Source organism: Megalopta genalis, chromosome 6, assembly GCF_051020955.1.
Source record: "Megalopta genalis isolate 19385.01 chromosome 6, iyMegGena1_principal, whole genome shotgun sequence".
Taxonomy (NCBI): Eukaryota; Metazoa; Arthropoda; class Insecta; order Hymenoptera; family Halictidae; genus Megalopta; species Megalopta genalis.
The window spans coordinates 13,057,159-13,201,337 of record NC_135018.1 but is presented as its reverse complement, the minus strand read 5'-3'; the positions used below and the strand labels follow the sequence as shown (position 1 = coordinate 13,201,337).

Below are 144,179 nucleotides of genomic sequence, written 5' to 3'. Positions count from 1 at the left end.
AGCGTTTTCTACCAATTTGAGTTCGATTCATAATTTCAATTTCTGAACTGTAAAATTATAACAAGATTGTATATAGGAATCGAAGAATTTTGCTCTGTATGGAAATAGAAAATTGGAGTTCATAAATATGCAGTGTATTCCGGTCTTTCTCCGTTTCATGATGGCGGACTTGTCAATCCTTAAATGTTTTGTGACCTTCGTTGCGCTCTCCATCGTTAGAATATTAATTCATTAACACTGTTTAACGTTTTATGCGGTCTCCTATTAACTTACAATGTTATATATAATAACATCATTATTGTATCTTTAGAATCTACTTTTATGTTCACTTAAGAATGAAGATACAGGCAGGATAGTGTTAAAAGGACAAATTATTTATGAATTATTCACCCGAGTCGAAGTGAATGTCGGTCTGTAAATCGCAACTGATTATTAAAACCGATATACATATTCGGATAGTCGAGATCGTACTGTGTTCGGCTTCAACAGAACCATGAAAATGATTGACGAAAACGCGCCATTGATTGTTGCCAATAAACTGGTGTAACAGTTTGAACTCGCAAGATCTTTCGATTGTTTTGAATATTGTTATTAGACAACGGATTATTTTTTTTTCAAAATAAATGTTGTCTGCATCGATCGTAATTTACAGAAAGTACATAGAAATGTCTTTCTTTCTTTCTACCGTTAATTCTTTTAATTCTTCTTAATTTTAATAATTAAGTATTTTTAAATTCTTTAAATGTTATAATTGTTCTGTATTCGATCTACTCGTTTTTTCTCATAAATGCACAAAATCCTAAATCTAATTATTATTAACGTATTATTATAAGTTACTTCAACGAACCGGTCAAGATTTGTTAAGCACAGCAACATTGTACCTAACAAACTTCTAATTCGTTTTCAATCTCGAAAAATCCACGGACCATTCAAAAGCACCGGCAACATAAAAGTATACAGATTCGACGACGGAAAATTACGGTCTCTCTTACCACAAGGATTCATTCAATCGTTCGTTCATTCATTACATCTAGCTATCTACCATCTGGCGTACCTATTATACCGGGTGTCCCGCAAATTGCAGTCGCCCAGGCACCAGTCTTCTGTTCCTCAGAGTTACTCGAGTCCGTATTTTTTTAAACAAATAGGCACGAACATTTTTCATTCATTCTGCACAAGAAAAAATGAACAATTTTACGCTACAATTATGGTGCAAACCAAAGTTATCCACAAAATGTGTGGTACATCGATTATTCAGAAATTTTTGGTAAACAAATGCAGCTGCAACAACTTCGTATAGCAACGTACGACATGAAATATTTTTATAAAATAACGTACAAGGAGTCTACAAATATGGTTACTCGAATTATGCGAATAATTTTACGATTTCTTTTCGAATAAGTTATCCGAATAATGCGAATCATTTTACGATTTCTTTTCGAATAAGTTATCCGAATTATGAGAATAATTTTATGATTTCTTTTCGAATAAATTATCCGAATTATGCGAATAATTTTATCATTTCTATTCGAGTAACGTATTCGAATAAAGCATTAAGTGAATAATTTTATAATTTCTATTCGAGCAAAGAATTAGGCGAATAATTTTACAATTTCTATTCGAGCAACGTATTCGAATAAAGAATTAGGCAAATCATTTTACGATATCTCTTCGAATAACTTATTCGAGTGAAGAGCAATTCATTAATTGTTGATTTAATGCAATTTCATAAAACTGTATTTATACGAATACATTCAGGATTAGTTCAATTTTTATACGCAAATAAATATATATAGAATAATCTATGACGAATATCGTTATTCGAGTGAATCGTTCGCCTAAAAACTATTCGTTCGAATTATTACCCGAGAGAAATAATTATTCGAAACAATTCGAATAACGTCGAACTCTGATTTAACCCTCCATTTTTGATTGCAACGATCAGATTAATTCGCGGTATCCGTCGAGTGTGGGTGATTGTTCGACAGAGAACGTGTTAATGACCGAATCGAATTGCCTCGATTTCGAATGATCGGAAAGAAGCGGAATAAAATATGGCGCCTGGTTGTAGCCAACTATTACAATCCACCGTACCGTGCTATACAATTAGAATCGGATTCACCGTGGTCTCTCGGTTACAGCCTATTACACCGGACGTAATAATAAAAGAAAAGAGAAAGAGAGAGAGGGTGAGAGAAAGAGAGAGAGAGAGAGAGAAAGAGAGAGAGAGAGAGAGAGAGAGGGGAAGAAAGTTAGATAAAGAGATGAGGAGGCTATTCGCCCGCGAGACGATCGAAAATTTTACAATTGCCGTCCGGATTCGTTCGTCGCGGAAAGGGTAAATAACACTTAGCTCACGACTCGGCCGTGATTTACGACATGTTTATGTTCCGCGCAGCAAGCCGGCCGTCATTTGTTACGAAGGCCAATCTGTATTTAAAATAACCGGGGCCCTCGCGCGATGCGAGCCCGATTTTTCCGCGGGACGCGCGCATCCGCCATGGCTAGATCTTCGGCCATTATTTCACGGTCGTGGTTATTGTGCGGATACGGTGTTAGCTGACTATAAATTACGGTGAATTCTACTATTCATCACCGCGGCGTGCGCTGAACTTAGGACCCCAATTACCTACATTTTATCTTCGCGCCGGCCATTAATCACGGGCCCCGGCAACCGGTAATGAATCGCCTTTTCGATAACAATACAAACGTTGTCACAATAAATATGATTTTCACCGGTGCAACCACGGCCGCGGCGCCGATTTACGCTGGTACGACGGGGCCTAACTGCTTCCGAGGCGAGTTGACGCTGGCACACACCCGTGCGTGTCCATAAGTCACCGGACACCTGGTTCTTGGCCCGCGGAAAATAGAAATCGTATCGCCCGGCGCGTGAGCCAATCTTGATCGAATGATTTATTTTCGTGAAATTCGATTGCGAATTTTTATGCGGAGCGAAACTGCCGCGGCGAACGTTCGTTAAGTTTGACAGCGATTCGAACGGGCCACAATTGGAGAGAATTGGCAGTATTGATTTAATTGTGGTTTATGCTTCATTGTGTTTCCAATGCTTGGATTTGGTGTGTAGACAATTGCAGTTTAGTATGGATTTTTTAAAGGAAATTATCTTGGCGCTAGGCGAACGGTCGTACCCTCTGACAGTGATCTTAACGGGATACGATTCGACAGAAAGCAATATTGTATTAATTGTAGTTTCGCTTATTCGTATTTTGTGCGAAACGCGTAAGACAACTGCAGCTTGATAAGGTTTTCTTTTTGAAATCGAACTCTCTCGGAGCTAAGCGAACGTTCATTCCCTCTGACAATCATTTTAACAGGTTACGGTAGAACAGAAAGCATTGTGGAATTAAATGTAGTTTGTGCTTTATCGTCTTTCGCGTGGTCGTATTTCATTCAGATGCATGAACAACAGCGATCTAATAAGAATTTTTTACGTAAAACTTTCTTGGAGTTAAACGAACGTTCATTCCCTCTGGCGGTGATTTGAACACGTTACAATTCCAGAGAGGGCAATATTGAATTAATTGTAGTTTCATTGTGTTTCGCGTGTTCGTATTCCATGCGAACGCATCAACGACTGCGATTTAATAAGAATTCTTTAAATGAAACTCTCTTCGAGTTAGACGAACGTTCATATTCTCTGACAGCGATTTCAACAGGCTGCAATCGAATAGAAAGCAACGTTGAATTAATTGTAGTTTATGTTATATCGTGTTCCGCTCGTTCGCGCGCGCGTATTTCATACTAATCGATGAACAACTGCTTTATAATATAACTTAATTATATTAAATAAATACTAGACTGCAGTGAGGTCTTAATTATTCTAGAATTATTGTAATGTACTTATTGAAATGTAATTACAAATTAGATTTACCTTTAATCGCGTAAAAATGTTGGAGACACCCATGAAAAACGAGTGAAGTATTTTTGCAAGCAAACCAGAGCAACATCGAACACGGTAACTTCAAAAATATTTGATTGCAATGTCCTCGTTTTTAAACTCTTTTTTAAATCTGGACAAATGAGCCGTTGAAAGAAAGACAGAAATGGCGTGAGTCAACGTAAGTCGAAAAAGTGAATTTGCGGATAATGAAGGATGAATTAAAAATTCTGTAAAATGCGGCAACATTGTTGGAACTATTTTATTTAAGCCACTTTCGAACTTCATTTTATAACAATAAAAAGACATAAAATAAAATGTTAGAATAATTATGATCTAATAATACTAAGTCGATCTAGTAACAAATTGACTCATACTCGATTTACTCGATATATTATACGAATAAAAATTTATTCAACGAATTTATACTCGATACATTATGCGAATAAAATTTTATTCAAAAAATTTATTCGACGTACGTATCGTGCGAATAAAATTTGATTCGAAGAATTTATTCGATATATTATCCGAATCAAATTGTCCCCGAAAGATTTATTCGAAATGTTGTCCGAACAAAATTTCATTCGAATAATGCCCGACTCCGATCCGTATTAGGCGACACAGCAGCGAACGAGATTTTCGACAAATTTTCCAGTCGATGCGAGCCGTCTAACAAAAACCAACGGTATTGTAGCAGGGTTCCGTATCCCTTCGCGAACCGAGCAGAAAGCCCGCTTCGTTCCCTCGCGGTAACGGTTGTCCAGTGCTCGGCATCACGATTGAACAAATCGTTGCCAATCGAAGGGAAGGAGCGACCGTAACGCGGACGAAACAGAAAATAATAAAAGAGCCGCGTGTTTGCGGCTCGCAGGAGCAACCCCCGGGGCTGTCTGCACCGGCAGGCAAGGATTATATTCGTGGCAGGATATCGCCCTTCCTGATCTCTGATTGCGAGTTTGGTTTTAGTGTACGGTCGGTTCTGGCGCGCTCATATCGAGTGTACTTCTGCCGTCAGGGAGTGCGAGAGCACCCTGTGCCGTGGCCGTAGACTAATGATTCCGTCTGAGTGGGAAATTGACCACTAGGGCGCTGAAAACCTTCGGCCAGCCTTCTGGCCAAGAGAGAGAACGAGAAGGAAGAGAGAGGCCCCATTGTCCCCCGGACGGCGGACCTTAGTGGCTTTCAGTTTTTTAACAGCGCTTTACGTGAAACCTCGAGAAAAAGCATCTTCCGGCCGGTGAACGGCCAGCCTATCGGCCCGCAGACACTAATCCGAGCCAAGCGTTTTCGTCGCATAGCAAACCATCCCCCAAACACGTTTCTCAATGATCGCCGGAGCCGTAAGAGTACTAGATTTATTCGACCACTCAAATTTCGTGTTATCGATCTGACTGATCGATCGTTCCTCACTTGAAATCGCTTTTACGACACCCTTGATTTTTTCAATAATTCCTCTTCTTCGTTTAACGATAGAATTATCGAGCGACTATAATCGCGACTAATGTAAATTGTTTCATAGCAATGAGAATATTTGATATATAATACTTAAACCCTCTTCGTACGATTTCTATTACGCTGTATGCTTGAATGAAGAACTTCGTCTAAAAATTTCTCATAGGTACTTCGTTATAATATTAGGAATTATAAAAGAAAAAATCGAAGACCGTTTATTTTCACTGGTTTGGTAGTTCTAGTGTGAAACGTTTCGCTTTTATTGCAGCACGAAAATTATCGTAGCCGTGTTACATCTCATATTGTATTACACACAGTTGGGAAAAAAGTAATCTCATTAATGACCAATGGTTAGGACTCGTTATATATAGTTGTTAATTGTTAATCAGTTTACTGTTTGTCTATTTACAAATTGGTTACAATAATTAACGAGTTCTAATCGTTGATCATTATAATCAGATCACTTTTTGCCAGATTACTTTAAAGCTGACCATATGCAAAACGATCTACAATAAAAATTAATAAAAATCAAATCTGGCACTGTCATTAAGTAACTGTTCCATTATCCGGACATTCATGTTACTCTATTTAGCCCGGATAATCGAGGTTCCTCTGTATTTCTTATTTTTTCTTTTCTTACCCACACTTATTTCTGTTTGTATCTTTTTTTTACTGTACACTGTGTACAAAAAGGTTTTTTCCCGTTGACATCAGTACACTGTTATTATTAGATATTATCTTCCAAGAATCGAGCGTTTGAATTCTGTCGAGTTACTCAAAACTGACGGTTCACACAAAACTGTTTGATAAATATGTGAGTTACTTGAAAAGAAAAGAATTCGGATATTGAAGAATCACATAGTTCAAGTTACATCGTAACTCATCTTGCACATCGATTTAATATTTGCAAATAAAGCAGATAATTTCACTTTGACCTTATTGGACAAGAAGAAGGGAGTTACAAGATTAATCCTTCCAATTGTTCGACGCATTTATGTTCGACCGATGTGTTAATTTAATCCCAAAGAACAAATTAAATTAGGAAAACGAGGGTTACATTAATGATCGACGAATAGGTGACATAATCTTCGGAAAACAGAGCAAGGAATTCACAAAATCGATTCCTCGCCTGTTCGACGTGTTCATTTTTCACTGTCGTATCAATGTAACCCGAAACGAACAAATAAAAATGTAACAATGAAAAATGAACCCCGTTGCACCGCGATTTCTTTCACAGAAAGCGTCAAATTTTATTTCGATTTGGATCTTTTGATCAAAGATTCACGAATAGACGCCACAATCTCGTAAGAAATAGAAAGGCGAATTTACGAGTTTCATCCTTCATCTGTGCACCCGGCTATTTTTGAAGTGTCCAAGAGAAATTGTTGATTTCAGTTAATTATTGCTAATTGACTGCGACGAAAAACTTAAATCGGGTGAACGAGGGTTGAATCAAGCGACACCAACGGATGAAGCGTGACGCGCCCGACGAAACTAAACGCGTACACGAATTAGACGTGGAACACACGCGAAACGAGAACCCCGTCCGGTGTCTATCGAAAACACGCGAGTTCTTCTAAGCGTAAAGGAAGACAAAAAAAAAAGAGGCGGCACGTAGTAGGGAAGAAAAAAAGGGCGAAAAAGAGCTGTCGGGTAGGAGAGGGGAAAAAAGAGTGAATCGGAACGAAGCGAGGGAGACGGTGGTGGAAGAAGGGACACGGTGAATGAATACGAAGGGGAAAAGGAGCATCGCGAGGGCGGGGACGAAAGAGAAAGCGAGGGAAATAAGAGGACAGTGAATGGAAACGAAGAGGGACACACCGCGTTTATACCTCAAATCAACCGCATCCGCGGTTGTGTAATTACGATTACTATCTACGACTAGCCGGCGACTATCCGGTAGCGTGAGAAGACGATCCTCCGGGGATTCGTTCTGCGAACTGGTTCCGCGGTTCGTTCCTTTTTCACTCTCGTAGAGCCTGATACAATCCTAGAGGCCCTGGATTATCCTGAAAGGAAGTAGGCGTACCGTTCCTCTCTTGCATCGCTCGATCCTTTCCTCCTCTCTTTTTCCTCTCTCTCTCTCTCTCTCAATCTCTCTCTTTCTCTCTCTCTCTCTCTTTCTCTCCCTCTCTTTTTCTCTCACCCGTCCCTTTCCTGGATTTTGTTTATGCGTGAACGCGACGCGACGTCGCGGTTCTCTTCTTGCCGGCCGATTATTCCGTCTGCCCTCCGATTCGTTGACGCGGATCCGATCGAGTCCAAGAGAAAATTGAAATGAAAATAATGTAGGGAAATTGCCGCGTTAAGAACACGATCGAGCCGATCTATAAAATTGCAGAACTAAACGGCCAATCAAATTTTATGCATCCCAGATGCCGCATCATTCGGTTTTAATGGCATTCTTAATCGTATCTGATCGCGTGAACGCGATTGATAAGATGATCTTTCGAGTTTCCGTTAATTGCTACGAATTGGTGGCGTGGACGGCGATCGCGGTGTTCGTTTGCAATGTTTTATAGAACGCGAATTTGCTGGCTACGTGTTCGCCGCATTTATGCGACGGAGAATCGGGACTCGAAGAGCTGATCGGTAATCAAATGAACGTTTTCACTGCGCGACGAAGGCGTTGAAGTGTTCTGCCTCTGAGAGAATTTGTCTGTTGCCGCGCTTTTCGATGATATCATATTATTTAAATATATATTTAATATATATAAATATATATATATTTTTATTATATATATTTTTATACATATATATTTATAGATATTTCAATGATAATCGCTTCGTTCAATGATACAATAGACATTTTCAATAGACATTTTATAGATTATAGTGGTAGTAGTTTAGTATAAATTCAGTCTACCAACTGGAAAATTCATCGTGGTAAAAGTAAAGTGGATGTACTAATATTTAGTATCGATATTCGATGGGGTTAGAAAACAAGATTTTAACTTACGTCCAGAAATGTAGACCGCACGTGTTAACAAAATGTTAAGAAAGTCAAGTGAAATAAATTATAGTATGTTAAAATGTTAAAATTCCAAGTGAAATAAGGTCCTAGAAATTAGCTTAACTCTAAATAATCTTAACAATAAATTTACAATTATTAGTAAATATCATAGAAACGATACAAATGCTATTGTTTCTCACAATGAGGAAAATTTGACGATTACTATGATTCTAACCCACTCATTTCTTAACGCTTTCTTGTGTTTTATTTAAAGATATGTAAATATCACAATGGCAAAAATGAGTAGACAAAATTTAAAACAGTGTCAAGAGATTAAAAGATATCGAGAACGTAGATGTATTATTAAAAGTATAAAAGTATTAAAGAAAGAAAAAAGAAACTTGTGTTCGCGAGTCCTAATAATTGATGGCGATAATTTTTATTTTACACAAAGATCCGCACTGTAATTACGAGTACAATTCCGCTTCCTAATGATACCATAATGAAATTGTTTTCACAATTTTCGGTGTTAACGTGTAAGTTATAACTAAATAAATTGCTGCTCGAATAATTGTATATTAACGAAAGTAACGCAGCAGGTATCGTGTTACATGTATACTTTGCGTAAACTGTCGTGAATAATTGATCGTGTCGAAAAATCTACGGCAAAACGTAAACATGTTCGCGTGATTAAGTTGCATTTTAATTGATTCGACGTTCGATGCCAGAGCAAATAGCCTGATTTATGAACTGCGCTGCAAGGGCCGAAATAGAAGAAAATAATAACACCGTTTCTCCGAGACCCTTGCCTCGCGTTTCTAATCTAGTACATCATCAACTCTAAGCGCCCTTAACGCATTCATTTTAAGAAAATATCTGTAATCATTTGAGGCCGTCCATAGAGAAGAAGCCTGTAATCAACCCGAGCTCTTGATAAATGATTACAATCCCCGGACGGTCGTTGTTGCGGCGCGTTACCATAAATTTTAATTAAACCAGCTACGAAAACGGCCATCGATTTAATCGGCCGACGAATCGACGTGACAGAGCGTCGTCTGCCGTCTTTCTTCGCAACGGAAAAAACGTATTGTAGACGTCTGTCGATCAAATTAGAATTTTATGTAACTTATTTCTCGTTCGTCAGTGATTATTGCATTTTGCAATAAATCCATCAAATTTAATCATTTTATGCATTTGTGACAAAGATTAGTAGAACGATGTTGCTAATAAATAATAAATTGAAAACAGTGAAAACATTTTCAAGAATCGTATTACGTTCAACTCGTTCGAATTATTAATAAACGAAACGTATGTCCATGCAGCTTCCACAGTTTTCAATCGATGCAGACAACTTTTATGTTGCAGAAAAATCCGCAGCGCGCCGATCCTTCCGAAAAGTTGAAACGTGTATTCGTGTTTTACGTTTCGCCGACGATATTGTTACAATTAGACTGCGGATCTTCGTGCAAAATAAAAATTATTGCGCGTCCGTTGCTGGAATCGGGAACTGCATAAACATTTATTTCCGTTTCGAATAATTCTCACCCGTTATAAATGATATAACGAAATTATAAAATTGTCGTAATAGCGTCGGTGTTTCCTGTTCCATCTACTCATTTTTGTCCTGGATGCATAAAATCCGCAATCCAGTTATAATAAAAGCATCGAGTCTATAAACGAATGTCTAAAATTAGCACGATCTTGCTGCACGGCGCGCGCTCGAAGAATGCAGTCGTTCTAAGCAGCGATCGATAAAATAAAAACGGAGGTTTCCATCAGAGAATGCCGTTAGACATTGACACGATCGGGCCGCGTTAACTATCGGAGCATGATAATGCGGCAGAAATCGGCAACGTCGTTTATTTCTGAGAAATAATACCGTTTATCGGGCGAATCTAAAGGGCCGGTCCCGATCGCATCTCTCGCCGTCGAAATTAATTAACGCCGGTAAAAATGTCGGTCGCGATCGCGTTGCTATAATGCGGCCGGGCCGCGTTGTAATTTACAATGTGACGCGCGTAGATCTATCATCGATAATTGAACAAATGATTGGAATAAGCACACGGAATAACGCGGGCCCATAGATCATGCGTTTTCAATCGATTTATCTACGTAAAGCCCGAGCCCGCGAACCATTCGTACGCGTATCCTCTCGAATCCATCTCTGCGGATACGAGGGCGCGCCGAAAAACCGAGAAAAAGAAGGAATAATTCGCTCGATGATCGCGGCAGATTTAATTGATAGAGCCGGAGCCGGCCGGGGCCCCGAGTGAATTACGCGACGCGAGATTAATAGTAAAAGATAACATTAAGTCGCGTAAACGCCGATACCTCCGACTCATTTTCAGGGTTTATAACGCCGATAACACGTCCGCGCGACCGGGCCTCGTTGTTTTATTTGCGTGCCGCGGCGCGCCGCGATTCGTAACAGAAGGGGATGCCGAACTTGATTAGGTGTAATAAAAGGAACTACGGCTCTCTCGTGGCTTCCTTTCGAAGCAATTAACGCACCAGCACCGCGAGATTTATCGTTACAACTCCGCGGAAAGGAAGACGGGCAGATTTTAAAAACGAGTTTCTTTTGCGACCTTCGGGTCTTCGATTTTCTTGGGGATGTTCGAGAGGAGCTGCTTCACTGTGCACAATTACTGAAATACAATAATAACAAAAATAACAATACGACTGAAAAACGACATCTTTCGAATGCCGCAACACGATGCTCTCCGTTAAAACGATGTAACTTTTTCGAGACTCTGGACTTGAAATTACTTGAATCTTTTCGGTATCATAAAGTAGAGGAGACTCCGGGCTTTAATTTTGAAGTTACAGAGTTATTTCTGTAACTTCAATTTCTCGGCCAAAAGTTACTGATAATTTCAATTTTCTTGTCGAGTGTACTTCGCGGAGAATTTACTCGATAAAGTCGCAGATTTTCCGAGTACAAGAGAACGGATAAATTACCAATGTCAAACAGCACTTTTATTTCCTGTTTAAAATGTGTTTAACGCGGGAAACTTCTGTTTAACTCTTATTTCCATAAAATAACGCGTGAGAATATGAATTTGCCTAAAGATCCGTAGTCTACCGACTATTCTCTTCAGTCCATTTTCGAAATAAATTGAAAACGATATATTAAATTAAATTGAAAACAATTTACCAAATTAAATGAAAAAGATTAAATTAAAAATTCTTTGGTGCAATCTCGACAGAGATAAATAATATTTATTTGAAAGAAAGATTGATAAACAATATTAAGTAGGTCCTCCACGGTATGAATAATTTATTCGATGAAAAATGGCGCTTTTAAGACGTTGATCGTGATGCTTATTTCCTAATCGCTATTTTAAATAAGTTTCATTGGTGTCGTGGTATTTTTGAAATCGCATGTAGAACACATTTGACAGCCACGTGCAAGAGATTAATTTTTTGGCAAATGAATAGACAATTCTGCGATCCGAATTATCACGCGGCGGTCTAATTCGGGAGATCTTTCGTGTGCAGCATTGTAGTTACGCGACGAGCAGGTCTCGTCTCGTTTCAGCTGACATAACCGTCGCTAATTACCCGGCGTCCCGATCACCTCGCTAAATCGGCCCCGATGCGTCTTCCGCACGCACGTATGCGTGCGCGAGTCGTGTGCACCGGCGCGTGCATACTTGCACATCGTGTCCACGCTCGACACTATCCACGTGCACCCCCAGATTGCGTGCAGCATATTCAATGCATCACCGCGATGGGTAAATTCAATTAACTATACACGTACAAAGTAATGAATTTCTATATTATGCGGGCGCCGCGAGAGTCTCGCCTTTTCAAACGAATCCACGAGCAGCATGATCGAAATGTTCGAAACACAAGATCCATAGATACCTCTAATCACCGTAATTAGACCACGAATGCTCATAAATATTGAAACGGTTTGGTTATGTGGTAATTACAAACTGTTTTGCCACTACTGTCACGGGCTCGAGCGAAATGATCGACAGTTGCTCGTTAATTATCTAGCCTTGCATATCGCTGTTCGGATTAAATACTGAGGCATTTTAGAAAAAAAAAACATGAGATATTCTACCATTTCATAGCAAACATTATTATCTGGATAATGCAATACTGACGTATCCTTAAATTTATAAGGGAAAAGCATTAATCAGCACATTCCATCGTTCCATTTCTGCGTTCTTTGTACGTATCTGGAGAAAAATATTGAGATAATCAAATATTTATATTTATATAGATTTCTTTTCTATTATATTTATTTACGTTTACATTTATTTATTTTTTTTTGAATATACATTAATACGAAATTTTGTGAAAATAATATTTCATTATTTTCGAAAATCAAATTATTATTGAGAATCTGAAACTTTAAATGCCTTTTTATTTAAATTTCATTATTTAGACATATCTCAGTATTGAATTAGAGCAGCGATATTTATATAAATATCGCTGCTCTAATTCAATACTGAGATATGTCTAAATAATGTAGTTTAAATAAAAAGGCATTTAAAGTTTTAGTTTCTCAATAATAATTTGGTTTTCGAAAATAATGAAATATTATTTTCACTAATAATATATATATAACAACGAGAATATTTGATTTACTTAAACTTTCTGCGATTTCTGTTATAACGTGCGCTTGAATAAAGAAAAGTATTCAAAAAGTTCTCATGGAAACCTTTTTATAACATCGGTAATCGCAAAAAAGAGAAAATCAGAAACCGGTCATTTCGACTGGTTCAGTAGTTCCAGCCTAACCGATTTAATTACAAACGCATAAAACCCGCAGTCTATTAATTATCGATGGAGAAGAACGGCCATCAAAGTGCTCGACATCCGCACGATTTTCCAGCATTCCGCAGCGCATCCATTGTTCCGGAACAACACGGTCCCCGCAGCATCCGCCGTAAAAACTGGGAAAAGTATGAAACTTTCCCGCCGAGCCAATGTATGCGATGTATGCACCAATGCATTGGTGCAACAGGTTGCGCAAATATCGCAAAACAAAACCAAAAAAAAAGAAAGAAAGAAAAAGAAGCGAGGCGAACGCGTTTGAACGTTCGAAGGGAAAATCAGGCACGCGATGGACAGGCACCGCTCATGAATGGCACTGTACCGTGGACGTGAACGCTCGTAGTCAGGCGAGCATAAGCGCGCGAGTGCGAGCGCGAGCGCGAGCGCAGGCAGGCGAGTGCGACCGCGAACGTACATGTGTAACGCAATAGGTATGTACCATAGAGTTACGCGAACCCAATAATACGTCTGACGGCTGTCTAGACGGGGCTACGAACGATCGGCGTGTGCGTGTAATCCAGCGCGGCCACAAATATACCGTATGTATACGAGCCACGTACACGTTAATGATCGCCGAGAGTGCGTGCGAGATGCTCGCCGCCTCTCGCTCCGAGCTACGTGTCCTGCGTGTCCTGCGCTCTTTCTCTCTGCCGAACCTGTTAGACGGATAAGGACTAAACCCCTCGCGGCGAGTAACTGGACTGGCCGCGCCGCCGCCACCGCCGCCGCCGCCGCGCCGGATTGCTGGCTTTTTAGCCGGACCTCATGAACATTCCTCCAATATCTTCTTTGCATCTGCCGAAACCACCTCGGCCTTGCTGATTAGCTTCGGTAACAAAAAACGATTTCTACATGGCCCCGCGACTCGGTGAAATCATTGCGAAATCGGTCGGTTGGCGGATTGGAAGACCATCCACTGGAAAAATGGGAATGGAACGGATGCGAGAGAAAAGCATAATCATTCGAAAACGCAATTTTCTATCTGAAATAGTCTAGAAAGCTGCTGAGATCGTGGTAGTGATACAGTTCTCGAATGTCGATCAAATTTTATTACTCCGGTATTTTGTTGCTCCGGTGTTTTGTTACTACGACAAACGTCGGAATATTTGTGCAAATAACGTAAGGACGTCCGAAATTTGTTCTTCTTTTAAGGGGTTTGGACACTTCGTTGCGTTCAGAAATCACTCGTATCTTAAAACAACGCGGAAAAACAAAATAAACGTTTTACAGGATCTGTGTTTTTGTGGATTATTTTGCGATGGTACGGACTGTGATAGAACAGCGTGAATGTTGTTTTGAATACTACCGGTCGGTGTACAAAGTATTCGTACACCTTTTAAAACGGAATAATTTTTTCTTTAAAGAGACCAAGCGATCTAAATTTTCTCGAGATGTTTGAACGATGAAATTAATTAATTTCTTTTTAATTTAATGCTAATAAAAATTGTGCTTTGTATTATTTGGGACGTTATTTTAATTAATTGCAATACAAATTGTGCTTTGTATTATTAGAGGCATTATTTTATTTACTTGTAATAAAAATTGTGCGTTGTAGTATTAGAGGCATTATTTTATTTAATTATAATAAAAATTGTGCGTTGTAGTATTAGAGGCATTATTTTATTTACTTGTAATAAAAATTGTGCGTTGTATTATTAGAGGCATTATTTTATTTAATTATAATAAAAATTGTGCGTTGTAGTATTAGAGGCATTATTTTATTTACTTGTAATAAAAATTGTGCGTTGTATTATTAGAGGCATTATTTTATTTAATTATAATAAAAATTGTGCGTTGTAGTATTAGAGGCATTATTTTATTTAATTATAATAAAAATATGCTTTGTATTATTAGAGGCATTATTTTATTTAATTATAACAAAAATTGTGGGTTGTATTATTAGAGACATTTTTTTTTTAATTATAATAAAAATATGCTTTGTGTTATTAGAGGCATTGTTATTTTTTAACAGGCTAATTTGCCAAATCCTTACTTATCTGAATGTTAAGGTTCGTGGACTTTGAATGGCTTCTAAGTCGTGCAATTTTATTTATCGGCGATTCAACGAACGGCAAATAAGCAAAGATTATTTCCTTCATTCTTATTCTGCAACATCATTTAGTACACTATAACGCGACAATTTTCGCGGTAACGTTTATCCTCCTTCTCCTCGCTTTAACGAACATACTACGAACCATAGGTAACACCAACGATTCGCTACCCTGTGTTTATACTGCATTACGTTCTTCGAACGCATAAAGCCCCGTCCTATGAGAAATCTCCGACAAACACTGGTTGCGAAACGCCTGCATACATTATACGGATTTATGATTAATTAATGGTTAATTTACGGAACGTATCATCATTTTCTCATCTGCCACCGCCCTTTAAAGCAACCAAGAAGAACGAGAACATCTTCGAACGTCGCATCGAGGATCCCAGTCTCGCACACGACGCTGCTGTAATTTCTAGACACAGCTGTCATACGTGCGATGGTTGATCTACCGATATTCATCGATCGAGACTCAATTGCATAAGTTTGAAACCTCTAATAAGAGTATGTATTTCCCATTAGGTAGACAATATTTGAAATAAAAACGATCTCCCATGAGTAAGGAATTTTCAAGATGACATTTTTATTCTGGCTCATGTCTTCAAGTTTAAACCTTGAATTTCTTTTTAACGATAGATCCGATATGTTCAAGCATTCTTTTGATCGAAACGGATTGGTTCGATCAGTTTTCGAGATTGGAAAATATAATTATATTTTAATAATAATAATTATATTTTTAATAATAATAATTTAATAATAATTTTTTTAATAATAATAATTATATTTTGTAAAATACAATTATTGCTCATTGAATTCGGTGATTGAATTCTTTAGTAACACAGTGTGCAAATATTGGTAACAATATTCTATTAATTCTCAATTAGACTGCGGATTTTATGCGTTTATGATAAACATGATCAGGTCAAACAGGTCAAAACTGTAAAGACGTTGCAGGAATTTGTAGATATTTTTAAATAATTTGACACTTATTACGATTATTATAAAAGGAAGAACAGTTTCGTTTAACTTATATCTTTCGCAAATAGCTTGAACAATGTTTATCTTGCATAATTCATAACTAGACTGGATTGTATGTATTTATAACGATAACGGGCAGATCGAATGTAGAGCAGTAATAACATTTCAAGAATTTAAAAATGCTATTCCATTATTTTGAACTTGCAAGAAAATGTACAAGAAAATGTGCGAATTAAAAATTAATTCTAAATTAAAAGATGTAAAAATGAATTGAGCAGACGCTCTTGCCGGACAGCTGAATCTTTCGCTGAAAAATAAATATAACCCCGAGGAACTTTCCCGCCCCCTAAGTTCCCGTCTCAGAACATTCCGAGAAAGGGGTTGCTCGAAGATGATTTATTTGCTGTTAATTGTCGAAGATAAACGATGACTGGGAGTCGAAGAGTCGAGCCACCGAAACGATTAGCAACACGGTCGAAGAAGGCAGGATCGGCGAGTAGAATTCGTGGGGTGAGAACGTGTTAAACGCGACTGGTTAAAACGGCGACGAGGACAGCCCGCGTACCGGCAGCGCGGTGCACACCGTAATTATCCGTTCCTCCAATTTGCAAACTTATATGTAATTCAAATCGGTGCTCGGCCGCTCGCTAATGCAATAATAATGGCTTCGTGGAAATTTCCGTCGCCGGATGCGCCGGCTTGAACAATCTTTGCGAAACACGTGACGCTGACGGCCTAGGAAATTCTCGTTTAAATCGCAGGTCGAACTAATCGACCTAATTGCGCGGACACCGGAAAAGAAAACGCGAAGATCCTCGATCATCGTTCGGACCCATTCGAACCGGGATGCGCTCGGTTCGTTGGGACTTACATGATAATTCGACGACTGAGTAAAATATCATATTTAACGGCGCCGCAATTACTCGGACTAATCGAGATGATTTCAGTCAAAGTGATCGATTTGCATTGTTGGCGATTACCGTGTACCGTGGCTCAGCTGCGGACTTTTCTGCGGAACCGTCCGCGTTAATTGTAAGATACAGGTGCTGCATACCCATTCGTACGTTTTCATGATAATTCTAATGGATCGAAGAGAATGTAACAGTGATTGTAAATATACTATTTCTTATATATTTTAATGCACATGTTTTCTACGACGTTTTAAAATTTTATATACGCTGATGCAATACGCTGATGTACTGATGCAATGTGTGTGAGATTGAGTAAAGAACAGATATTAAAACGAGAATAAAATATGATAATTTAAATGCAGTCAGATTAGCTGAAAAGGAGATAGAATATTTGTTTAATAGAATATTACGTTTATGTATTACATTATATTACTATTTTATTACATAGATTACTATTACTATTACATTTTATACGTATTATATATATACATAAATTACTATTACTATTAAATAAAATATAATAGAATAGAATAGAGAGAGTCAGAGAATATATATATATATATATATTCTCTCTCTCTATTCTATTCTATTATATTTTATCAACAGTTATATATTCTATTAGAATATTCTACTAACAGTTATATAGAAAAAATTATACTATTAGGGAAGCAGTAATACGGGAGAATTATACGAGTATCAAGCAAATGAATTAACTGCAAATGGTTTGATTAAACGTTTTAGTGACATAAGTTTGTTAAAGAATATAATGAAAATATTAGGAAGTAATGTAAATATTAATAAAATAAGGTGTGTGTGTGTGTGTGTGTGTGTGTGTGTGTGTGTGTGTGTGTATATTTATTTGATTGAGAATTGAGAACTTGGTATAAAAGTATTAATTAGTAGGTATGAAAGAATGTTTAAAGAGTATGTATAGCTTGAAATGAGAGAAGAAGGAGATTGTTGAACGTGAATAAATTATTGATCGTGGTGATATCAAGTGTTGTCAAGTGTTGAAAGATGTTATTTTCTATTAAATATTTATAGTTTATTGTTATTTGAATTAAATTATTATAAATCATTAAGAATCTGTATAAATCAATATAAATCAATATAAATTATTATAAATTATTATAAGTTTCTCACACATAATTCTGAAAAATATCTATTAATTATATTTTCAAATAAAATAATAATAAACTAAAGAAACACGTGTTTGTGGAAGTTACTTACGTTTCGTACCATTCGGTCGTTCAGCGGCCACCCTGTATCTGCGATTCATGAAAATCTTACGAAAATACCAGGGTAATTTGTAGATCGACGACAGAATCGTTCGACTGACCTGGTATTCGACAATGACGGAGAGAGATATCCCACGGGTACCAAGATCATTCTGTTACTCCGGCTGCACAGTGGTGGCACACAGTTCCTCTTTCGTCTTTCGACCGAAATATCGCGTGCACCTACGCGATATTTTTGTCCACCGGAGGACGGCTGGATCGCCCGAAGCGGAACCGTAGCTCGATTTTCTGGAACTGGTCTCATTGAGTATACCTATTTATAGGTACACGCGGCCCACCGGTGATTTGACAGCGGCCGGCCGAATGAATGGCCCGTGTATCTGCGGCTGAAATCATTTCACGTGAGGGGCCGTCCCTCGTCCTCTTGTTCCTGTCCCCGGACACGAGACGCTCTAGTGCCTTACTGCACCTGCTGGATAAATAAGAACGAACACTTATGGCCTCAACATGCAAATCAATTATTATGTCTCTCGAACTTTTGTGCGTTTGTTTGGGTTGAGGATGAGTCGATCGATTCTTATATTTCTAACGTTTTTCTATACTTATTTGTGCAACGGATAAGTCAATTTGTTATTGAAGTTTTCTAAATTTTGGTGTACTTGTTTGCGCAAAACGTAAACCAATAGATTGTTACATTTTTGGAGATTTTGTACACTTGTTTCTGCAAAAAGGATATGTCAATTTGTTATTAAAATTTGTTCAGTTTTGAGTATTTTTTTGGGCGAAAGGTAAGTCAATCGATTGTTACAGTTCTGGAATTGTTGTATATACTTATTTGTGAAACAAGGATGTCAATCGATTATTATAGTTATGGAATCTTTGCGTAGTTATTTGTGCAACATGAAACTCAATTTTTTATTATTATTTATTATTATTATTATATACATATATATCTTCTTTATTTTTGTGCGTACTTGTCTGTGCAAAAGGTGAATCAATTTATTATTACATTCTCAGAATGTTAACGTACTAACGTAATTTATCATTGATTAATTTCGACTATTTCTAATGTATTACTGTGTTCTCAAAATTTCTGTATACTTGTTTCTGTAAAACTTTATCGTTCTGTTTTCCTAATTTCTTTTTTCAATCAAATATCGTATTGATTCTCGTAAAAACTGCGATCCTACCATTTGATCCGGTTATTTTCGGAACCTTTTCACTCCGTGCTCGTTCGATCATACATTTGGAATGTTTGACGTTTGTCCAGTGGATCGAGCACCGTGGAACGCTCCGTTTCTCCATGCCGACTTGTTAATCAGCTTATCTCATCGCGTCAGGCGCAGAGGCTGGGGCCGCCGAGGCGTCGCGACGTCCGAGCGTGGCCACGGATACGTGTTTTGTCTCTCGCGATTCGCTCGAGACACAACTGAACTGATATTACACGTGACGTACAGCGGATTCAGATAATGCATCGACCGGAGTCACATTCTTCGCTTGGCCCCGGTATCGATTGCACCGGCATCGGTGCATCGAGGTCCGATTGCGCAGCGCCGCGCTCAATTTTCCACGGGCGCGCGCGGTCGGATCGGATCGGATCGGTTTGGATCGGGTGCGTTGGAATCGCAAGTACGCGAGCGATTGTCGGGAATGGTCGGCTCGTTACCGCCCAGCGGGAACATTTGCATAATTGCCACGTTTTTCACGGGATAAACGCAGGAAACCGAGACACGCCGCGCCGACAACGTCGATCGCCGTTTCTTTGACCGTTCCCTTCCGCTTTCCGATTGTTTCGATAATTTCCGTTCGAAGGGTAATCGCTGTCCCCGTCCACTGATTATAGATCGCGCCGGGACGTTTCATCGAAGATAAGCAAATGACTGCTTGCAGACACTCATTTGTCGGGAAGCGTTTATATACCCCCGACTACTCCGGTGGCTATTTATGCTGGACCCTTGGATAGCGACATTTTAGTTTCTTAACTCATTGATTACGAAAGCCGCGTATACAGGGTGCCCTCAAAGTCACTCGCAATCGGGGATTAAGTGGTTCCCGAGGTTATTTGAAGCAACTGTTTCCTTAGCGCAAATGCAATCCGCGGCTTTGTTTTCGAGTTATCAGCGAAAAACACTGACCAATGAGAGGCGAGATCAGCTGGCGCGTGGCGACCGAGCCAATGAACGGAAACTGGGCTCGGTCCGCCTTTCGCCAGCCGAGCTCGCCTCCCATTGGTCACTGTTTTTCGTCGATAACTCGTAAACAGAGCCACGAATTGCATTTCCGCCAAGGACAAAATTACTTCACATGATCTGTGATACCCTGATATACGACCTCACAAGTCTACCAATATGTACGAAAGGCGTAAATATACGGCCTCTACATATTGCGGACAGCTTCGCTGATGCGCCAACTTATTGTTACGTTAAACAAGTTTGATGAAATTTGTTATTCATCATCAATATCGAATTCCTTTCTTTGCAATTATCTTTGCAACGATGTGCGACAGCCAGTCGCAACGACCGATTTGTTTATTTCGCATCGTTTGCATCGATGGTTCTATCCGAGAGTGCGCTGCAGTCAAAGGGTTGAACTGCTCAAAGTCGTTTATCAATCGTTCGTCGCCGAGGCGCGTTCCTGCATTCGCGACCGACGGTTTATTTCTCTTCGCAGCCCAATGCTCGAACCAATTCGACAGAATACACGATTGTAAATTACATCGGCAACGAATGGTGCCAAAGAAAGTTCGCGTTACGTTCGTGGTATGACCTAATGCTGTCGGTATAATAAACAAATAAAGAATGTCATAATGGATCGGTCGTGTTTCAACATCGCACGCTGTCAGTCGTTGTTCGTGCCCGAAGAACAATTCCACGGGTGAAATCGGGTTAAAAGTTAACGACAGATCGTTTCCGTTGCGAAAGGAAAAATGTGGATCTACATTTTCCCAGCGACTGCCTGTACAGGCGGCACTGTCGCCCCGCATTGTCGTCAGCGGCAGCAAAGTTAAGGCCGCGCCGACAGGGACACGTGCTACCGAGCGGAAAACGAACCCGATACACGCGGGAACAGAGCGCAGGAGCGATCTTTATAGATCGTTCACCGTGTAATCTGACCGCGATCGTAATTATGAAGGGAATAATATTGTAGCGGAGTTCCGCGCCGGCGATTACGCGACGTTTAAGTAGAAGCCGAACGGAATACGATCGGCGGCTGAAAGAAAATGGCGCGTTCGCGGCGCGAACACCGATCATCGATGATGATAATTCTTCCATAAAGGCGCGCAGCCCGATCGATCGCGACCAAGACCGGATTTTAATGCGTTCCACCGGGATCTATAATCGATCCGAAACGAGTCCTTGGGAATCGAAGATTAAGACATTCGGATCGGCCGATGGAAATCTTCGTCGAGCTATTATTCAGTCATCTTTGCCATGCCTTGTAGATCGTCGTTGTTGATCCAATTACGTTCGTTTTGTTACTATTTGTCCAGCGTTCGCGTTTCACGTCCGATTTCTTGTACGTAATCAATGTGCTATGATCATGGTCCGTAATTTCAGATCAGCGGAATATTATTACATTCAATAAGGCATTCGAATATTCTAACGAAACATTGATTATCCTGCTGACTTTACGAGGGAAACGAATTGGCGAGATACAAAATTGTGGAAACATTTAACGAATTTAAGAATCTTGTTACACCGTTTACGATATTTTTAGTTTTAGAATGTTCGTGCGTTGTTTACGGTATTTATTGAATTTAGCAATGTTGTTACACTGTTTAGGATATTCGAAGGATTTAAGAATGTTCGTGCGCTGCTCACGACATTTATTGAATTTAGCAATGTTGTTGCACTGTTTACGATATTTAAAAGATTTAAGAAAGTTTGTACGCCATTTATAATATTTAAAGGATTTAAGAATGTTGTCGCATTCTGTACGATATTTAAAGGACTGTAGAGATGTTCTTACATTGTTCACGGCATACAAAAAAATTGCAGAATGTTGCTACCTCGTTCGCGATCCGTTAAAATTGTTCTACTTCTATTTCTGACGATAGACGTAGACAATTTTTGCTTTGCCTAAAGATCTACACTTTATTAATTATATTTGAATTGAATCATATTGAATCTTAAGGGAGCGAATGTTCGAAAGAAAATATTATATTATAATATTATAATATTATATTATAATATTATAATATTATATATTATATATTAATAATATTATATAATATTAATATTATAATATTTGTTAAAGAAACGAATTGCCGTGAATCGTAATCGACAATAAATTCTACTATTGTAAGAATTCTGTAATAACAATTGTAATAAATTCTACTATTATAAACAAAATGATACGATACTAATATTAATATAATATTAATATAACAACAATAACACTAATATTAAAGTATTACAAATATTAATGCAAAATCGTGTGCATAATTCTACACCGCAGTTGTTCTCCGAGTTTAGCAAATTATAGGTATATCGACATTTTATTATCGTGTCGATACTTCCTTTAAAGAAACGATCGTTGGTTTACGTGAAAATCACATAATCATAGTCTTAGTACTCTGCGTATTAAAATTGAGACATCTAAGAAAACAATAGTACCAATAATCAAACGCATCGGAAGAATTTAACAATCGTCGTTACATTATTTCCAACTGTGCAGAATCATTGAAAGAAGAGATACAATATCATTGAACTGCCAATTTTTAAAATTGTCGTAAGAGATTTTTACTTCGCACAAACATCCGCAGCCCAGCGACAAGATTAATCCAGTATCTGACTCGCAAACGTCGCTTCATATCAATACGAAAATCGCTGAACGACTTAATGAATCACGTGTCACGGCATTCGTAGATTGATCGCGGCATCTCGAGTTGATCCAATAACATTGCTGGGAAGGAGAGCTTGACGGTCCCGAGCGATTGCAAAGTAAACAATCTGAAGTAGGTTATTTTGACCCGTCTGGATCTAGCGTTAATCCGGTTCAACGACCTCCCGGGCACGTAAGCGTTTACCTTCCCGAAAGGGTCACCGTTCCATCTCGCCCAATATAAATCTCTTGATTGGAGCTGACATTTCTTCCTGTCGGTCCAATCGTGTCTTCAGCAGGTTCACACGGACCCATCCTCGTGGCCCGGTCGTACACGTGTCCTTAGCGGCGAAGGTACACTCCGCCAGCAAGTAGGTTGCGCGGCTGTTAGCCAGACTAGGGCCACGCGCGTCTACGGCGAAAGGGCCGCCCAATCTATGACAAGTGGCACTTCCTGTTTTGCCGACCGCCTTTTCTAAGGACGGGTCACGCGTGGCCCGTGGCACCGGGGTTCGCCTAACTGCGGCCGACGCGAACACGAGTCCTGCTCGTGGGACATCAGTCCTCATCAGCGCGTTTTCTTCTCGTCGACGCTCTATTTCTGGAGACTGACCTGTCCGGTCTTGTTGACCTCGCTATTCGCGGATTTCAGCGCTCTTGACCCCGTGCACCACGATTTCTTCCACGCACACGTTGATCAGCACTTTTCTTCGTTCTTGACACTGTATGGTTCGAATTGTTTTTTCGAAAGGGCACGGAAAATTTGCGTAATTCGACACCGGCAGACATCGGTTCCAAGACGCAAAATTAACACGTCAAATGCGGGATAGGTATTAATACATTTCTAAAAATTTCGTTACACAGTGACACCCATTAATATGCGGACACTTATTAAAACGCGATAACTTGTTTAGAACAAACGATTTGAATTTTTTTTTAGGTAATAGAGGGATTAGTATACCAGACAATGACTGAACAACTTTGTTACGATTTTGCTATTACTTGAAATGACGAAACAAAATAAAAGACTCTCGTTTTTTAACTTTTTTATCTGACCCCGTAACGAAAATTTACAAAAATGCGTGTTGTAGATCTCGGTAAGTTATATGCATGCTGAAAATTGCATCCAAAATCGATTAACGCAAAGTCAAGTTACAAGCGTCAAAAGATCGTAAAAATTGCAGATTTTTCACATTTATTGGTCGAAAGTGTCAAAAATCGGGACGAAACTGCGATTTTTGCGATCTTTAATTGTTTACAGCTCATACTAAGATCAAGCGATTCCGGTGAAATTGTTAACATGGTTATAACATATCGAGATCTGCAAAATACATTTTTTAAATTTTCGTTACAGGCTCGGATAGAAAAGTTCAAAAACGAGGGTGTTTTATTTTCTTTTGTCATTTTAAGCAATAGCAAAGTTTGAAAAAAGCATTCTAGTTATGGTCTAGTAGACTGGTTGCTCTATTATCTAAAAATAATTCAAGTCGTTTAGTCCAACTCTAAGACTTATTGCGTTTTAAAAAGTGTCCCGATATTAACGGGCGTTTGAAATCCTAAAAATCCTCGTTATATATTTGTTATCAAATTCTTATTGTTAATTTTGAAAATATTAAATATTTGTATGCAAAACAAAAATTGTCTTCACTAATTGCAATATGTAGAAACTGTTATACATAGATATTTATCTCTTTTTTTCAGCATTCTAATGAGTTGGAAATTAAATGTTTTAGTAATTTTCAATTCGATCTATTTATTTTCGTGATAAATTCATAAAATCTGCAGTCTACTTACATTTTTAACAGTTCATTGGACATAGATTTTAATAAGATAGAAATGGACAATTTTTAATAATGTCAACCAATTTGTAATAGTGTCTCAGAGTCGTCATTCGAGTGCAAAGGGTTAAGTGAAATCTGGCAAGTTGGTGTGTGTGACTTCAAACTTACACTTACCTACAATGGGTTAATAGTTGCCCTAATAGAACGAGACAATTTTTGTTTCCAGTTTCACTTTCATGCCTATATTTTGATAACAGGAGAATCCAAATTTGTTTCGATTTAAAAGAGATGTACAACATTCATATTTAGTAGACTATGTGTATGAAAATTTCATTAGAAGTGTGACTCATTTTTATGGTGAAAGGGTATGAAAATTGCTGTAAAAATTGTGGACTCTCGAATAGAAGACGCGTGTACATTGTTCGACGTTTAAATTCTCTGAACAGTCAAATGATGTCAAAAGTCAAACAGTGTTAAAGCACAGGATCTTTGTAACTGATGTCTCTTCATCGTGCGGTTAAGCGTGCATCAAACTGTATTTTTCACTATTAAAGTAGATTTTATGTTCAAACGAAGAACCAGGCAAATTTTAAATAACATGTGACTTCCGTCGATCAGAAAATCTAACTTTGAATCAGATATGCAATTTCTTTCAGTAATCAGATATCCAATTAAACGCGCACTGGTCTATTGACTTATTTTAAAGTATAGTCTCTTTCAGGTTTATCCTGCATACTTTATATGCGTATCTTTGCTTCGTGGTCTCTCGCCAGAGCTTGAGCTTATTCTGTGTAAATGTTTATCGGCTCTCGGCCGCAGAAAAATTGTAAATCACTGACCAATGATGTAACATCGTGAACAAGATAAGAGAACGTTGAGTTAACCAGGTGAGCCTAGGCGAACCGGGTTCGCGAACGAATATGTTTTTCAGGTGGAAAATAATTTCCTGAAAATTTTTCTTTCGCCGTAGTCCGATTTCCGGTAAACGCGAGCGAGTCTAGACATTACATATTTATAAATCGCTGCGTTCGCGCACGCACGAACTGTCCAGAGAAACAAAACTCGGGTGTATACATACCGCGCCGCAATCGGTCGCTAATGCTAATTAATACCTCCAGCAACGTTAATTGATACCGATGTCCATATAAACGTATCGCGATCACATTCTCCAACTTCAAACGACGCACCGTTCGCCGACACGTGAACGAGAGAAAAAGAGAGAGAGCGAGAGAGAAGGGGGTGGGCGGGAGGGAGGGAGGGAGAGCGAGAGAGACGCAGATTGAAACGGAAGAAAAAGAAGAAGACCGCGACGTCTCATTCCGCTTATCATCGACCCGCTCGTTTCACACCGACAACTACAGTGACGTGCAAAAGTGAGTGCACACCTATGTCGGAACGACATCATTTTTTCAAAAATTTGACCAAACGACTCGCATTGTTCTTAGAAGCGCTAGTCTACTGGAGAACTGGTCCAAAACAACTTTTGTAAAAATAACGTTCGAAATAACAAAGAGCAATGAAAGAGTAACGCTTTTCAGCGTTTTTCATCGAAGTCTGTAACGAAGATTTAAACGTTAACGAGATTGAACGACGCAGAGAGCAGTTGCGGCCATCGAGAGATGTATACATTACTAGTTATTGTTCGAAAAAAAAAGTCCTGAAAAACCGTAATTTTCACGATCTTTGATTATTCGTAGCTCGTAACAATGTTAACGAATTTCGGTGAAATGCATCGTCGAACAAAACGCATCTGTATATGCGCGTTGTTTCCAAATGGAATTAAGTTGAACGAAGTCGCTGGTTGCCTTTACGTACACTTTAATAATATTACAGTACAGCTATGGTCTTAGCGATACGTTATTTGCGTTCTTAGAGTTCTACGAGTTCTGGGAGTTCTAACAGTTCTGACTAACGTTCTAGGTGCCTTTCGGCTTGTCACCTCGGTTTTTTTGTTGATTGGTGGATGGTGGGTTTTGGTGGAGGAAATGAAGCGTTTTTGATTGGAGATGGGTGTGTCGGAAGGAACTTGAAATGAGGAGTGGGAAACTGTTCGAAAGTTCGGGTTGTAATTTTTCCGTTTTGTGAAATATGGAATTTATGAGTCGTGTTGTCCGTTCGTCGGGTCGAAGGGTATTTTCGTTCGGATGCATTTTTTACTGTCGCAGGTATATTGCTTAACCCTTTTAGCACCGAGCGAAAGAAGCGTACCTAGGCGAAGAATACTGGGCCGAATCGGCGAATTTGTAGAGGTTTGCGAAAATGCTCGTAAAAACCAAAGTAGGCGTGATATTTACAAAATTCAACAAGCAGCATATTGCGAAAGGAATGGAGAATAAATCAATACCAATGAAGTTTCGATATTTGTTAAAAATCATAAGAATAACATAAGTATAAGACAATAAAAATCGTACAAAGTAATTTCTCTTTTTCAAAACGTAATTGCACATAGAAAAAATCAACATGTTCAGAAATTGGTACGTAAAAAATAAATCGAAATATTCTATTGGTTTGGATATGTTCGGTGGCAAATGTTTAGGGCCTGGTATTTCCGAAAATAACGGGCGCGGGTTATATTGGCTATCGTTTTCAACATTTACTTTCCTGAAATTCGTGAAAGATTCACTCTGGCATATACAGACCCTCGGCACGAAACAACATAAGATATAACAAAAAGTTGATCTAATAAACATTTTTTCACTTGTGTTGCATCGAATATGAACCATTTTAACATTTTATGAAGTTATACTTAAACACAGATCTTTTGTGATGAGTATAATAAGGCTCTAACAGAGGCGCAACGATATATCGTCGTTGGTATTTTTGGCGAGTGCATCGAACGACGATATATCGTCGTTCGGTGCTAAAAGGGTTAATTGCTCAAGGGATGGCCAGGGACGTTCGACCTTCGGTGTTGCCGTCGCAACAGCATCGTTCAAATGTTTGTTACAAGTACAGATAGAAATAGTTGGAGAACTTAATCCAAAAAAAGAATTTCTCTTTCGTTATTTCAGCTAATTACGATTAAAGAAAAGATTGTTTTAGACATTGTCCGGTAAAGTAGCCAATATAATATTTAGTAAAGGATCCAAGTGATTCGATACAATGTGAAAAATGTTGTTCCGTTTAAAAATGTGTGCACTCACCTTTGCACTTCACTGTATACATATCCTTTGACATCGTCGATTGCTACCGCTAATTAATACCTCTAACCGCTGTAATCACCGGGATTCATATATACGTGGCTTATAATGCGATACTTCGGCTTCTGACGTGGCTATTAGCCAGACAAGAAAGCGAGAGAAATGTCGATATATATATATATATATATATATATATATATATATATATATATATTCGCAAAAAAAGAATTATTGACAGGACGCTATTTAATTCGTATCATTGTTTATTACATGTAAATTTGTACATCGTTCAAACAAAATGCAACGTTTCGTTCAAAGGACTTGTTTAGGAAAAGAAAGATCAAAGTTATATGAAATGGAAAAATATCGTGACGTGTGCGTACATGAATAGAATAAATAGATTTATTTATGTACATAAATGAATAGAGATAACGGGTTGTTTCTTTAAAAATACAAGAGTGGTCACTTATTAGCATTAGACTGCGATTTTTATGCGTTTGTGGGAAAAATGTATAGGCTAAGTATAGAATAGTGACAACATTTAAAAGAAACAAAAACTTTTGATATGTTAATTACAACTTATTAAAATTATTTCAGAGAGGAACAAGATTGCATCCGGCTCGAACGTCTTGCAATTGATGCAGAAAATTTTTATTGTTTATTCTTTTTTATTTTTTACAAGGATCCGCGGTATATTTGTAATACAAAGTAAACGAGTAAGTTTGAGAAACATCAAATATAAATGGCCCGTTCTCTAGTGACAAACAATTGTTAACTCTCGCTGGGACGATCTTGATCCCTAGAGAGTTTAAATCGTTCACTTAATTAATCAATTTTCAGCAATTAAATCGAATAAATTGCTGTCACGTTTGAAACATCAGAAAAGCTAATAAGTCTGCAAGAAATATCGTCGAAAATATGTTTCGAAAAACGAAGAAATTCTCATTCGAATGAATTAAAAACTTCTTTCAATAATTCAAATTTAATATTGTCTATAATAAAATTCAATCAACAAACATTGCCCCCCCCCTATTTTATACGAATAAAATTCAATTCGAACAAAAATCTGTATTTAAATAAATTTTCATTCGTTTCGATATTTATTCGACGGCGTCGAATTGTCTTGTATCCGTCATCCGAATAAAACGGCGGCCAACGCCGATCTTGCGACATGATCGAACGTATAAATCCCGCCGACCCACCGCTAGAATCGCATTGTCGAGCGAGGGCGGCAGAGACAATCGGCAGATTCCGGGAGCCCCGGTTCGTCGACGTGCTGAAAGAATCGTCGTCGGTAGTCGATCGGTCCGGATCGGCCGGCACTTGTTTTTCTATTGTTAATTAACGTGTACGGCGTACGCACGCTCGCCCATAATAGGGACACGCGCATTAATGTCGGCTGGGCTCTCGTGGTACACACGCGGTACACAGTAAAAGCGTATATATCCCCCTTTACTCTCTTGCTCTCTGTCTACCGGCTGCTACCTCATGCGTGCGTCCGCATTCCTAGCCTTCAATTACGTTAGGCTTACGTACCCGGGTTTGCATCGCGGCCTGTACGCGCCACGATCGTCCATTAGAGCCGCGCAAACGCCGGACAAACGTAAACCCGAGGCCGAGCGCACACACCGCCTTATTATTCAGCCAGAACTGGCCGCTTTGTTGGTACCGTCGCTCGGCTCAGCTCGGCTCGGCTAGGCTTCGCTCGACGATATCCAGCTAACGGGCTCGCTGCTTGCCTGCCTGCCTGCCTGCTTGCCTGCCTGCCTGCCTGCCTGCCTGCCTGCCTGCCTGACTGCCTGCGATCGCCATCCGGTTTGCTGACCGCGACGGCCCGCCGTCTTCCGCGCCTGACGTTCTCCCATGTAAATCGATTTCGCCGGCTGGACCCGATCCGGATAACGAGCTCGAGACCATACGTCGATCCTCGTCGATCCGAGCCGATCCGAGCCGAGCCGAGGTGGCTCGATGGAGACGTCTCGCAGGACACGGTTAGAAACCGGAGGATTCTAATGCCTCTGGCAGACAGCGCTCGATCGAACCAGCTGATACGATCGATCCTGAAATTGTTTAGAAAGACTGGCCCGATTGTATCGGCTTGATCTACGAGAATCGTCCCGTCCGATGGGAAACCACGGCTCAAGCACATCCGTGATTTGCAGGGACTCCGGACTCTTATGTCGAGTTTTCTGGCTTTAGCTGGGGCGCGCGTGTTCTCCGATGGGGATGCACCTTCTCGCAGCAGGACCGCGGGATGTTTCTTAACGCTATTTTCGCCTGTGTTCTCTGTTATACGATTTGTCGGATTAATTTCGCGATGGCTGTAGCGAAATTCGAGAAGCAGACTGCTGGTCTGCGGATCTTTATGCGAAATAAAAATTGTCTCCGTTGATCGCAATGTGCAGAAACTGCACAGAGATTGATTTGTTTTCTTAATCATTTTAACGAGTCGACAGCGATACCGTAATATTTTCAAATCGTATACATAAATGGATAAAATCCGCAGTCTGGTGATTGCATAGAAAACGTAGGACACAGGGAATAATTTATATCGAAAATTATTCAGAGATGTCGTTTAACATGTCGATTAAGTCATATTTAATGTGAACTTTTAAATTACATATTGTGATATTACATTGTTCTCGATAGAAAACGAAAATTGATCAAAGCACGTTAAATATGAAATTTTTGTTGCGCACAATTATTCCGAAACTTTCTTCTATCTCCTAATATTCAAAGAAGATTTCATATTTGTTTTGCGGGAATATTTAAGTTAATATATTAAGAATATCTAAGTTAATTATATGGAATATTCAAGTCCTTAGAAAATATCAATTAAATCGCTCAAATTATTTTCAGCAGCGAATACTTCCGAAGCCCGCCAACGGGGCACAGTAATTGGCTCCTCTGCACCATTTCCACGTGGAGAACATTGTCGGATGATTTTCGATAGGAACAACCGACAGATGAACCGTCCGTTTCTTGTTGGGGCCATCGTTCGTGAGCAATGTAATTACTAAAATTTCCGGTGACATTACAGGCGCGCTCGCCGGATGTCCAAGTCCGCGAAAGATCGTCCGAGTAATTACAATGCAAATGGCCCGCCGTTCGAAAAAGTTTAATCGTTTCTGAAACGCATCGCGCGCGTAACCCGTCCACGGATGCTCGGGAGAAGAAGAAAAAAAGATCGGACGACGGTGTCAATATACCGGGGAGGTCGCGATTGACAAGATATCATTATTAAGTAAACGGGAAAGCGGAAATCAACGATCACGGGTTGTTACATTGGTACCGGACGCGTTTTTCTGATCGGTAAACAGTGTAATTGTGAGCGGCTCGCCGGACAATTAGCGGTGGCGCGACTCTCCGCGGCCGGCGACAAAAAATTCGTATCGCTTCCTGCGATATTGACTCAGCTCCTTCTGAGAAACGTTGATGCGGAGTCGGGGGAAATCTAATTCATACGTCGCTGCCGTGTCAGCGAACTTTTATTAGAAACTATGTTAAGTAAAAGATCCTCGAAACTGTTGTAAAACGTGAGAGGAAAATTTAATGTTTTAAAACAAGCTTTTTACAGAGTTCGAATATTGAGGAATACGATGTCTTTAATTGTGAAAAGAGCAAAGATGCGATGCAAGTAATGTGTTACAACGGTCGTGGGCTGTTCTAATGAAAGTGCAATAAGCAAATTTAAATAAAGAACGATCGTTCGAGATTTACAATTACCAGACCAGATTTAGAAATGAATTTTCGCAGAAATGTATTGAAAGAAAGTGATAAAGGGCACGATACTAGACAAAAATATTTGGAAAGGAATTGGAAATAATTAACGAAACACTCTTGCTTGTATGAAATAATATTTCATTTGTACGGGTATTGAAAATAGTTATTCGTGTTGTGGTAAAGAAAATGATTAATTGTAATAGTATTTACTTTAGGATGTACTGTAAATAATTAGTTGAACTAATATTTCACGTCTCAGTATTTCAATGAATTATTTATAAAATTCCCATTTCTTACTGTCAATATTAATAGAGATATAAGAAGTGAAAAAAGAATGGAAACAAAAACTGTATACCTCTTCCGAAGGCTGAAAAGCAATTGAAATAAACGTTTTACTACCACTGTTGTTGAAACTACCAAATTTTTAATATCAAATGAATCGGCCAGATTCCATGGAGTGTTCGACGTTGCGAGTCCACGGTGTTAATTGTTCGAATCGCGAAAGAATGTGGGGCGCCGATTAAAAATACGTAGTTCCGTGTGGAAGACGAGATCTTCGAAATAAATCGAGCCGTGATTGCCAGTCGACTGGATGTTTTAGAAAAACAGGGAAAAAACGAAACTGGCTCCTCCGCCTTTTCCATTCTCGACCATAAGAGGCATCAAGGCCAGACGATGCCCGGGACCACGTAGTAAAAGGGGGCCGAAAAATGGCTGACAGGGGACAAACGAGAGCCATTTGTTATCACCAACTTGACCCTTCTAAGTACTGATGGGAATCATTCTTGGATTGCCCCGGTCTCGCCGCGATAAAATACGAATAATCTGAGGGCACTTTCACGTTCGGAGTCACGGTAAATTATTGTGTTCAGTTTCGGGAGATGGCGTTATTATGGGGTGGAGACTGCGGCGCCCGAAACGGTTAAAGTATCGCGTATCCTGAAACTAAATTCCGTGGATCCGGGAATTAGCCGCCATTTAACATTCAAATAATACAAGCTGCCCCGACGCACGAAAATCACAACGTGTCAATACGCGTTACAAATACAAATAACAATGTACACACCGGAGGAGTAATCATTACCGGCTATGTCTTTCGAAGTATGATCCGAATTGAGGAATTTAGTGACACCTTGCCAAAAAACCAACTTCTTGAAGTCTAATAAATAACACTGCGGAACTTTGTCCGAAATAAAAATCATTTCTTTTAATGGTTTCAACAAACCGGAAACGATATAACAGTTTCCTTAAATTTTTCCGATCTCTTCGCTATTTTGTCTTTCGCCAACCTATTTTTCCCACAAATATATAAAATCCACTAATAAATTTGTGTTATTTCATGAGGGTCCATATATCTTGAAAACGAACATTTTATTGAAATTCAATCAAAATTGTATCCTTATACGAGTACTTGAAGCTGGTCATTTCCAAGCTATCACTTTCACCGCGAACAGTTAAATATCTCCTTCGAAATATAAATATAATAATATTTTCACTCTGATTTCTTTTTTATTGAACGTCATTCTTTCATGTTAAAAAGTCAATTCGTTAATTTGGTGTACATAATCTGTTTAATAGGTACAGCTAAATGACTATTATCTCGTACCTTTTTCAAGATTGAGGACAATGCACGTTGTACCGTTTCATTAACACCTTCACTGCCGAGTCTACTTTGGAGAAATCTGATTTAGACAAGAACATTTCCTTTTTTGAAATAAATAAAAAATCATAATAAGTGAAGAATAATAATAAGTAAAGGATAATAACAAGTAAAGAATAATAATAATAAGTAAGGAATAATAATAAATAAAAAATAGTAATAAGTAAAAAATAATAATAAGTAAAGAATAATAATACGTAAAAAATAATAATAAGTAAAGAATAATAAATAGTAAAATAATAATAAGTAAGGAATAATAATAAGTAAAAAATAATAATAAGTAAGGAATAATAATAAATAAAGAATAGTAATAAGTAAAAAATAATAAGAAGTAAAGAATAATAACACGTACAAAATAATAATAAGTAAAGAATAATAAATAGTAAAATAACAATAAGTAAAGAATAATAAATAGTAAAATAATAATAAGTAAGGAATAATAATAAGTAAAAAATAATAATAAGTAAGGAATAATAATAAATAAAGAATAGTAATAAGTAAAAAATAATAATAAGTAAAGAATAATAACACGTAAAAAATAATAATAAGTAAAGAATAATAAATAGTAAAATAACAATAAGTAAAGAATAATAAACAGTAAAATAATAATAAGTAAAGAATAGTAAATAGTAAAAAAATAATAAGTAAAAAGTAATAAATAAATCCCCTTTTTTCTGTCAGTAATGAATCTTTAACAGACTCGTGGTGGACATCCGCCACGAGATATGAACCTCGTGGTTGGCAGCGAATGGGTTAAGCGACGATTCGCGTGGTCGATGGAAGTAGACGATGAATGTGTCGAACAGGTCGGCGGAAAAGAAGGGAAGAAAGTGCAAAAGAAGAGCAGCAGGCGAAACGCGAAGGAAGGGGAAACAGAACGCACGGCGCGACACGGCAGGAAATTGGCGGGGCTAGAAACAATTAATGCGGTTATATGTATACGATGCTCTCCTCGCCTTTCAATTATGCATTTCCGGGCATGGAAATGAACTGGCTGCGCTTTCTGTGTAATATACACGGGCAGAATAGACGGGCATGGGACCGAGAGCCGACTTCATTAGCGCGAGCGAGCGCGGGTGTTCGCCTCCCTTAGAAAATCGAAGAAACCGGCGACCCTACGCTTCCACGCTATTGTCTTCGATAATCGATTAATCGGTCGCACTTGCACCCTTATCCCACCTAAGCCCGCTAATCCTTTAAGAAGATTGACCTCGTTGAATAATTCAATCGCGCGCGGATTCTCAGTGAACTGTGCCGATTTACTCGCTGGTCTGGACGGACTCGTCTTTTTCTGGCGGCGGAGGAGCTTCGGCAGACTTAAAGAGGAATTTCTTTCTTTTCCTAACAAAAAGTCGATTTTCATCCCCGGGGTCCGACGGTTTCAGTCTTCGATTCGAGACTGTCTCTGCAAAGTCTTAACTTCGAATTCATAATAGTTTCGAAGTTACCGAGTTCTCGTTCGAACTTCGAAGGAGTTTTTCTCGGAACGGTGTTTTAAGAGCTCGTTGAAAATGAAGGATTGAACCAGTCGATTTCAAAATTTTATCTGTGTCTCGAGGAAAAGTCTTGCGATTGGTCGATCTATAAATCGGAATTAACACCAGATTTACGGAAACCAAAAATGACGGGTCACTGATTTTTGAATTTACGATTATTCAGGCTCCAAAGATACATTTACGAGTTATTTATTCAATATATTGTCGTTACCTGCGACATATATTAACACACTATAGCCGGGGAAATGCTATTAATACCTTTCTGAAAATTTACTTTTATTTTTGTTATATATTTGAAAGAAATCCCTTTGAAATCCTAAACATCCTCGTTATATGCTTGTTATCGAAATCTTATCGTTAGTTTCGATGATATCAAATATTTAAAAAAAATTGATTTTTTTCCAACTTCACTGGTTTTCTCCCGCAGATAGCATGTTAAAATAACACTCGTTCAAAATCAGAATAAATGGTTTTATAATTTCATAAACCAATATAAAACAGCTGCTATCAGTGCTCCGTAAATTTACTGTTAATATTAAAAGTATGAACAATATTCTCAGTGAAATTCGACTGATTCTAAATTTGACGATATCGTATATTGTTCGCTGCAGATATTTCTGATGTATAGATTTCCACTACAGGATCGTTTTCGGGCATAATTGACTTCCTATTTATACAAATAAGACACACATTCAATTTTTGTATTCTTTTATTTCGTTCATTTTTGACTAAAAACACATTTAGTGTGTCTTACTCGGCAAATATTATATAAAGTTAATTATACCCGAAAACAAAGCAAAGGTACAGCAATTGGTCACCCCACAGTAACTGACTCCAGTTTCCCAGCGATGATTATAAATAACGAAGCACAAACTTGTTTTCAACTGACAGCTCCAACTCTACGCCCTATAAATACTAAATACATAATTGAATAAGTTAGAAACATGGTGACGTAAGTCATATTTTCCTCACTGTGAGAAACAAGGAGTGTAATTGTTTAATAACATGCGTATCGTTTATTGGCCGAATTCATTGTTAAGACAATTCCAAGTGAAATTAATTCATAGTAACTTCACAATTTATTTCATTCGTCTTTTCAGTACTTCGACACGCATAGACTACCTTTTAATATTTGAGCCTAAATTTTCGATAAGACTGAAGGTAACCGTGACAAAACAACGATTGTTTAACGATTCCAGCGTGCCGACAACGTATCAGCATCACCTCGAATTTCTCGTTACGTTAGCGCCTTCGAAGCTCGTAGAATTTTTGCGTCCAATAAATTTCCCAACAAATACGAAGCCGTAACTCCTCGAAGAGGCGTGCGACCGACGAAAGCGTAAATCGGCCGGAACGGTCAAAAATTTCGCAACGCTGGTTCGGAATCGCCTCGTGCGTTTTCGGTGACCCGTTCTCGGAAGTTCGGCCAAAGAAAGACGGGCGGAGGAGAAAGGGGGGAAACCACCTGTCAGTGTCGAAGAAAAGCTATTGTTCCGACGTGACTGTAACCCGCGCCTCGTCTCGACGAGGCGAGGCGAGACGAGCCGGCGTGTGTCGCCGATGTGATTTCTGGAAATTATTCAAAGTCCGGAAGCATCCCCCTCGCTTACGTCCCTGAATGGTTAGGGGCGCTTTCTTCTCGTTGTTGGCAGGAGGACCTTGACTGATTTCACGAGTAGGCGCGCATCTGCACGTACCACGAAACCTTTCGAGGGGAGAATTTACGAGAGGGAGAAAAGGACAGGTACGCAACAAGAGGGAACGAAAAGAAAGAGAGGAAGAGAAAGTGATTGTGCGAGTGCTGTTGCCATGCAATTTGAGTACCTGCTACGAACGTGTACGCAGGTGACTTCACGGAGTCTCTCTCGTTCTCTCACTCACCCCGTGCCTTCGCATCTCTCTCTCTCTTTCTTTCTTTCTTTCTTTCTCTCTATCTGTTTCTCTCTCTCTCTCTCTATCTCAGTTTCGGACTCCCTCTCCCCCGTTTCTCCCACTCCTGACACTCTGTGTGTATTTTTTTCCTTCTTGTTTTTTCTTAGAAACCCCTTCATTGCTTCGTACAAAGCTATAGTTACACTCGGAGAGGTCCGAGTTTACGAACAGACTTTTTGATCGAGACAACACTCGAGCACATCCCGTGCCGCGCACCGACGAATTCACTTTCTGCTGGACGGTGTTGCGTGCGAGCGGATGATTTCGAACTCCGTCTGGACCGACGCGTTGCTTTATAATGAAAATATTGGTCTCGATGCGCGCGGACATGCAGCTGCGATACCGATTCGCTCACCGATCGCACCGCTTGCCGCCCGGCCGTCGTCGACACGCGAATTCGCTCGATTTTTTCGATCGCTGAACCCTCCGGGATGACAGAATTTTCGTTTCTATTAATCTCTTACAGTTACAGGCTCGACACGGTTGTTGGTAGACCGCGGATCTTCGTGCAAAGTAAAAATGATCTGCATCAATTGCCAAACACAAGAGCCACGCGCGATTCTCTTGTTCTTTCAATAATTTTCACAAGCGCAAATCAATGCGTCAGGTTCTTTCAATCTCTTCACTGTTTCGAATTACAGCTTTTTTTCATTTTTGGCATAAACGCATAAAAGCCGCCATCAACTGCGTCAACCCTTTGCGCTCCGGGATTCTATTTCAATTCGAACGTATTTATTCGCAAAGTAGCAATTAAAGCTTGAAGCTTGACCCTCCTTTCGTACGGTAGTTTCTTTTACACGATTGTAAAGTTACACGATTTCAGTTAATACGATTTATTGAGAGTTGCACGATCTCTTTAAAACGATTTATTCGCAATTACAGGGTTTTTTTTTAACGATATGCTCACAATTAGACGAATTTTTTAAAACAATTTATTTACAATTACACGATTTTTTTTTGAACGATTTATTCACAATCGCACGACTCTTTTTAAATCGATATATTCAACTACGCGATCACTACGCGATCTTTTTAAAACAAGTAAACCACAATTACACGATTAGCGCCTTATTAATCAGTTACTTTGATTACCATCTCTTCGTCGTTAATAAATTCCTATACGACACGAAAAATGTATATTTATTGCAAGCCAATCTGTACTTTCATTTCGCTTTAAAATAAATACATAATATGCAGATTTAATAGATCAGTTCTGAAATCTTTGGAACGAGTATGTGCGTCCGGATCATGCGAAAATTGTCTACACGTTTTACGGGAATCAATAGAGTAAGTAACTCGAGAGTTTCCAAGTTTCCTTGCTTTAAACTCGCGTGACTTTATCGCAATATGCAAATGTAAATCATAATGAAACGCTTCACTTGTAAACAGGGCATGTCCAGTAACACAATAATCCAAAAAGTCCATGGAAAACCATCGGGAAAAGAAAGCAAGTGAATAGAATAAATATGGTGTATCTACGGCAAATAAGCATCGCGAACTTAAAACTTAAGTGTAGCTTGTTACGAGGCAAGGAAGTAATAAAATTACAGACTATATCTTTATCCTTATGGCAATCGTTTCCATCGATACTGTAAAATCCACATCCGCCTGACTTATTTGAGAATCCACCGTATTTCCATGAATATACGGTTTCTGCCAATTTAGTAGAAATCTTGTCCATAGACTGCACATCTTTATAGCAAATTGGAACCAGAGAAATATTGATACCGCCGAATAGAATGTCTCCTACAATAAAGATTTCAGATATAAGCTGAATGTGATTAGGATAGAAGTATCAAAAACGTACATAAAAAGAAAGTATGTAAAAAGTGTATAAAACAAGTATATATAATTTGACAAACTGAATGTCATTTATATTCATATAGAGAAGATCATACATCGAAAAATGATTTCAGAAAAAGCATATGGTGTGTGTATAGGTATAATAATAAGTTATATACAATTCTTACGGAGATGGTGAAGGTAATTCAATTGAGTCAAAAATGTTTAATGATTTTCGAATCGTCATAAGTAAATCTAAGAATACCGAAAGGGAAGAGCTTGAATCGGGAGATAAAAGGCAATTTTCAAAAATTCGTAAGATTTTCATTACCAATTTTATGAACCGAAAATACTCAACATTTGGACATTTACGAGTAGACTGCAAACTTTATGCATTTATGGCGAAAATGTGTAGCTGACATGTAAAATCGTGAAGACATAAGAAGAATCTAAAAATATTGTCACACTATTTTCAACTCATCGTAATTATTCGCAGAATTTAAAATGCTCTTTGAACATTTTTATTTCGTATAAAAATCCGTAGTCTATTTACGAGGGTATCAGACTGAGTATCCTCCTAAAAATCGCAACTTTTTCTTAAAATCATCATATTTCGTCGAGTTCTCACTCTTTCCGTCACTTTGTTATTTCACTCGACGACAGAATTTCAGGCGAAGTAAGAAGAATCCTCGTTTTTGTGATTCAGATTAAAATTACACCTCGGCTTGGTTGTAAAATTACAACGTGCATCCGATAGATTGTGCGCAAAGTAACAAGTCTAGCGGGTGCGGCGCTTCGAAGATGGACGATTATATCAATATTAACCCTTTCAGGACGAATGTCGACATATTGACGACACCAGGAGCTTTACCACCTGGTTTCAGAGATCGCGAGCACGTAATTTTAATTATCTACAGAACGGAAGATCAGGCTACATTGTTCAATGTTCAATATTTTGGACACTTTAAGAAATCCTCGTCCGCGAAGAGCTAAAAAATTTTGCTGTCGATACAAAAATTTTTTTCGTACGGTCCAACTGTTCAACAAAGCCGCCCTAAAGTGTCGCGAGAGTTCAATTTACAGTCGTTCAGAAAAAAAATTCTGGAACATCGCTGACATATAACCCTGACCTAAACCAGACTGCCCCCGTTAAATATGTAATACAAGAATTTGCTGCGGTCGGTGCAGAACAGCAGGCCGAGGTAGAGGAACGTAGACCGCTACAATTAATACATCATACCTTTCTAATTACCGATAATGAGCCCGGACGAGGTCGACACCACAAAGGGACGGCCAGGCTGTCGCAGGGCAAGAAAGGAGCCGGCTCGCGTTTCGTGGGTGAGGGAAGAACAAGGGAGCAAGAGGATCGATAGAAGTCCGAAAAATAAAGGAGCGCGGCTGCGGGGCCCGGGGAGACGGAATTCCTCGAAAGCTACGATTTCTATTTGAACGAGGACCTTGTAGCGTCTCGGCGCGATGTGACGCGAGACAACGCGACGCGACATCGACATCGACATAGACGTCGACGGTCGTCCCCGTGAGTCACTTGTCCTCGAGGAGAGATCCCCGTTGGCCGAATCGTCGTCGCGCTGCTCTCAGGATCCCCTCGTGCTGATCCTGCTCCTGCTCCTGCGACGCGCGGTTGTGTGGTGCCATTTTTATAACGCTCATAAAATCCGTGAACGGCCGTCGAAAAATAGTTTCGTGCCGTCCACTCGAGCCGTGCCCCGCGGGTAGACGTTATTAGCTTCAGGTACCCGCCGGTATAAAATTGACTTTTTATCGCGGCGAGCACACACCGGCGGAAAGAGGAACTAAGAGAGTGAGAGGGGGTGAGAGAGACAAAGACAAACAGAGGGAAAGAGAGAGGCCCGACGGAGAAAAAAGGACGCCGCGTCAAGTCTGGAGGGGTGGCAGCGAAAAGGGAGAAAGGAAAAGGGAGAAGAACTCGGGGTGCGAGAGAGGGAGAGAGAGAGAAAGAGAGAGAGAGAGAGAGAGAGAGAGAGAGAGGACGAACCGTCTTGAAAATTAGTCAGCGACGTTTTCGAATATTCCTGAGACGGTGCCTTGTTCGCGTGTCCTTCTGCTCTTCGCTTTTTAACGGACACCGAAATGCCATTCTACCGGTGGTTGCGCCGACGCAACGCGACAACACACCACGCGCGCCTTTCACTCTCTTTCGCTATACGCGCTACACAGCTAGCCCCTTTTTTTTCCTCCGAGAATTTCTCTCCCTCTCGCCCGACCCCTGCGACCGCCCCTACCTTCCTTATTTCCGCTCTGCTGCGGAATCATCTGGACTTCTTGCCCCGTGCTTCGTGAATTACGGGCTTGAAGGGGGACGAGGACTCTATTAAGCGCAACACGTCCGTGTTCGGACGTAATAGAAGCAGCGTTCGCCGGGACCCTGAGGATCCGCTCCTTTGTCAATCCGTGTTCTTCGTTTAACCCTTGCCTACCGGACAGGTCCACGCGGGAGCTGGGTTTCCACCCTTGTGCCGGCGCGATTTAACCCGAGCGCAGGTCGTTGCTTTCTTTTTTATTTCTCCAGTTTGCCCATTTTGCGCAGGTCATTTCTGACGATTTGTCTGGAACAGTTTTAAAAAGTCGTTCCAGTTATTCACCAGAACGTCCCAATTATTTACTAGAATTGCTAAACTAGTCAAAACGATTGGTTTCTAATTTTTGCTTCTGCCGTTCCTGCTTATTGTGGAAATGTTTCTAGAAGATATTTTTCGTTAAACTCTTTTATTCGAGCATGTATTATAATAGAAATTGTACAAAGTTTAAATAAATCCAATCTTGGGAATGTTATGAAACGATATGTATACATAAGTCGCGTTTAGGGTTCAGTGGTTTTAGCGTTAAATAGGATTGTGAAGCCGGTTACTGTCAGTTGACCAATTGCTGTGCCTTTGCTTCGTTTTAGGGCATAATTAACTTTGTATTTATCGACTTTAAGATATATTAAATTTTTCTGTTCAAATATAAACGAACTAAAAGAATAAAAATATTCAACCCTCTGCAGTCGAATGATGACGCTGAGGCACCATTAAAAATTGTCATGTCACGTTTCAAAATAATTTCAACATTATCGAATTTACTTATATTTCACAAATTATTAAAAGCATGGCTGTTGCATGAGTCATAAAATTCAATTAGGAGAAACTAGGAGAAACTATTTTGGATATCGAGTTAAAATGGCTCCGACTGCAAAGAGTTAATATGTCTTATTCCACGAATATTTAGAAATGTTATAAATGATAGATATTATAAATTATTTATGCCCAGAAGCAAGAATCAAATTTTAATAGTGAACGTAACCTATATTGTTCACCCTCTTAGGTACCAAATGTTTCGTTTTCAAATATTATAGCATACACATGTCTGACTTCTTTATTCTTGGGTATTAAAATACATTATTTTTATTGTATAGTTTTAAACGAATTTGTTGTTCATTTCGGGCACAATTCGTTATTTTAAATTGTCGTGGAAAAATAAATAAAATAAACAAGTGCAAGAGATATTTGAATGGGTGAAATAACTGAAAAATTATTTTGAATCAGTGGACATTTTTAAACGAATTTGTTGTTCCTTTCTAACATAATTGATTATTTTAAATTGTTATGCAAAAATGAACAAAACAAATGCAAAATATTTGAATGGATGAATCAATCGACTTTTGGTAATATTATGTTTCATCATTTCCCGATACACTGAATTCTATATTTTTGTATTTTCAAATTGTTGCAACTTTTCGTTAAGGTGTGGCAAAGTTACTGTTTAATGGATGATTAAAATATTACCGAAATTTTTCATTCGAACGAAGAGTAACGCCCGACGGCACTGTCTAAAGAGAGTTAGAATATACAAGATTTTCTGCTTTACGTCGTGAAATTGCTCTTATGCGCTTCTCGACCAAGTACTCCAGACTTAAGTTTACCTGACAGAGCTCTCTAGAGTTTAGGGTCTCAAAACGTAAATTTTAAAGAACTCTAGTGGCGGGATACTAAACTTGCTACAGCGAAACTATACTCCCCGGAAAAATATGATCAACCACTTTTCATTTAACTTTGCAATTAACTAATAATATCAGAAAAATGCGAGCTGACAAATTCATGAAAAGTCGACATATATATTTTACGAAATTGTAAAAACTCTAACGGCGAGAAACTCGAAATACATCTCCCTCCGAAAATAATATAAAGTAATTTTATGAAATTAACAACAAACATTAACTGTTACTATAAAAATGTGAACACAACGTTTTGGACGTGAAGAATAATAAAGATACTTTTATGCAAAATTATACAAAAACAGCAAATAACCACCAAAAATATTTAATCTTAACTAGGGTCATAAGTGACCCGAACAATGTATTTCTATTTTATTTTACAGCAAAACCTTAAATTTCCATTTTTTTCTTATTTCATACGCTGGACTTTTTGCACTATTTATTTAAGGTCTGTAAATGAACTAAATATAATAATTATTGTTACTGTTATTATTACTACTGATATTATTACTCTTATTATTGTTTCCGATTATTGTTTTTGTTTTTCTCTTTTATTACCATTTAATCTATACTGATTATCATTATTATCATTATTATCTTGTTATTAATTTTTGACGAAATCAACACATCAGTTAAGGGTTGAAAACATAGTACAATACATTTCATTGCAACCATTACCGTAAACTAGCGTTGGGCATCAAATTAATCAATTTTTAATTTGATTAAACGATTGACGAAAACGATTCAACGCATTTATCGAAAAGTCGGCGATTGAAATAATCGAATCAATTAAAACGAATGTAATCGTTCATTCCGATTGACGATTAATGTGAACGTAATCGTCAATCCCGATTAACGATTAACAGCATTAATTGAATCGTCAGTCGTAGATTCATTTTTCCCCCATTCTTTAACCCTAAATTACCTACGGTTCGATCTCAATTAATAACAGAGAGAGATAATGCCACCGCAGAATGTGACAGATCTGACAGCGACCTAAAGTCGTGTAAAATATAGTCGACATCCTGACGCAATAACACCCATAAAATTGCGCGCAGCATGAGAGTGTTATTACAGCGTGTTCCGCAATTTTTCAATCATCGAAAAATATGTGGCACGCGTTGACGGATACGCGGGACCCGTTCCAGGCGTCTTACGCAAAATTTGATTATCAGCTCGACCAGTTTTCGTTGCTGGAAAACGGAGTATTGTTCCGGTGATTTATTCTGCTCCAGATAATGATTACATAAACGCAGTGCCCGGGCAGGCATAATACGTATCTAACGTGGGGTACCGTAATTCGCGAGCGTACGCCGTACGGTACACGCGGCGGAATATTATTGGGTGCCGCATAATGGCACCTCTCGCAGAGCCGAGCGCGTATCGAGCCTCGTCGCCGCTCACCCGTTTCCAGCCGGGAAAATTCGAGGCTAATTCTCGTCCTTATCTCCGAAACAATTCGTATTCGCGGTCCGTTTTATTAGAACACGGCCACGGACCGTGGAAACCACGAGCGCCATTTTATTCTTCTTCTTCTTCTTCTTCTTGCGCGCGCGATTCCTTTGGCAAACATTCGGAACACTTACCGAGTGAAATTTTTAACGGTAATTCTACCGGGGAACAGCTGCACCGTGAAATTCGTGCCGTTCGATTATCTTTACGAGACCTTTTTGCGCCCGAATGAGAATCGGCTTCGTTCCTCAAAACGACACTATTCAAATATTCCGTTGCGAACTGGAACCTGTTCCTCTTGCGAAATGCTTCTGGCGATCAAGAATTATTGTCCTAGATCTTTGATTGATAGACCGCGGATCTTCGGGGAATATAAAAATTGCCTGCATCAATTGCAAAACGTTGGGGCCACCTGCAATCTCGTTTCTCGCTTAGATAATTGTAATTAGTTTTAATTTTTAATATCGACGCTTTTTTAGTATCTTTTAATTTCTTCGCTATTCTGTGTTTCACATTTACGGTTTTCCCATAAATGCATTAACACGTTAATTCTGTGACAGAAGTTCAATTTTAACAGTTATTTTGTATTCGGTTGATAAACATTCTAAAGTAACATTTATTTCTTAACATCTATTTAAATGATTGCAATAAGTTCTAATTAACACATCAGCATTTCAAGTGAAATGTAAAAGTTTACGCTAAATTTTAATTTACTTAGCATTACTTAAGGAACTTATAACAAGATAAATATAAACGAATAAAGCAAATGTCTGTTGTAGGAAACGATTGAATAAATATCTTAGTTGACCGAAGATTGTAATAAAAAATGCAAGATGACAAAATAAATGTCTCATAATTTTGACAAAGTTTGGAAGTTACATTTTTCGTCCCGCTGTGATAACAGATTATGCAGGATGTTATTTATCCGTACACACTTCGGGATATGTTTTACAAGTGAAAATAAAACTAAAACGTTATGCAACGGAGTATATTTAACAGCGTTTAAATTATATTTCGTATTTTTGTCATAACTTCTTGACAAAGCATTTATGGACTTTCTGTCATACAGGATGTCCCAACAAAAATGTCTCGTAATCCGAAAGTGGGCGATTCCTAAGGGCATTTGCAGTAACTTTTTCCTTAGCGAAAATGCAATCCGCGGTTTTGTTTACGAGTTATTAGCGGAAAACACTGACCAATAAGAGGCGAGCTCGGCTGACGCGAGGCGGCCGGGCCAACGAGTGCGCGAAGCCCAGTTCCACTCATTGGCTCGGCCGTCTCGCGCCAACTGATCTCGCCTCTCATTGGTCACTGTTTTTCTCTAATAACTCGCAAGCGAAGCCGCGGATTGCATTTTCGCTGAGGGAAAAGTTACTTCGAATCACCTCAGGAATCCCGCATTTCCGGATTGCGAGACATTTATGGGACACCCTGTATAATAACATTTCAGTCTAATCTCGACTGGTAGAACACACTGGTGGAATTATCTACGGAGAAGTGCGCGACACCCTGTATATAAAACGTTCATCGCGAGTCTGTCTCGTTAATACACGCGAAAGGGTAAACAACGAGGATGGACAGCGAAGGAGGTGGTAGTGAAGTTGGTCATGGTGCAAGGGCAATGCGCACGATCCCGAACGATGGATATACCGGCGTGACGCGTACGCGCGGTTATTATCGCAGATTTGTGGCCGGTTGTCGCACCTCGTAAATCCGCGGCTCTTCTGGTTCTTTGGAAACGGAACGAAAAGAAACGAGAGGAAGGGAAACGTAACGATGGGAAGGAGACACGGGTGGCCGACGACAGGTTCGCGCGAACAGGACGCCGATTAATACGGGCGTCGTGCAAATCTGAGAATGATTCACGCGCGACGCGTAACTCAGCCTGGTGCACGCTTCTGTAAGCCCAGAAACTAACTTCTAGGCTTATCCTCTTGCACGCCGCGGCGCCCGATCCTAACTAACTTAGGCGGGATGAAATGTTCCTTCCGTTCTTCGAATCACGGACAAAGTGTTTCGTGCGAAATTTATACGACAGGTATCCTCGTTTTTCCCGCGGCTAAGATTTCTTAATTGCGCGCGGCCGACCTTACCGCAGTCGGTCCCTGTCTATCTCGTTTCTAAACAAATCGTTCCGAGAAGCGTCGAAGTTTCAATGTTTATGACCGATTCGTTGGCCGGGCCGCGAGATTTCTGCGAACTTGCGACGTAACGCAGGATTTCTCCTCGTGAAAACTATGCCAACGATTGACCTCGCCGAGCATTTTTTTTTAATCGGATAATAGGACTGCGGATTCGCGATGCATTGCGAAGACGTACGAAGAATTTAATAATATTGTTACACCGTTTCCGACTTATCAAACATTATTCGAAGGAACAATTTATTTTGATTCAATATATGTATATTTCTTGCAATCGTGTTTATTTCGCAGAAAAAGCCGGGAACTGTCGAGCTCTGAACACAAACGAACTGCGAAAGAAACAATTTAAAATCAGTCGTTTCGACCGATTTGGTAGATCCAGTGTTAAAAACATTCATAGAAACGTTAAGTTATATAATTTTCTATATTCTTCATATATTTATATATTGTTATATATTATACATATTTTTTGGCATAAAAAGTCGGTTTTTTTACACTAGAAATCATAGTTACTTCTTAAAATCGACGTATTTCTTCGGAGTTTTCACTTTTTCTTGGAAGTCTCTTGAGGACAGGTTACAGCAACATTTAGGGACATTATCGTTAATACAAACATTTTCTGTAATGTTAAAATGTTGAATCCCTAAAAGCATCGAAAAAGTTCAACTTACAGTTGTGAAAAAGATTCTTAAAAATCACTGATATTAACAATTTAAAAATACTGTATTGGCATCCTTGAATTACTTTAGTTTAACTATTGTTTTATAAAACAGATGATTTACTTACTACTAGATTTACAAGATTTATTAAATTAAATTTGATAAATTTTCTATTGTTATATAAGATGCACACACGTACATTCTATATATATATACATCATTGAATTCGTCCAAGACGTTGATTAAGCGAAACTCGATGTTAAGCAATGAGAAGATGGGATTCAGTTGGATTCCCAATTATGGAGATTACTGCATGAACATACATAATCGTTTTTAATCGAACAAGTACAGTTTCATCCATAAAGGAAGTACGCGAAACGGTTTTTCTCTAGAGGTCGTTTGCATTCTTCCCCGCGAACGTATAATGCTCGCGTCTTTGTACCGTAGCTGCACGGTGTTCAGAATTTATAGAGTGCACAGTCCCCGCATTAATTGGTTTGTTTTAATTGACTTCTAGGTTAAATGAGTACGGCGTGCTTTGAATTTCAGAAAGCGTGATCCAATTAAGGCCAATATGCAGTTTAATGATAAGCCTATGCGGAATGACCTGTTTGCGTCAGCGCACTTCAACGAGCGTATCTACTATGTTGTTTTCATTAAGAGTTATTTACAACACGCAATTTACACAAAAATATCTTCAAGAATTTTGATTCGGCTCGATTCCTTTCGTCGAAGAACGGGCTCCGTCGGCGAGGCCGTTCGCTATAAATCATTAATATTTCATGACGCGATCTTTCTTTAATTAAATGTCTTTCACTTTCGGTCGAAACATAAAACCGAAACGGTAAGTATCGATTGAATTTAACCCATTAAATTACAAAATAGCTGTTCATACTTGTTTACCGTATCACTCGAGCCTCTTAGCTGACAAATTTTAATGTCTCGTTTCTTAGTATTCTGAAAATTGGTCATTTGTGTAATAGTTCATGAAAAATTCTGAACGGAATGTAGCTTTACTGTAAGAAAATAAACCGAATGGATAGTGATTGCGATAACATAATTTCAAGGAAAAACTACATTTCTTTGGTTACAGTCGACAAACGAGATCTCTTTCTTGTAAAAAAAAAATGACTTACGCCATATGGAAATGAATGTAGAAGTAACTTTAGCTCATATCAATCTTAAATTATTTTAACAAGTAGGTATTAATACATCGTCATTCTTAATCCATTTTAATCTTTTCACTATTTTCCATTTCGCCTATCCATTTCCCCTATAAATGCATAAAATCCGCAGTCTAATCGTCACATTAGGTATCTCATTTATTGCAATAATATTAAAGAAGCTCATTCGTCGCTGACTTATTTATTACTCTCTACATTTGCGGTGCTTCCTAATGCTTGAAAAAGTGTACGATGAATTAGAGGAATAGATTTCGGTAAAACCAGCACGTCCTGTTCAGCTATAGAGAGAGAGAGAGGAATGTACTTAATATATTTACAAAATAGAACAAGGTCATCGTGTAAGAGAGTCCTTCAGTCGAATGTAACAATTGGTGTAAATCTATATGTTACGAGGAATAATGAAGTAAATCCAGGACTTAAGTCATTATATCAGATAATGTCGCTTACTTACCCCGTAAAACTCACCCTCGCTATTTAGTACTCTATATACGGTAGAACCTCGATTAACCGAACTAAATTTCTCTCTTTATTATTTAGATTTTTGATTGTTCCAAGTAATAACGATTAAACCTCGATTTATCATTTTATACCTCTGTATCAATAATTTATCAGAAATAAAAAGAAATTAACTATCAATTTTGGATTCATATGATCGAAGTTCTACCATACTGTAGACTATAGTACCACATTATACTATATTTCTACAATCCACTCATTTTCCATAATTTTCGATTAACCGCACTTGTCAACTAAGAGGCTCACTCGCTAAATGCTATAAATCGGCAAGCAGAATATTTGCCGCGATTATGGCGATCGACGTCGCGGCACCGCCATCCAATTTCTCACGCGCGAGAATAGCAAGTCCCGTTCAAACACCACCAGAGAAACGCGCAATACCGAAAAAAAACGTACATGCATCCGCGGACCGGTCGAAACCCGATGATACCCGATTTTTCACCGTCTGTCACGCGTAATTATCCTGCCGCTCGTAAACTGCCAACATATTCTTGTTCACACCTATGAATCATGAATAACCGAGCGCGGTGAGCAGAGCGTAGTACGCGCAAGTAGGACCGGCAGAAACATGATCAACTCTCGAGCTTCTCAAATTGTTTTCTGCCGTAGCTTCGTTTCACGAAACAATTCGTGTTTATTGCCGCGTATCTAATTGTCGCGAAGTTCCACCTCGGTCTCGCATTCACGGCGTTCGCTCGTTCAACGGGTCCCTAAAACGTCGCACGGTTAAACTCCGTGGTAAGTGCGAAATGCCAGATGTATTTTCGATTACGTCCTCGTACCTTCCTGTTCCAGATATTTAACACTGCGACAGCAGGAATTATAAGAATCGATTCAGTGGAGCTTTTTAAAAGATGCATCATAATTATATTTTTAACAAAATTGATCCTAGTTATATTACCCACAAAATTGATCCTATTAATATTAATAATAAAATTTATCCTATTAATGTTATTAACAAAGTTCATCTTATTGATGTGATCAACAAAACTTATCCTATTTATATTATTAACAAAATTTATCCTATTAATATCAATAAAATTTATCCTGTTAATATTATCAACGAAGTTCATTCCATTGATACGATTAACAAAATTTATCCTATTAATATTACTAATAAAATTTATCCTATTAATATTATCAACAAAGTTCATCCTATTTATATTACTAACAAAATTTATCCTATCTATATTATTAACAAAATTTATCCTATTTATATTATTAATAAAGTATATCGTAATTGCACTATTAAAGAAGTGTGTCATAACAACACTATGAGCGCATTATTGACTACCACGTCACCCGTGTGTCAGTGACAGAATTATTTAAAATCTGAATTTAAAAAATTAATTTTTACGCTAATCGAAGCGGTGTGGAAATCGACGACGCGAGTCCGAAAGATTTTGGCAAAGTGTTCGGAAGCAGATCGCGATCGTTCGTCGCCGAGCTTCTTTTAATCGCGTCCGGTCTGGTAGCCGGATTGAAATTAATGAATACGACTGCCGTTTTTACGGAGGCGCTCGTAAACGGGGCTGAGCCATGAGCAGGCGCGTCGTAAAACACGAGGACAAGTGACGGGAAACACGGCGGTGACAAGCAAAGAAATGGATTGGCCGCTTTAATCATCGAAAACCGTGCGGGGTTTCGCTAATATCGCCGGCCCGGCCTACGGTCCGGTCCCGTCCCGTTCCGTCCCGTTCCGTCCCGTCACGCGAGGACGCGGGACGTCCTGTCTTCTTCTGTCGTTCTCTCGTCCTGCTATCGGCGAGCCGGATCGCTCGGGTAACACTGCAGGAGAGAATTTATTGGCCGCATGAAAGTCCCTCGCGCAAGACGAACGAGTAGCCAGGCATCTTCTAAGCCGAGATTACCCGAGAACGTACGTACGACCGGCGTATTTCACTGGCAGTAAGGATTCTCGTTATTACCGGGAAACTCCCTGCTTCTAATTGTAAACTTGTTTCCCAGATGCGCGTGACTCTCTTCTTTCTTTCGTTGCGCGCCGGGTGGAAAAGATCGGACACTGTTTTGTCAGAACCTGTACCGACGACGAGTGTGAAAATGCTGGGGAAAAGGGACCGAGAGGCACAGCAAGAGGTACAACGCGATAGAACTTCTCGATCTCGGTATAATACAAGATATAAGTGGAATTTGATTTGGGTAAATAGTCGGGCACATTTTATTCGAATAAGAAATCAAATTTTATTCGAAGAATTTATTCGATATGTTATTCGAGTAAAATATTATTCGAAGAATTTATTTGATTAAAATATTGGTGGGGAAGAATTTATTTGAATAAAATGTTAGTCGAAGAATTTATTTGGAATATTGTATGTATCAAATTTTATTCAAAGAATTTAGTTCGATATATTATTCGAATATAATTTGATTCGAGGAATTTATTCGAATAATCATTCGAATAAAATTTGATTCGAAGAATTGATTCGAAATGAAATTGTATAAAACTGTAGAATCGTAGAGAGTCGTGATGTTAAAAAAAATATTCCTATACATATGTATATAATTAAAATTAAAAATTAAAAAAAAAATAAATACAAATTAAAAATTGCTATCATGAATATCTGAAACATGAAGAACTTCAATCCAAATGTACAGATTGAAATAAAATTGTAAATAAATAAAATATAAGATATAAGTAGATCTGAGTAGTAGATCTGCTAGAATGTTTGAAAGATTTTTTTTTAATGTAACAAATATTACAAAATTAAAAAAGAAATGTATTTATAAAAGGAAACAAATATAAAAATATTATAAATATAAAAATATTAATTATCTCAAAATTTGAATCATCGGTACTAAATGCAATATTCCGTACATTATTAAATTTATTGTATTTAATAAATTACTAATAATGTAAGTATAGTATGCGCGAAAAATTATCATATTATCAAATTACCATACATGCATATCATTCTTGCATTTAATAGATTGCTACGCGCGATATGATAAAGCGCAAATTCCATATGCATGAAATGACAGGATGTTAAATCGCTTGGAATGCAAAGGGATCAATACGACTTGAAAGGTGAACGTTTCTTTTATAAGTCACATTGTTGCTGCCGTCCACAAATAATTTTCAATCGTTTCTCCGGCGGAGTTCTCGAGCCGCAATACAGTTTCAAAAGTATGGAGAGTGACACTTAAACTGCGCATTTTTATGGATTTATGGCTACTAAAACCCTCGAAAGTGCAATAAAGTCTGAACATCAACAGAATCCCTTGCAACTTTGTTTTATTTTTAACTCGATGGAGCCATTTAACGAAGGATATAAAATTCCATTAATTTTCAGTTGCTGCGGGCCTGTGCCGCAGGAACGTAGACTTAATTATATCACAGTTTTGTAAATCCTTCAATCAGCGAAACAATTTTCTCTCGGTAATGAGAAAAAAGAAAGTCAACCATCGGGGGAGATATTAACTAGCCGTGCTATGGATCAGAATTGGTCACTCCAAAATTACGCGCTCCCATCCGTTGACAAATGAACCGGCAACTCAACGCGACGCGTGCAACTCCATAATTACAACGGACCGTTTGCTCTGAAATCGACCTAAGTAAAGCACATGTTGCGATCAGTTACAAACAAAATCCCCGACACATCAAAAAAATAGTTGGCTTCATTTTTTCAATTTAAGTTGACCCCCGGGACAAACGATTAATCTTCTTACAAATGATTAATCTTCTATAATTATTTAAAATATTTCATTCAATTTTTAAATTAAAGAAAAAGTAAATAACAATTGTGAATAATTTGCTTTCAGATTCTTTTTTTAAATAGAGATCTCAATTAATAATCTAAAAAACGAAGTTCTCGATGTTTCTTTAATTGTATACAGATATATTATGCAATATTAAACATTGTTATATCCAAATAAACGTAGCGGGACCTAACTGATCCGGATAGAATCTCGATCAGAGACTACATTTTTCTTTCGTTTTTATTTATACAATTATTACAGCGATATTTCGGAAAAACGTTTCAAATGAATTTTGAAAATATTTATTATTTTTTCGTAAAGATGTCCCGTATGTTCAAAAGTGGGCGCGTCGAATACGTCCAAAAAACGCGTTTCTGCAATTCGGGTATTGTTGTTTCGAGTCAGAGTCACCGGTGAACTCGATCAGATAATTGACAGAGGAACACTGGCAAATGCTGTCGTATGCGAACAACGATCCGGAAAAAATTCTCCGAACAGTTACAGGATAACACTCAGCTGTCGCGCGAATTCCCAGGTGCGTTCTTCTCGATTTTATTTGTCGGTTGATGGCGCAGAAGCGACGACGACGTGGGGCCGCGCCGGTGGAAATTAGAAAATAATGCAAAAGGAGGACGGTTCGGTTGCAATTGAAGCGGGGAACTGGACCGTTCGTTTCGTCCAAGACACGGTTCGTTTCTCTAGACACTCCGGTGCACCGGCGATATTTATAAAGCAAACTTCACGGTGCAAAGACCTCGAGGCAAGTGTGCGCAGAAAGAGAGAGAGAGAGAGAGAGAGAGAGAGAGAGAGAGAGAGAGAGAACGAGAGAGAATGAGAGAGAGTACGAGAGCCGTAAGTTTAGGCCGAGCCCTTAACTCCTTCGGCACATCGTGCGGTTTTCATAATAAACTATTTCCAGCGGGGCTCGATATTCATTATTTTTACGGCGCCGCGCGTGGCCACCGACGTTTGTCACGATTTCCAGCCGGCTCTCGAGCGAAACGGCACTCGTGGACGGTTTATTCGCCGCGTATCCCCTAATCACTGTAATATTCGCCGTCGGATCGGCGTCCCATGATTTTGACGGCGGAACCCGACGCGCGGGTCCGAGCGATCCGACGTTTTTCATTTCACCAGGTTTTTCTGTCAAACCCGTGAATAAATTCACTCGAACGTGAACTTGTAAAGCAACGCTCGATCTTCGTGTATACAACAGTAAGTAAGTGCATCAATTACCGCGCCCATGAAAGTGACATCCGGAGTTTTCGACAGACTAAACAGTTTTTTGGTTTCACCTATATCGCACTTCTTAAAACATTTAACACGACCGGTTTACAAAATGACCGGTTTTTAATTGTACGCGATACTCTACAAACTTTAGTGACATCTTCGTGGAAAATTATTGAATAAACTACATTACCGGAGTAAATTTTATAATTAAAACTTTTCAAAATCTAAATGAATTCTATCCTTTCACACTTATTTTTAGTGTTAAATTACACGTTGATGTCTTTTATGCAAGTACGAATTTGTTGTATAATTGAAGTATATAAAGAACAAGAAACATTTAACAAAATATACGTAACAGTTTCTGAGCGAGTCACCGGGCCCTTAAAAAGACAGAAAGTTAATTACTGTGTGTCGGTTACCGAGCCTTTTCTAATTACTGTGTGTCAATTTCTGTGCACCGATGTAATTACCGTGTGTCAATTTCTGTACGCTGATGTAATTACCAGACCGCGGATTTTACGTATTCATGGTGAAATTGAGTAGTGACAATTTAAAATAATATAAAAATAAAAAACATTCTCTAAAACGTCGATGTATTATTTTTAATCTATTAAGACGTATTAAAGGAAGCTACTGGGTTCTATTCCTTGCGATTGATGCAGACAATTTTTATTTTGCCTAAAAATCCGCAATCCAGTAATTACTTTGCTTCAATTATTGTGATCGAGTCTAGTTAAACAATCCTACAACAAAAATTAAAAAAAAAGAGAAATATTCTGTATCAAGTATTTGGCATAATTTATTATTTATGTTTCAGTAATCACGACGTTATTCGAAAAAGGAAAAAAAATCACTCGTTTCTCAATCAGTCGCGATTCTTTAGAATGAGTTAAGAATTTATGGTTGCGTGTAGAATGTTCAGCATTTTTTTGTTCTTTTAAATTGATACGTTTTTTGCAATATTCCTAGTTAATATTGGTAATGTCGGTTGGTGATATTTCTAACGTTGACCAATAAAAAAATACCCTCCAGTTGTACGTATGCGAGAAAGCAATAAATTATTCGTACATTTTTGGGCTATGTAAAATTATACAAACGTCAATGAAGCTCATTGAACTTTTCGATTTTTAACGAAACCAATACTTACGCAATGATATAAAATATATTTGCTCCGTAACTGGACTCTGAAAATGGAAACTTTCATGAACATCCAAAATGATCATTTTCCATAAAAAGCCATACTTGCGCAAAGTATATGTACATTACGTACATGTTCCCTAAACATGCTTTAAAAATTTACATTCACATAAACATTAACAAAAAGTTTATCCTGTTGATAAATAAAGTTATTATTATTATCATTATTCCTGCGAACATACCTGCTTGAATATGCAGAACGTACGGCGATCCAATTCTTCTACTAACGTCTACAATCTCCTGTGAAACGAAGATATTAAACGACGCAGAATAAGCGAATGAAAAAGTTCAAGTAAAAATGATTGACAAACGATCGCGGCGCACAAGTGGCAACGCAGCGAAGTATGAAATCGTTCGTAATCCGTTTCCACCCACGTCAAACATGTCTTTTATTGTAAAAATGTTAGCATGCATTCAATGTAATGTACATAAAGTCCGTGCGCTGGATTCCTGAATGTTTTCACATCGCGTTATACGTATAACTTTACTTACTTTATAACATTACTTTGTACTAAGCTGCAACGAGTTCTTCTCGAATATTATATTACAAACACATTCGAGTAAATATATATATAAGTATTAATTGAACGATTAACCGGAAACGTGTTACAGATTATTGCGAAAGTGAAATCGGTGTTTCGTGACAAGAAGACTCGCACGGGGGAGAAATGCAACTGTTTCCGGTCGTCACGTGCATCGCGCACGATGCAATTAATCTGGCTGGTCGGCGATCTCTTTGTAACGCCGTTGTGTCTTTCGCCATAAAGCCTGTTTCTTTTCTGTCGTCGAATCTAGCTCGATTGTAGGAAATTCGCTGGTTGCGCCGAGACCGGTTTTGCTGGGATTATTCGTCATAAGTACCTGCAACAGATAGCCAAAAGCTGCGTGTTAGGTGCGACGAATCCTGCGTCAGCGTAAGATCACACTCGGCATTCCTCGTTTTCTCAATCGTTCATGCACACCCGAACGAGTTAGTTACTCGGTACCGTCAATTTTCGACGAGAATTTTCACGAAAATGATTAGAAACGAAATTGTAGAAAAGTTCGTAGAATTTGAGAATATTTTTATGTCAGGTACACAGCTTGTTCAAATGATTCAAAGAGGAAATACATTTTCGACGGACTTACGTTTCTTGAGATTAACTCGCGCAATTTTCATTTTCCATGAAAATTCGCGGTCTACTAATAAAAATGATCCTCGCGATCAGATCACGCGGATTTATGCAGATTTTCGTTTTCGCGCTAAATAGTATCAAAATCAAAATAAGGGAAGATTCTTTGCGACATGATAACCAGACTGCGGATTTTATGCATTTATGATCAAAACAGGCGGAGACGATTTAAAACAGTGGACCAAATTCAAATAATTAAGAAGTATCGATGCGCTATAGTCGGCTCGCTAAAATCATTACAGCAAAAATTAAATATATATTTAATTTTTATTTCGTATGAAGATCCGCAGGTCTAATGGTAAGAAGCGGAGATCGAACTTCCATTTTGTTTCTGGTACCTATGTGAGATACGTGATCAATTTTTTCATTAACTCGATATTATCGTTTTTATATAATCTCGATAGAAATTGTATCTTTGATAGCAAATAGAGAGTGAATTTTAATTTCGTTCCTGGTACACGGCGTATCCGAGCAACGTTTATTGCAATTTCTGTTGGAACTATTTCGTAAACATCAAGAGTATGTGATACCGACGTGTTTCTCCACAGACAGTATGCATTATCGATCGAGTGCACTTATAAAGGCAGCTGGATAAAGTGGACGAGTCGAAAGTATATAAAAGTAAGTTCAAAGCATCGAAACCATCTTTGGCATCTCTTTGAAGCTACCGTGTACACGTATGCGGTAGGAAAACACTATCACCGCTTGGCTGCTAACAAAAATATTTTCGATAACGCTGCCTTCCTTTTGGCCTCCGATGATACTATTTCCAACGTACTGTAACAATTTCGTTTCGGAGGATCTCGTTCCCACAACGACGTTCGCATTCCTCGCACAATCACCACAATCATCCGTAAAACACATAACAGCATCGTCATTAATTATCACACTCTTGTCTTCTGAGTAATAAAACTGAAAAAAAAATACATTTTCGACGCTTTCCTCATAAGGTCAACAGTTTAGCAGTTATATTTCAAACGGCACATATCGATGGACACCCTGTATATTCTGGCAATCTCAAAGATTTCATAAAATTGAAATAATATATTTAATCGAATTGAAATCGAAATGTTAAGACATCGCAACATAAAATGTTAACATAAATATACAGAAATTTTAAATGGTAAATAAATCAACTGTACTTAATGCTAAACGCTTCTACAATTAAATCATTATTCATAATTTCGTACTTAGGCCACTTGTCGACTAAGAGGCTCAATTATACAATATATACAGTCAGACGCGTTAGATTACTGCATAATAACGTATATAAGAGACGCGCGTTGTCTTTCTGGCAATCAGAAAAGATCGTTGGGACACATGCATCCCGCTAGGATCGAGAGGGTTAAGCGAAAGATCAGTCCCGGCCAATTGTATTGTCTGGCCGCCGCGGCGGTCGATTCGTAATATTCCCCGGCGAAATTCACGCGAAATATATTCGAGGGAGCGCACAGTGCGCTCTACATCGGCAAAATTCACCAGTTACGTCTATCATGATGTAAGATATATTTCCAACCGTCATACTTAATTTGGCAAGCTATATAATAAGCAACCGTACTTTTTTATTAATAAAGATTTCTGACCTGTTTGGTATATGGATTTCAAGTGATTTTAACGAAATTGACGTTTATTTAATGAGAAACATTAAGCAAAAGTTCGTTAATCTTTTTGTTACTGTTATAATTTCTTTTAGTTTATTATCGTTAATTTTATAAATAGTTTACTAATTATTCATTTCGTATTGAATTTATATATATATTTTTTAAAATAAGATTTATAACTTTTTATTTCCAAAGTTTCGTTAAATTTTATTTCTCGCGAGTAAATACCGATATATAATAAGTAACCAAATTTTCGTTTTTGTCGTTAATTTTGTCATTTGTCCGCACTGTGGAGCGGGTCGGGCCGAGGTCGGGCGTCGGTGCGGGTCGGTGTCGGTCGAGGAGAGCGAAAAACGTGACGGCGGGCTGGCGTTCTTATCGAGAGAGGGGTTATTTTAAGTTTTGAGTCGCATCCACTGGGCAGAATAGCCTTTCCCGTATTTGGGCCAAGTGGCCTACCCCGTCTGGCTTGTAAATGAGGCCCTATCTACCGTCGCCGACACTTGACTTACTTGGTTGAAAGGGAAAAAGACGAAAACGAAAGAATGGAAAGAGCATAAAAAAGGAAACAAGAAGAAAGGATTGCCGTTGCGCCCCAGCGAGAAACACGAAAACAAGCACCGATGTCTAGCCAGAGATAGAATTCCCTCCGGGGAAACAGACTTTTTTATCTCGAGTGCGACACCAAAAAATGAAAATAACAAACGAAATTGGGTAGCGAATTCACGGCTTTTCGGATACCACCTACATATTATATCAGCTCGAATTTCGTCCGATGTCAATCTCTCTCTCCGTCTTTCAACTTTTTCAAAGCTGCCGCCGCAGGGTGAACTGTATTTTCATGAGCGTCGCGTCGACTCGCTGTCGACGATATTTCAAGTTTTCGAAATAGAGTTTCGGTAGCGTTTCGACTACATATCTCGAGGTATCTTACACTGCGTTTCTCCGTTAACTATTTCGGGTTAGACGGATCAAAAGCTGTCCTACCTTTTGTTTGGCTTTTTATGTACGGTGGGATATTAATATTCGGACACCTTCCAAAATGCAATAACTTTTTCAAAATTGGACTAAACGATTTGAATTTTCTTTAGATGATAGAGACACTAGTATAACTAGCACTAGACAATGACTAAACAATGATTAGTTTGTTACAATTTTGCCATTATTTGGAGTGACAAAGCAAAATAAAAAATCTCTCATTTTTTTAACTTTATTATCTGAACCTATAAGGAAAATTAAAAAAAATGCGTTTTGTAGATCTTTGCAAGTTATATGCATGTAGAATTTAATTTCATGTAGAATGTGTAAAATCTTCTTCTTTGCGAATTAACAAAAATAGTGAAAACTTTAGAAGAATTTAAAGACATTCTTTGCAAACTGAAGAAGTTAATAGACGAAGTAAATCTCTGTGCGACATGCTTGCTTCTTGCAATTAATGCGGGCGATTTTCATTCTGCACAAAGATCCGCAGTGGAGTGATTAGTATTAAAAGCGCGCTTTACCGGAGCGTTGGAGAGATATTCGCCGGAAATCGCGCAGCGACCCAGTATTTATCAGAACCACGTTAATTATCGCATTTCATCGTTCCTTACCTGGGCTGTTTCCTTAATGCGATATTTCTGCGGCCGCGATGAATTCAACGTAGGCGAAAGTAAGAACACTTGGCTCAATTAAGGCCTGAAAACTATTCGCGGTGTTGCATTCTGCGGCCACTTAAAAATTTCAAAAGAGGTTCTTTCAAGCCATAGAAAAATCGAGCAAAGGAAAGGCATAAAGCGCATCTCAAGATCCTCTGGGGTGCTTGGCGCTCTATAAATCCAAGAGAAGTTCCTGAACTTTTGATAGCAGACGTTAGACGGAAGAAGTTGTCACTTCAGGCGGCGTGCATCCCTTACGGATCGTAATTTCGGAGACGCTTGTCACACATTTTCGTCCATCAAACAGTATTAGCTAGGATCTACAGTGAGAAGCAAAGGTATTCGCGCACCTTTTAAAACGGTACAACCTTTTTCAAACTGGTCTAAATGACTTGAATTGAAGCGAAAACTCGAAGAAATATTTTTTTTAAGGAAATTTACGATTTTAAGGAAAAGTTACGATTCTTAGGTCCTATCAAGGTCAACTTTATGTTTTAAACGGAATTATGTATTTTCTAATACATCGATGGACGCAGTCCGGCATTAGTTATAAAAATGTATCAACCTACTTATGAAAAACAAATTAATAGCTTAGAAGATACTTCAATTTCGATTAATATAGAATTATAATATTAATTCGATTTGTTTTCTAATAATCCATAAACGTTTAATTTTACTTGGACTTTCGAACGTGGTATCCCGGCAAAGAATGATCTGAAACGAATAGTATTTTGGATTTGAAAGCTTCGAAGGATTCTCAGTCTATAGCAGAACAAACTTGTCCAATGTGTTAAATTTATGACACTGAATTTTGGTCTTCTTGGTCGGTCCGTTGTAAAGCGTCTCGGGCTGCCAACGTTCTCCAGGCCGAATAAGAAGAAGAAACGGAGGTCGGAGAATCCACGAAACGGAGGCAGAGGGAACAACCGAGAAAGAAAGACGAGAACGTATCATGATCGAGCGACAGACGCGTTATCGTGCGCGTAAAATGAGCGCTCATTACTCGATTGACGAGCTCGCGAGACGTTCAGGAACAAAACGGCTCGACTCGAGTTTCGCTTTCTCGCTCGACGATAATGGCGATGATGCATCCGTCTGGCCTGTCTAGACCACTTACATACATGTATATAGGCATATACATATATATTTGCACACATGTATATAGGCATATAAATATATATTTGCACACATGTATATAGGCATATACATATATATGCCTATATACATGTATGTAAGTGGTCTAAACTGGCCAGAAAATATATATATTTACAATATATGTACATATACATATATACAATACATATTATGACTGGCGCTCGCTTGACTGCTTTCTTTTTTCAGCATTGCTCCCCTCGGACCTTGCGCACTCATTCTACCCGATATATGTCAACGAAATGATTAATCTGCACGGCGGAGGACGATGAAACTAGTTGTCTCGAATGGAATTGCCAGGTTGCTGCACGTGAAATGTCCTGTCCGCAGAGTTTCTAATTTGTGATATGATAACGAGGCCGACACTTTTCGCGCGTTACACGGCCCCGACCGCCGAGCCTGGCTAAAGAGAAAGGTTGTCGGGACACGTCCGTGGGATCGGCTTTATTTAATAGTCAACGCGATTAGTTTCTTCAGCCCGCGCCCGGTACATTATGTCACTCAAGTGCGCGTGATATGTTAATTAACGTGTTAATTAGATAGTCGGGCTGTACTACATCGGATCACGAGCCAATCAATGCTCCCCGGGTCTATGACTTTTCAACGCCTGAATTACACCATTACCGCGTGTAACAACTTCCAGATTTATCAGCTTTTGTCAGTTCTTTCAATATCTCATAGCTGTCTAAGCGGTCGGCGGCTATCGATAGATACCGCCGGGATACGTTTGGAATTTTTTCTTGCACATTGTCGAACACAATTCTGACGCTCGCGCAGATAATTTAATTTTTGGATTGCTCGAAAGTGACATGAAACGTTGATAAAGGGTACCACTTTTCAGAGTTAATTCACGCAGTTGTCGTTTTTTAATATATTTAGTGTTAAATAATGATGTTTATTGGATCTCTGAAGAACAAGTTAAATTAAGATGCACAAACTGTTGCATTAGCGGTCTATGAGACTAAAAAAATCAATTTCTGTCTCGAATGCGTAATTTTTCTACTTCAACTTTTACTTGGCGAATTTTTACTCGAAGAATTTATTCGAATAAGATTTTATTGGAAGAATTTATTCGAATGAGACTTTATTCGAATAAAATTTTATTGGAAGAATTTATTCGAATGAGACTTTATTCGAACAATGTCCGACTCGGCCACATATAGCGGCTCCAAGAGCAGACCAAGTTCAAATCTGATTTGTGGTCCATGATTAAGACACATGTTTGGCCGACTGGTGCACGTTGGGAAACTGGTTCGTCTAATAGACGTTTACAAACAGAGATTGGATCGATCCCATCTTTTAAAGAGAGGCTGTTCCGTCGGCCGTTCAGTGCTAAACTTATCACAGCTGCCCGCGTTGGACAGCTGGTCGAGACAACGATACCCGGATTACTTATTAAAAATGGATTAACAATGTCTGTGGCACGACCGAGAAGTGGTGTTTTCTTATATACGACCGAGACAGATATACATAAATCGGTGACTGAACCAAAGCCGTCTCGTAACAGCGCAGACGCCGTCGTCGCTGCGAACCGAGCAACATGTCATTAATATATCCTTTCATCTAGAATGTGCACTTTTACTGCAATTTAATTTCAATCTACCGGGTCGTTCGGAAAGATGTTTCGTTCTTCCACGAGACAGTGAAAGACGATTTTTTAACATTTAATATAAAAAGAGAAAACTTTTCCAGATTTTTCTGATAGTTTCGAATCTTATGCTCGTGGAAGTCTTGTTTTTCGTTGACAAATACTGAATCAAGTGCTTGCTTTAACACGCTTACAAAACGACGCTATTTTGAAAAACGAAACAACATTCCGAACGACGGGAGTAGTATGCGAGGGATTAACAAATAGGAAATTCTTGTGTTTAAATACAGCAGCGTCCCTTTCAACCAGTCAGCTATTTTTGACGAGTGTGCTCATCGTGGAGAAATGGCAAGATTTTGCGTTACGACGAGTATACTCGTCAAAAACAGTTGACTGATTAAGTAAATAAAGAAGCGCCGAGTACAATGCAAAAGGTCCCTCAATTGTAGACAATTGTAGAAAATTTTATGGGAAATGCTTGAACGGTCTCGTAACTCGACGGGATCAAAGAAACCGCAACGAACGTTGCTTTGATTGATACACGTAGATTCTATCTAAATGGTAACGTGCCAACGTAAGAAAGCCGATCGGCCATTTATTTGCCAGCAGCCTAATATATAACGCGCGGTGCCAAGACGGGAACTAAAAGGGTGGAAAATAGGCAAATAGGCCAAGCCGGCTGGCTGGATGAATGACACGGACAAGCGGAGGCAATGTACCGTGATTACCAATTAGACGATGCAAACTGGTCGTCGGGCGTCTGCGGTGTCTACGACCTCGTACCTATTTTTCTCTGCTTGCTCCTTTTTGCTCTCGAATATTATCACTTCGCGTGTCGCTTTTCTAATTTCAATTTTTCTCGTCAGCCGCGAGGGATGACCGCTTCGAGAACCTCTACAACTTGTCCTTTATTAATTTGCAGTAATTTAAACTACTATTGGGTAACGCAGGTAATATCTTAGGGGTTAATTGCACCACGCATGTAACAGAATAAATTTGATTCAGGAAATTAGATGGTTTTGCAATCGCCGTGCTACTTGTCATAATTTTAAAGCTACTAATCGGTGCAATGGCATCCGAAGAATGAAGATTTAAACGATTTTATGGGTCTTTTTAGTGGACAACTTAGGAAATTATCTACGATTTATTACATAATTTGAAATTTCTATTTAAATATCCATTAAGAATCCATTAGAATTTAAATTTCTATTTAAACCCTTATAAAAATCGATTACATTTAAATTTCTGTCAAAAATCTATTACAAATAACTTTTATACTAAAAATTTACAATAATCGATTTTATCCCTATTAAAATCAATTGCAATCTAAATTTCTATTAAAATTCCACTGAAATTCTTATAAAAATCTGCTATAATTTAAAATTTCTGTAAAAAAATCTATAACAATTGAATTTTCTATTAAAACTCTACAATAATAAATTTTACCCCTATTTAGAATGGACAAACGTCTAAATTTCTCTTAAAAATCTACTCTAATCCAAAGACCCCAAAAATTTAGTATAATTTAAAATTTAATAAAATTAAGAAATTATAATGTTGATTAGCGTAAAAATTAATGTCTAGAAATTAAATTTCAAACAACTCTGTCACCCGTATACGGCTGACGCGGCAGTCAAAGTGTCAATAGAGTTCAGTTAGAACTGTGTTTTATAAAAGGAAGAAAAAATATTCAATGAATGGCAAAAAACTGCAGGTCGAGACCGATCGATTACAACGAAAAGAAAAAAAGTAAGCACAATGACAGGGTGGCGCGTTGCTGAGGTAAAAGTGGGAGATCTCGCCGTTCGGTTGGCTAAGTGTTAAAAGTATTAAAAGTCGAGCTCGGTGCGCGGCTCTGGTCCTTTTCCCGGCTGATCGGCGGTGAAGGGAGGACCGTGTGGATATCGGGGTCGCAGTTTCGTTAGCGTGTCCGGGAAGCCGCCGTACGTGAGATTTTGTCCGGGAAAAGAGACATCTCGGCACGAAATCGAGCGGCGCCGCGCGCGGAGGCGCACCTTTGAACTTTCGGTATGCCCGATAGAGGAAGGAAATTCCTGGGTCGAGGAGCCCAGACACCGCAGTCGGTCGGTCGATGCCAGTCGCCGGCATCCAGATAAAACGGTGCCGGTGGTACAATAACATATTGAGAATTCGCGGGTTCGCCGGCGGCGCGACGGTGGTAGGGTGCCAGACGGTCTGTGCCAGTTCGAAAGTTTGTCCCGGTTTGCCCGTCTGGCATGCCGGGAAGCGACGCGACGCACGTGCACCGCACCTTGACAGGTTGAATATGGGCTCCGGAGCGCGGAGACAGCATATTGGGTTCGAAACTTTGCTCGTTTACAACCGAGCCACTATGTCTGCTGGTCTACCGTCGCGTCGCCCCCGCTGCCAACGCCAACGCCGACGTTAGCTAACACCGACACCGCATCCGTGACGTACACACGCGAAATAAATGTCGCGACTTCCACCGTCTATCACGTTCCGACGATTTTCACTCGCAAATCCAGCCGGCATCCCTTTTTCGGGTCCCATGGAAATCGACGCGGATTCCATCGACGGAGATTCCGTCGACAGCGATTCATCGATCACGACTTCAACCGGCGACAGACTTTGTCGACGCCGGTGTATTGGTGGACGGTAACATTGACTGACGATAGCAGATAGATTTGGTTGATTTCAACCGGCCGACCTTGGAGTAGACCTAGTAAGTTTCACAGGAACGAGTGGTCAATAATGAACTGCATAAATAAACAGGAACTGCATAAACATTTGATTACGTTTTGAACAATTTTAACGCGTTAGAAATAATATAATCAAATCATTAAACTTTTGTAACAGTGTCGCTCTTTGCTGTTTCAACTACTCATTTTTGCCATAGATGCAATAAAATCCGCAGTCTAATAATAATGATAATTGGGCGGCGGCTCTTTATGCTAAATAACAATTTTGTGCATTCGTTGCAGGAAAAAGAAACTGCATGAACATTTAGTTACGTTCTGAATGCACACCAGTTAATGTTACTGTTCGGTGGGTTCAGTGTTAAGTAGAGTTTAAAGTGCAATACGCTGCGATAACGGAAACCTAGAAACAAGAAGCGACGATGAATGAACCGGACCGATGCAACATTCGAAACTCGTATTTTGCTCGAGCCTGTCGTTGCCGGTCGACGTTGCCGATGAAGTCTGCCTCGGTGAAACCTGCGTCGGCGATTTCCATGGAAACTCCTTTTTTCTCTTGCGCCGAAAGTCGCACAATCCCGCGACCACACTATGGAAACGTGATGCTGCATCATCGCGCCACGCGCAGGACGCCTTGTTTTCCCTTTTTATCGTGTGGTTTGGCAGTTCTTTGATTTTCGAGCAAAAAGTGATTCGGATACTTTGGCAGACACTATTTCGATTCTAGATTTTAGTTGCATGAATTCCGTAGGGATTACACTCAACTGTATTTGCTTTTTGAAATTGTATTCGCTTTCTAAAATTGCATTTGTGATTTCAGTCGCGACATAATATATCAACTGAAATAAAATATTTTGACGATTTCTTTAGGAATTATCGTTTTCGAAAATTATAAACTATGGAACGACATTTCTCAAGTTCTGTGGATAATATTTAATCCAGCATTGATCCTATTCGATTCTTAAGAATCATCTACAGTGTATATAGATCCACGGAATGGTCAGAAAATTTATTAACTGGAATTTTGCGAACAAACGTCGACTAGCAAGCTACACGCAGCGAAATATTTTTATAATTGCTTTTAATGTTAACACTTTCTTAAAAGAAAATTGGGAGGTGATATCTGTTTATATTCAACCTCGATAAGATTATTAGAAGTAAATCCATGATTAGATTTTCATTTTCACTAGAGTTTCGTTTAGAGCACGATTCTACGCATTTATTAAAAGTAAATTATTAGAAGTATTATTATTCATTAAAATAACAAATAAATACAGCTCGTTTATATTCGAAATCGGTTATGTCCACGCATCCATGTAAATGTGTTTATAGAATGTTTTATTAAACGTGTTTGTTACGCGTTTAATTAAACGTATTTTTAAAGCGTTTAATTATAGGTGTTTATAAAGCGTTTAATTAAACGTACTTACAAAGCGTTTTACTAAACGTATTTATAAAGCGTTTCACTAAACGTATTTATAATGCATTTAATGAAACGTATGTATAAAGCATTTAATGAAACTTATTTATAAAGCATTTAATTAAACGTATTTAGAATGCGTCTTACTAAACGTATTTATAAACCGTTTTACAAACCGTATTTACAAAGCATTTAATTAAACGTATTTATAAAGCGTCTTACTAAACACATTAATGAAACACGTTTCTATTCAACATCATTAACATTATCAGAATGGACGAGTTCCACCGACAGCAACCCGATATGATTATTCATGGCACAGCATGAACGAGTGCTGCATTCGAAGGCACAGACAGAACGAATTAATTCGCGTATTAGGTGCAGCGAATTCGAATGGAGATCGATGGCAATACGCGGCACGAAATTACACGAAGCCACGAGGCCGAAGTCTGGCACTTGGAAAATGTGGGCCAATTACTCTCGGTCAATGTTTTCGCCGGCAAATACTCGGACCAGGACCGAAATGAAGCCCTAGAAACACCCATGAATCTCTCCTACGTCCTTGGATGAAAGTTTCGCGCGCAACTATCGGCGGAGCCCCGGCAATCTGTTGTTCGCTGAGCCGCGGCATGTTTGCGCGGAATAAATTAGTGTTTGGCCGTCTATAGACTCTTGGACTTGCTAGACTAAACTAGATAAACCGTGACGTGGATGCCGTGCCTTCCTCATCGTCGCCGCCGGTTCCCGACACGCCGGCAGGCTCTCTTGTGTTCATACGCTCGCGTGATTCGCCCGGATCGCGCAAATATTCGAACGTTTGTCTATTCGCATCGAGGCTATAAAATCTGAACATTCAATATCGCTAACCTCCACGTTTGCGATCGTCGAACGACGCACAGTGGGTCAGAAGAACTTTGGAAATGGGATAATGCGATGATTTCCTTCATTTCAGTTAAAATCGAAATGTTGCGGAATAAGGGAAAACGTTTTTTAACATTGAAAATTTATGTTGGACTTGAAATATTCCAGCGAAATTGTGATTTAGCCAATACTATTTAATGTGAAAAGAAGCTAACAAAATCGTCATTTTTTTCGTCGACGATTTGATAATTCGCTGATTTATTTTATAAAATATGTAATTTAATATAGAATATCAAAGTACATATTCTTCTTAACCAGTTAGTTGTTTTTGACGAGTATATTCGTCAGGAAGAAATAGCAACATTTCGTGTCATGACGAGTATACTGATTAAGAAGAAGTGGCAATATTCCGTGTTATGACGAGTATACTTGTCGAAAACAGGTAACTGATTACTAAATAATAATAATAATAACAATAACAATAATAATAATAATATCTTTTCGAATCTTAGGAAACATGATTGCTCTCGTTTTAAGGCTCGAGTCCATAGTAAAAGTGAAACGAGATTGGAAGCGGATCGCTAAACGCAACACGAGCGAAGTAACAATTACGATTAAGCCACGTATTCACGGAACGAGGTTACAGATCGTTGTCAGTCCGCGTTGATCATTCACATGTCTCCTTCGCAGAATGCATGCGCATGCAATGTGCATCCGTCCTAGACAAGCATATAGACAAATAGGCGGACGTAGACTCGCATGTAGCATTCGGCCGGTCGCACATGCACGCTTTGGCGGCTTTGTGGAGACCGGGCACAGAAATGCCGCGCGTCCTGACCAAACTCGACGCGACGTTTCTGCAACATGATTGCGTGTTACCTTTCCTGTCCTGTCCATCCCATCCTTTTGCTATTCTTAACTCTTTTGTTGTTAGACCGCGGATTTTCTGCATTTATGATACAAATAACTAGATCGAGTGCAAAGTTGCGAGAACATTTAAACAATTTGAAGATATTGTGTTAAGTAATAAATGTGATTAATTATTAATAAATTATAATTAATTAATAAATTATTAAAATTACTAAGGAGAGAGATAAATATCTTTGTAATTACTGCATTTTTTTTCTTTTTTAAATCACACACAAACTAGACAGGTTCTTTAATTTTATTTAATTTAATTTTTTACACGTCATTTATTTTATATAGAATACATTCGTTGAGATAGCTATGGAATACATTTATTGAGATAATTATTAACGGACTTGCAATAAATGAATGGTTCAACGAAATCAGCTATAACTTCATTAACTTAAGTTACATAAAACGACAGAGGATTAATTGTAGAACGCGAAACGTTAGGTTCAAATTAATTTCACGAATAATGCGATCTATCACGTTCACAATTTTGGATTCACAAATTAAGACAGCAGGATTTAAGTAAAGATCACGGGGAAGATAGAAGCATGGCTCAATTAGAACGGAAAAAATGTAACATATTTTGTGTGAAGAAATGATTAGAGACCACCTATCATCCAGGACATGGTTCACATTCCGGTTTGCTACACGAAGATGACTCAGTGTTGTTTCTAGTAAGAAGACGAGTTGTCTCGTTTTCTGTCTTTTGGATGGCATGTAGCGTAAGTGTACTACACGAGACACGTTAATCACTTTTCCCGGCGAACAAGGCTGCGCATGAACGGAAACGGCGGCGGCTACATTGCACATCTCAGACACCGGCGCCTTTCATAGCTGTTTAACGAGCCTGTGTTATCCACCAGACATTAACTATGTTGATCAAATATCTTTCGTCCTACTTCCTCTACATCGGCCGAAGCAGCACGCGAATCGAATCTCTGTATCCAGGTCTCATTGAAAAATAGATTTTCCAAATCAATCCATTCCAAGTCTCGTTCGTTCCTCATCTTCTAAACATAATGCGACGTCTAGACGGCGGACCCTTACGCATTTATGGCACATGCAAGTGGAAGAAGACGAGCACGTTGGGTTATATTTACATTAATATTTTACCCTAATTCAGACTTCGATAAAATAATCCTTGAAAGTGAGAAATTGCATAAAGATCACAGTCTTTATTGCATAAAGATCATTAGTCGTGCACCAGTAGGAAAATTGTTGAGCTCTTTTCCGACGGAGTAAATTTTTTGAAACAACTATAGAATAGATACATTGAGATGACTTTAGAATACAATTGCTGAGATGATTGTAGAAAACATTTGCTGAGATAATTATAGTATACAATCATTGAAATAACTATAATATACATTCGTTGAGATTACCATACAACTCGTTGAGATAACTATTAACCAGTTAGTTATTGTAGTCTCATTGAAAAGTGCATGTATAACTGTTGTAATATAGAATTAAGTTGTAATGAAATGACTGTTTTATTTTTAAATTTTATTAGCAACATTCATTTATTTACTTAATTGAACCAGCTATCTGTTTTTGACGAGTATACGTCAAAAAACAAACAAACTAACTGGTTAATAGATTTGCAGCAGATAAACTAAATCGAAACTAAAAGTTTCTCACTAAAACTCAGTTTCAGGAAAAAGTACAAAAGCTCTGCAAATCGTTACAAAACCCATTTGTCTTCAAAATTCCTATACGTCCTCATGGACGAACAGCAAACTTGCTCCAAATTCCTACCTTCTTCTGCTACAAGCTTATTCATTATACAAGGTGTTTCAGGCTTACAATCGACAAACTTTAGACATGAATTTAGGACCATAAAACGGCAAATTTTGTCTCCGAAAGTGTGTACGCAGATGCTTTCGTCAAGAGATATTTACTACTGAAGTTGTAGTACTCAGTAATGCATGCTATTGAAATAATGCAGGCTTACCACGCGCATTAATAAAAAAAAGAAAATAGTTCTACTTATACCTCAAGAGACGGTTGTAATTATTACATATATATCGTTCGAAATTTATTTTTGATTTCGACTGAAATTTACGAAATTTATGTTCGCCGGCTTCACCCTGAAACGCACTGTACATTCCAGCCACGAAATACGTATTTACTGAAACCGCAAAGTCTAACAACCTGACTGTGCATCGCCAAAAATAATGGGTACCGACATAACGATAGATCAGGATACAGGAATCGGTATCGTACTTCTACCCCCGAACACGATCCCCACATCGGAGATCGTCTTGAAAAATCCCCGAGGATCCTCGTACGATTCCCAATCCCATTTCGGTGCCCTCTTCCTACACGTCCCCAGTCACCACCTTTGATTCCACGTCCTTAACCTTCCCTGGTCCCCCGAGCCGGTCTCTTCAACTACTTCATCGGTCAATTCTCGACGAGTTTGAATGCGTACGCGTACGCCGATTCATCGGCGCGTCGGCGTACAGACGACCGGGCAGACATGGGTCTTACGTGTAGCATTCGGCCACTTGCACATGCACGCTTTGGCGGCTTTATGGAGAGCAGACAAGGCGGGATAGACGGAGAGGGTAACTGAGAGAGAAACTGGGAGAGAGAGAGAGACTGGGATAGAAACACAGAGAGAAACTGAGAGAGAGAGAGAGAGAGAGAGAGAGAGAGACTGCAGCAGAGAAAGACTGAGACAGAACGACAGCAAGAGACAGAGAGACTGGGAGAGAGAGAGAGAGAGAGAGAGGGAGAGAGAGAGAGAGAGAGAGAGAGAGACTGCAGCAGAGAAAGACTGAGACAGAACGACAGCAAGAGACAGAGAGACTGAGAGAGAGAGAGGGAGAGAGAGGGAGAGAGAGAGAGAGAGAGAGAGGATGAGAGGCCCGCCGCACGTCCTGACCGCGCGCGAGCATGGTTGCGCGATAATCCTGTGATGGATGTCCCTAGGTAGTCGGTAAGCCCTGCCAGCCAGACTGCCTCGGTGCGTCGGTGTGTTTACCCAGACGGAAGCCGTCTGGCGACGATAGGAGAACCGACGTATCACGTGTGGTGCGTGCCGGCGATACGTCGGTTCTACTTCGACTACCACTAGGATATGCAGCCTCCGACGAGACGAGGTTTCAGCGGCGTATCTAGCCAGGAATAATCGCGCCGGCAGGAGAGCAGAGCCCTCCCGGCAACGGGGGCATCGGTTTTTAAATTTCCGAACTGATTGATCGCGATCCCGTAGATCCTCGCCAGACAGCTCTGAACATCGCTTATTCTTCTTCCCGCTGATGCACCCGCGGCGCGCTAATGAAAGGCCTGGATGGTCTAGCGATCAACCCCTAATTGTAATTACTGGGTCCCCGTGTGACCAGCGCATGTAGCACCGAAATGCAACGTGTTCGCTGTTGCAATTTGGTTCGCGACATGCAAAGATTGGCGTTCTTTGGGTCTTTTCCGTCCGATCTGCATTTTGTCGAACGTAGTTTCGTATTTTGTAGAAAATATTGTTGTTTGAAAATGAAGTCGTTTGTCCGTCTGAAGTAGACAATACGTGGCAATTTATTCTAGTCGATACGTACTATTTTTGTATCATGTACACAGGGTGAGTCTTGTAACATGACGACATCAAAAAAACTCATAAAATAGTTGGATAGAAGTTGCACGATTTACAGGGGAGGGGGGCATATGTTATTGAAACCAGCATTACGTGATTTTGCTCGTTTACCAAAACATGAAGATCGCCTCCAATTTTTTACATCGAATCGCTTGTATTTCTTCCCGAATACGGATCAAGTATTAAATTCTACGTAAAATTGCTGATATATTGATCAAATAATTACGAACACCAGTCACGTTGATTAATCTTTTCGTTGATAAGTCTCTTCTAATAAAACATAATTTATTTTTGCTAATATTTCACTAACTGTTTATTTTATATCCTAATTGGTATAATACTTTTCTGCGTAGAATTTGACGCTTTTTCCAAAGTCGGGAAGAAATATAAACCATTCCATTAAAAAAATTGATGGCGATCTTCGTATCTTGATAAATAAGCAAGATAACGTAAAACTGATTACAGAATTATATGTTACCCTGTAAACCATGCAACTTCTGTGTGAAACATTTTTTCTTACAACGAATATTTTATGAGTTATTTGATGTCATTATGTTGCGAGACTCGCCCTGTATATGTTAGTTTTGTTCGATCATAGCTTTTGGAAATTAATCCATGGAACGAAAGAATTACAGAGATCTCAACAAGGTCTGTGTGCCTAGCTATCCTCACTCGCACGTTACGCGATTCGGATGTTATTGGAGAAAAGTGATACCTACAGTGATCGGCATTAATCTTTTGGTCTCTTCCTTATGAAAGCTGCAATAACACTGTCCGCGTCTTAAAATACTCCTGATTAAAGAATAGATATCCTAAAGATATCCGATTTGACTAGGTAACATTTGTAGTTCTATGTCGAGGCAGATTCGTTAATAAATTTTACTATTAACTTGCAATATTTTTTATCAGCGCTAGTTATTATTAGATTGCGGATCTTAATGAAAAATAAGAATTGTTTACGTCGATTGCAAGGCACAGAAATCAAGTAGCAATTTCTGTGTTCCCTTAACGAATTGAATAAGCTGAAATTAATACAATGTCACTGGTAAAATCCGTCTGCTGTTTTATGTAACAATTTGTAACGGTGTCTCAGAGTCATCATTCGACTGCAAATATATCCGATTTTCCTGCAAACTCGTAGCGATTCCAAACTTTTGGCCGGTAGTGTATATCGAATAAATAACTAATAAATGTATCTTTACAATCTGAGTAATCGAAAATGAAAAAATTAGTGACCCGCCGTTTTGACAGATTCCGTGAACCCGTTTTTAACGCGAATGATTACGTTCTCCAATTGCTTCCAAATTTCGTACGTATCGTTTCTCCCACCAAAAGTGTCACAATATAGTGGGACAAGACCGAGTAACGCAGTCTAAAATACCACTCTCTAGTGTCGATTCATTGGACAGACGACACGATCTCGCAATTACACACAAAACAAAGTCATCGCCTCTCGACAAGAACAAAATCTCTCCCAACAAGACGATTCTTTCCGGACAAAACCGAATGGATCGACGATTGCGGACTGCGCATCGATCTGGATCCCAAAGCAGCCGATGACCCGCGCACGGAGAAACCTGTTAACGTCTAGCCGCGACGCGGAGCCGCGAAAAACGAAAGCTGAGAATAATCGTCGGTCGAGCGACGTAGGAAAAAGTATCCCTATAAAATCGCGATCCGGCTGAACGCAGCCCGATGACGCTGCGACTGTCGAGAGAGAGAAAGAGAGAGAGAGAGAGAGAGAGAGAGAGAGAGAGAGAGAGAGAAAGGGAACAAGAGTGAATGGGAGAGACGAACGAAAGAAAGAGAGAGGGAGAGAGAGAGAGCGGACGACCGGCCAGGCAAAAAAGTAACGCGGCGTAGATTAGCGAGAAATGCCGATGTAAAAAACGAATAATAGACGTCGGCGTCGGCTGCGCTCGAGTCCCAGAAGCGGGTTCCGCCATACTGCGATACCCCAGGGAGACACGTAGAGACGGAACGAAATTAACCGGAGCTCAGCGAGGAGGAACCGGACGCGAGCGCATAATGCTGTGCACACAGGCGGGCCGCACACGTGCGCGCGTAACCACGTCGTCGGTTTAACAGTCTGTCCAGCGGTGTGTGCACGCAGGCAGACCGGCCCGCGAGTATACAGGGTGTTCCACTACGTGTGGAAAACGTTTTAAGGGATGATTCGCCGAAATAATGGGAAAACTGTAGATTCGGAACGACCCTGTTGCACGGTCGCCTCTGCTTTCGTTTCGACAGAGATTAGACGGGTTTTTTTGTTCACCAGTGGTACCGTTCGTAAATTCGATCATAGAGTTAAGAAAAGTTCTGTACATTCGTGAGTCTGGCTCGTGACGGAAATTTCCAATAATAACTGGACTGCGAAGGCATAAGAATTTCATAACATTGTTGCATTACTTGCAACTTATCGAAGTTATTAACCTCTTGGCATACTTTGACGAGTCTGACACGTGACGGAGACTTCTAGTAATAACCTGTTAAGTATGCATGCTATTCCGTTCATTTTAGTCTGAATAAAATTCTGATTTTTTGTTATCAGCATTTAACATTGAAACTGCAAAACCAGTCACGGTGACTGGTTTCCGATTTTTTCTTTGACAATTACTGATACGATAAAAACGTTTTTTGTCAGAGATTTTTATATCAACGTTTTCATCCATGCATATGTTATAATATAAATCGTAGGATGTTTAAATAAATTCAATCTTGTAATCGTCATTTAAAAAAATATAGTCACGTTTAGGGCACTAGTTCTAGCGTTAAACATTTAAGTAAACGTAAACACGCAATAAATATAAGTTGTCTTCTTTCTTCGTAGAAATTGTTACGTAGATTTACGGAACTCATCGAAATTACAGGTCACTAATTTTTTCATTTACTCAATAATTATTAAAAAATACTTGCTTATTCAATATATGTTACTTGCGGTAAATATTACATTGACACTCGTTCAAAAACAGAATAAATGTCTTATTGTTACTTTCATAAACTGATAGAAAACTAGCGTTAAAAGAAGCAATTTATCTTTAATAATAACCTGTTAAGAAATGAACGTTCCGTTCTCTTAAGTCGAAATAAAATTCTAGTCACTTCTTATCAATATTTAAGCATTGAAGCAGGCACACAATAAATATAACATAGAAGAGAGACCATCCGTTTCATCTTTGAAGAAAATGGTACGACAAGCGAAGAAGGAACTTGGAAATCGAAAACTTATGACCAGACTATGAACTTCGTGCATTCGTGACGAAAATGAGCGGATGTAAATTAAAATAATGTAAGGATTTTCAAATACACCATCTTCATCTCATCGCAGTGATAAAAAAAAACGAAATTTCTGTTCGCTGCAACAGATGCAGAACATTTTTACTTTGCATGAAGTTCCGTAGTCCAGTTATGGCGCTTTATATGTTGCTAAACTCGTTTGGAACTCGTCTGGAAAACGTACTTTTTGTATAATTTGCTTTGATATTGGTTTGATGGATAGAATTATCCCAGCAGGAGTTGTCACCATCGCCGGAAACCTTTGAAACAAAGTCTGAATGTGATACATTCTTTTTATACAGATAGATAAGTATGCATTTATAGTTCCTGTCTGGGATCGGACTCATTGAAACTAATTTGTGAAGCTTGATGCAGCATACAACATACAGTAACTCACGCATTTTTATTGACGACATCACGATCGTGGAAAGACATTTCGAATGTTAATTGTTTGTTTGTAATGTTATAACAAATAGTGAATTCTAAATATAAAAGTATCTAAGTACGTTGATTTAAACTAACCGTTTAAACGATCATTTCGCTATACTCGATCAGGTTTTACTTGTTTCATTGAACAATCTGACTCACTCGAAAGAAGCATTTTCCATTGCGTATGTCCAATTCCAAGCAATCAATCGGTGCTCTTCGCACCTAAATTGCAGTATTCGTCGCGAATGAAATGTTGAGAAAATAGTTTAATTTAAAAAATATCAATTTCGGAGATCAAGGAAATAAACTTGCTGCCTTCCAAGACGAAAGTTCGATAACTATCGCGTTTCGTGGTGACGAAGTGCAAAAGCTGGCGAGTCTTCGCGGAATAAACGAAACGATTCGAGGTGTACTACTTTCGGGAACGCGAGTCAATTTATCGGTACACGCGGTCGAACACCCTGTATAGGCGTCGGTGTATGTCGGCGGTGTCGGTAACGTTATTCGGGGCTAGGAATTCGGAGCCAGGAGAGCGGTCGATCGGTCTAGACGAGGTGTGCGTTATACGCCGGCACAGCATACATTGTCCGAACAATCGGCCAGACCCGGCATACAAATATGTACAACGAGAGATCTATTAATTACAACCAGCACCAGCCGGCTCTGACTCGTATCGACGAGCCCGAACCGCCCGGCCCGCGCCCGATCCGTGGCAAACGGGGACGGGAGCAACGGGAGACACAGAAAGAGCATCGTCGACGTTGTTCAGACCGATCCGGAGCCTCCTTTGGCTCCTTTGATGAGATAATTGATTAAACGATTAAACGGCCCGATCTTTAGTCCAATTAACTGCATGCCAACCGACGTTTCCAGGCTGTAGATCGGTCATCGCGACTGCCGACCGATACTTCTGATGAATCACTGGTTTGTTCCTTCGCTACGTAATACTCCACGACGTCTATTTTTTATAGAAATCCCATTTACTCCCGTAACAGTCTTACTTTTAGAATTTTTACAATGATCTTTAATTGCAGTTCTCACTGAAAATTTTATACGAAAGCGAAATTACGGAATTAAATGTACGTGCGTTTTGTCAAAATGTGTCCAGGATATTTCAAGCTCAGTTGTTCATCTTTTGATATCATCTGGTTATCATATTTTAACAGTAAAGATACATTCTGTTATTCTGTTACATAATTTTAGTAATGAGCCAGCAAAATAGTGTAAGACAATTAATCAGCTTAGACCCTAAGAAAGAAATGAGAAAGAAAGCGATGAAAAATATACACACACATGTGCAGTGACTACAATTTAAATATAATAAATCAAATTTATACTATGTATATTTCCATGATCTTATATTCTTTTTATTTCATATTTTTATCCCATTTTGTGTGAAATCATGGTGAGCAACAATAACTATATAATACACGTTTTGTACGACGTAAATCATGTTAATAACAAATTTATACGAAAATATTCGGCAAGCATTTCTTCAAAATTGTGACAAGACATACTACTTAATCGCTCTAGCATCGATTGAAAAATATTTACTACATTAAAATCTTGCATGTTTATAAGTAAACATAATTTAAAAGAAAAATAGAAATCAGCAATTTATTCATAAAACGTTTCTTTTTCTATACATCGTGCTTATGTGCCAATTCAAGAAAATGTTTATTTCGCATAAAAATCCGTAACCGGCGATAAACAAACGTTTTGTCCAGAGACTGCGAGTATTTCGTTCGGTATTGTCATGGATGGCAATGCATGGTCCGACCAGACTCGGACGAAAAGTGTGGACACATCCATTGTGTCGGCGTGTCGCGTCTGCAGGATTAATTTGGCAGAGGCCGATTTTGTTTCCTTTCCGCATTACGCGGTGAATTGACTCTCGCCGATCGAGGGAAACGGCACGTTTAAATGGTATTTAGCGGCGGCTCGAATTAGCGGGCCGGGGATCCGCGGTTCATCCGGATTTTCGCTCATCCGGATCAGACGCGGTCCCATTAAACCCCGGATATGAGTTTCCGTGTGCAAGGTGCACCGTGGCGCGGTTTAACTAGGCATTATGTAAAGCGGGCAGACCAGTTTTACCGTTGCCGCCGCCACTGTCGAAACTTAAATTCGGAGGAATCGGGAGAAGTTAATTATCGTACCCGCGGCGGGCTTATTAATACGCTCCTGGATCAGCGTGATGTACCCAAACGAAGCTGCTTCTGCCGCTGTTATCAATTATCTTAAGTCTAAATGATAAATCTGTTGCAAAAGGATATCATTGCTTCTGAATTTCTAATTTCGACCAGACTCGTTATTGGACTGCGGATTTTTCAATGGATGATGAGAAGATCGAATGGAGAACAGTAGAATTTAAATATACTCGAAACAAATAAAGGATCAAACATTTAAAACTTATCGAAATTATTGACGAAGGAAATAAATGTCTGTGTATCTTCTGCATCTGGCAATTAATGCCAAACACAATTTGTACGTTGCAATTGGAATTTTTCAAGAAAAAATTTCTTGAATTCTCGTTTGTAGATTTCTGATTTCGTTCGATCTCACTTGTCGGTAACTAATGGAAACTTCAAAGGACACAGAAAATCAATGAACAGCGAAAGAAAAGAGGATACACAGGATTACTTATTAATTCACGATTATAATCGCTTGAGATAATTGTCAATTCTTAGAAGATTATTAAATAACTATTTATCAAGTATACATTGCATCGTTCGGAAAATTGTTTCGATGATTTTTTAATGTATAGGGTAAAAAAGAGGAACTTTATGGCATTTCTCTGATAGTTTCTGTTTGACATATTTTTATTGGCAAAATAGTGAATCGAATGGTTTTTTTCTTAAACTCTTACAAAACGAAATTCTTTGAGACAACTTGATATTTAATCGTCAGAGAGAAATAAAATTGCATAAAAGAATGGAAGCAATAAAACAAGACGTAACTGACTCTATTATGCTACAATAATTTTTATTTCAGAACCTTGCGACAAATGTTCAAACTGCTATCCTCTATTTAATACGCATTGGATAGCAAACGCGAGAGAGGTGCATTAACCGGAGGCCGGCATGAAGATTAGCGTGTTTCTAGAGCATTAACAGACTGTGAAATAAAGTAATCCCTTAAACACAGCAATTTAGGAATACTGGTATTAAATAATAATTTACGTCCCCTACTAGAGGTTTTCTTAAAGTAAATGTAAGGTAAGAACTATAAAATCTGTTCGAACGTCCATGTTAAATATCGAATCGCCTGGCGGTGAAGACTATACACAGTAAATTCGACGACCCCTTAATTAACATTATGCGTGCTGGATACTAATACTACGGATTTCTAACTTCTTCCCTTAACCACTTTAGTAAAATAAAAATTGACAGTTTTAAGTTCTTTTAATACATTGGCTGTCAATCCTATTTTGAACAAAATCTATCCTAACATTTCTTTTTTCTCACATAAATAAATAATAATAAGTAAAAAATAATAAGTAAAAAATAGCAAGTAAAAAATAATAAATAAAATATAATAAATATATAAATCCTTCTTTTTGTTACTAATGAACCTTTAACAGACAATCTCTGTTAAATTTTTTTGTATTATAAATTGCAAATTATTGCACCAAATTTTGTCATAAATGCATAAAATCGACAGTCTGGTCATTAACAGATTGCGGGTCTTTATGCAAATTAAAAATTTTCCTCGTCCGTTACATAAAACAGAAGTTAGATAAAAAAAAGTATATCCTTCTTTAATGATGTTAATAGAGTAAAAGTAATGCAACAGTATCTTTAAACTGTTCTTATGTCCTCAATACTCTGCGTTTCGTTTATCTAGTTCTGCTAGAAATGCATAAAATCCGCAGTCTAGACATTATAATCCTCGGACGGCACAGCTGTTCTACCGACGATGTTTATAACAATTCTGAACTTTATTCAGCAACTTTTCCAAACATATTTTTGAAGATATTTCTTGCAGACTCATCAGCTTTTCTGTTGTTCTTAATGTAACAGCGATTTACTTGATTTAATTGGCGAAAACCGAATAATCAAGTGAACGATATAAATACTCTGGGTGAAAATTGACTCAGCCACCGCGTTGCGAGAGTTAATACAGAAGCGATTGTGATCAGAACTATTGATGATATTTCCGATTACGTTTTGCCCAGCTCTGGCGATCGCTACACAATGTTAACAACCGTGGATTCGCATGGCTGCCGCGGCACCGTGCGAGAGCACGTAGCAGGTGTCGAAGGGTACGCGGCTGATAAAGAGCGGCAAAGAACTGACGGCCGTAAACGAAAGCCAATAAAACGCCGGTTTATTTGCGCGGATTCGCGAGCCGAGCGAAGCGGAGCCGAGTGGAGCTGAGTCGAGCTGGCCGGTGCGCCGCGATGGAACATGCGGGTATCCGGTCGGGGGTGGCTCAAGGGGGCTGCGAAAAAAAGGTTTGTCGAGTAAACAGGCAATCTGTAACGGCGTGTGGCGGAGTCCGACGGGTGGCCGGTCCGCGCTGCACCCGCATGCCGAGCGGTGCACCTATCTACGCCGCATGCGACTATGCGAGTGCGTTTACGCTCGGAAGCGTGTGTAACAACGCCTGCACAATCTCTGATGCCGTCGCGTCGCGTCGTGCGGACATCGCCGTTCTCTCTTTTCCTCGTCTTCGCCATCCTGCGGTCTTTCTTATCTTTCTCACGCCGATTCTCTCTTCTCTACGCCCTTCTATCGTTATTCCGCGCTTGGACCATATACACAGTGCAACAATTAATTTTTCAGACTAGACCAGTGAGACACGATAGGAACGAAATACAGAAAAATAATAATAAAAATATCAAAAATAATGTCAAAATTATCAAAATAATCTCCTCTTGCTTCAATAGACTTGTTACAGCGATTCAAAAAGGATTCAAATGCACGATTCAGCTGATTTGGTGACTTCTAGTTCCCGTGTCGAAGCTGTTTCGAACGTCTTCGAAAAAGTATCCTTTTAACTTCAATTCGTAAAACAATTTTAATATGATATTGATTTTTAATATGTTGTTAAAAGGTGAAAGTTAATGTCTACTTATGAAGTATAATAAAATATATACTTACAAAGTATCGAAAATAATAAATATTCCTTACAAGTATATATTTTCTTATACTTCATAATTTTACTCGGTACTCGTTATAACATATTCTGGCAATTATAATTTTGCAAAATTTATTTGAATTCGATGTTGAGATACTAATAATATTTTGTAAGGAGTGTTTGACTATTTATTTTCTTAAAACTTATTTCCGCTTAAATGAATAATATAAAAATGCAATTACACGAATGCTCAGAGAAGAAATATTTGCATACATTGGCATTACATTTAAATTACATATCTACACTTCTTCGTTACGAAATGCTTATTGGTTGGTCGGTCTGCCGTGTCAGTCACTTTAAAATTGACTTGTTCCACCATGTGACATCACATGTGGCCTGTTATCTTTGCTTCATCGAATTGCACTAGCATAGCTTGTACATCTTGGCCACGTGCGACGTCTCAGTGGACCGGATGTATAAGCTACGCTAATATGATATATATATGATATATCATATATATATATATATATAAACGTGTTGGAACTGTTTTAATATTCAACATTAACGAATATGCGATAATGTTCAATTTTCAGAAAACAAAATCGATTGATTAATTATAAATTATGCGGCCTTTGAGAATTATAATTTCGCAGAATTAAAGTATCATTGAGACGTTGATACTGTTCAATTTGTAATTATTTCGTATCTAAGATTTGATCTTGACGTCAGATGCCATGCCGGCCATTTTGAGTGATCGTCTTTTTCCTCCGCGCTACGTCACGGTGTACTATCTTCAGCGAGTTAACTTCGTTTTATTGAATTCTTAGCTTTTCTATGCACGCTCTATGCACATACCGTGTCTAACAGTATACATGTATATGGTCTATAGGTATACATATGGTCTAAGATTCCGCGTACGCTCGGCTCGTTCATCCACCAGCATCCCCCCGGGAGAAAAGAATAAACAAAGAAAAAGGAGAGAAAAGGGAGAGAGAGAGAGAGAGAGAGAGAGAGAGAGAGAGAGAGAGATGGATGGAAGGAGCCAGAAGGGTGGAAGAGAAAAGTAAGCGCACAGTAATCTGGTGCCCATGGTTAGTCAGCAGATCGGCGTCTAGACGGCAGGGACGTTTGTGTTGGATTTATTTGTGACAGTAGGTTCCCACCTGTTGCCTCCCGCGCCCCTTACGAAACGCACCGCTACAACTTCTCTCTTTTCCCTTTTTCCTGGTCACCACCCCTTCTCTCTTCCTCTCTGTCTGTCTTTATCTATCTTTGTCCCTCTTTCTCGTTCACCTTCCGCCGTCCTCGGCTTCTTCCTCCTCTTTTTCCCTCGACGCATATTCATCTCCCTCTTTCCCGATCCGTTCTCTCCACTAATCCGTTAGGCTACCATAAATCCTATGCGTTCTCCATTCACTCCGTCCGGCTCCTTCCTGGCATTCTCTCGTCGCGTTACAAAACAACCGAGAGACCACGGCGCTCTCTTTCTTGACCACGGCGCTCTCTTTCTTGTCCCCCCCTCTCTCTCTCTTCATTTCTATTACCCTCTCTCTCTCTTTCTCTCTCTCTCTCTCTCTCTCTCTCTCTCTCTCTCTCTCTCTCTCTCTATCTCTATCACCCCCTCACTCTTTTTCTCTCTCCGCCTCTTACGGCTTCCATAATCAAAAACAATACGATATTTGCTGAAATATTGTCTTGTTCTTGGAATAATATCGATTATAAAATTAATTCGATTATTAAATTAAGGAATCGAAAGATCGCCAATATTTAAACTGCTGTAACTTCGTAAAAAAAAATCGTGCAGAGATGAATCTTCGCTTACTTCACTCGAATGTGAGATGAAAATGCGAAGGTATGTACTTTCGTTTTACAGAAATTCTCCGATTTCAAACGTCCGCACGGAGTTTGATCAATTTTTTCGGGCTTCTTTCTGTAACGAGAATGAAGCGAGTGGTCTACCCATTACGATGGCCACCTAAAAGCTCGTGTACGATTTTTTGTTCCTGCGTTGTCGCAGTTTGAATGAAGTTAAGACGGTTCAAACATTGACAACTTTTCGAACAAACTTTCTTGATATGTACTTTGTGAAAATTTAACGATTTAACCAAGCAATGCTGTATGTAACAATGCAACCGAAAATTACAAACTAACAGCACATAATTAATAGTGACAGAAAGTCGATTGATATGATTAGGATTTAGAGTAGCTGCGTGCATAGTAATTTTAAGATAGTCGGAATTAAATATGAAACAAATGACAATCGGGGAACTCCACGCGAGGCGGTCAGAGTCGATGTTGATTTTCCCATTTTACGTTTATCTTATGAAATAAAACTCGATTCTTAAAGTAAATAATAATATTTAAAGAATTCAAATTGTTTAATCTCCTCAAGATAAGTGCAGTATTGTATTTAACGCTACAGTAAACCTACCGAGACCTAAAAACGACTAACATGTGTCGCCCCATAAGAATTACAAGATTGGATTTAGTTAAATTGTTCACAATTTTGATAATAGCATGTACCTGACTAAAGTAACATAGTCAACAATTTCTAATGGAACCAGCTTTCAAGGACTTCAATAATTATGAAATAAAAAATGTGAAACCAGTCATTTGGCCAAGACCAAGATTCTTACGAGTATTCTATCGAGTATATTACCTCCCTTTTTTTATATCCTTGCTTTATAGAGTCTCGATCTTCTATTGAAAATACAGTAAAACGATTAATCGAACTGGATTCTCCTCGATCTTTATTATTTAGATTTTTGATTGATCCAAGTAATAACGATGAAATTATAGGAGGACCAAGGACCTCGATTAAACCTCGACCAATCACCTCCTACTATTGTATCAATAATTTATTTAAAATAAAAAGAAATTAACTATCAACTTTGCATTCGGATAATCGAAGTTTTACCGTACTTTTAATTTCTTGTCCTGATACCGTCTTGTTTTTTCGAGACGGGACAATACAATGTCGATATTATCCTCGACCCTTCTGTAAGCCCTAGTGCCTCTCTATCTCTGTCTGTCTTATCCTCGCTTCTTTATCTCCGTCCCGCTCGATACGCACGCCCACGCCGAACACCGTTGATGAAACCGGCGCGGCGGGCGTGCACACGCTGCACGGAGAATTAGCCCGTATTGTGAGAGCGGCTAGAGAGCGTGGACCGAGCAGCGGAAGGACCCGCTGCCACGGCCAGATTAAAGAATGCCTCGTCAGTGACTTTGGAAATTTCAACGACCGACTGACGGACGTCGGAGGCGGGATTTAATTTGGAAACGACCCCGGAGCCCCCGGCGGCTCGCAGACTCGCCCGGGCCACGGTTAAAGCCACGGTTTAGGCCCCGGCCAGGCCCCGACGGGCGCGTGGACGGAGTCCGATTGATTCCCGGGATAATTTGACCGGACCCGGGAAAATTGATTTTAAATGTACAGTCGGTAACAAAAAAATAGTGGGACACTTTTTAAAACGACATAACACCATCATCAAAATAGTTCTCCCATTTTAAAAGTACACACAATTCCCAAAACGTCCAAATACAATCGTAATAAAATTTCACTGTACAAACAGCAAACGATCTCGATGATAATTATTACGGCGAAGAATGCGAGCCGTGTCTCGCAACGCGACAGAAATTCTCTCCTGACCTCGCGAACACGTTCCTCTTGATCAGCGATCGTTTAACGGAAGATTGATCTCGATGATGTCATTGCTTTGTGCGTACATAAGCAGCCAGCACAGCAATGAGCGTGCAGATTAAAAACCCGTACGCTCGCCTCCGCGCGTACGTAGGCCCGCATACCGAGAATGTTTTCTGTCCGAATGGAATCTGGCTACGGGTTAGATCTGTCTGCGGTAATGAGATCACAAAAATCCTGGTTCGAAGACACCGAACCCCGGCTGATTCGGTTTCTTTTTTCTTGCTTGTTCTGTCATTTTTATCGGGCTCACTAGACCTCAAAACTATTCCACACGCCGGCGAAACGAAATAATATTTTCCGACATTACTATCCGCGAGCAATTAATGTTCGGACTTTGTGACTGCTTTGCTTATTGTAACCAGAGTCGGGCGAAAATTTATTCGGATGACGGACAAGAGAGAAAGACTAACTAATACAATTTTACTCGATATTATCGAGTAATTATCCGATCGATTTATTTAGAAAACAATCGAATTTATTCGATTTATTAAGATATATTGTTTTATCTAATATAATATTGATTACAATATTTTGTATTAAATTATTAATAAGATTTCATTCGAAAAAGAAGTTATGTATATTAATTAAAGTATTTTCTTCACAGCTTACTAAGTAGTTTCTACCATGTTGATTTTTTCGAATTTTCCCAATATTGATACAATAACCATATTAATAAAAATTACATTATTTATATAATTATGTGTTTCACTAAATGCATTGTAACGAATTACCTGCTAATAACAAAATAAAAAACAACAAAAATGTTACTTAAAACATGCTGTTATATCACAAGAATCAGATGAATCTACTATTATTTCGGCCACTGTAGGAACAAAGTAACACATGCTGCAAATAGAAAGTTATCAAAATCAATTTACATGCGCGCGATTTGCAATTCTATAATTAGGAACGCGACTGTTCCTGCATATAAAATTGTCGGCCAACGATGCGTTAAGCTTAGACGAGATTTTTCTGGCAAACCTGGTAGAATGTCCAACGTCGAAAATAAATTGATTAAATTAGACAGCAAAAATTAATATTAGCATAGAGATTTGCGATACGTCCGTACCAAGCAATCTACGTATTACGTTTCCGTATTTTATCCGCGGTCGGTTATCGGACTGTCAGAAAGTCCGTGATCTAGATATCACCGTGAAAATGTCAATTTTCTCGGCGGAGGCTAAACCCAACAGCGACAACGAGTGCCCTGGATATGAATTGCGCTCAAAAACACTGGCGAAACGACGGAACGATGCAAATAATGATAATAATAATAATAGTGATGATAATAATGATGATAATGGTCATGATAATAATAATGATAAATAATAATCGCCTAAATCACGCCAGTCGTGACATTTGTTAGCAAATATTAATCAAAACTGATTCATTTCCATTCTAAAACCCAGCAATAATAATGATTTTTATATCAACGGGGTGGATTCTTAGTTACAGAGAATGTTATAACAGCGAGCATATAAGAAATATGATAATTAGATAATAAAGATAGCAGTAATATGAGTAACATTAACAATAATAACAAGAATAGTAGTAGTAATGATATGTAATAATAACAATGGTATGTAATAATAAGATTAATGATATTAGATTGTCTGAAAAGTTCGTTCCACATTTTTTATACAAATTAACAATTAAGATTGTGATAAATAGAAAATTCCGCGAATTCGGTATCAGAAAATTGAAATAACTTTTATCGCATTTTAAGAACTTCCGTCTTATACATGTTTAATTTTAACAAACAAACAATTCATCGAGTTTAAATAAAAACATTTCACGTGTCTTATACGATAAATGTGAAGTTAATTATGCTTGAAAATAAACAAATGGCACAGTAATTCGCTAGCCCGCAGTGGCTGGCTCCAGTACCCTAAACGAATCATAAAGGATGTTGAGAGTACGGTAATAACGATTGGCATCGACAAGCAAGCGAAAGGCTCGCGTCTCTCGCGAACTTCTCGAGAGCATCAGACTTGCAAAAAATTCGGCGGCGGGATTGGCTCGTAACAAATAGCGGCGGTCGATAGAGACCAGTAATTTCCCGGCCGGAATTAAATCAGACAGAGATGAATCGCGCCTCTCGCGGGTAACTTTCACATGTAATTCCATTTTAAATTAACTTGTAATAACCCCTTATATACAAATACTCCGGCGGCACGTAACGATCGTAAAATATCGCCTCACGATTTAAATTTATTTAAATCGCGCAGAAAAGAAACGCCCCGATAGTGCTGCCATATTTAATGCGACCGATCCGAAATAAACAAAACCAGTTTACGTTACAAAGAATCGCGCCCGCGCGCGCGCGCGCCCCGGGAACCGCACGCGAAAAGACGCAATTACGCGGGTCTCTCCGTTTTCAACGTGGTGGTGGTTGCGGCATTACGTATGCAAGCGTGTCGAATTAAAGCACGAGGACCGCGTTAAAAATTTTGTCCCATAATTTTCATAATTTCATGGGATCAGACACGGCATTGTATAAATCACGGTAAGCGATCGGCACCGGTGCTTTCGCTCATCGTTTTGCGATCTCCGGTATAACATCACATTTCGAAGCGTCCTTTATCTCTGCCACTAATCGATCAAACTCCTTCGCCGCGAACTCTTAGCGCAGCTTTTTTTCAATTATGCTTGCGAGAGACCTCTTTCTCTCGCCACGGAGCATCACGTTTCTCCAAACGTTGTATCAAAATTCAATGGCATAATTAGCTCATTGAAATTCGAACGAAGATGAGCGCCCATCGAACACCGATAAATATACTTTGCGCGTGGAACTTCATTTTAACCCCTCGGCGCGCCGATGTGAATCGATCGACGCTTCCGAAAATTCAACAGTTTTTAAAGTCTAGCTTCGTGAATTGCAATTCGTGACACGGAGAATTTTTTGTTTGAATCGCCTGACTGGCAACGCGAAACTTATTCAATCGTAGTAAGCAGCTATGAGATAATTTAACGTTGGAAATAATTAGTGAGTTTAAATAGAATTCGCCGCAAGATTACGAGGATGCAGATTTTATGAAACAAAAATGTGCAAGCTTGAGAGCACCATGATTATCGACAGTCTTGCTGAGCAAAAGTGATGGTACGAATAGATAGCTAAATATTAAACACTGATGTCGGATACAATAATTTCTTAACAAACAAGATAATTTTAGTATTTTCGTCGATTATTTTGGAATCCATATATAATTATCATATAATTTCATAATTCTATAAGAATTGTTACATAATTGTATAAGATAATTATGTAAGAAATAAATAAGAATTATTATATAATTCTATAATTATATAAAATAATTATACAAGCACTATATGTATAAGAATTATTATACAATTATAATTATTATATAAAAATTATGTAAGAATTACGTAAGAACTGTATCATACATAGCAACACAAAATATTGTCATTTCTTATGATACAGTAGGTATGAAACACTTTTTTAATAGTGCAATTATGTTATACTTTATTAATAATACAAACTTAATAAATTTTGTTAATAATATAGCTATGATACATTCTTTAAAAAACTGCGCTGAATCGATCGTTATAATTCAAATTTTCGCGGAGTCACGTGTACGTGACTCCAGCCGTCAGAGTATTAAAAAGAATACGATATCCTTCATTAAATAGTGTATTTTATAAAAGTGTCGCATTTAAAGAAAATATGAAGAAAATCAAACATACGGAGCGCGTAATTGCAGTAACGTACACTTTTCAAAAAGATACGGCTAAATATCCTTACAGTGAACTAATTGAAAGAAGTAAAACGTTTTCAAATAACTTATATCCCTTTCGATCAACTCAGACAATATCTATTTTGCATAAGGATCTGCGGTCAAATCGTAATTGTACTCGTACGAAAAATAAACTTACTCGGAGCACATTAAATTAAATATCGTCTTTTGACATCCGTAATTGATATAAAAGCCAAACATTTGCGCCATAATTACGGTCGAAAGCAGATAATGGCACACAAATCGGGCTGCTTGTGGACGGTAAATCTGCGTGGTCATGTCTCGAAGGTTTCCCATAAATACATCATCGTTATCTTAGAATAAATACTCGGACGTTGATCTAGCACAACGTCCATCGCAACGGGGCCGGCTCGAAACGAGTAATAACGCCATAATAATCTAGTAATAACCGAACGTCGGAGGAGGAGGAAGGAAGGATGGCCATGGTGCAAGAGAAAAACGGCTGGGAACGATTACATTACCGGGGAACACGATCGCCATTTATCGCCGGTGATCTTTGCCATTACCGGATAATAACATTACGGCCGGCCGTGGCTTATACTTTTAATCTATCCGCGGCTGATGTATTAATTGCGCACGATTGTGACTTATAATCGCACGGAGGGCCTTCTCCCTCGTCCCCTCTCTCCTTTTCACTCTTTTTCTGTCTTTCTCTCTGGCTTATCTGAAGATCAGGGCCTACGTCCGCGGGTTATTAGCCGGCGTAATGAAAGTATCCGAATATGTGAACGAGAATATCCAGGAGCAAGCCAGCATGAAGAAGCATGCTGCGGAGGGAACGATACGTTTATGCGAAAAATTGCCTAGATCGACTGGTTATAAAAATCGTGGTTGTATTTTATGGTTGGCAAGCTGAGTCGTTCGTGCGCACGACTAATTTTCTTACTATTCTAGGTCGTTCAAAATGGTGAACAAGTTCCGAGACACGTTTATTCAAATTCCTGTTTTGAATACATGTACAACTCCCTTGACCCTCTTGAGTCAACGTGAATCAGCGTAGGAACGAAGGGAGAAAAACGATTTTGGAAAAATGATCGCGACAAATGAGTGGATCAGAATCACAGCGGCGTAAGTGTGACATTTTCGAAAATCGTGTCCGAAAATGTAATCGGTACATAACAAAATGTTCAATAGAAATGTACAATAAATTATAAAGCTGCTATAAATGGAGCTAATTCTGAGTTATCTTAACAATAAATTTGATCAGTTGACACATCCAGTTTCTCTCAGTGAGGAAAATATGACCTACGCCAATGGCAGGGTCAATATCTTCGCTACACATTAATATAAATGTATGTTATCTTTGTTATTATTACTTGGACAAATTTGAATGCATCCCGCGAACATTGGTTAATAAATCCGCCAAGTTTGAAGTCATAATTAGCGAAATAAAATTTATGCGAAATAAAAATGTCCCAACACGGTTGTAAGAAATATAAGTTGAATAAGAATAAATCGTTTGCTTCAATAATTTTGTTGGATCGAAAACAGCGAACAATAATATGAAATTCATCATACGTCTTTAGAATTTTATGTTTCGGCTACACGTTTTTGCCATAAATGTAGTCTAACCATAGTACTGAATATCTTTCATTTGAAAGAAAATATTTTAGAGACACAACATGGAAAAATTTTGGGGATCAGCAAAAATATAAAATTAAAGTAAATGGAAAAATATATTACAAATATCTTTGCATGAATAGAACAAAACTATATATGATACGATAATAAGAATCTAGTTAGAGAAAATAGTAGAGATATCTATCTATGTAAATACAGTAAATTCTCCCTAATTGACGCTGAGATTGTGCACAAAAATGGACAATTTGGGAACAGAAGATACCGAGCCTTGCAGCTCGTTTTTATAGTTGCCGATTGTCAATAAAAATAAAAACGAACCGCAAGGCTCGAATAATTGTGTCTGATCTTCCCAAATTGTCCATTTTTGTGCACAATCTCAGTGTCAATTAGGGAGAATTTACTGCAGTTATAATATATGTATGCAATATTGTTATATTACAAAGTACATGTTCACTTCAAATTGTAAAAGCTAATAGGACAAATAAGGAGCCATTTTTCAGATAATAAAATTGAAAAGAAAAACGTTGGATGCCTCCGTAGTGGAGCCAACGGAGCGTTAACAATTAATGAAAATGTCTCAAGGTTTTTCTCTTGGTGGAAAAATTGCTAAAACCGTCCGGCCGGGAAGTTTCGCACGCCACTGTCTAAAGCCTTCTTCCGGTAATTTCCAAGGTGTCTTATAATCCCGTCCACTAGCGTATCTCTCGTCGGTGAAGACGAGGGCGTGAGGGCCCCCAAGAAGGGATCACGAAGACGAGAGTCTGCAGCAGCGGCGCGGCGTGTTGTGCCCGATGGAGGCCGGGCCCCCGATCTGAACCGGCGAGAATCGGGCCGCGCGTATCTGCATAAACCGGCATAGCGATGAACGAAGATCGTAGATAAAGATTGCAAATTTTTTCGCATAACTTTGTGCCGTTCAACCGTGACCGACGCGACGACAGCACACCGTCGACCAGTCCGCGGCAGTTGCCGATCTCTGCAGCAACGAGCGCCGAGCGGAGCCAAAGCCGAGACCGGGCTCTCTCGGGCACACATGGACGAATATTTCCACGGATGGGCGTCCCCGATGTGGAAACACGATAGACAAGCGACGATAACGTACGAACCAGCGTGGAAACGATTCGCAGATCGTAGACGTTCCCTCCTCGAGCGAAACCTGGTACACGGGCATCGGTAATCTCGGATCCGATGCGACGAACCGTCGTCGTCTACCGGGAAACTTTTACCGATCCGATAGGACGATCGGAGCTTCGGTTTTATGCTCGCGGGCTTCGATAAGAAACGTCATTTTGCCGGACTTTCGATTGTTTCGAGTCGAGTCGAGATCGTTTGCTCTCGCCTGGCCGGATCGGATGCATTATGCAGAGGATAACGAAGACTGGATATCGGTGGAGCGGGTTATTTTGCAGGCATTCTTCTTCAGGCCTGGACACGTATCAAATGACGTTACGGTAGAACTCCATTCGTATAAACTCGACGGGAGACAATCAGTTCATATAACCGGATAGATTCATATAGTAGTTGGAGTCCACTGGTTAGCCCCACTACTTTTAACTTTTCGTTCGGACAACCGGAGCTTGTGTTCAGATAAATGGATTTAACGAAACGCTTCATTCGTTTCTCAAATGATGACGATATTTATATTTTTACGAATTTGAGGAGAATAATTTGATAAATCGTGGGAGACAAACTAGTTTTGGAAGAGCGGAGAGAACAACTGTATTTTTGGTATTCAGTCCCCGTATTCTCTAATAGTTCGTAAAACAATACGTACTTCAGTTCTTAACCCGTTCGATGCCGATCTAACACATGTGTAACGACCACGATTTTCTGTTTCACGCAAAAGAGTATCAAATTGATTTTGTGAATATAATTATTTAAAATAAACGACATTTTTCTCATATATTCCAAGAGATACACTAGATATAATCATACATTAGATAATTTAAATGGATACGCTAAATATAATTATGTACGTTAGGGACGTTGATAGTGAACGTGTCAAACGTGTATCTACTTTTAATAAGTGTTTCTTTTTATCGAACATTATGATTTAAAACGAACGAGGCTTTAATAACAGGCACCTTTATCCTAAAAAAAAGAATATATAAAATTATGAACTAGAACAAATAATTAACTCTCCTTCTGCACACGGGATACTCCTCGATTTTTTTTTCACTGTTACAGATTAACACTTAGCCAACCGCACGAGGAGATCTTCCCATTTTAAATGAAGTCGCTTGATGACCGGATGGGGAAATCTCCCACATTTAGCTTAACAACGCGTGGCCCTCATTCTGCTTACTTTTTTTGTTGTTGTCATCGATCAGTTCCTTTATGAAACACAGTTTTAATTAAACTCTGTTAACACTTTGATTTGCAAAAGATACGTATGTCGAATAAGTAATCGATGCCATTTGAATGTGCCTTGCAATTTGAAGATTTAATCGAATAAAATACTTGAATTTTATGAAAATTTTCAGACTTTTGGCGCGGTCGTGAAAGTGTTAAAATTGCAGACAGAGGGTTAAAGATTTCCGAGCCACGTTCAGCCGAGGTATCGGCAGTTTTTCAGCGGTGCGGTTCGTCGGGTGTCCCCCTCGGAGCGCGTGCGCTTTAAATATCTCGTAACAAATACCAGCATATCCCGCTAACAGGCTCTTAAGAGGGTTAATCGTGGGCCCAAGGATAAACAACCTTAAGCGGACCCGCAACAAGTTAAGAAAATCCCCCGTAAGACGAAGAAGTAACGTATCCTCGGCATTCCCGAGGCGCGGCGCCTTTTTTCTCGGTTTTTGATGACGATCTCCCAGCGTTGCCCCGAATTCCAAAGACAATGGGGCCCCTCCGGAGCAACCGAGGGAGGTCGAGAGCTGATCCTTGCCGTATCCTTGCACGCTCTTGCCTCTCTGCATTACATAATATCGAAACGACCTTGCGTTCCATCGTACCACCTGCGGCAGGACTACACACGTACAGACTTCGTACACAACTTCCGCTCAGGAACCCCGGCCCCTCTGGCCCCACCGTACGCCCCCGCTATCCTCGGTTCCTCGCGACGCACAGTGGGCCGCAAACCAGTTTGTCGTATCCAAAATTTAATTTTTCAGGCATCACATTTCGAGAAGCTTTTGTCTACATTTATTGACAACCCTTTGAAGATTCAAAATCCAAAATATTAGCCGTTTTAAATAATTATATGTATAGAAACATCGCGCTCAAGTCGAAAATTCAAACGACACCTTCGTATCCTAAGAACCCATAAAGGAACATGTACTAACAGGCCTTAAATAATTTTCATTATTTAATTGATCCCCAACGATTCCACGTTCGAATGCCGCAGCATTTAAACAATTTAAGCTACAGTTGAGTAACGTCCTCTATGAAACGAAATAGATATGAGTATACGAAAACTTCGTGTCAAGTTATTGATATGTATTCCTTAAACAACCAGCATTGTGCGCTATACTTATTGTAATAAACTAATGAATAATGCAACAATCTCAAACAGTTAACATCTTAATAAGTGACTGGCGATGTCATGACTAAAACTGAATTATACAAATTCTTGCAAGAATTAGCACTTGATTTTTACGGAGATTAGAGAACTAGACTTGCATTACAGCTTTTCGGTTGTAAATCTAAAAATATCCTATACTTTACAAAATTTCTGAAATGTATAATTTATATTAATCGCCTACTACGAGAAAAGAAAGCATTGGCCGCCGACTGGGATTCTTCAAGGCAGAAGAAACTGTTCGCTTCACTAGTAATAAAATAATAAACGACAAAAATAAAATGTAGTGTATAAGATCGACTTAAAGTAGCGTTATTTCCATATGAATAATTTTCGTAAACAAATGATAGTGAAACGTACGATACTTGAAGATTTAGAAATCTAAAAACATCAAAGGTTACCTGAGAGAAAATGATCGAAATTGGGACTTTTTCGCGGCCAGACTCACGTTTCAAAGCACTGTGCGCCGCGACCGCTTTCGACTCCGTGGTTTCTTTTCTCCCTGCGGACTTCGAGGTTTCTGTTCTCGTCGTACCCGTGCGCGGCCGGCACCGTTCCCCGCCGCTTTTTCTTCCCTTATCACTATTTTTGCTTTCGCCGAAAGGAAAAGGGGGCCGGCGGATGAATAGGAGGCGCGGTGTGAGCAGGACGACCAGCAACAGGTTTTGGCGGACAGACAACAGAAGACCCGGGGAACCGCGAGTCAAGACCTACGATTCACTTTTGTGCGACTCCGACCTTTTTTCGGCTCGCTATCGGACGTGGCGAGAATCAAAACACTCGGCCCCTGTCTAGACTGTTTGGTGCTGCACCGGAGAGACTAGGACGCTGGCTAGTCAGCCGGAATACCAGAAACACGCACCAACCTTTTCGACCTCGTTCTCACCAGAGTCTGGCATCATTCGAATAACTTTTCGTCTAAATAATTATTTGAATGAATAAATAACTTAATAATATTATTCGCGTAAAATTTGTCGTCGCGCGTGAGCAAAAGATCGTTCAAAGTGTCTGACACGGCAAGGAAATAGGTCATACCGAAGACGCTAATCAGTTAAGACAGAAAAATCTTATACGAAAGTTAATAATATAAATTTTGAGCGATGCTGGTACTTTGATATTTAAAGATTATAATGAACACATGTACGACACCAATGATCAATTAAATCTCGTAATAGAATTAATCAACATAATTTCACTCCATTAGCGTAATCCAAGACTATAATATGTAGATAATAACATAGTCAATAATGTGAAAATACGAAGTAGACTAACGAAGATTAGTTTCTTTTATAACCAGTAAATGTAAATAAATAATTTTCGTCTAGGCGTTTGAGTATTCTTAGCTTTTAGTATTTATTTAAGCTATAATAAATGAGAAAATCAATAGTCAAACACCTTTTGCAGAATATTATCAATATCTCAACACAGAATTCAAATCAATTATAATCCCTCATATATATATTCATATATATATATGTTGTAATTAGCACAATTTAAAATTGTAAAAGTAAAGTACAACTTGATGAACAAAATAAAAATTGTCTGCGTTAGTTGTAACACATCTATTTCTTCTTTTTAAACAATTTTTATGAGTTCAGCATGGTGCAATAGAATTTTGAAACTCTTTAAATGCTTATCATGTTTTGCACTCGATCCGCACATTTTTGTCATAAATGCACAAAATCGGCGGTCTACTTATGATACCTTTTAGATTTGTAATTTGTAACAGTGTGCAACAGATTTCGTACAGCTTCAATTTATTCGAACACAGTACAATTTAAGGAACGTTTAACGCATCAAACAAAACTTCCGTTTGAGTGCAGTTGATGTAAACAAGTCCATAAATTCCTGCATTTGCATAAACGTCTACAGTCGAGCGATAAAATGGAAATTTTAACACGTCCACTGGCGAATCAGCACCGATAAAACTCCTACAGAATCGAAACACCGTTTTGAATACAACAGAAATGGTATAAGTTCAGAATCGTCAAGATTTTCCTTTGTGGCTCCCCCACGTTTCTCATTAACTACCGTTATCCGATTTAATTAGACAATCGTTTACTAAATCGGCGATTCTGCAAAACTTTTGGAGGAACTAAGTGGATAATAAAGAAATGGATAAACCGTTGGAAACGATAATAGAAGCCACCTTCGTGAATAAGTATCACAAAACAGTACACATTTTCTTGGTTATTTAATAATCGCAAAGATCAGATAGAAATATCACACTAAATATTCCTTCGTTCCGCCTGGAAATATTATTTGATTGAAGATTTTCATCAAACATTTTACGTGCAACAGAGACACCAGCTGCGAAACAATTTTCTAGAAAATATTTAAAACCTATGATAAATTCATTTTCGATTTCAATGATCGAAAGTAAAGATCGGGCGTCTATACTGAGAAAAAGATTCGAGCTGCACACACTTTCCCCCGAGAAGTTTTAATTTACAGTCGTGCAAGCTGTTTCGACTTTTCAAAGCACGATCGTAGAGAGACTCATCCCGAGAGGAGATTTTATGGAAGCACCACGAATCCTCATTCCGCCGAGGGGGGCCCGGCGTTGGATTATTTATTATGTCATTAATCAGTCAAGTTTTTCCCGGTGGCGGTGTAAAGGGCAGGCAGATGCAATATGGAAATGAACGTAAATCGTAAAAGGCACTACCGTGGTTGCTCACGGCGTATCCGTGAAATGGTTCGCGGCGGTAGTCGGTAGACGAGAAAGTCCATAAAACGAAATTGTTGCAGTTTCCGAATGCATTCTAAGAGTGCCTTACAAGGGGCCGCTCCGCGACCAATGCATTGATTGCGACGAGGGGAAACTTTACAACTCCGGGTGAATTGCAGCGTCGCCGCTCATAAGTGATAAAGAAAATGAACTGCGAGCGTCCAACGTGCTCATCAAAATTTGACAACCAAACTGCGAATCTTCGCGCAACGGAAATATTGCCCGCATCGATCGCGTGGAGCCGGTATTAAACAGAAACTTGTTTCCGGTTCTATCAAACGTATCACGTTGATTCTGAAATTAATTTTTACTGTAACGTATTGAACAAACTAAATGTTACTAGAATTTCGTTTAAATTTTTCCCCAAACTCCGCAGTCTAACATTATTCAAATTCAAAGAGAGTGTCTACCAGAAACGTCTCCTCGCTAGAAATTCTATCTTCAAATTCATCCAACATAATAAAGCTATTAAAAGGAACAACTTCGTAGAACAGTTAACTGTACGCAGAAGAAATAAATCATTCGGCGTTACATAAATTTTCTCAATTTCCAGGTGCAGCAATTTCAAAATGTTGCAGCCACGACAGACCGCGATATTTTTCCGTGCAGAATTTTCTCCAATCACCGCCGGTCGTGGAAAGTTGCCACCTACGAGTTCGTAGCGAACCCCGGCCACATGTCACGCGAAGATTACTGGAACCTAATTAATCTTTCAGAGTTCCGCGAGCGAAACTTACGATTCAATCGGGAAACGCTTATTATTAGACGATAAATCTTGTTGCCCGACAGGACGATAATAAAAAAAAAGAAGAAAAAGGAACGCTCACCTTACGACGGAGCACTCAAATAAATGAACCTGCCCGAGATTTCATTCGGTCAGATAGGACACGTACCACCTACACCTGCTAACGGCACTTTCGCAGTACTCGCGACAATTTTATACTTTATCGGGTCCTCGCGGTTTACTGGCAATCGCCATTCGAGGGCTTTACAATGTCTGGTTTACGGACTCTCGAATCGAACGCGGACTCTCTCTCTATCTCACTTTCTCTCTTTCTCCCTTTCTCTATCTCTCCTTCTCTCTTTGGCTACAGAAATATCCCTTTTTCGTCCTCCTTCGGCTTTCCACCGTCCCGCGAGTGTATTTCCACTTTACGATGTAGGCGACGCGTTCGACAAAGAGCTTGCGTCGCGTAAAAACAAAGGGCCGATATAAAATTGTGATTGCCGGCTGCGATGTAAAACGACGGAGATGTAGGAGGACTCGGACGCACAGTTTTCGAGGAGGAGCTCACCCGACGTCTCGAATTATAATAAATTTTGCTCTCGTGAATTCTTTTCAATAAAATGGACGAGGGAGCCAACTCGAGTTACACGAAACTCGTAAAACGGTCTTCAAAGTTGGAATAGGAAACACGTTTATGGAGCTATATTCCAGCGGGAATCTTTGAAAAAATCGATTTTTATATTTTCTTGAAAAATACACAGGTTCAAAAATACGTCTGCGATACCTTATGCTTGAATTCTTAGAATTAAGAAAGTCACAGGTGGTCGAAATTATGATCAGAATTCTTAAAATTCGAGAATTTGCAGCTGGTTGAAATTATGTTATTTGTAATGATTATCATTGACATATGCAACTTTAAATGTACTTTTCTCGAACTTTTTCTCGAACAACCTAAAATTTTTATTTCTTTACATTCTCTTAATATTGACAAATCAATAAGAAAAATCGATAAGTAAATTCCGAAGTGTCGCTACTTTTTTAAGTACTGTTTTGTTTTTCATTTGTTCCTAATACATGCTATAGCCAAACTCATACTAATTCTGAACCGTGTATGTTTCTTCGTTTCAGATGAACAAAATAGTCGCCAAGGAACGATCTTTTTAATATTTAACCGTGTATAAGAGCATTCACAACCACCAATTTTAGATGGTATCTCGACTTAATGCTTCAAAATGCTTTGTTTATCTGCATTTCTTGCATGCACGAGAATGTGATTGGGATACTAGTGGTATCTGTCAGTGTTGGTCATAAGTACATTGTTCCCGTATGGAACCAGCATACAATTTTCAATTTTGCTCAGCTCTTTAAGCTATGGAACATTTGAAATCAAACTGCCATTCGGGAACGGTATGCAATAGAGGGTTAATAACAGGTCGAAACACAATTTTTCCCCTGAACTCCCATTGATTCACCGTGCCCAGCAACGTCGCAACAAAACCGCAAGGGTAGAAGACAAGCGTCGCGTCTGCGGGGGTGGAAAGCGTGGCACGGGGGTGGCAGACAAATTCGTCCGAAGCGAAAAAAGAAGCGGCAGAAAGGAAGGCGGCGAAGAAGAGAGAAAAAGAGGCGAAACGTCGGACATCATAGGGATAAAGGTACGAGGCAAATTAGCAGAGCATCGCTTCAAGGTACACAGAGACGAGGAAAAACACCGGTCCCCTTCCCTGTGTCCCTTAATCCGTCCGCGCGGCTCCTGTGCCCCCTCCTTAAGCCGGGGCGAAGCGTGCAATAGAGCATACGATGCGTCTAGACAAAATAATGATTTGGATTTCAATACATTTGCATTCATTACCCCGGGGCACCTCTCTTGTCCCCCTCCCGACTGACGCGCTCGCCGGCTCTCTATCTCTCTTTTTCTCTCTTCCCGGCTGCTCCCGTTTTCGTTTCCACCCGGTCCGCACCCCCGTTGACCCCTCCGTTGGACGGATCCCCTCCACTAATCCGTTTCATGTCTCGCAGAGTTACGCTCGTTATCATACGAATGCTCTGCTCGTGCCGTCGGCGCTCGTTTCGTCGCCGTCGAAATGTGATGCGGCCGGACGAGTAAGCAGCACCAGCACCGACAGCAGCAGCCGTCTAGCTTTTCGGCGTACGTGTATCGTGCACGTGTGAATCCGACGGGTCAGTCGGATGAGGGTGGCGCGCGTGGGAGGACGAGAGGAGGACCGTGTACGAGCAGGGATGAAAGAGAGAGAGAGAGAGAGAGAGAGAGAGAGAGAGAGAGAGAGATCGGATAGAACCGGCGGAGTTTTTAGCGCGGCGCGAAAAAGGCGAACAACCAGTCTGGACTGTGAATTGCTGCGCCGCGACCGCACCGACCGTCCGGCTAATGAATGGCCACCGACGCCGACTCGTCTCTCTGCACACCTTTTGCATTGGACACACGTGCTGCGCAACGCTGAGCCGAATGCGACCGAACAGCCCGGCGATACGCGAAACGACCAGTGTCCCGTGCACGCAATTGCCGATTGACGTCAGCCTGATTCGCACGGCGACGATAGCACACGCCCGCGACCTGCCAGCGTTGCCCGCTGTCTGATAGACAGAGGATGCCTGGAATTGGCAATTGGGTCAACACTTTTCGTCCGGGAACGACCGTTATCCGCGGTCCCCTCGAACCACAGGTTCTGTCGGAACTTCTGTCGTTGAGAGATTAGGGAACTGGAAATCCTGAGCTTCCGAGGTTTCTTCCTAATTTTGCTTCCACACGGCCAAGATGTATTTTCAGACGTGCAGATTGTAAATGTATTTCATTTTGGAGATTTCCATTGTTAATTTGGTTCTTTTAGCCGTCGTGTCCTGCGTCCTGATTTTAGTTGCCGATTTCACTGAGAGTTGACAATGAACTGCTTTACTAATGGGCAACTGTATCGGTATATATGCTGGTTTGTAAAATACGGCAAAATGTTTATAGTGGAATCTCCCTCATCAAACTCATTCAGACGCTTATGGAAAGTCAGTTTATACGTTCCTATAATTGAATATATTCTAGATGATAGAATAGTTTGGATAGTAGAGGCTCTGAATCTGATGCTAAAGATTAACTTGTTTGAATTAACCATATTTTATTGTAACTACATAATTAAACGTGAAAACAGGAAACATGAAGATCCGCAGACTAATTGTATTAGTGATGATTTTGCACAAGGGTTTAGTTATGTATAAAATGGAAATTTCATACGTTTAGACTGTTTTTAAACCCTAGTAGATTTGATGCATTTATAGCAATTTTGGTTACTCGAAACTTTAAATAGGTAAATATTTAAAAAAGATTCGCACGATTTTTAGCTCCTTCAGCATAGAGAGATGAGAATAAATTCTTATATTAAAGACAAAAATGTAAAAAAGTAATAAGCGTTTGTCTATCTTTTTGTATATCTTGAAATTGCGTTGGATACACAAGCATTGTGATGAATATTAAACACAGAGACCAGAAAATATTGTACATATAGAAAATATAGGAACCTAGACTAACACGTCTGTCTATTGCTGGCCGATTCTACTTATGGTAAAAATTAGAAATACTATTACTACCGAGTTAATACAATTATTAGAGATTGTAGAACTCTTGTAATAAAAAATATCAATCTTCTGAAGTCTCTAAAATAAATAATTCGCTAAAATATAATTCGTCTAATAAATTTCTTAATTGCCTACCTTCGAATCAACGATCGTGCGAATGTATTACAATATTTCTATCACATAAGTGGTTTTCATATCTGCATAATAAAAATAATTATAAGTCTTTACTAGAAACTGTACATATATTAAAATAATCATAATTCTTTTCTTTATGCTCCAATACTAAAATTAACATATTTTTAAAGTAAAATATTAAATACTTACTTCTAAAATTAACGGTAAATATACCATGGTAAAGATATCTACTTAAGAAGTACCATAAAATGAGCGTTGAGGTACTTACCGGTTCGGTGCGGCCATCCCCTTCTTTTCCCAGTGATTGACCCTCTGTCCAGCCCATCTTTGATAATAGTTTGAATCCTCTATTGTCCTTAGTTATAGATCTATAATCAAATTGAAACGGAAATTATAAAATTATTGAGAATGCATGTCTTGAAACTAAAAAATGTATGTAACTACCCACAAAAAAAAATATAAATAGAATAAAAATCAAAGAAATCGTTTATGTTTTTAAAAATATAGAAATTCTAAATTGCTTAAATAATTCAGAGAATAATCAAATTTTAACTCACGTGTCCATGGAACTTTGTTGCGTTTTAGCATGGTGATTCAATGAACCAATGCACTGTCTTCTGCTTTGCGCTCTGTCTTGATACCCTGAAGCTAACTGACTTGCAGCAGTAACATTATCCTTTTCCACGCCAAATTTGTGCTTCAGTCGCCTCAATTCCTGTTTGTGAAGTGTTTTCTTGGATGTTTTATTCTCCTCCGTGCTACTACATTGTTGAACAAGTCCTGGCTCGCAGTGGCCACATGTTTCATTGCCATTATGAATATGACATAACAATTTGGTACTTCCAACTTGTATAATTGAGCCGTGCGTCACTTCGTGGAAATCGGATTCTTGTTTGGCTACAGACAGCCTTTTACCATTCAACAACGTACCATTCCTCGATCCAGAATCTATGATTTGATACATCTTTTTGTTTTCATCGTATATCAATCGAGCATGATGCTAAAAAATGATGATCAAAAATGAGATTCCACGGAATCTGTATCACAATTATTTGCATCTACAATTACGTACTTTGCTAACGTTTATGTCTGGTATAACTACTGAATGATCGCCTTCTCGACCAATCGAACCACCTGTGTATGCAACAACAAAGAGGCTTCCGACTTTCAGTTTAGGCAGGTTGGTTTCTTTAACTATGATTCTCATGCATGGTGGATATATCTTGGCTAAATCTGAAACAAATACTTTATATTAGTACAAGATTCTTAACCCTGAGGACAACAAATATGTATTAGTAAAATATCAGTGTGAATCAGAAATGAGCCTGGCAGAGGAAACCGCACTTCAGTAGTCGGAAGCATACTTGCATACATGCACATTTGAGCTAGAGTTAAAATTAATTTACAAATGAATATTATTTAATTTAATAACAAACAAAAATAGCTTTGCGCAATAATAAAATGAATAAAAAAAAGCAAAAGTCATGTACAACAAAGCTAATTTAATTGAAAAAGAAATTAAAAATAAACCTTGATCTTCCTCGTGGTCACTGTCACTACTAGTACATAATTCCGGCGTAATATCATTAGAATTGCTGTCGTTATCGTTGCTTGAACATTCCCCCTCCTCAAGTTCTTTATCTTCCAAAGGTTCTTCCGTTTTTGCAAGTTTGCGTTTTTTCCCCTCATCCTACAAGAGAGACATGTGTGCATATTAAAGGCATAGGATAGTTACCTAGTGCTTGACGCCTGTATTTTTCAATTGATATATTTGAAAGGCCATTTATTAACTCATGTATGTCATCGGAAACCTGAAATTAAAAATGTGTTTTTATGATTGATCTTTCTTTAACAAGGTTTAAACATAGTAAAATAAATCTCAACCTTGTTCGCCTTTCTAGCTTTCTGCTCCTTCTTGCTTGGAACTTGTGAAGCTGCATCGCTCGCAGATACTTGTGCTTGGCTATGAAATTGATAAGTTCCTTTGGCTTCATCATAATAGTAATATATGCCTGTATTACCATCATAATATAAACCCTGTTTCTGAAAAACAGTTTTTTACAGAATTTAATATATAAATATACTTAAAAATATGTTGTTGAAAAAAGTATCCAGCATATTGTAACAAATGCTTACTGCATCATAATAATATCCACTATTATAATCATAATATAAACCCGAAGTTTCTTCATACACAAAACCAGTTTGTAACAAAGCTGACTCAGCTGCTTCTTTAATTTGGTCTGCTATACTACCTGATGTTTTATTATCGTTACTATTATGATTCTGTAAAAAATATGATTCTTTCTCACAGTCCAAAGGATTTGTTTGAGTTCCATAGTCAATTAATTCTTTTTTCCCCAGTAACTTCTGATTCCTCTACGAAAATAAATGTGTAAATAAGCATATATCATTCAATTAAATATGATTAAGGAAAAAAGAGGCCTGATTTTACCTGTTCATTTAGTTTATTTCTTAATTTATTGATTTTCTTGTTCTGCTTTTTAATATGATCACGCATTTGTTTAATAAATTTCAAAACATGAGGAAAATCGTGTAGTTCATCTTGAAAGTTATCTTCAAAATCTGATTTTATTTCTCCTTCATCGCTTTCACTGAGAACAGTGCTCTCTATCATCCTTAGATTTGAATTCTCAAAAAAGTAGTAACAATTAAAATCAATTAAACCACTTATTATTATTGTTGTTAATTTGAAATTTAATTGCATCAACAGAGCATATTTTTTTATTTACTTATAATAGCTATCAGAAATCAAGTATCCTATCAGCTAATGACGTAATAAGATATCTGGATTTTTTTATATGCACCTGTTTATCAAATTATAAATAAAAACATCAAATCACTTATATAACCTCCATCGAATCATAAAAATTCAAAAGAAATTTTCAACATCTAAACACAATTTATAATTGAATCTTCCTATATTAAAGGAACATATATTACATTGCAATTTTACATATGAAAGTAAATGACATGTTAATTAGAATTTCAGAAATAGCATTGACATTTGTTTAGGATAAAATAGTAAGCTTCGTTCTCATTTCGAGTGATCAACCAAATTAAAATTAAAACCAAGCCAGAATCATATTACATCTTCCATATTCGTGCTTTTATTCATTACAAAATGCATAAAATGTATAAATGTCACTACAAAGTTTACGTTTTGAATTATATGCTTGTCATTATACAAATCGTAAATAATTAAGAACCGTTCATCTCATTTAATCTCTTTTTTAATACTGTGAATTCCTACCTTTTGCTCTGTTCTTCAAAATGTATATTTTCTTCTTTACGAAGGTTAACGAAGTTAATTAAACACTTCATAAAAAGCTTATTACATAAACAAGCGGGAAAAACAGAAGCTTTATATTTACGTACTACATAATTACATATATTGTACATAAACCACAAAGCATTCTTGTTAAATAGAGTCGAAACTCCCGCCGAAACTTTTGAATTCCATGACCCCAAGATTTAGAACCTATATGCGAACACTGTTGCCGCATCTGTAATCTGAGATTCGAGACGTCGAAAAGCGCGGCAATATTTGAAATGTATATGATAGAAAACCATCTGTGTTTATCTATTTTAGAGTTTAGAAAATAAATAAAGAGCAGAAGTTTAGATAGAAGTTAGTGTAGAAGAAGTTGAGCACAAAGTTTAATTCTACACATATATAGAGCTTTGAGGCTGTATTTAAGAATTTAGTCGAAATATTTCTGAAATAAAGTTTTATTCAAAATATTTCTCAAATTAAATTTTATTCGAAAAATTTATTCGAACAATGCCAAACTCTAGCCCACTCCAGAGCTCTTAGGCGCCTAACCGTTCTTGAAATTTCTACTCAAGACCAGATGCTAATGGAGCCAAGGATTCTGCTCGGAATCTGTTCCAAATGGCGAAGAGGAAACCTCACAAATGGGATTAGACGATTACAATAGATTGTTAATAGAAATCCCTGGAAAAGAATCGTAAAGCGGCCAGGCATCTCAGAGCTCTGGTCCATCCTAATGTCCACTGAAAATTGGTTAGGAATCGAAACGTAAGTGTACCGTCTCAACAAACATGCTCCATGACATAAACGAATCAAGTTTTCTATTCTGACTGCTCTGCCATCTGGAAACAGCTGTTTGTTAACACCCCCGAGCATCATGGCCGCTCCCAGTCCGATGGAGCCGTTGAAAATGACATTTGTTGGGTAAAATGCGATCAAACAGTGCCTAAATATCCTCCGTTTGTACGACGAGCGTAAATATCGCACACGCAATTCAATTATATTTCACGTTGCCTGTATACACCGTTTCAGAGATGACTGTCGTGTGATTCCCTTCTGCGAATGTCCCTCCTACGCTACTTGTCTTTTACAGATAGTAACCAGTGTTTTGTTCAGACATTATTCGAGATAATACACGTATCGCATTGTCAGGACATGTTACAATGATGCCGATAAAGGATAACCAGGATGTGGCGTGTTTTTTGGTCACCAAACACTCATGGAAGGGAAAGTAAGTATACGTTCACGCGAACATTACACCGCGTTAAAACTTTCGCTGATTATACATTACCTCGCGATTAAATTTATAGTCAGCAAAAAGATGAATACTATATAGAGGCAACTACATTTAACGAATTATTCATACCAGAGAATAATTTGTTGTGTCTTTCCTTGTTTGACATTTCAATGGCATTTAAAAATAATATACCTTACTAATATTATTAGTTAATTGACTAATGACAAACGAGTTCGTCATTAATTTTTTAAACTTATGAGTAAGCAATAGAATGTTAAAATTCTGTAGTTAATATTTTAAATATATGATAGAAATTTGTTTTATGTCTCTGTATGTTTATATAAATATTTGTAAAATATATGCTACTGTTAATACCATCAAATATTGTCAAAAATAGTGTGTCGTGTTAATGCACCAGAAGAAAGTGCACTAATCAGACAGAAATAATATTTGTGTTTTATACTATAGGTACAAACGTATTTTCTCAATTGGATCCATGGGTATAACAACATATAATCCTACTACATTGGAAGTAACGAACAAATGGGAATACTCAGATTTTATTAGTGTGCAACCAGCAAACAGAAATCAATTAGGCTCACATGAATTTAGTATCACAATGCGCAAAGATCGCAAGGTTGACAATATGAAATTTAGTTCAGAATACAGAGCTGACTTGTTAACTGAGGCTCTAAAATATAGGAACCAATTTGTTGAAAAACCTAAAGAAATTCTAGTGAGTTACATATATTTTGTATGGCATTTATTAGTTTTAGAACTGATATTTAACCAGGCATGTTATCAATCTAGCCATATGGCAGTAACACTTTGATTAAACTGTTCTGCATTACATCATCAATGGGCTAAGACTAACTAATTTCTTTATACTGTTAGGTATTTTATTAAATAGCAATATGATTTTTAATTGTATCCTTTTTACCACAGAGATACCAAGCTTACAAACACCATTGGTCTGATACAAGATTACCCGTTGTATTAGAAGTAACACCATACAGTCTTGACCAATTAGATCCAGCAACCAATATGGTATTAGCAAGTTATTATTACAAAGATTTTGAAGGGATTGCTACAATGAAAGACTACCCTAATGGATTTGTCATCGTATGTGGTGGATTTGGACGTTTGCATCTGTTTGCCTCTCAACACATGGAAGAAATTAAAAAAAAGCTGCACGAATCAGCCATGAACAATTTAGGTATCACCATAAAAGTTTTGAAAGAACCAATCAAATTAGACGATTTCGTTGCACAAAGATTGGGTAAATTTAGTGGAGATGACCATATAACGAGTGTTTCAGAGTTTACTGTTCACAAATATTCATCAAGACATATAGATCCACAAAGAAGAACTCTTTGTCTTTCTGATACCTGCTTATTGGAGAGAGATCCTCAGACATACAATGTCTGCACTCTTAGACCTTTGTCGGACATTTTTGCGTTAATCCGTGATAATGAAAATCCACAACTATTTACCATACAATATCTTAATAGCCAAACACGCAGTTACACAGCGACTGATAGGGATTCTTTACTGGCGTCATTATTAGACGGTGTTAGAGCATCTGGTAACAGAGACGTGCATGTTAGAATGCATCCGGTACCGAGAGGAAAAAGACTTGGATCTTTCAATTTGCCGGTAGATGAGGAAGTTGAAACATCTCACGTTAAATTTCTGCACCAACCGCCTAGTGGACGTACATTTCATGAAATTCTGGAAAGATTTAATGCAAACATTCCCTACAGTGGTTTGAATTATTCTGTGACCCAAGATGTAAGATTGCTTATGCATTTTCATTCGTTTATTATGTGTCTACAGTGTTAAAAATAAATAAAATTAACTAAGGGTGTAAAGTTATAGTGGTGTAAGTAACATTTCTGAAAATTTTGACTTAAATGTGACGTACACCGCTATGATTTTAACTCCCTTGATTTAGTATGCATACTTGTCGATATGTAAACGTGCATATTGATACAGTACATTGAAGCGGTAATGAATGACAACAATAAATTGAAATACATTTACAGGATAGAAGTCCCAGTTCTTTAATTTAAATTGAAATTTGTAACAATACAAATATGCCACATATCAAAGAATAAATTTCATTGTGAATTGAATGTACACTTTCTTTTTTGTCTAGGATGTTACACCGCTTGAATGGACTGTAACAACATTACAACTCCAATTAAATCATGTGATCCTAAACTACTTACAGGGTCTTTTTACTGAAAATAAAGATAAAATTATCCTCAGTGCTTTAAATGCGGTGGTGAATAAAGATTTAGAACTGAATAGTGAAATAGAGGCGCAGTTTCATGTTTTAAGAAGACTAGTCGCCAGTAAAATTGGTTTCACTGCATTTACAACACTTCCCGGATTCAGAGAAGCAATTGGCCATAAAGTTGTAAAAGCTTTAAAAAGACAAGATTATGCTGTGACACAGGCTGCTATAGATTGCATCTGCGCTCTAATGCAGCCAATGCACGACGATTGTGATTTAAGACAAGAACAATTAAATAAGAGCAGCCTTCTCAGCAGTAACAAGTTCTTGGAAAGTTTACTTGATATGTGGGTGATCCATGTTGTAAGTATGAAAGGGCTACATTTATTATCGCTGCCTTAAAAACATGTTAGTAATTATTATACTGTGTACTTTTATATATTTTAGAACCATGGTACAGGTGCTCTGGTAGTTTCTGCCATGCTTGATCTTCTGACTTTTGCCTTGTGTGTACCATATAGCGAAACAACTGATGGCAAACATTTCGATAATCTTCTAGAAATGGTTGCCTCAAGAGGCAGGTCCCTTTTCAAATTGTTTCAACATCCGTCACTGGCCATTGTCAAAGGTGCAGGTTTAATCATGAGAGCGATTATCGAAGAGGGTGCACCAGAGGTTGCAGCGAAAATGCAAGAACTTGCGCTTGCTGAAGGAGCTTTGCCAAGACATTTGTTAAATAGTCTTTTCACTGCTGGTACCGACGGTAGGCTGTTAACACATAGACAATTGTGCAGGCATCTTGTAGGACTCTGGATTACAGGACATCCTACAGCTATGGGTCTATTGAAAAGAATTATGGTAAATTAACATTATTCACTGAGCATACGCTATTATTTCTGCTAAATCACTAAAATGAAAATATCTAAGTTTGTGTTCATTGTGCATTTGTACAGCCTGTTGGTTTATTAAATTACTTAGACTCCGATGAGAAGATTCCCGAGTCTTTCCTCGAGAAAGAGAGGTTGAACAACCGTGACAATTTGAAAATAGCAATAGATCATGCATCAAAAAATAAAAAGAATCCACAGTGGATCGTGATTGAGCGTCAGATGCGCGTGGTTGAGAAACACGTCGAGCATGCTCTTCAGCATTGGGGAGCCAGGATTGGCATCGAGCGCAAAGAGAAAATTAAAGAACGTCCAATAGTATTAAGAAAACGACGAGAGAGGATTAAATCAGAGGCGAATTGGAATCTGTTTTATTATAAATTTAATCAGGATCATTCACTGCCGAATTTAATTTGGAATCACAAGACACGGGAGGAACTAAGAACAGCACTTGAGAACGAAATTCGCGCTTTCAGTTCTGACAAAGATTTGGCTGGCGGAACGCTCATAGCCTGGAATCATAGAGAATTTGAAGTACAGTATCAGTGCCTGTCAGACGAAGTGAAGATCGGCGACTATTATTTGAGACTTCTGTTGGAAAGAGATAGTCCGGATAGCCCAATAAGAAAATCGTAGGTTTTGAAATTGAACTTTCGACGATAAACTTCTCGGATGAAACGTTCTCTGTCTATCGAGTAATACAATTGTATTTGTTACAGGTATGAATTTTTTAATGACTTGTATCATAGATTCATATTAACAACAAAAGTTGAAATGAAGTGCCTTTGCTTGCAAGCAATGACTATAGTATATGAACGATATTTCGAAGATATTGGTCCATTTTCGGACACAAAATATATTGTCGGGATGCTGGAACGTTGTACGGACAGAATGGAACGTGATAGGCTAGTCATGTTTATAAATAAACTTATACTGCACAGAAGAAACGTAAAAGACATTATGGATCAAAATGGAGTACGCACACTAGTAGATCTTTTAACATTAGCCCATTTACATACATCGCGAGCGGTCGTGCCAACGCAAACCAATGTGATAGAGGCAGGACCACAGCAACAGCTAGTTATGGAGAAAGAATGGTACTACAATGACGGAGATCAACGGAAAGGTCCGATTAGTCTAAAAGATTTGAAAGAACAGTATTTAACGAGTCAGATAACGTATAAAACCAAAGTTTGGGCACAAGGACTGGACGGCTGGCGAATGATTTCGCAGGTCCCGCAATTAAAATGGACATTAGTGGCAAAAGGAACACCAGTAATAAATGAAAGTGAATTGGCAACATTAATTTTAGACATCCTAATCAAAATGTGTGAATATTTTCCAAGTAGGGACGTTGACGACGCAGTAATCAGACCTCTGCCGCGTATGAGGCGGTTATTATCTGATCTTCAGTGCCTACCTCACATTGTTCAACTTTTATTAACTTTTGATCCGATTTTAGTTGAGAAGGTAGCTACTTTGTTATGCGAAATAATGCGGGATAACGCAGACGTTTCAAAGATCTATCTAACTGGTTGCTTCTATTTCATACTGATGTATACTGGTTCTAATGTTTTACCAATAGCAAGATTTTTACAATTAACACACACGAAACAAGCATTTAGAAGCGATGATGTAAGTATATACTAAAATGAGTATTTTTTACACTTACGAGTTACTATACAACCTATTTTGCAGAACGTCGCTTTCGATATTATGCAACGTAGTATTCTTGGCCAACTGCTACCCGACGCAATGGTGAGTTATTTAGAAAACCATGGTGCAGAAAAATTTGCGCAAATATTCCTTGGTGATTTCGATACGCCAGAAGCTATCTGGAATGCTGAGATGAGAAGAATGCTAATCGAAAAAATAGCAACGCATATTGCGGATTTTTCACCAAAATTAAGAAGCCATACCATGGCGCGATATCAGTATATTGCTATACCTGCAATCAGATATCCTCAATTAGAAAAGGAATTGTTTTGCCAAATATTTTATCTGCGACATCTGTGCGACACCGTCAAATTCCCACAATGGCCTATTCCTGAACCGGTAAGTTTAAGCCGGTGCAAATAACCACAAAATATTTATGCCTAAAGTTTTAGAATACATTTTATATTTAATATGTAGGTACGACTATTTAAAGACGTATTGGAGACTTGGAAGAAGGAAGTAGAGAAGAAACCACCGTTGATGACAGTGGACGAAGCCTACAAGGTTCTTCAATTATCTCACGGGAAACAACACAACGAGGCTGAAGTTAGAAAATCATACTACAAACTTGCGCAAATGTATCATCCTGATAAAAATCCTCAAGGAAGAGTAAGTTCGTAAAAATATTCCAAGTAACAACAAAACAAAGATGCAATCCAATTGAACTGTATTTTCTGTTTAGGATAAATTTGAAGCAGTCAATCAAGCGTACGAATTCTTATGCAGTCGGAGTTGTTGGTCCACGGACGGTCCAAATCCCGACAATATAGTGCTAATTTTAAGAACGCAGAGCATTCTTTTCCATAGATATTCCGACGAGCTTAGGCCGTATAAGTATGCCGGTTATCCTCAGCTAATCAAAACAATTAAATTAGAAACGGACGACGATCAATTGTTTTCAAAGTCCACGCCGCTACTTGCCGCTGCCAGTGAACTAGCATATCATACGGTACAATGTTCTGCGTTGAATGCGGAAGAACTCCGCAGGGAAGGAGGATTAGATGTTCTGTTAGAAGCTTATACAAGATGTGTTTCTGTATTAAACAAATCAAGTAAGCCCAATGATGTGGCGGTGCAAGTCTGTATGCATATTACAAGGTGTTTCTCAGTCGCCGGCTCGTTCAGAGGTTGCAAAGATAGGATTATTGAGTTACCACAACTGGTTAAGGACCTTTGTAGAATATTACATTTCAAGGTTGGTATTAGCGTGTATTTAAAAAGCACACACACACACACACACCAAAATAATTATTTAATAGTTATGTCTATGTTTTACAGCATTTAACGAAGTTGTGTTCGGTGGCTACAGAATGCATCTCTTCCCTTGCATCGGACAGCGTTCTCCAAATGCAGTTGCTACAATCTGGTGCTCTATGGCATTTATTGCTCTTTATGTTTAATTATGATTACACGTTAGAAGAAGGTGGTGTTGAAAGGAATCAAGATGAAAATCGTCAAGAAGTAGCAAATAATTTAGCCAAGTTGGCTGTACGAGCTTGTGCCAGGCTAGGTGGTTATATGACAGAGGAAAACGAAACACCTGTTAATCCTGTTACTGTCGCTGCTTTGGAAAGTTTGTTAACACCTTATTTAGCTCGGCAGCTTGGTAAAAACAAGCCAGAGGAGATACTAAAGATTTTGAACTCGAATTGTTCGAATCCGTATCTAATTTGGGACAATGGAACGAGAGCAGAATTGAACGAGTACTTGGAAGCTAAACGACAGGAAAGACTAAACGGAAGCGAGACTTTCGAGCATGATTTTAGTGACTTCAAATATACTGCTCACGGGGATGAACTTATTATTGGAGAAATATTTGTAAAAGTGTACAATGAGCAACCCGTATTTCCAATAGAGGTAAGGCATTCTTTGCTCTTCTCAGTAGTACTTAAATAACAAAATAATCAACCATAAATGTGTTACAGAACCCGAAAAGTTTTACCATTAATTTACTAGACTTTCTGTCTCAATCGTGGGAGTACTTGACATCAGTAGGAAACGTGGCAATGGCTAAGAAGGATCAGAAGAAATTAGAATATATTGTGATGTCTTTGGAAGCTTTGAAGAATGTGATCAAAAATAATCCTGGAGTAGAATTGCAGTGCATAGGCCATTTCAGATTACTATTTGGACTTCTAAGTAGTAACAATTTTAAGTTGATTCAAAAGAATGCTTTGGAGGTGATCAGCAGTGTTACAAGAAATCAAGAATGTGTAGACGATATCGCAGCGAATGATGTTATGGTATATTTGTTATTAACTTTAAATAATTTGAAGGATTGTCAGCTTCTTGTACTAGAAACTTTGTATGCTCTGATGAGTTCTACGAGAATTGTAAAGGACGCGTTAGCTAAAGGTAAATGGCAATTCAATATTACATTTCATATTTCTCTGTATTATCCTAAAATAATATTTTTCTAAATTCATAGGTGCTGTTGTATATGTTCTCGATCTATTCTGTAATTCAAATAATACACAAATTCGTGAAACGGCTGCTGAACTGCTCGGCAAAATGTCATCCGACAAGTTGGCCGGACCAAAAGTCAAATTGGATTTGTCTAAATTTTTACCTAGATTATTTAGCGAAGCAATTCGAGACGCTCCTAAACAATGCGTGCATATGTTCGAAACTAAGCACGAGAATCCTGAATTAATTTGGGACGATCATGCCAAAGCTAAAATCTCGAGGATTGTAGCTGAATTGAAAGAGGAGTATGTGAACATTGTTTGAACGCGTCAACTTTAAATAAAATTACCACTGTAATACAATACATAATTTCTTCCAGATTTTACACATTACAGAGGCGAAATCCTAATGCAATATTAAAACTACCTGAGACCCAAAGTAATACTGACATCGCAACAAATGAGCCCGTTGTGGGAGGTGTATATCTTAGATTATTTGTAGCCAGTCCTGCATGGGCTCTCAGAAAGCCGAAAGAATTTTTAAGTGAACTTATGGATTCAACTTTGACACTCATGTCCAAAGAAAAAACCGATGTAAATATAGAGTTGAACTTTTATTAGTTATTACATTTAATTGAAAAATTAATATTTTAAAAATTATTTTACTTATTAGTCGGACATGTTGGAATTAACGACGCAAGCACTAGTATCTTTACTTCAAGCACAACCGATTTTAGCCGACCAAGTTCCGTCGTTAGGACACATACCTAGACTTTGTCGACAAATGGCAATGCAAAATAATCAACCATCCGTGTATAAAACAGCAATATTAATACTTCATCAGTTAGCAACCAGCGAAGTAAGATTGGTAGTTTGGAAATATTTTCAGTATTTATAAATATCTATATAAAAAGAATCTAATCGCTTTTTTCAGATTTGTATATCATCCATTTGTCAAACCGAGTGTATAAGTCCATTAAAACATGCGATGCAATCTAGACGGGATATGATAGCGATAGCGTGCGAGACGCTAAATAGGCTATTCTCCACTAATGAAGATAGACTCATAAAACAAGTGAGTTGAAATTTGATAATGACGTAAATGAAAGATATTTGATTTAACAAACAAGGGTTCTTTTATGTTTAGGCTTTGGACGCTGAAATGGTACCTTATTTACTGAACATATTGGAGGGTCGATTGGACGCCATTGAAAACCCTGCAACAACCAAAGCTCAAATAGTTAAGGCTTTGAAAGCTATGACTAGAAGTTTATTGTTAGGAGAAAAAGTCAATGCTATATTAGAAAAGTCGAGCGTTTGGGCAGAATACAAAGATCAGCGACATGATCTGTTCATTTCTAATGCCAATAATGCTGGTTACCTTACTGGTAAGATATACGAATATTGTATATTAATTTATGCAACACTAATCATAGTAACTAATCAGTAACACAAAAGAAAACTCTTTTATTTATTGAATTGCGGATTTTTATAGAATTGTGACGTTGTCTGCAAATTTTGTGAAATACAAAAAGACATTGATATTTAAAGAGCTGGAGTAGCCACCGTAGTTTTCTAAAGTAGATGAGTAGTTAATGTGTATATATATAAGTTTGAAAATGTTCAATACTTGCTCTGCTATTCAGAACTAGAAACAGGCTAGAAAAACTATACAAAATTTTATTTAATTTAATATATGAAAATGGAAATTTGCGTAAAGATTCGCAGTGCATTTATTGCAGCATATTACAGTACATTTAAAATAAAATTTTAATGCACAGCAGGAACACCGGTGTCTGCTGGTTATTTGACGGCTGGCCCAAGCACCACCCTAACCGCTGGCCCGCCACCAGTTGACAAGGAAGATAGTTTAATTAGCAGAAACGATAATATCTGATATAGGTAGCATCGCAAGTAAATATGAGGGGCAGTTAAAATGCCGATCTTGAAATTCCTATCGGTATGTCGTACCGGTGTAAAGACTACATTGCCTGTGATTTTCGGGTCCTTAAACTAAGGAATTTATCAATCGAATGTTTTTGTTAAATTTACATTTATATTAAGATTATTATGGATACATATATATATATATATATATAAATATTATATAAATATAATGATACTCTTTATTATGCTGTATAGGCAGATTACATAAATATGTGTAAAGTAATGTCATTCTTTACGGCGGCGTTAGCGTGTGGCAAAAGATAGTATTCAATGAAAGTCTATTATTGAACAAATTTTTCTAGGAGAATATTTGTCTGAATGAGAAACAAAAAGAAAAATGAGAAGCCTCCCGTGTCGATTGTAAATGATTCTTTTGTAAGGGACTCTTGTGTTGTACTTAGCGTATCTTCCGACGCAAGTTTGTTCATTGCTTACCACGGAAATGAATTTACGTTGCCGAGTGAATACGTTCGTGACGAATAAAGAGATCGAATAATGCGGTTCCGTTTGCCGAACTTCCAATGAGAGTAAGAAGATTTGCATGTCATTTTGAAAAATCGGAATTATCTGCGCTACACTTAGCGCAGAATCTTTCATATGTAGTGCAACAATGATCACTGTGATAGCGCATCAATCGTGAAGAGAATGTAATGGGAATGCATATGCGTGAATTGTTTTTCTGATGTAAACGTGATATAAGTTGACAAACCCACATTCCGTGCGAACGGAGGAACAACATTTGAAGCATTGCTGCTACAACCGAGCGCGAACGATTGCAATACTGTCCCGAATAATCACGGTTTCATTTACACCATTACTTATTAAAAACGTTCTTGTACTCTCATACACGATCCACACTTCCACGAGCCGGTCGCCTGTCTCGGTATAGCGAAATGCTCTCGCTTATTTCAAACACATCGAGGAATTCTCATCGACAAACATTTTACGTCTAACCATACGAATAAGAGAACAAACCGTTGTTTTATACGTAGAGAAGTATCCGAGGACACCGTTTTATCTTATACATACGAAATATTCTTACTTTTTCATAACGGTCTTCACGTCCATTGATTTTTTAACGAATTTTCTAAGAAAATAAAAAACACCAAGAATGCCTGCTAACGAGAGACGAACGATATCGCGAATAAAGAGCTCCAAGTGATTGTGAATAATGATTGTAATGAATGATTGCAACGGAGAGTCGAGCGCACACTTTATTGTACCTATGAAGCGTGTGTTCTTGCTTCATTTCTTTATCGTTTATGTTGCTGAAATTTTTCTGTATTATATCTGTATTATGTTTAGTGTTACGTTTGATTAACGCTTCGAGCCGAAAAAAGCGCTAAAAATCATACATATTTGTAATCGGGGATTTATCGAATAATGTTAGTTTCATGCGTAGGAGGCGGAGGAAGAATTTCTCTTTTTCATATCAATTTGTAGTATTCTGTGGAGGGGCGGTCGAACATCCCCGGAGCTTATGCGAAAGCTACACATTGGGTTGCTGTTCACCCGCAATCCATTGTTTGCGAAACATACTTTTGTTATTGCTGATCGACCAGTCGGGCGTTCTCGACATCCACGAAAGCAATCGACAGCATGAGAAGGCTATAGTTCCTTTCGCGACAGAACCACGCCCGTGCCTGTTCAAACACAGCATAGGAATTTCTATATTCGCAACTTTTATAATGGTGGACGAACCACCGAGTTCCTCGTAGAGACCTTTATTTCTCGCGTAATCTCGAGATCTCTCGTGCAAAACATGATTTTCGTTCGCTTGTACGCGCTCGACTCGTCGATCGAGAAAGACCCGCATGGATCAGTTGGATAGATGTACGACTAGAGGAATGATCGTCGATCATTGAACAAATGAGGAGAGAAAAGTAAACGAGAGGGATGGGGCATGGTCGTCCATGCTGTGTGTAATAGCGTTACTGACAGACAAGTAACTACAAACAAATACGGGAGAGCCTTAGTTATTTTTATGTATTTTGCGCCTGCGTTCTTAAGATCGAGAGTAAGATATTGTATATACACACATGTATATGAAAGAAGTTATACCACAGATTACTGTACGTATAATTAGAAAATAAATCATTTTGCACATGGTACACTGGCCTTGTATTTCTGTGAACTGAACGGCATCAGAGCCTAAGAAATCGAAAGAAAAAGTAGTTAGCACTGAACAAAAAGAGAATTCATTTCAATTAGAATTCAAAATAAAATCGGAGACCGCGGCTCTTCATCGAATAAAAAATTAGGCAAAATTTTTCCATGTCTGACTTTTCATTGACTCGTATCACTTGAAAGTTTGCGACATTTTCCAAAAATTGCAAACAGTACAAGTCAATAAAATGTCAGACGGCCAACATTTTTTTTTCGACGCTCGACTCTTCATTGACTCGTACTACTTAGAAGTTTGCGACGTTTTTTCGAAAATTGCAAGTAGTACAAGTCAATGAAATGTCGGGCGACTAAAATCACAATTTTTCGACGATATTTATTATATAAAAAGTATCAGTTGTGGATAATTTTGGCGTACTGTTTTGCCACTGCATGAATTGGCGCTATTCCAACATTTGATAAAAAAGTCAGCAGAAATTCTGTGCCGAATTATACACAGTCTATTATGGTATTCGCGGTAAGAATTATTTGCTGCTTACGCTCGAAACTGAACGAACTAGATAAACTTATTCGTCTTTAATTTGTTCAAGTTTCTAAGCTTCTTAAATAAGATGATAGAGAATCAGGACTTCGAAGGATAAATTATTCCATTTAAAATTACAACTAGTTTTTGAACGATTTTTATGCGCACAGATCAAAAGCGGAACAATGCACAGTTAAAACGGAAGCAGCGGAGGAACTAGATCAGAAACTGATTAAATTAGAAAGCGTCGCGAGGCCTTCGTCTTGGTAAACGCCTCCTGTATTCCAACGGATGCCTTCGCAATCGCGATGCTCTCTTATGAAAATTAATTAACGCTAACGAACTCGTGGTATCAATGATTAACAAGAAGATTCTTCCGAATCAGGGACAAAAGTTCGATAGCACTACGGACCACAAACGGTCCATAAACGGTCTTTGACATTTCAGCATTTCGTTTAATTTTGAGAGTCTATTTTTAATGGATTCAAAAATTCTCACCATCACACAGAAAATGTTATAAAATTAATTCAAATGAAATAATTAGATCGTATCAACGTAAATAAAATTTAATAGATACAAATGCAAATTGAATAGATACATAGAATAAATTTGAATAAAATAAATGGATACGGTGAATTTAGGTAAGGATAGATTACAAAAGAAAATCAAGTAAGAATAAATTAAAAAAGAAATTCAAGTAAAAATAAATTAAAGAAATTTCAATAAAATAAATGGATACGGTGAATTTAGGTAAGGATAAATTACGAAAGAAAATCAAGTAAGAATAAATTAAAAAAGAAATTCAAGTAAAAATAAATTATATAAGCAAAAATCGATTAAAAAATAAATCTAAGTAAGAATAAATTGAAAAATAAATTGGGAAATATTTTATTTGAAATAACAAATAACTGTATCGAAATATTGTTTGTTTTCGCGTTCCCTCAGATAGTAGCTAGCGATTTGTTTCTTATTCGCCGTTGGTCATTTGAAATTCTTGTTATGCCGATCAAGCTCGCTTCGATTGCACGGTGCGAGCGATGTCTTCGCGATTGCATAATCATGATTCGCGCAAGACTTGCCAAATAAGTATGCCTACCTCTAATCACGAGTTCGGTTCTCTGTAATGAGGCCGAACCACACCAATTATCCCCTGCTTCCGCGAATCGCTCGTAGAAAAAGCCGCGATAATCCTGGATCGGAGAGACACGTTCTCCTTACATTCTAATCGAAGCGTAACTCCATACACATGCGCACCCATGTACACAGGCATGTGCACGCTATGGCGTTATAATTTGTGATATGAATTAAAATGAAGACGTTGAACGGTGCTCGCAGTCTTCACCGAGACTCTAACCGATCGCCAACGATCGCTGGAACGGACAGGTGAATCGGACATCCTGTGGACAGCGTGATTTCCGTGCGGCCAGGTGACGATACATAGATCGCACAGTGAATCATCGATCGTCTCGGATCGATCAGCGCGATTTCTAATTGGGATTAACGACAATTAATGTCAAACGGTGACACGTGTGTGCAACACCTGCTTAACATTTTCGTGATCTTTTCACGCTGGAACGGTTGAACCGCTCGAAATTGTTTAGGATCACCGGTATTGCAATTATCGACACGTTGTGTAATATTTATTTGTCACAAGATTAATGTTATCAGACTTCTCGTCGCGTAAATTATAGTGAAAAGTGAGAAGTATTGGGTAATAATGGTTTCTAACGACGCTGATTTTTCCTGTGAACGAAATAAATGATAGAAACATAAATAAAATACGCGATGAAGCCGATAATAAATAAATATAAATAATAAATAAAAAACATTTCTGTCAATTTTGGGTAGTAGAATTGTAAAATGCTGGAAGCGGTCACTTTATGTTATTTTATACAAGTAATTTCATTGTACTTGTTCGAATTTTGTAAAATTTTTATTACAACGTTAGTTCAAAGAACTAAAATTATTGAATCATTTCCGACAAGTGCATCTACACTGTTTCAATGATCGTGAATTAAATTAGTTTTAATCGCTAGATCCAGTCCTAAAATTTTACGTTAAGTTAACTGATATTATGGTTATATCGAGAAAACAGTAGAAAATTCATTGTTTGAATACATGTCACTTTTCATGTCATTTTTCGCTACACTTGTACTGCAATTTCAAGATAATTTAATTATGTATATTATCCGATTAGCTGTACTGTAATGAATTTATGAAAGACTTCACTTGAAGCCCTACAAAATTCACTGAATTTTTACGATAAATACTGTTTCCTGTTTATCAATATTTTATCCCAAATATAACGTGTTTCGTATCATTTTAATGATATCGTCTGTCTTCTTCGTCTGTCAAGATCATTTCGAATGTTTCAATTTGTTCGAAAGTTTCATTCCTTTCAAGTAAAACACCATGTTCCGAATTATATCCTTATGGATATCATCTATCCGGAGCAAACGTTTCTGCAGATCTGCTTTCTTCGAAGTACGGTTCAAGTAAACATGATCGGATGACAAACCCGTTGCTCCAGGAAATGTTTTTATTGCCTCTAGAAAATCTTCCGTTGGAATTCGTTCGGTGGAAGTAGATCTGACAATGAGTGTGCCGGAGACCACAGTCTGGTCGTTGCACACCTAATCTCTTTCGAGCGTGACAGACGTCCGAGAATGTTTCTGTATTTGATGTTTTGTTTCCCGTACAGTTTCAATCGTTTCGGCCATGGCTACCAAGAAGCCCCTGTCGATGCCTTATCCATATTGTTTGGAGGAAATACTGAAGAACAACGTTGAAATTAAGATGTCGGACATCGAGATGCTGAGGGAGTGGTGCGAGAAACAGCCACATCTGCCGAAGATCGTTGATCTTCTACTGGTGTTGTTCCTGCATAGCAATTACTATAGTATCGAGGCGGCGAAAAAAACGGTGGAGAACTTTTATACTTTGAGATCACATGTGCCAGAGTTCTTCGCGAACAGGGACCCATTGGGGTCGAAGGAGCTTCGACAAGCTTTCAACGTGGTGTAAGTTTTCCAATCGTGTCACTTCTTAAGAATATTCTCTACTCGATGAATAATATAATGATTGTTGGTGATGGTAATATTAGTCGAGGCCATGAATGAATCTGTTGACAACTGTAACTATAGTTACAACTAAAAATTGTTTATATCAATCGCGACAAGTAGAAACGATTGCAATCAAATTTAATAAGCTTAAAACTAATACATCGGCACTCGTAAATACTTTCAATCTGTCTTCTGCTTCGAACCACACCTACACATTTTTATCATAAACGCATAAATCTGTCTGCAATTTTGCTTTTCAACAGTATTCAGTAAATAATAAAAATATAATAATAAAAATTCCAACTTTGTTTAGTTATTTTATAGTCTGTATAGTTAAATAAAAAAGTTACTTCAAATGACCTCAGGAACCTCTCATTTCCCGGAGGTACCATAATTTTGAGACACCCTGTATATTCTGTAGAATTTAATTATTTATTATATTCTAATTTTTTGTAACCGCAGGTTGTGACAGAAAAATCTGAAATAATTCCCTATTATGTGCCACATTTTTCAAACATTTAAAAAGCCATCGGAAAAGAGAAATGGACGAAAAAGCAGGCGATCTAATTTTTCTATTCAGGCGAGTTATCGAACGTCGTAACATTTGTTAACAAATCTGTGAGAGCTGATTTGATCATATTTTTTCCATCTAGACCGTTTGTGTTTTTGTGCAAACGTAAAATTGCCAATTTAAAGAAGTGATTCTAACAATTCAGCCACCCATTGTATTATCCTCAACAAATTCAGAATCCTGTTAGGTATTCGTTGCGGAAGTATAATGCTTACTTAATTACGGTATAGTGTATTCGTCGCTGATGGCAGTATGTCGTCGTTGTCGGTGATTACCGATCAAGTACAAGATGAAAACCTGTTGCAGAGAGGAAGAATAATGAATTTGTAATCTCACTTCGCGATGGAAATAAAAAGGCAGACTCAAAAATCGCTGCGTTATCACCGGCAATATAGAACACCAGAAAACGTGAATGCGATGAAAAATCAACGATAGTTTTATTTCATTTTTTTATTTACGAGAAATCTATTTTCCATGAAATTTATATTCAACGAAACAAATTATTGACTAAATAATTATACGAAACTCCGTATTGGTAACAATTATGTCCAACAAAGTGCAGAACTTTTGGGAAAAGAGCTAGAATTATGTCATTTAACTGTCAGTAGAGATTAAAGAAGAGTTATTCTATTCTACCTACCTATTATTAACTATTGACGGCTATTAACTATCTATTCTAACTATTTATTCTAACTATTCTATAAGATACCTGAAAATTAAATGGAATGAATTATTTTAATAGAATTCGTGTCGGCGAATAAATCGACAATTTCATCAATTTCTTCTGCAGAGCCGCGATTGGACTGCCACAGTTATCGAAACAAGGTTACAAAATACTGTTTGGGAAGCTGATGGACCCCGACCCATCTCATTACTCGTTCGACGACAGCACCAAGTACTTCTTCATGGTGTCCGACTTGGTGGCCTTGCAAGCACAAACCGTCGACGGATACATTTTTATCGGGGATGCTTCGAACGTGTCGTTGGGTCATGTTGGCAGAATAAGTCCGATGGGTATGAAGAAATTGGTGACGTACGTTCAAGACGCGATACCGGTTCGATTGAAGCAGATCCACTTTATCAACACGCCGCCGGTAATGGACGTCATCATGAATATGGCGAAGCCGTTCATGACTAGGGATCTGTGGAGCTTGGTAAGCATCATTTCATTTACGTCGTGGATGCGCTATTGTGCGATTTTGTTCATGTGATTTTAAATTACATTAGATTAAATTAAATTAAATTAAATTAAATAATAATAATAATAACTAATATCCATATGAACCAAATCGCGTAATGACGATTTTATTATTATTTTAAAATATTAATAACAATAATATTATTATTATTATTATTACTATTATACTAATGAAATTACGCTAACAATGGTAATATTATTGTTATTATTATTATTATTATTATTATTACTATCATCATTTTTATTTTATTCTCGTAGCCATTAGACATTTGGACTTTCTTTACGATTCCCTTAAACATGTTCATCTCAGCTAGCACATTATTTCCTTTCATTCCCTCTTTCTCACTCTCTCCGGTTAAAATCTAAAACGTAACGTCTAATTACATGCAAATATAAATCACCGATGATAACGCGACGGATTTCTAGCATCGTTAATTTTGATTTCTAATTGCAAATTGTATAGTACGATGGTAATTTCAATGTATAATTATATGATCTATATGATCTTAAATGATCTAATATATGAGCAATTCATTTAGAAATATTACCATTTCAAAAGAAAACGTCATAGCGTTTTTCTGACGTAGCACAACCAGCCAATGGCTGGTGTTCTGTTGCGTAAATAATATAATATCTTCGCACTCTGTACGTTATATATTATCATAATCTCCGGATAAGAACGGATAAACGCATTTCAATTTATACAATAAATATCGCGATACAAAAGTTAGTGTATTATTAGTTAAGTTAGTATATTATTATTAGTTCATGCAATCGGTTCCAACGTTCCGTTACATAAACAATAATTGCCTTACGTAGGACATCGCGTGAAGTGATAATTTTCCGGTCCGCGGAACAAGAACGGCAGTAATCTCTCGATGCGATGATGATAAACGACGATTTATCACGATCATCAACTGAACAAACACACGAAATCGGAGAACGGTGATCTTGAATTTATATCAATCAACAATGCGACAACAATAAATTTCACAAGTTAATGCAAATAATTCTCACGAAACGTCGTATGCCTTGTGGAGTTCTCGGTGAATTATTCTTGGCGGTGAAGTCGCAATTGTACGTATTTCGTTTGATATCGCTTCTGAATTGTCCAATCACGAAAAAGTGTTCTTGCATTCGACGGGTCATAATTGTGTTCTTGAATTAACATACAAATAATATACAGTTGCAGCAATAAGTCGCTATAATTTACAGTCATATCAATGGATTCTGCGAATTTTATGCATTTATGGGAAAATTGAGTGGATGCAATTGAAAAATAATAAAAGGATTCGAGAAGTTTAAAAATGTTAATGAGAATTATTTCCAATCTATTCGAATGATTGAAGGAAGAACGAACTTGCCTTTTACTTTCTATGTCTTCCAATTGCATAGAAATCCGCGGTCTAGTAATTACGTTCTTGAATTTACATTAACAGACACTGCGTAATCGTGTTCTTGAATTTATATTCACAAACACTGCATAATCGTGTTTTTGAATTTAATCAACAGACGCCGCACAAGCGTGTTCTTGAATTTAATTAATAGACGCTGCATAATTATGTTCTTGAATTTAAATGAAAAACTAAATCCATTGCTCGACATCATTTCTAAATCGTCCAATCACAGACCACTCGCTATTAGCGACTGTACGGCGCATAATCGCATGAAATTGAACTTTTCGCAGATACATTTGCATTCGTCGTTGGACACGCTGGAGGAATACGTGTCCCTCGATATACTCCCAAATGACATCGGCGGGAAAGCAGGACCATTGTCCAAATTCCACGAGGAACAAATAAAAGAATTAGACAACAAACGCGATTGGTTCATAGAAGAGGAACTCGCGTATCGAGTGGACGAGTCCCAGCGGGTCGGCAAAAGCAAGACGGCGAACGATTTGTTCGGCGTCGAAGGAACGTTCAAGAAGCTCGAAATCGATTAGAAATCAATTATCACATCCTAAACTTCATTTGGTAAACGGGTTACTTTTAAGCGGCGTGATCACATTAAGTCTAGCATTACCAAAGTCTGACTAATCTCCTACCAAAGAACGGCAGAACTTTAATTTAGACAAATAATTCCATTCGTTTGCGAGCAAATACCATTATAGAAGATAACAGAAACTGTTCATTCCGTTCTGAAAACTGTAGAAATAATTTCGATCCTATCGGGAAGCAGCGTACAGCGACAAGGATTAATTGTTGTAAGCCGTCTCTACAGTAGATAATAAAGTCACGAAGTGTTTGTTTAATATCTCTGTCTCGATCATTTCCGTCAAGCTCCCATTAATAACAAATTGACGGAATGAATTCGATTTTTTAGCGCGCGAAGTGCACTCGACTTTTGCTTCCCGCAGGACTGCTAATTAATAATACGTAAAGCGAACAAAAATTAGCACAAGCATCCGAGGAGTACATTTTTGAGATCGTTTTATGCTGCTTGGCTTCAAAGAGGCCGGTGAAGGAGCTTCTAATTAAAGCCGAATGAGTTTAATTAGTCGGAACTTCGCGTGCTAATTGCTGGAACATTAATTCGAATGACTTCATCGAATTGCAGTTTGAAGAATCTCACGAAGTCCGGGTGCGTCTTTTTGTTTCCAAATCGATAAATCGAACAATTCCCCTCGCAGAACAAATGCATCCGACTCTAATTGCGGGCCTCTTTTGTAACGACATGCAACGTGTTTTTGTTTGTCACGGAAGTCGCAATTTATAACTGGTCTAATACTTGTGCGAGTTTCCGCTGGCTCAGGATGAATAGAAGAAATCCATTGAAACACGGACACACTCGATGCGATTATTTCGTTGCGACTTAATTGCCCTGTTCTCGAGATGTTGCAGTTTCGATCTACATTAGGTCGGATCGTAATTAACTTCCGACGCAGCCAGATAAAAATCTATTGTTCCTATCTACCAACCGTGAGTCACCGGGACAAACGAGTCTTTGCTTTCGCTACATAGATAAGGGTTCGAAATGAACGAAATAAAAAAGAAAGAAAGAAATGAAAAGAAGAACAAGATGAATGTCTGATAAAGAAACGAAAGTTATTTGTGACTCGACCTAATGTTTGTAAGCGGTCGTTCCACTTACGGTTTGTGTAGACGGATCCGTTCATGGTGACTTACTCGAATTCGTCTTATGGCGCAGAGAATGGTGTTTCGCGCCCCGAGGTCCGTCTGTAAAAACTGGTCTGACGATTCTGTGTTTTGTTGCAACTCCACGATTTTCATATCATCCCGGAGTATGTAATCTTGGCGGCCGCTGGTCTGACGACCTCAACAGTCACGCAACAGGTGATTACATGATATTAGCTTGTCCCATCACATTTTAAGAGCACGATTGAGTTTGAATGTCTACGGTCAGCCAGTACCATTCAAGCCGCCGACTAGGCCATCACGGGACGAATCCTTCTTCGATACTCCATTGTACTCGGCTGGCGATCCCGCAAACTTCTGCGCCTTGAAAAGCCAAGCGATCCACAAAAATCTCGAAGTAAACCGACATTACGTTTCTTTTTTATAGATTTTACCGAATCTGCTTGCCGAGTTTATGAGAATTTAAACGTATTTATCGTCGTTGTCGAAGTCGCTAATTTCTTAGCGAACTCGCTCACAAAAGACAATCACTCTTGGAAGCTCAATGTAAATTCACTAATTCCTTTCAATATGCTGCCGGTCGCAAAAAGTATTCGAATACCTTTTAAAACGCAATAACTCTATGGAAACGGGTCTATACGACTCGAATTTCGTTTTAAACGTTGAAGGGACTAGGTGCAGAAAAATAAATTCGATTTGCTTTTCACGCAATTTCATTTGATTTAGCACGATTGAAAGGTGAAATAATATTTCGTATCGCACATCCTAAATGTTCAATTTTTATTTCGCTCAATGCTCGGTCGAAATGTTGGATTTTTTAAATTCACGATTGCTCAGATTGCAAACATATACATTTATGAATCGTTTAGTCAATACATCTGTTATTACTTGCGACGAGTATTACGATAACACTTGTTAAGAATTAGTATAAATGTCTCATTGTTACTTTCATAAACTAATACAAAACAACTGCTTTCGGTGCTCCGTAAATCTAGTGTTATATTGATGCAATTCTACGTGATTTTTTAAAGCTGTTCAGTCGACGGTCAGAGTGTGAAATGAAAATTTAACGAAGTTTGTGCGTTGCTGATTTCCGGAAGGAATCATTTGCGAAAGGAGATTTCATTTTCGATCCAAGAGAATTGTAGATAATTGTTTGTAAGAAGGAAACCATGGCGAACACTGGAAAACTAATAACGTACGAGGAGGAGCTGAAGAAGAATCCAGATTTGAAGGAGGATGATATACAGATGTTGAGGGAGTGGTTGAAAAAGCAGCCGCATTTGCCGAAAATCAGTGACGCCGATCTGGCGTTGTTCTATCACAGTAATTATTATCGAATAGAACCGACCAAGGCGACCATCGATAGTTATTTCACCGTGAGGACGCACGTGCCCGAGTTTTTCTCGAATATGGATCCTCTGGGCTGCAAAGAGCTGAGAAAAGCATTTCAGACTGTGTGAGTACTCGCGAAATGAGGCATTAATTCAGTTTTAGTTCGGCGAAACCTTCGAAGAAACGATTTATCACTAAACTGCGGATCTTCGTGCAAATTTCCATTTTTATACGTCATTTTATAGCAAGCGCAGAAATGTTAAAGAAATCTTCTCTTCCGCAACTAAAAATCCACTGATTGTAAAAAGGTAATAGAAATTTGATCAGAACTTGTTAATTCTATTTTATCTACTATTTATCACCGATTAAGGAAGCTCTCGATTAGGCGGACGAGTGTTCAGAATGATATACTAGATTTTCTTTAACAGAAATTATTTTTGTTATCAAAAATGTCTGGTACACCGGAATCGCTTTCGAAGATTTAACATAAACAACTGTGGCCAGCTGGGTTTTTTTCTTTCCGTTTTCTTTCGTACTCATCGTTCTATGCTCTGCATCTCAATTATCCTCAATTCACGTTTCTTCAAGTACAACTGCACGCACGAATGAACAGAACTCCTCAGCGGTTGTACATTCGTCGCAAAGTATCGATCAATGGAACAAAATTTTCGAGCCTCTACATTTTCCGACAATAAATGTATTGCTTTTTTATGCCGGGACCCGAAAGTTTCTATTTTAACGATCAATCGATTTTTAGTCGTTACATCCGACACTTTTCGCATACATTGTTGTGCCGATAATTTAAATGAACTTATAATCCATATTTTAACACACGACGAAATTTTAATTAGTGTTACGTAACAGCTACAACTTTCGTACAACAAATTTTATACAGTGTAGTGTACTAATATGCAACTTTTTATACAACAAATTTTATATAGTACAGTATACAATATTTATAGAACAAATTTGATATAGTGTAGTATAATAATATACAATATTTATGGAACAAATGTTAGATACTGTAGTATAACAATTACTACTTGCATAGAACAAGTTCTAAGTAGTGTATCATCATAGGAACTGCAACTAGCAAGCAATAAATTTTAAGTAGCACAGTACAATGCAAATCTATAAAACAGAAAAATATTGTAGATTAACAACTGTAACAATTTTTAAACACTACAATAGGACAACTGCGGCTGCAAAGCAGAAAAATTACGAAGCGGAAATTTTATTATTGAAAAATAGATTAATTTCAAGGTCTCATACTACTGTGCTGCAACAATGCGCAATTAGTCTAAATTGCACAGAGCTAGCGAATCGAAATTACGTGATCTACGCAAACGGTTTTGTTTCAGAACGATCCAGATTCTGGACAAGAAGACTCCCGAAGGTTACGTGATCCTCTATGGAAGACTGATGGACTTTGAGCCATCGCAATTCGTCTACAACGACACCATGAAGTTCCTGAGCATGGTGGTGGATCTATGGCTCCGTATAGAAGGCACGCTGCCGGGTCATATTATACTCTTCGACATGAAGAACGTCGGTTTTGCTCATGCTGCCAGACTGAATCCCATGGGACTGAAGAAATATCTCTATTACCTGCAGGAGGCACTTCCGGTCCGCCTGAAAGGTTTCCATTACATGAATATCACGGCGGTGATGGACGTGATCCTGAACATGATGAAGCCGTTCATGAAGAAGGAGCTGATGGACATGGTAATGCCTCGTTCGAACCTACTATTCATTCGTTTGCTTCATTTTATTTCGTCGCTTCGGGAGAGGATTGGTCCAAGGTCATGTGGTTGTATCTTATAACCATACAGCGGATCATTATGCAAAATAAAATTTGTCTACCTCGATCGCAATAAACCACAGTCGAATGAAAATGTGTCGGCACGGTTAATAAATCCAGTAAGTTGGAAATAATATAACAACGTTTTTAAATTCTTCAACTGTTTTCATTGTTCTGTACTTCACCCGCTCAATATTCTCGTAAATGCGTAAAATCTGTGGTCTACCTATTGCAAAAATAAACAGGCAAAAGACAAGATGGTAAAATCGTCGGTGATATTCGGAAATGTTACCCTCGGATTATTAAAAATATTAAGAGGTGAAATAATTATTTTACCGAGCTTCCATTACCAGAGCAACAGACGGAGAAAAAATTCGTATTCCGCGTAAAGATCCGCCATAAACCTATTAGAATTTGTTTCTTTAATGTCATTCTTATATATATATCATTATGCAAAATGAAAGCGTGCATCGATTGCAAGAAACGGGAACTGCATAGACATTTATTCCAGTCCGAAATAATTTAAATGACTTGCAAACAACGTGATCGAATTGTTAAATTTTTCTGGCTTGTGATTCGACTTTCTTTTTTTGTCGCAGATGCACAAAAAATCTGCGGTCTTGTTATAACACTGAAACATCATAGGAGCTCGTAGAAATTTTCTCGTCCATTGCATCCATCGATTTTCGTATATATATATATATAGATCATTTTGCATAATGATCTGCGGTCCGATTACAATAAATGTAATTACAAAAGGAGAAGAAATATTGCCGACGATTTATACGACAAGATATTGCAATCCTGTCTCGGAGAAGAAGCACGAATTTCTTATTCGGTTTAATCATTTCGGTAACATTGTTCCCTATTTATTTAATTTATATTTTTTTTCCCCTATTTATATTTATTTAATTTAGCTCCACACACACACGACCCTGGATACGCTGGCGAAATTCCTGCCAATAGACGCGTTGCCGACCGAAGCAGGTGGAAAAGCAGGCCCCATAGAGGAGCTGCACAAGAGAAGCGTGAAAGCACTTGAGGAGAATCGGGATTTCTTCCAGATGGATGAACAAACTAGACGAGTTAATGAGGCGTTGAGGCCTGGCAAAGCAAAATCGGCGACCGACATTTTTGGCGTTGAAGGAAGCTTCAAGAAGCTTGACATCGATTGATTTCAATATTGCTGTTGCACGTTCATTTCTGGAATAACGTCTAATCGATGTTATTTCATCATTTCGACGGACGAAAGCTATGTAAACTACTATTAAATGTAATTGTTCAATATGAGCGCAGGTTTTCTTTTTCAATTTTCAATTTTCAAATCACGGTACAATTTGATGGACTTTCATCACTTAGGTGAATCGATTAATCATTTGCAAGCATTCGCGAACGATTCTCGATGGCTTCCGGTTTAAATATCTTGCAGATTCCAGCGGGAATCGCGTCTGATTCATAGTTCGAATTTACTTATAGCGACATCCGTGGTGAAACGACCAAGTTAGTATCAAATGCACAGTGGATGCTAGCGCCAAGTTCGTGGCTCAATTCTAAAGCTTGTTCATATTAATCTCCGTCGATAAATTCATAAAATTATTCAGTATAGATAGTTGTTTTTTTAAATAATAAAGGCGAAACAATCGTTTCCTTATTCGTAATATGCAGTGCAATAAAGATTACGAATTTTTAAAAATATTCAATCTATACAATCATTTATGACCATAATTTTATAATAACATTAGAGTATTATAAAATTAATTTTATAATTATTAGGATTATGTCTTGGATTATTTCTCAAATGAATATGCTATTAATTCTTTTTTCTTAAAAAGCTTTTATTTTACTTTTATTTGAGAGAAGGTATATGTACGAAATGACTGAGCGACCAAATTCAACTGAGAGACCGGCTACTGAAAATCGCCTGCTTATATACCCTTTTTGGTGTCGTCTTCTCCACCGATCATAGACGGTCATTCATCGCGTCTTACATTGTATACGCGGTACTGGGATCACCAACAGTCAGAGCGCGACAATCTAACGACACCGGTGATGGTATGTCGCGGTATCTTTGATATACAGTTTACATCACCGTCGGTGCGCGCTGACGGAACCGGCGGAAACGTAATCTGATATTTTCGAATTTCAGTCCTAAGTAAACTATAGATTAATTTTTGTGTCCGAGGCTAAAATTTCTTTTTCAACACGCCCCCTCAAAAGTTAAACAATAGAGAAATACAAGATTAATATGTAACCAATAAAAATATGTATGTCTAATATTCTTATATTTATCAACTAAATATGATATAACTTCTCTCTTCTGGGGAAATACAATATGGTCCAACATTTGTGGCCAAGTTAGCGGTTGGTTGCGATCAGTTGCGATCATGATGGGGATCAGTACCATCTGACTCGTTCGTCGGGAGGTCGGAGCACGTTGTGTTCGCGTCTGGTCTTGGCCACGAATGTTTACGAGCGGGCCTCGTGTCGCTTCGGGAATCCGATGTATGCGCCGCCGTCCGTGCGACCGCTTTAACTAATCTCGGAGTCGTTGGCACTTCCGTCGAGAGGTCCATCACCCCTGTTACGACTCCCGTCTTGTTCGTATGTGAACATAGTAAATTAAACCGCTATCTTTAAATATTATTTTGGAGGGAATTTCAAATTAAAATAACTTCATGTAATTACTTTATTTTGTTTATTACAAGATCAATAATATACAAAGCTATATGATAAAGCACTATGCAGAAATAAGATACAAATGTTAACGTTAGCAACGAACGCTTGAAAATCGTCGCATTTGTTGTTTGGAGCTCTTTCTGGACAGACGTATTGAATATTAAATATATTTAATACAATTTGAGTTTTTTGATTTTGTCTGTATTAAAATCCACTAGAACCTCACGCAACACCATCACATATTATTTTTTAAAATGATTAATGCTCCAAAGCGATCTGACCATAGGTATGTAGTTCCATCATCGGTTAACAATTCTGGTAACCATTACGGATACGAGTATTAGATCAGGTTTTAACGGATCGTGCGAATAAGCAGGGGATGATGGGAAGGTCGGAATATTTCCTTTATGAAGGTCGTAGAATTTGGAATGAGGAATATATCTCTCATCCGAAATCTTAGAAATGCAATAGATAGTAAAACAGACGAGGTATAAGAATAAACTGAACATCTAATGCATTATTTTGTCACCCAAAAATAAGATTTTAGAAGCTCTATTATCATTCCTATGTCACGTACATGTTTATTTCCATCAAATAACATTCAGTAATCGTAGAAATGAAATATATAGGACATTCGCTTCTTGCTAACGTGCCTAAATTCGTGAACTATCGGTAACACAGAGCGCGACACGAAAATGGTAAGGGGGCCTAAGGCATTATTTTGTCACCCAAAAATAAGATTTTAGAAGCTCTATTACCATTCCCATGTCACGTACATGTTTATTGCCATCAAATAACATTCAGTAATCGTAGAAATGAAATGTATAGGACATTCGCTTCTTGCTAACGTGCTTAAATTCGTGAACTATCGGTAACGCAGAGCGCGACATGCAAATGGTAAGGGGGCCTAAGGCTGTGCCCATATGCTGTCCAGTCCACTTTCATACCTCGTCTGTGATAGTACAAAAATATTTCAGTAATGTTATATGTAATTTCAAAACATGAAGTTTATTGTAAATTAATCAATTGTTATTATTAAAAGATAATGTTAATGCATTGTTTATAGAATTTGCATAAGTTAAAATCCATCTCAGAGAATCTAATGTGAGGCTGTGCTGGTGTATTTGCAAAAAGGAAGATTTACACATAAATTTCTTGTCTCTTTATATTGATTTATCTTTTCCATCTTCGTATCAATTTATTCGTTACAATTTAATTCCGAGAATGAAGAGGACAATAATTACAGAAATGTAACCCACAAATTCCTGTCTTATGAACGGAAGTTAATATCCGTACAGCAGATCCCTACTTTATCAATGCATGTACATACAGTTTTACCTTCAATTGGTATCGATCAATTTTATTTAATTTCGTCGCTATCAATAAATTTAATTTCACCTGCAGTAGTGCCCATTTAAACGTCCGAATTCAGGACTTCAATTTTGTTATTTTTTTGGAGGTAAAAACAACACCTAAAGTTTAAGGTAATAGCTTGTTCTAATGTCTTGGAAACAATTAGAGTTGGAGAAATGGTTTAAAAGGCAAAGTTGTGTATTTTTTTAGAAGACATTCAGCTACCCACCGTACTTTAAATATCTTCATTTGTTTAAAAGATACATCAGAAAATAACATTTTTGTTCACTCTTCCATTAATTGTTACTCTGTTTTCTAGAGTATTCTTGCGTGAGAATTGTACACCCAATTAGAAAATACGGATAGATCAAAATTATGGTTTCTGTATTTTAAACAAAGTTAAATTTATTATTATTTATTATTTATTATTATTTATTATTAAAGTCATTTATTTTTCGACATTTCCTAAAGAGCGGTGACTTTAGCAGTCAATGATTAATCAGATGGAAAATTGTCATAATTATAGTACTACGAGAGGAATATTTCTGAAAAGTATTAATCGTAGAGAACTCAATGATGAAATTAATCGGAAATCATCGATTGAAAGAGATAATAATAATTTATGATTCGTGAATGGAGAATTCCAAAGATATTTAAATGTAATTCCGTTAATTATCTTTATCATGTGGGAGCTGGGCTTCTAGTTTAGCCGATAAGCGACTAAGGTTTGGATGAAAATTAATAGTTAAGTGGGATTAATGATTAACAATAATATTTCAATCGTTAATTGCGATTAATAATTAAAACGAATGTAATCGTTAATTGTGAAATGTGATGTAAAACTTGAAATGAATTACGGAGAACAACAGGGTTACATACATTCGTGAATCGACGTAGATACGACTTACCACCTCGCAAAGTATTGAAATTGAAAGGTACCACTGGAGCATTCCTAGTAAGTTCTAATTGTAAGCCGTCCTGGCGTGAAAGTTCATTATCCTCACCTAAGAAAAATCGACTACTTCAGAATTCCGGATTGATGAACTCTCACCTTTCTCGAATTTTATAATTACCGGTAATTGATATTTTATAAGATCTCTTCGCAATTTATATTGTCGCCGTTTAAATGAAATATATATATGAAAAAATAAAAAAATCAATGTAACTTTTCTTTTAAATTAAATTTTGTATCGCTTGAGGTTAAAATTTCATTAAGTAGTAAGAAATGTATATTCTTATAAGATATCTCTAAAAGCGATGCTGGGCAATGATAACAGAAAATAGTACAAATGTGAATAGCAATTGTACATACGTTTGGAATAATTTACGCAATAAACGTATGCGTTAAGATTTATAATAAAGAAATAAAATTTGAACTTTAGGCTGAATTGTTAGCTGTAAATGTTGCTTTGAAGATTCGTGGATGGATTACCGAGGGCAATCACGTACAGCTAAGGGGATTTTCTGACTTGGGGATATGTAGCAATTGGAGTCGAGATCATGAATGTCTAAGCAGAAATTGCCGTAGTAATCATAAATAACGAAATGAAATCGTGATAGAAGAATTGTGTGATATTAACTGCGGAGAAAAACGAGAGGTTGACGTTTGAATGACAGCCATTATCGTTAACAAAGGATCGAATCAAATTGGTAGATAAGAAGTATTTTTCTACAATAGACCTGGCTTCAGGCTATTATCAAGTAGTAATGAGAGAAGAATCTGTCGCGTTGGCCGCTTTCGTTAACCCCGACGGATATTACGAATTTTGTTTTCAATTCTCCATCAGGCCCCCTGCCTAATTCTACCGCATTCACATATATCGATGATGTAATTATTCCGTGGAAACCCGTTGCGGAGGTTCTGGAATGTCTTTAGCTGACATTATCAAGAGCAGATGAAAAGATGATGAGATGGAGCTTTCCTTTGTTTCCCTTGCTCTGCAAAAGTCCTGGAGGAGCTTTTGTCAGCTTTCAATAATATTTGACAGACTAATTTGATCCTTAAGTAAAAGACCCTTAAGCAAATACTCGTTTCTGAAAACGACAATAGATTACTTGAGACTGGAAATAAGCGCAACGGGTGGTAGGTCGGGACAGCAAAAGATTTTCTCGGTACTTACTATGCCAAAACCTTCGACGGTTCGAGATGAGCGACAATTCTTGGCGCTGGCAGGATATTTCCGGAAATTTATTGAGGACTACGTTAGTATAGCTACACCGTTGACCGCGTTAATGAAGAAAAACAAGGCTCGATCATGGGGCAGAGTATAGGAAAATGCAGTTAAGGAGTTCACGATTAGCTGTCGTCACTTGCAGACGTCTCTCGCTTTCTGTGCGCCGTGTTTGTATACAATCCGGCTACGTACTGTTCGATATTTTAGTGTTTATGTGAATTCCTTCTACGTCGTAATATTTATTTAGTGATTTATTGGGCTTGATTTTGTAAAAAAAGGATCAGTCCTGAACAATGGCTTCTGACAACACGGGTTATAAAACGTACGCGAATGCTATTGCCAACAGTTCTTCTTTACTAAATTCTGTGTATTGAAATGAATGTGTAATTGAGTACGGATTAACGTTTATTTTCATTTTCTTGTTAGATTATTAAAAGTTTTTAAATCATGTCGACAATGTAATATGTGCCTCGAGAAGTTGTCTGAAACTGTTCTAGTTGATCAATCTTTATAGTTTTAAGAAATTCTGCATTTTGTCATACCTTCGGTGACATTATATGTGTATTTTTACATCATTTAATGATTAGAAAATATTTAATTTAAATAAATTAATTAATTGCGTTAATACACAACGCGACATATACTTGTAAGCTATAATTTTACAAATATTATATTGTGTTTGGCTTCATTTTAATAAAAGATTCTCACAATTACAATGGAAAAAGTCCCATTAAGAAGAAATAAAAAGTTATTATATCTATCCTTCACACACACATTTACTGTCCTTTTCTGCGTTAAGCAAAGTAGAAAGGCAAACGCCGAAGCTCGGTCTGAACCGAGTCGTTATGTCAAGTCGTTGTGTTCCATTCAGTTATCCAATCATTACTGTAGTATAACACAGTGCAATTGTCCAGCAGCGTCCCTGTACCGAACCCCTTACACTTCTCCATTTCGCTGACATTTGTCCTACCTTTGCTTGCCATCGCTTCTCCCATTCTTCTCGTTGGGATTACAACATTATCCACGTAAGACAATGCGTTTTGGAAATCACGCGTGTAATAGAAAAGAACTACGACTACTCGATCGGCTTGGTAGATAGCCTCGGCGGAAAGAATGGGGAAGCGAAGGATCGCCCGGCGGGCACATGACGGCAACACGGGAAAGGGTAAAGGGCTCGACCTGGTAACGTCGATTGAGAACGCTACTGCCCAGGACGTCATGGGAAAATTTCATATCTTTACGCAGTACGCTATGTGTGGCACAAGGAGTTGCCGGTCTCTGGTTGCGACGGAATGAGTTTGGACGTCCAACGTTGCTGGATAATAATTTATTCTGACTTCCATAATACATGCAAACCAATATGTATGAAATTGAAGCTTCGAATGAGCGCAAGGGCGCAGAATAGTACTTGAATTGAAACCTCGCAGGGGATCGTTAACAATCGGCGTTATAGAAATGCGCGGCTGTATATACTACTGTGATCAAAAAGTAAGGTGAAACTGTCATTTAAAACTCCCGGACATTAGGAAGGCAGGCAATTGTTTTTTTCCTAGGTTGGTAGAACTGTCTATAACAATTGCCAAGCGTCTGTTTGTTAAAAGGTTTAATTATCTCCGAGTTACACGTGTTTTAGTAAACGACCAAAAGTGAATTTTTCGATTTTTACAATGGGTGATTTTGTTGAGCAAAGAACTTGCATCAAATTTTGTTTGCGGAACGAATATTCTTGTGCGGACACGTTGAAAATGTTGCGGAAGGCCTTTGGTGATCAAACTATGGCACAAAAAAACGTTTATAAGTGGTACAACGAGTTCAAAGCGGGCCGAGAACGCGTTAAAGACGAACCGCGCTCTGGACGACCATCAACGTCTACCGACGAGGGCCACGTCCAAAAAATCGAAGATTTAGTGCTTGAAAATCGTCGATTGACAATAAGAGACCTCGCTGATAGTGTTGGAATATCATTTGGTTCAGCCCAAACCATTTTGAAGGATGTTTTGTGTCTCAAACGCGTCAAGTCTCGATTGGTGCCATGTCATACTGCATTGGTTCTTCGCGACTTTTTTGCCAAAAACTCGACTCATATCGTTCCGCAACCACCGTATTCGCCTGATTTGGCTCCGTGCGACTTCTGGTTATTCAGCAAACTCAAAAAGCCAATGCGGGGACGCCGTTTTGACACGATTGAGGAGATAAAAACCGAATCGAAGAAGGTCTTGAAGGCTATACCGGAAAAAGACTATTCCGACTGTTTCGAGGACTGGAAAAAGCGTCGGAAACAGTGCGTTTTATCGGACGGGGATTACTTTGAAGGGGATGAAATTGATTTGGAAGAATAAATAAAGAATTTACATTTTATAAACAAATTCACCTTACTTTTTGATCACAGTAGTATGTATCGACAGCTGGCCGATGTTCGCATAAAAACGCCGCGTTTAAATTGTCCGCCGAGGCGAGCGTTTGATGGTCCGGTCAACGTACGTCGATGAGACGAAGCGTTGTTATGCTCCGACTTTTTTTGAAATTGTTGACGTCGTAAGCGATTCGGTCCGAACATAGTAAATCGGTCAAAGGCTTTGCTGTCACCGTAAAGTTTTTCACAAATTGATGCAATTAACTTGCTAGACTTGTCGGTTCTGAAAATGCACTGACGCTCGCTAGCTTTTGTTCACTCGGTTGTATACCTGTTATCGACATCTCAAAATTTAAAAACGTTTCAGAAATGCACGTTTTTAGAAAATGACACTTCTTTAATCCTTAGCGCTCCGCGCGTTTCTCGAGTACTGCCTACCAGCAACTCCGGCACATTTTTGGAGCGGTACGCCTGAGATAGAGGAAGTCTTATTTTGAGCGGAAAAATTACACGTCCTTGTGAATGCATTTGATTTTATTTATTTCACAAATATACATTTTCCTATCGTAAAAAAAAGATAAATTCTTAATTTTGTAATTCACCATGGTAACAATCTCCTATATGCATTCTGGGTTTACTTGGACAAGTGTCACAGTATTCACTTTGCCCCAAACAGAGTTACTAGATATTTCTTTCAAGTTTAGAATATTTTCTGCGTATTTGTTGGTTTCCTTTATAATTTCATTTACCAATTCGTCCGTGAAAAATAATTTAAAACATTGTATTGGCTATTCAATGTTTGTAGAAACTTGTGGACCAATGACCTGTGGCAATACACTAAAAGGTATTCTATCGGGAATATGTGATTCTTCCGTAACATCATGCCATTCATCTAAGTCTTGTAACGAATCCTCGCTTTTACTTTCAATAATTCGCATTCTTCGTCTCTTTGGTAGTATAATTTCGCTACTACTACTTGAAGTGTCAGAATCATAACTAACATTGTCTTCCATAATGTTATTTAACTCTTCAAAATCAAATACGTCATCAGTATCACTCGGCTCTAAATTCTCATCGTAATATTTATTTTTCTCCATGTTGCTAACCATAGAAAAGGTCAAAAAATGGTTTAATTGTGATGGTACAGATTTAGCACGTTTTAACTACAGATTACAATTGTTAACGCCGACGATAACGTATGCTAAAAACATTTGGCTCCGCAACGGAGCCTTCGGAGTTACGGAACAAATGACAAATGTCTCCGTAGCGGAGCCTTCGGAGCGCTAAGGGTTAAATATATTATTATTAATATATTATTATAATATATATATATATATATATATATATATATATATATATATTTATATATAATATAATATATATTTATAATATATTTATATATAATATAATATATATTTATAATATATTTATATATAATATAATATACATTTATAATATATTATTATAATATATATATATTTATATATAATATAATATATCTTTATAATATATTTATATATAATGTAATATATATTTATAATATATTTACATATAATATAATATATTATTATAATATATTATTATATATATATATATAAATATAACCCGGTACCATTTTCTTCGAACGGCCAAACGGCGTAGTAATAGATACCTATCTTTTATGGTAGCTTTGTTAACGCAACGACAGTCAATGCACATACATATTAGCAAACGGTGAAGTACTATCCTCGACTATACTGGCTGTTTTTAATTCGTCGATTAGATTCTTGAATTGCTGCCTTTCGTAGTACGATAAACGATAGGCTTTGCAGTCTACTGGTTTATCTAAAGAACATGGTGGTTCGATTCGTTTTGCCTACAGTGATATATTTCTCAACATCTAGTTTGTCACAAAAATTTCATCAAAACCGCTATACGCTTGAATTTGGAAAATATTATCTTGTCCGCTGAATCAGATAAACCATATGATTAATACGCATCCAGTGAATTTCGAGTTTTGCTAACTTGTAATTATTTGAGAAACGTGAGAGCTGTCGGTTTCGACCGTAAACTTCTAATTATCGCGCACAATTATTAGCACAATTTCTCTCCTGCAAGTGTCAGGAGAAACAAGGGTCCTTTCGTTTACCGATTACAATTGAAACGAAGTCGTTAAAACAAAACCCTGTCGATCGCACCCGTTACTCGAACACAAACGTCTAACGTATTTTTATTACTCGTTCAGTTTGTTTGCTATCGTGTCACACCAATTAATCTCACCCTATGCCATATTTTTCCCTGTCCTTTCTCATTATAATCGATCATCACGCTTTCTAAATGTTCTTAACTTTGATTCTGTACGACAATAACTAATTGTTTAGCGCATGGAAAATATTAGATGTACAAATTAATGCGCAGCATTCCCTTGGTAAATCTGTTGTTTATTTATAAACAATCGAATAAAGTACAAAAAATAAAAAATGAGATGAAATTAACTTCTCCGTTCAAAGAAGCTGTCATCTTTTTATTTTATCACTAACTCTCTTTTCTTATCGTGAATGCTAGGAGTCCAAAATTAATAATTAGTCAATAGGTGCTACAATAATATACAGAGATGACGATTAATATTTATAAACGGAATTGAAGAATCGATTTTAATTTTTTCTAGTGTTCAGTCCATACACGATACAAAATATTTTTTAAGTAAATGTCCGTAGATTTGACGTGAGTCATAGCGAAGGTAAGGAAGGAATGCAAGAAATAAGACATATTACGCCTTCATAGCAGGAATCAATGGAGATCGAGACACTATAACTTCCCGTGAGAATTTTGTTTAGAATCTGGAGAATCTTTTGAATTGGTCTTTTATTTGAATGATATACCATTTTACACGAACACGATCACAATAAAGTTAATGCGCTCGATTGACTCAATCGACTGAAAGTGGAATGCTTGAATAGGAGGGAAGAATTTATATTAACGTAGGAGAAAAGGAAAGGGAAAATGTAAAAAATGAAAAAAATTATGGAACAAACGGAATCGGAGGTCGGAGAATGAATGAGTGAGCGTAAATGAAAGAAGAATTGAAAATTCAGTAGGGGAAAGCTGCAGAGTGGAGATTGGAAGGAAAGATATAGCGAAGGGCAAAGGAGGCGGAATAAATATAAAGGGTGGGAGGTAAAGGAATCCTATATGCGGAATATGGGAAGATGCAGTAAACGAGACGAAGCAGGAGTATAGAGAACAAGGAAAAGGAGAAAATGAGAGAAATACTTTGTGTGGTTACATTCGGCAAATTATTAACTCTTGTACAAACCCTTTGTAAGTCAAATTTTCGTTCGGTAAACCTCTCTTACTCGAAGACTTCGAGAAGTCAAAACCTCTATAACTCGAGGATTTTAGTATATTCCCTTGAGATTCAAACTATCGAGGTTCGACTGTATTTGTATAAAAATGTAACAGATCGAAACAGAATATTTGCAGTTTATTTTAAGGCAACCTAAACATACAACAATATTATAATGATTGTGGTGATACGTTTGGTCGCAATGTAATACTAATGATAGATCTTCTGGGAGAAGAAAAAATAAAGTTCATCCCTCACTTGTGTGTAACTTACTCTACTTTACGACTTATGAATCAAATTTGTATTACCAAATTATAAAATGAAAGAATGTGACTTTCAGCTTAAGGATGACTAAAATTATAAATGAATTTAGTAGAATTGAATTGAACCAATGCTTTATGTGGATGAAGTCTTTTGTTCGAATTAAATAATATAACGTTTAGTAAACGCGGCAGGCTAAGCTTAACACACCTCGCGAATTCGTAGTTCACGCTTCACGGATTTTACCGGAAATATAATGTCACCAACCGTGTGCTTGCGGCGATGTCTGTGTGTGGTAAAAAGAAATAAGTGTATCGCTCACCCTTCACGTCCATGAGGCGAAATCGCACGGTTAATAACGAGTAAGTTCGAAATAAACACATGTACGAAACCGCTCTCACGTTTAAATTTCAGTCTACGTTATTCCCTCGGGTCCTTTAAAAATGAAATCTTTGAAATGGAATCTGGTATTACGTCCACTTTTCCAGTTATTCCAGCCCACCGCAGTCAGGATTGATGAAATTAGCAGTCTATTAATTAAAAAAATCAACTGTGGTAGACATACTATTATACTTCGGACGGAGGCAACTACGGTAGAAGAATAGACGACGACTAAATCCTTTACGAAGACGAACAAACTTTAAAGTCGATTTTCGATTAACGGAGTTCTGGTTAAAAAATGTTATACCGAATTTTGTTTTCTTATTACGTTTCACGAATTTCGGCCCACCCTGTATGAATCAAAACTATACTTATAGTATAGATACTTTTCTTGCAGATCAAAATCTTTAATAAAGGAGGATGTTTACATTCCGGCTATTAAATATGTAAAATATAGATTTCCTCGTTTAAACCTTGCTTCGGAAGATTAACATATAAATAGTATGCTAAAAGAACATTCGAAATAAAAAAAGAGAATTTTATTACAATATAATTTTAAATTTCGACACTAAAAGAGGTAGAAAATACTATTGGAATATTTGCAAGAAATTGAAAATAAGTGGAAATGCCGAGAAAAAGTTTAAGAATGTTTAGAGAAAATTGTTCTTCCTTGGGTTGGCTGTAACCAATGATCTTCCGCAAGGTTTTCCTAACCTGTTCTGTGACAAACCGTAGGATTTCACGGGATTTAATTTCGCATTAGATTTAATAACAAACATATTCCACCTGGTAAAACCGAAATTATAATTGAAAAATGTGTCATCAAATCAAGTGAAGCAGTTAAATTCGTGGGAATCAATTTTGATTTCGATATGAACTTTAAAGTTCGTATAAACAATGTGTTAGTTGAAAATGTTTTAGACTTTTAAACATTATTAAATTTCTTTCTGAAGTCTCATAAAGAGCTTTACCTGAAACTTTGTTTCAGGTAACAACAAATATACTACTTTCTTCTTTGCATCAGTTCCTTCTTATGGAATCCTGATATTGTAGAGGGACTACGAATTATTTATAATTTTCTTAAACAAGGTTCCGTAAAAATATAGAAATTAACAGTAAGTAATATCGAATATACAGTGACGAGCAAAAGCGTCCACACTTCTTCTAAAACACAGTATAACGTAAAGCTACGGAGCTCTTGTTTCACCGATAATCACGTTAGCCATAAAACGGTTATAAATGAATTACGACGTAATTGCCTTGTAATAGGTCTCGGTAATTGCATTATATGCAAGCTGCGCCGAGCGAGGCCACAACAACCGATAATGTCGATATGGATCATTGCGGTCCGTTGATGGTTAAAATCGATAAACGACGTGAGAAGCGGCGGGAAATATTATTTACCTGTCTCACGCACGAGCAGGGCACTCAGAATTAGCGAGCTGTACACTTAGAATTAACGAGCAGTCTAAGTGCTGCAAGACCTCTGCCACAATGGCAGAGGTTTGATGTTGGTCATCCATAGTGATAACGCCATGAATTTAAAAGTGCATGTAGAAAAACGATGGTAACGAGATATAAAGGAAAAATATAACTTTTAAACTTGAAGAAAATTAATTGTCTGTTATAATTACGTATTAATTTGTAGCAGCGTTAAATTACATGTCAATCAATAATTTTTTAGATAATGGTAATAATCCCATTCATGGTAATTCACCCCTAAATTGGTGGTGGAGGAGGTTCCTTCGGAGCTTGTCCGCTTGTCAACGGTTCGTTACTGGAGACAGTTTTATGGCCTATCGGGTTGTCCTACCTCCTTTTCTCCTCGGATGTATTATATTTAGAATCGTTACTTCGTAGTCACTCTGCCAAGCTGGCTGCCATCTTGGAGGCAAGTACCTATCGCTATTTTTTCTCCGAGTTAGGTGTCATTTTCGACGTGTTCACACAATACTACACGATCTATAGTTGCTATTGTAGTAATAGAGACTGTAGGTTGTAAACTCTTAACGGAATGTTCCGACACTCGCTTTGTTTGTAAACTCGCAGAGCATGCGTTTATCCTCTGCTCACTACGAAGGCTCGCTTGAAACTCTCGCTAAGGAATATATGGCGTTTACCCCTATGCCCCATGTCCCAAAATCGCCAGCCCTGATACCCCCACGCCCCACTACTACTCAAACTTCAGTTTGCAATTGCGAGACGCAGCACAAGGGGAGCAAAGTGATTTCCCCTTGCATCATACATTTGCCGCTTGAACTGTAGCGTCAGGCGCTGATTCTTTGCGACGCACAATGCTTCGCGTATATGGGAATTCGGGACAAAAATCGACTGATGCAAAAATAACTATATATACAGATTTGTAAAAAAAAATTAAAATTACTAGAATATTTCATTGAATACAAATCTTGTTGCAAATTTTCGCTCTTACGATTTCTAGTCTACTAATTACTGTGTAGCTTTTGCTCGAGACATTTTTGTATTGATTTAGTATAAATTAGAAAAGCCATTTGAAATACATGGGCATACGGGACAAAAATAATAACTTTGCATTTATTCAAAATTAGTCTTTACTTTTTTTTCGCTAATCAGATATTATATGTAGTTTAGACATGATGTCCCATTTGAAGTAAAACATTCAATTATCTTCTAAACTATAGTTCATTAAAAAAAAAAGTTTCAACAGGGCATCCTATAAGGATCGCATATTTTTGCTGTGTGAGATCTTTACTTTCGAGATTTCAAGGTGACCTTGATTTTTTTAATGTAACTCCACACTATTACATTCCTACCACCGTGTTTCACTGTCGGTCTAAAATTTGAAATGTTTAATTCTGTAGTTACCTAACGCCACACCATTCTTTGACTGTCGGATCCGTAAAGATTAAATTTGCTTAGTAAGTAAGGATGTACGTATTGCCATAAGAAAAAAAATCACTGAGTTGCTTTTTATCACTTCTTTTAAAACTCGAGTTAAAGTTGATAAAAACTTAATATACAAAATTATTAATATTGCAAAAATATATATATCATTCAGCATTTTTTAAAATCTTATAATACTAAACACAATTTACAAAAAATAAAGTCAATCGGACAAATATTCAGCAAATGTCACGTGTTTAAAGATATGAACCGGAAATTTCCATTTTCTGGCATCATTTTCGACAATAAACAGGTTAAATCAGTAAAAACTGTGAATAATATTAAAATCTGTGTGTCTTCATGAGTATTTTAAGATAAAATAAGCAATAAATTTTGCACAGAAGTGTTTTGATTTTTATCCATTTCACGAAGCACTGTGCGATGATAAGAAATTTGAAGAACTTTTTCCCTGCAAACATGACTAATAAGTATAGTGTCGGAGAAAATTCGAATACCTTTTAAAACGTACCGATGGCGATCAATAGCCTCAGAGCTAGGGATTACAATCTACTCGCATGATGGCAGCAGCAAAGCTGTTTTCACATTCTCAATAACAATGGTTCTTGCGATCGCTTGAACGCTTTCATATTTTTCAATACTCCTACTCCTCCTGCACAGCAAATTTGACTACCTCAATTTCCGTTAGCAAATAAACCTGCACCCCGCTGTTTGTACATATTGGACCGGTTATTACTTCACTATTTGTAGATTTTTCGCAGATGAATTTCAATCATATTGAAAACGCCGTAATAGATATCCATGAAGTGAACAAGTTTACTTATCGTATCGTGCATCGGTAAATTGAAATCGCAATTAAGTAATAAATAACGGGAAGTTTTAATTGAATACAGTACAATCTCGATTAACCGAACAGGATTTTCCCCGATCTTTATTGTATAGATTTTTTATTATTCCAAGTAAAAATGATGAAATCATAGAAAGACCTCGATGAAACTACGATTCGTCATCTTATCCTATTATATCAATAATTAATCGAAAATAAAAAAATTTAAAGATCAATTTTGAATTCGGGTAATCGAATTTCTACTGTACTGCAGAATCAAGTTATTAACTATTAACATAAAAATTTGGAGGAATACGTTATCGGAAATTTCGCTTGTATCGTTTTGCATTTTTCATTATTATCCGGAAAAATCATTTCGTTTCGCGATTAAATTAGAAATTAATGAAACACATCTTATGTAATCATTTTTATGTTTTCTTGACACTGCATGACGCAGTTATTAGTTATGCGACATGTTGAGTTCCCGAGCGAAGGAAACCGTCGTGTTCAAGGATGAAATTGCGTTGTCTAGTGTATTTCACACAAACAGAATGTTTATTTTAAAGGTCGAGTGGATCTATCTGTTCGTCTTGATGGAACGTCTGAGGAAAGTTCGGTTGTGGATGTGCTT

At 38.1% G+C, this 144,179-nt stretch overlaps 4 protein-coding genes across 15 annotated transcripts; 3 read left to right on the top strand and 1 right to left on the bottom strand.

Moving 5' to 3' along the window:
* Positions 1–55,086: 55,086 nt before the first annotated feature.
* LOC117226128 (angiogenic factor with G patch and FHA domains 1) lies at positions 55,087–124,428 on the bottom strand. 6 transcript variants are annotated; one of them, XR_013033726.1, is made up of 10 exons: positions 124,214–124,428; positions 102,337–102,534; positions 102,018–102,260; positions 101,766–101,924; positions 101,412–101,571; positions 100,954–101,114; positions 100,439–100,881; positions 100,150–100,249; positions 99,882–99,943; positions 99,270–99,824 (listed from the first exon to the last, which is right to left on the bottom strand). XR_013033726.1 is itself a non-coding variant. In XM_076523065.1 (9 exons), exons 1-9 carry the CDS (start codon positions 124,316–124,318, stop codon positions 55,438–55,440), a joined length of 1,635 nt encoding a protein of 544 aa, XP_076379180.1. In that variant the 5' UTR covers positions 124,319–124,427; the 3' UTR covers positions 55,087–55,437. The 6 variants fall into 6 exon arrangements, 5 of the variants coding, with proteins under 5 accessions (XP_076379180.1, XP_076379179.1, XP_076379182.1 ...); XM_076523065.1 differs by lacking the exons at positions 99,270–99,824; positions 99,882–99,943; positions 101,412–101,571 and adding exons at positions 55,087–55,587; positions 101,617–101,692 and having other exon boundaries at positions 124,214–124,427; XM_076523064.1 differs by lacking the exons at positions 99,270–99,824; positions 99,882–99,943 and adding an exon at positions 55,087–55,587 and having other exon boundaries at positions 124,214–124,426.
* Rme-8 (receptor mediated endocytosis 8) lies at positions 103,531–114,911 on the top strand. Of its 4 annotated transcripts, none has more exons than XM_033479484.2 (18): positions 103,531–104,407; positions 104,882–105,149; positions 105,359–106,204; positions 106,572–107,015; positions 107,100–107,510; positions 107,606–108,171; positions 108,259–109,174; positions 109,238–109,594; positions 109,673–109,864; positions 109,938–110,450; positions 110,534–111,112; positions 111,181–111,610; positions 111,684–111,966; positions 112,041–112,254; positions 112,334–112,519; positions 112,595–112,735; positions 112,808–113,048; positions 113,445–114,911. In XM_033479484.2, the coding sequence occupies exons 1-18, from the start codon at positions 104,340–104,342 to the stop codon at positions 113,555–113,557; spliced, it is 6,768 nt and encodes a 2,255-aa protein (XP_033335375.2). In that variant the 5' UTR covers positions 103,531–104,339; the 3' UTR covers positions 113,558–114,911. The 4 variants fall into 4 exon arrangements, with proteins under 4 accessions (XP_033335375.2, XP_033335390.2, XP_033335382.2 ...); XM_033479499.2 differs by having other exon boundaries at positions 103,749–104,407; positions 106,647–107,015; XM_033479491.2 differs by having other exon boundaries at positions 103,764–104,407; positions 106,647–107,015; positions 113,442–114,911.
* Positions 117,466–123,341, top strand: LOC143259706 (alpha-tocopherol transfer protein-like). The gene is made up of 4 exons (XM_076523069.1): positions 117,466–117,681; positions 118,956–119,274; positions 120,678–121,041; positions 122,773–123,341. Exons 2-4 carry the CDS (start codon positions 118,973–118,975, stop codon positions 123,028–123,030), a joined length of 924 nt encoding a protein of 307 aa, XP_076379184.1. The 5' UTR covers positions 117,466–117,681; positions 118,956–118,972; the 3' UTR covers positions 123,031–123,341.
* LOC117226116 (alpha-tocopherol transfer protein-like) lies at positions 124,421–128,609 on the top strand. Of its 4 annotated transcripts, none has more exons than XM_033480132.2 (4): positions 124,421–124,580; positions 125,347–125,642; positions 126,880–127,243; positions 128,237–128,609. In XM_033480132.2, the coding sequence occupies exons 2-4, from the start codon at positions 125,356–125,358 to the stop codon at positions 128,492–128,494; spliced, it is 909 nt and encodes a 302-aa protein (XP_033336023.2). In that variant the 5' UTR covers positions 124,421–124,580; positions 125,347–125,355; the 3' UTR covers positions 128,495–128,609. The 4 variants fall into 4 exon arrangements, with proteins under 4 accessions (XP_033336023.2, XP_076379185.1, XP_076379186.1 ...); XM_076523070.1 differs by having other exon boundaries at positions 124,423–124,580; positions 125,350–125,642; XM_076523071.1 differs by having other exon boundaries at positions 124,432–124,580; positions 125,322–125,642.
* The last annotated feature ends 15,570 nt before the right edge of the window (positions 128,610–144,179 follow it).

What these genes read in the sequence shown, in the direction of transcription:
- Rme-8 (XM_033479474.2), top strand. Translation starts at nt 104,340, where the DNA reads ATGATGCCGATAAAGGATAACCAGGATGTGGCGTGTTTTTTGGTCACC. An exon ending in ATATGTGGGTGATCCATGTT is followed by an intron (nt 107,016 to 107,099) that starts GTAAGTATGAAA and finishes TATATATTTTAG; the next exon opens with AACCATGGTACAGGTGCTCT. An exon ending in GTCTATTGAAAAGAATTATG is followed by an intron (nt 107,511 to 107,605) that starts GTAAATTAACAT and finishes GCATTTGTACAG; the next exon opens with CCTGTTGGTTTATTAAATTA.
- LOC143259706 (XM_076523069.1), top strand. Translation starts at nt 118,973, where the DNA reads ATGGCTACCAAGAAGCCCCTGTCGATGCCTTATCCATATTGTTTGGAG. An exon ending in CGACAAGCTTTCAACGTGGT is followed by an intron (nt 119,275 to 120,677) that starts GTAAGTTTTCCA and finishes TTTCTTCTGCAG; the next exon opens with AGCCGCGATTGGACTGCCAC. An exon ending in CTAGGGATCTGTGGAGCTTG is followed by an intron (nt 121,042 to 122,772) that starts GTAAGCATCATT and finishes AACTTTTCGCAG; the next exon opens with ATACATTTGCATTCGTCGTT.
- LOC117226128 (XM_076523064.1), bottom strand. Translation starts at nt 124,318, where the DNA reads ATGAAAATCGTGGAGTTGCAACAAAACACAGAATCGTCAGACCAGTTT. An exon ending in GAAATAAACTAAATGAACAG is followed by an intron (nt 102,261 to 102,336) that starts GTAAAATCAGGC and finishes TTATTTTCGTAG; the next exon opens with AGGAATCAGAAGTTACTGGG. An exon ending in AAGCTAGAAAGGCGAACAAG is followed by an intron (nt 101,572 to 101,765) that starts GTTGAGATTTAT and finishes TCTCTCTTGTAG; the next exon opens with GATGAGGGGAAAAAACGCAA.
- LOC117226116 (XM_033480132.2), top strand. Translation starts at nt 125,356, where the DNA reads ATGGCGAACACTGGAAAACTAATAACGTACGAGGAGGAGCTGAAGAAG. An exon ending in AGAAAAGCATTTCAGACTGT is followed by an intron (nt 125,643 to 126,879) that starts GTGAGTACTCGC and finishes GTTTTGTTTCAG; the next exon opens with AACGATCCAGATTCTGGACA. An exon ending in AGAAGGAGCTGATGGACATG is followed by an intron (nt 127,244 to 128,236) that starts GTAATGCCTCGT and finishes TATTTAATTTAG; the next exon opens with CTCCACACACACACGACCCT.